The sequence below is a fragment of the Mytilus trossulus genome, chromosome 1 (genome assembly GCF_036588685.1).
Source record: "Mytilus trossulus isolate FHL-02 chromosome 1, PNRI_Mtr1.1.1.hap1, whole genome shotgun sequence".
NCBI classification, from domain to species: Eukaryota; Metazoa; Mollusca; class Bivalvia; order Mytilida; family Mytilidae; genus Mytilus; species Mytilus trossulus.
Genome location: NC_086373.1, coordinates 42,873,550 through 43,017,728, shown reverse-complemented (window position 1 = coordinate 43,017,728; position 144,179 = coordinate 42,873,550). Strand labels below are relative to the sequence as shown.

Below are 144,179 nucleotides of genomic sequence, written 5' to 3'. Positions count from 1 at the left end.
TAGATTTTGTATAATATATAAGTCAAGTTATGTAAAGATAATAATGTTAAGTCGGACTAAACCGCGAAAACAATGACAAAAACAAATATGTTTGATTTTCCATTTTTCGTTAGTTTTACTTTTTTAAAGTGATGTTCGTCGGACTAAGCGACAGAACTCAGATAAATTTTAAGAAAAGCTATATTTTTAATTACTACTGTAGTTTATGTATGAGTTGTTTCAGAGTCATTTTCACACGACATGTTTGTTAAGAGCACGAACGAATGAATACTGTATAAAAAGTGTACTTTTAGTTTACAAATCTAAGTCACTGTTGGTCTGAGACCACAGTTATCGTACTTTGATTTTCGTTGTAGTCCCCTATAGTGTGGACAGTGTGTTACTTGCCATTTTTTTTTATACCTCTTCCAAATTTAGTTGTTTTAAGCCGCAAATAGCAAGTAGGGGTGAAATTACACTAAAAAAAATAGGTCATGAATTTTGAAGTAAAAACTGTATAATATATATTTTTTATTGACAATTAAAAATTTAATTAACAAAACTAATGAACACTGTTTGGAAAAATCATTAATTGTTAAATAACTTCCTAAATTACGCTGACAACTTTGAAAATGCATTGATTGTATAATATTTTAGCATTTTACATAATGTAATTCCTATTTCCTAATAACTGTTTTATACCCTCTATTGTTATGTGTTTTTTTGTATATCAAAACACTAAACATCGTTTCGGAAAAGATGAAAATCATACAGTAAAAATTATATATATGTATATAAACAAGAGGCTCCCAAGAGCCTGAATCGCTCACCTTAATTTTTTTGGTTAAATCTCTCATCAATGATTATTTTGGCTTTTTAATTTATTTAAATGTTCTTTGAATCGTCCTATTTTCTTCAAAAGCCAAAAAAAAATCATTTTGTCCTATGTTCTATTTTAGCCATAGGAGCTATGTTTCTTGACATACAAGGAATTGAAATATAAAATTTATACTAGATACTCTGAAACTCATTTAGCCTAAGTTTGGCTGAAATTGATACAGCAGTTTCAAAGGAGAAGATTTTTTAAAGTAAGTCAACATGATGAACAATTTGTGAAAAAAGTCTTTGGTCAATTGACAATTTTGGTCAAATTGACTTATTTGTAGATCTTACTTTGCTAAACATTTTTGCTATAAACAGGTTATCTGTATCTATAATAATTATCAAGATAATAACCAAAAACTGCAAAATTTCTTTAAAATCATCAATTCAGGGGCATTATACCTGAAAAACAAGTTACCCAATTCGGCTGAAAATTTCAGGACAGGTAGACCTTGACCTAATAAATACTTTAACTTCTTGTCTTATTTGCTCTAAATGCTGGAGTTTTTGAGATATAAGCCAAAAACTGCATTTTACCCTGTGGTCTATTTTTAGCCATGACCGCCATGTTTTTTGACGAAATAAAAAATAAAGCACAAACTTTATTTTATACACCCTACTGATCATTCAGTTGAAGTTTGGTTGAATTTGGTTGAGTAGTTTTAGAGGGCAGATTTTTTAAAGTTAGCAAATATGATGAACAAATTGTGAAAAATTGTCATTAAAGGACAATAATCCCTTAAGGGGTCAATTGACAATTTTGGTCATATTAACTTATTTGTAGATCTTACTTTGCTGATCATTTTTTCTGTTTACAGTTTATCTTTATCTATAATAATATTCAAGATAATGACCAAAAACTGCAAAATTTCCTTAAAATTACTAATTAAGGGGCAGCAACCCAACAATGGGTTGTTTGATTCATCTGAAAATTTCAGGGCTGATAGATATTGACCTAATGAACAATCTTACCCCATGTCAGATTTGCTCTAAATGCTTTGTTTTTGAGATATAAGCCAAAAACTGCATTTGACCCCTATGTTCTATTTTAAGTAACGGCGGCCATGTTTTTTGACGGATCAAAAATCGAAGCACACACTTTGTGCAGGATAATCTAAGGAACAATCATGCTTAGTTTCATCCAAATCCATTCAGTAGTTTCAGAGGAGAAGATTTTTTAAAGTTAGCAAATATGATGACCAAATTTTGAAAAAATTTCATTAAAGGACAATAACCCCTTAAGGGGTCAATTGACAATTTTGGTCATATTTAACTTATTTGTAGATCTTACTTTGCTGATCATTTTTGCTGTTTACAGTTTATCTTTATCTATAATAATATTCAAGATAATGACCAAAAACTGCAAAATTTCCTTAAAATTACCAATTAAGGGGCAGCAACCCAACAATGGGTTGTTTGAGTCAACTGAAAATTTCAGGGCTGATAGATATTGACCTAATGAATATTTTTACTCCAGTCAGATTTGCTCTAAATGCTTTCGTTTATGAGATATAAGCCAAAAACTGCATTTGACCCCTATGTTCTATTTTAAGTAACGGCGGCCATGTTTTTTGACGGATCAAAAATCGAAGCACACACTTTGTGCAGGATAATCTAAGGAACAATCATGCTAAGTTTCATTCAAATCCATTCAGTAGTTTTCAGAGGAGAAGATGTTTGAAAAATTGTTAATGACGACAGACGACGACGACGACGACGACGACGGACGCCAAGTGATGAGAAAAGCTCACATGGCCTTTGAGGCCAGGTGAGCTAAAAGGGAGATGTGGTGGGATTGCCAATGAGACAACTTTCCACAAGTGACAAAAATGACACAAAAGTTAACCGTGAACTATAGGTCATCGTACGGTCTTCAACAATAAGCAAGGCTATTTACTCCCAAGTAGAAGATAACACTATCAATTCTCACTCGTTATGAAACCTTCGATTATCATATCTTTGTTTTATTCTGTTACTAACAGAAATACGCACACTACACAGACTAACACGAATGATAGCCCCTGGTTTGGACAGGCTCTTACTTGTCTTCTATGTTATGTTATTTATTCAGATTTTTGTCATAATTTTCCCACAAGTAATTTTTTTTTTCTCTCTTTTCAAGTTGGTCATATTTCTGAATCATATGCATGTATTTACTTTGCAAGTCGATGCGTTACTCTTGCGCGAGATAGTACACCTGCGCGAACAAATTTTACAGTAAATTAACCGAATTGTTAATGCGCTACGGAAAATAGGTTATACGAAACTAAACCCGTTACTTTGATATAAATAAAACATGGATGCTCGTGTCTCCTCTTTGAGCAGACTCACTGTGTCTAAACCTCACCGACAAAATTTGTTGGGACTCGATGGTATCTAACATCCGGCACAATGACGGAACATTAATAGACAGAAGAAAGCTAGGTTTCTTCTTATTTTCTTTTATTTTTTTTTATGATATCGAAGTATATATATTCTTATACAACTATTTTCTATTGTGGTATGCAATATTTTCTACAACCGTTTTATATTAACGAAGAAATAAGTAAAAATGCATGTCAAAATGACGAATTGAGTGAACCTTGCCTCGAAATTGTTTTATTGCTCGTTAATATAAATTGTTCACATTGTACGAAAAGAAACGTACGGGAAGATAGATACTGACACAAAGATTGCCAAACTTGTTTTTATGAACATCTTTCTGATTATGGAACGAAAGAAATGGGTCATGTCAAAATGGAACTGGCCGGTTTCGTCAATGTTTACCACCCGGTTTGGTCATAGCTACCATTTGATTTTTAGGGGGGGGGGGGGGGGGGGGGCTAGGATGAAATTTGAAAAAAATAGGCAGGACAGGAGTTTTGAGGGGAAAAAAGGCAGGATGACAGACTTGCAAAAAAAAAAGTCCGGACGACAATTTTGGTAAAAAAAAGTCAGGATTAACTATTAAAAAAGGCAGGACCTAACAGAGTGAAAAATAAAAAGGCAGGACAGAGATTACAGCTAAAAAAATGCAAGACAAAATTTTTCATCCTAGCCCCCCCCCCTTATTTTTTTGGTAAAAATAAGGGGGATCACATATTGCGATGCATCTCAAAACCTATATAAAAAATATCATAATGTTAATGTTAAAAAAGTAATTAGATATCAGTTTTTGCTATTGAGTATTTATATTCCATTTAAAATTAGTTTGGAGATCAGTGAAATAACGGATACGCCTTTCATTAGGAAAATGTATAGTACTATAATTACCTATGTAAATAAATATAAACACGCCAAGTTTACTTTATAATAAACATATATTTAAATTCTTTCGAAAGACAACGTTCACATCCGTGTTAGAGTTGCCTTTCATTAGATGTTGGTTGTAAAAAATAATAAAAAAACCGGGTGATATATAGAGACGAAACCGGGTGATTGGAAATAAACAACAATGACGGCCGGTGTATTTTAATTTGACATGACCCATTTCTTTCGTTCCATACACAGAAATACAAGTATTGATATGCTCACAATGATTAGTTTTGCATTCTCCGTGTCAGTATCTATCTTCCCGTACCTTTCATTCCGTACAATGTGAACAATTTAACAATTCAATTTTCAATTCAAAGTTTTATTGCCATATAAACTTTACAGTTTGTGACATATAACAACAACAAAAACAAATAAAGACAATAACTAAGTAACTCAATATATATACACAAATTCAGGTAAATATTAAAGGGTCCCCTGTCCTCAGTTCCATTGACTTTTTTATAAAGGATCCTAGTTTATTCACTTGTGTTGGTGTTGATGGGTTAAGTATATATATAACTTTGTCATTGTCAGTGAGATTAGCAAATAAATTACTTTCTCTATTAATGCAATCAAAATATGTTAATCTAATATTTGAATTATGAGAACAATTTATTAGGAAATGTTTCTCATCATCTAGTACTTTACATTTTTTGCAAAGTCTCTTTTCGCGAGGAATTTTAAAATGCCTCCCTTTTTCAATTAATAATGAATGGTCACTGATTCTAAGTTTTGTAATTAATTTTCTAAATTCAAAGTTTGGGTTAGAGAGGTAAGGTTTGATCAATAGATTTGGCTCAAGTGCTTTATAAAAATTTAATTTACTTTTATCATCAATAGATGTTAACTTATTTATCAACAGGTTGTTGTAGTATGAGTTTATTTGGGGTTTAATATAGCTTTTAATATTTTTTAATTGTTTTAAATTATCACAGGTTTTTAGTCTATCTATATCAATGTTAGATTCAGAAAGAATATCTTTTGCAAAAGTGAACCATGAATAGGTGCCACTAGAATCCAAAGTTTTAGTTAATTGAAAAGATTCATGTAATAAGGGATTCAAATTTGAGGTGAAAAGCCTTGCTAAATACATAATAGTTTGGGTTTTTATATGACATTCAATAGGCAGTCTTCCCAATTCGTTCCTTGTACCAAAATTTGAGGCACTCTTGTTAGTGCCAAGGGTAAACTTGCAATACCCAAGATGCAAGTTTTCTATTGGAGTCTTGTCAATAAAATTAAATGGGTCCACAATTTTTCCAGAAACCAAAGCTCTTTTTTTAGCTTTGAAATATGTTATATATGAGTCCAAATATGTTATTTCAGAATTATAAGTCAATATAGGTCTCACTAAGGTGTCAAATAACTTTATTTGACACTCTGATAGGAAGGCTGCCAAGAGAATTAGTATATGTTTTAATAGAGAACAAAACCTTTTTTGCCTTTTTTGTTAATTCTGCTGTACTATGACTAAGATTACCATTTGATTTAATCAGCAGACCCAAGTAAGGATATTCTGAAACATTCTCTATTTTTTTGTTTTTATATACAAGTATAGATGTTTCAGGCTTTTGCTTTGTTGTTGAAAAGACCATACTTTTTGTTTTATTTATGTTTAGAGAAAGCTGCCAGTTTTCACAAAACATGGAAACTTTATTTAGACTATTTTGGAGACCCTCCTTAGATTCTGATAGTAAAAGCAGATCATCAGCAAACAGGAGGGAGCCTAGTTTACTATTCATAAGCTCCAGTGGACTTGAGTTGTCTTCTTCCAAACCTTTAGTGATATCATTTATAAAAATATTGAACAAAGTAGGACTTAATGAATCCCCTTGTTTCACACCTCTAGTAATGTCAAAATAGTAAGAAATGTGATCTTTATGTTTTAAAGAGGATTTTGTATTTAAATATTGTTGTTTTATTACTCTGTAAAAAGACTTTCCTACTCCCATTTTGCATAATTTATACAGAAGGGCTGTCCTCCATACAGAGTCAAATGCCTTTCTTAAGTCAATGAAGCATGCATATATTTTTTTGTTATTTTTGTGTATATATTTATTAATTAAAGATTTTAATATGAAAATACTGTCAGCAGTTCTGTGGTTTTCTCTGAAGCCAAATTGACAGTTATTCAGCTGTTTATCCACAACTGTGATTAATCTATTATTGAGTACAGCATTGAATATTTTAGGAAGATTACTGATTAAAGATATACCTCTAACACGTTAAAAATAAAAAAGGGAAAATAAATAATTCCCATTTTGGCCCAGTTTTGATATTTACTTTTTACATGAAGAATATGTACATTAATTTGTACAATAGGGACATTAAATACAAAAATAATCATAAATTCTAAACAATTCGTCAGATTCTTCTCATTTTATTTGGAAGAGTTTTGATACTCAAAGATAGTTACTTCAATTTTTATAAAACAGATTTTCTCCAAACTATTTGATATGTTTACTTCTATAACAGTCTTATCTAAAGAGTATTGACACTCTTTGTTGTGTGGTGTTCTTTTATTTCTTGACTTCAAGAGTACGGCCTAGTACTATAAGTACCATTTATAATACCGCAAAGTACTACTACTCTAGTTATAGCTCTTTTTACTAAAGAGTATCACATTTTTTAAGAGTAGCAATACTCCAAAAAGCGTTAACTACCTCCAACGTTAGAACACTCCGGTGATTATTTTTCTAGAACCATTTTTTAGCATCTAGACTAGAGTTTTTTTTCTGACAGAGTATCGATACTCTTTGTAACTTCTTTAAGAGATTCGAAATTCTTCAAAACAGGTTTCTACAATGAGCATAATGAGAGTATTGATACTTTTGGAAATAGATTTCTAACTTGAGAGAATCAATATGCTTTTAAAAGATTTTCTACCTTGAGAGTATCGATACTCTTTTAAACAGTTATCCACCTCGAGAGTATCGATACTCTTTCAAATCGGCTTTATACCATTAGTATATTAAGAGTATCGATACTCTTTGAAATAGATATCCACCTCGAGAGTATCGATACTCTTTGAAATAGGTTTTATACCATTAGTATATTGAGAGTATCGATACTCTTTGAAATAGGTATCCACCTCGAGAGTATCGATACTCTTTGAAATAGGTTTTATACCATTAGTATATTGAGAGTATCGATACTCTTTGAAATAGGTATCCACCTCGAGAGTATCGATACTCTTTTAAACAGCTTTCTACTTTGAGAGTATCAATACACTTTTAAAAGGTTTCTACCATGAGCATATTCAGAGTATCGATACTCTTTTAACACATAGTATGATTAGAACTCTTATAGCACGTGTTCCTACCTTGAGTATGATGAGAGTATCGATACTCTTTTTAAACATGTTTCTACCTTGGGTATGATGAGAGAATAGATATTATTTTATCTATTTTCCGTTTTAAAAAAAAATATGGAAAGATTTGAAAAAAATAAGAACTAATATAAGACTATCTGAGATATTTATTGCTGCCTTCGGTCCATAGATACGAATGGAGTACACTAAAAAGTCGCAAAAGTTGAACTTTGAACATTACATCTTTTAAAGCATGACAGCGTATAGCATCATGATGGATTGAGTAAAGTTCCCGAGAAAAAATGCAACCAAAATGTAATGGCGTGAGACGGACAGCAACACATTCAAATGTATTGCTTCTATGTGGTAAAAACAAGAATATAAATGAAGTTCATAATTTTTATATACTAAGAAACATGAACCCCATAAAAAAACAGGAGGTATCTCAGGTGCTCCGGAAGGATACGCAGATTTATTCTACATGTGGCACCTGTTGTGTTGCTCCGGTTAAAAGGGTCTCAATGACTATCAAAACAATAGAATATATATATGTAAACATTGACTGGAGAGAGTTCTATTTCGATTCTTTGAACATTATGCAAAAAGAGTCCAGCTTTGATGCGTGTAAAATTACTACCTTATTAATTGAGAATAATACAACTTTAGACAAGATCGCTATTTTAGTGTCTTGGATTTTCAGCTTTTTTAATAGAGTCCCCGTTTAGTGATCATCATCTCCAATAAGGAATAATTTAATTTTGGGTGTAAAGCGTCATCTGATTGGCTGACGTTATTTTGTTATAAACTCATAAACATAATTTAGTCATGTGCCCGTGACGTCATCAACGTTTTTTCATGGTTTTCTACGGTTTAAAATGGAAATTATAAGAAATAACGCACGTTATTCAGTATGCACCACATTTTTTATGTCTCAAATGTATTATAACTAGATCAACTATGCCACACGCTCCAATATTCAACCTTTATTCTGTATGATTCCACGTTTTATGCATGCAAAATATTAGGGAAAAAACAAATAAATTCATTGTTGTATATAAGTACATATTTTATTGCTTGATCATTATGAACGCTATTTTGAAATAAAGATTAAATATTATATCTTGTATTTTGGGTGTAAACATAACAATGTATAAACTTTTAATCATGATTGCTTTGATATTAATAAGTTAATCTGATAGAATTATAAAAACAAAAACAAACATACCGAAGAGAAGATAAATAAAATATTATACATCATTATACAACATTGTATCTGTTTGACAACTGCACGTTAGAAATAATTGCCGATAGTAATCGTCAATCTCTGCCGTCAATCCAAGTACGATTGATGCCAGATTTTTATATTATACTTTTAAGATGTGTTTTCAACAATATTTTCTGCAATGTTTTATGAATAAAAAAAAGTTTCACAACACATAATTATGTTCGAAGATGGATAATAAAGTTCCTCAAGACTGATTTCCATATCTGGATTAAAAGGTCCATCAATACTGATTCCTTTAGATCGTGAGTACGTGTCCTCATCATCAATTATTGACAATAATCTGAAAAAATAAATGTTATATTTTGGACAAAATGTTATCAAAATATTTGCAGATGTTGCGTCCTGCAATGAATTGCATTGTATAATACTGTCCGAGAAACTGAAAACCGCTAAACAGTAAAACTGTCTTAAATTGAATCTTTGTCTGTATATATCAATTTGAATAAGAAAATAGAACGGTGCATAATTACAATGCCTTTAGGAACATGGAATTTAAACCCGATCATATACCCGATATAAATGTAACTTTTTTACCATCACAACTACTCTTTCAGAGGTCTGTTGAAAGGTAAACTTTCTGGTCTATCTACTATAGTTTTCTAGAGTTAGTTTAAATTTTCCGAACTATACATGTCGTGCTTACTCATATAGCATATACCTTTTGTATAATTTTTAAAGTTTTTTTCGTCCTCAGTATGCACGTAATAATTGCCACTGGACGTTAAGAATGCCTCACTATATATACAGATTTACGTGTTATTCTGATGAATAGTATTTTAATTGGTTAGCAGATTATTTTGTTTTATTTTTTTAAATTATTCTGGCAAAAACAAATATCAAGTGTGCAAAATTGAGCTTGACGACATATTTGACGGTCTGAGAATGGACGAAAAAAGGCAATTACTACTTATTTCACCTTTTAAATAAAAGCAATTAATTTCAAACAGAATACACAGTGTGATATCATATTATTATTCATGTTACACGTCATGCATGTATACAGGCCGTTGACATGTACAACCAACCCATTGAGAATGTGTATGTATTTTTTCATAACTTATATTGTTTTGCATTAAAATATTGACAAATATTCCCTTTTGTATTTTGTATTGATTTGATAAGAACACCTATTTTGTCATAAACGCTGTGTAATTGGTCATATGATACAACACATAGATGACTTACCTCCGGTGTTTCCTGTTCGCCCGCTAGAAGCTGTCTTACATCGGATGGCACGGGATCAGTGCCATCCACAGAATCTTCAAGTGCATTTTTGTCATATGGCTTAAACGAATTCAGTCGCCAAATACATCCCTTTCTGGAATATTGTGTCAGTTGGTATTTGTTACTCTGCATATTCTGTATAAAAGACAGTTTATTCGTCCACCATAATCTGGCTTCTTGCGTCAAATATGTTGACCAGATAGAATTGCCCTTTTTTAAAACATCCATGTCTAAAAGGTGAAAAGAGGCCATGAGTACTGGTGGATTTGAATTTGGTAGCAATGGTAACCCATTTGGTCTCACTTTGAAAAATCCTCTTCGGAGAGTTTTCCATGGCTGTTCTGAATTTTTTCGATAGTATACATTCACTAACTTGTTTGCCTCATCATATCTGTATCTAAAAATATTTGACTTGGAATGGCTTTTAACTCCAGCTATGCATGGGTCTAGCCAACCGCTCACATTATAGCACCCATTCAGTTCCTGTGCATTATACACATGTTGATGTAGTTCAGGAAGAGTTGTGGCATCCGTGTGCCTCAGTCTATCAGCAAATACACTAAACATTTGGTCAATGTCTTCATGCGTATGACCAACATACAGAAAGGACAACTGAATCTACAAAGTATTTTTTACAATATTACAGTATTATACTTTCCATGGTTTTAATATCATAAATAAATGCTAAAGAGTGTATGTGCTGTTATATGTATCAGTTATTTAAAATAAAAGGAGTGGGTAGACTGGAGATTTTTTTACATTGATATACTTATTTATAAAATTGATAAGTAGGATGCTTCTGGTAATTTTTTTAAAGTCTTGTCAGTTCTGTTCATATATAGATTTAGATTTTATTTTATTTAAAGTGCAACCTGATACAATATACAATATACATAAAATTACAATTACATTTCAATACATTAGCAATAGTATACCATATCGGCCAGCCTTTAGAGGCTTATGAAGCACTAACAATATTCATACAAGATTATAAACATACAAAGAATATATATTAACTCGATTATTCATTCTGAGATCTGAGGTTGTTTTAAGTTTTTATAAAAATATTTCTCTCTTTTTTAGTGTTTGTTCTTTTACATCATTGCATAAGTGGTGGTTTTAATATGTTAATTGTATATATATATGCATGTGCGCCCGTGTTTTTCTGAAATGTGTTACTACATTTGGACAGTATGTTTGTTTGGATTGGGAAAAAAACATTACTTTTCGCAGCTATTTCGTCATAAAATGATTTACATTTATATACATGTTGATTTGACAATAGAATCATGTATAAAAATTGTACAGCATTCTAAAAATACTCAGGATGTAGCCCAAACCGCGACTTTGAAAATATAGTCGGACCCAGGTCCTACCAAATAAACAATAATCATATAGCGTTTACAGAATATCTTCATGAAATGAACATATGTATTTTCTTTCTTTATTTTTTTCTTTTCATCTCGTTACAGTCTTATCAACGTATATATTGTATCTTCTTTTAATGATATTGATGTAACGGACTTAGTACAAGTATGCTTATAGGCCAATATGAAACACTTAAGAATATGACTTCTAACTTTTACATTAGGGCACGCATTATTTTATTTGGCTTACCTCATAGAAAACTCGACGATGGACCAGAAGTTCTAGAAATGAAAGGATAAATCTGTTTTTGTTTTCCCTAAAGCAATTATCTGCCTGGAGGTACAATACTGGAGGTAATGGACGTCCCTAGAATCAAAATTATTATATTAAAATAAACATGGAAATAAAATAATAAATCACATCATTTTGAATCACGTTTCACTATGTAGTTTATTGAATATCGACTCTAAATAAAACTTTGAATCTTGAATCTTGAAACTATTGATGTACTAACGGAAGTACTGTAATACTGTATTTTATTTGTATTTATGTTAACAATGTACTATGACAAGCAGTATCCTTCTTAATTTGTTCTAACTATATCTAACAGACTTAGAAATACAATTTATCTAGTTTATAAGATATCGTATATAGTTCATGGGATTACTATTACAGTTTACATGGTACGTTATTTATGGTTTATACAAATTAAGATATCTCATTTAATATTGTTTATAAAATATCTTATAAACTATACATGATATCTTAACATCTAAATAAAAATATATAAGCAAATATATATATATGTTACATTAATGATCATCATAATGTACATGTATCTGCATTTCTTCGGTATTTAAGACAAAATGCGTACGCCTATCTTAATTTCCATAGCAACTGCCGATGGTAATACTACCGATGGACAAAAATAGACAGACAAGCACGTGCAAATGCATTTTTCTTCGTAGGGTAAAATGATTATTTTGACAAAATTGAAAAAAAATGACTGCTACCTACGAAATTAAAAAAATATATTTCAACTTAAAGATTTCAAGCATCGTACCCATTTGCACATTGTACCTCAGAAATATGTATAAATATAGAACAATATGTTTCATTTTAGAAAAAGATCGTAACAACACTAAAAACAAGTTTTCTTTACTTAACGCTGTAATATAAAAGATGAGCTATTATTTTGACCTGTTATATAAATATAGGAGGAGTGCTCCTTATGAGGAAACTGTGTCAATTACAATCCACAAATATACTAGACAAGTGTGCATGTATGTCAACATCTGTTACAAATTAATATTTACCTTTGAAGCCTCCCACAATAACTTCATCAAGATGTTCAACGTCAGATTGGAATCATGTTTGTACTGATAAATATCAGTGAAAACAAATTTTTGATGTGTGCCATGGTTAATGGCACCAGTTACGTGTGTTTTCATCGGAATGGTTGAAGCAAGGTCCTACAAAATAAAACATGTTTACATACTTTTCTATCAGACCTAAGACATTTAAAATTCAGCTAAATTATAAAAATACAATACATGATTGTTTTCAATTTTTACCATGACGAGTTTAAAAATTATCTTTGTTGAAAAATCATAATAAAATAACATTTCAATTTTGTCTCATTTTAATATCCTGTCCTTTAATGTCGTGTTTTTATAATATATACTACAATAACTATGAGTATATAAATAACACATTCAGATGATCTTTTGTTTTGTTAAAATTACTACAACTTAAAATAATACGAAAAAAAACCCAACACTTGCATTATTAATAGTATAAAAAGTCCATGGTTACAGAACTGACAGGTAATTTATGTCCCCAGACTAATTTTTCTAGTAATTCAAGTCCATCGTATTCCAAGATAAAAACGTCCATGTCCTTTTTTTTTATCATAAAATTATTTTTGAATCAAATCATTAACATATGAACAATGTAATTTCAAATGTTCTATAAATATTTAAGAGATGTGCATTTTGATTTTTAATAAAACTCACATATTCCCAGGCTAATTTTCATAGGAAATCATGTCCATGTCATCATTATTCCTAAGTAAAAAAAGTCCATGCCCTTTATTTTAAAAGGGTTTGATAAATGTTGTGTTTTATAATTGTTTAAAAGCTTTGCATCAATTTCAATTGCCCCAGACTAATTTCCCTTGGAAATCATGTCAATGTCATTTATATTCCTGGGTAAAAACTCTCACGGCCTTATAAAAAAAGATTGAGGAAAAAGTTAGTAAAAAAATTACTTACATTTAAACGTGACGATTTTACATGTAACATTAATTTGTTTATGATATCAAACGAAAAGTCTTATTACAGACAGGTAATCAGAGCTTTAATTGAGGGAGAAATATCACCTAATTTAAGATAATTTCCAAATTCTATAACAGCAAATATAAAAAAAGAAGAGCAAACATGCTTACTTACTTTTCCTTTTCTATCTTTAAAATGTGGTAAACTGGTCTTAGTATTGTCCATTCCATCAATTATCAAACTGAGATACCTGTCAGGCCGCCTACGAGATATCGTTCTCCTACGGTAATATGCCAGTTTCTCCATTCTTAAAATGATGAAACAGAGATTAGCTGTGCTTAGAAACATTAACAGCGAGTATGATCAGAAATGTACTGTGTCTTTTTTTTCTTTCGTTTTTGTTCTTTTTGTGCTTTGCATCAATCCGATGAGTTAATAAGAGGAGTGTAAGGCGCCAGTTTAACCACACCACTTTCTGTATGTGCCTGTCTGAGGTCAGATGCCTATTCTTCGGTGGTTATCGATCATATTATTTTTTCATTGCTCCGTACATTAATCAGGCTGTTAGTTTTCTCGTATGAGTATGGGGTATGGATTTTGCTGATTGTTAAAGGTCGTATAGTGACCTTTGCCGAAGTGTTGACTCATTGGCAATCATACCCCATTTCATATCAAAATAGCGGATGCAAGTGTTGAACAAAATGACAATCAAATATAAAAGTTCTTATTAATCTTTTTTTTTTATTTCATTGTAACAGTTTGGATTGTTTTATGAAAATTATTGATGTTGTAATGTTTACGCCCCTAGTGCCCATAATTAGCAATCAAAATATATCTTTCTTCTTCTGTATGAATTATCCAATTTTCATTTAGGATTTAAAAAAAAGAAAATGAACTCACAGTAATAAATTATTGCCTTTAGATATACGATAACTTACATGATCCGATGAAGATGGGCTTGTTTTTCTCTGAAAATAGCTTGTCTTTTCTGCGGATTCAGTTGAAGCTGTAGTGCTCTGTCAAGTTTAACGCATGTTGTGCACTTTGTAAAAAGATTTGTCTGAAATAAATATGTTTTTTTGTATATAAAATGCACACTGTTTAAAAATATTACAGAAAAAAATAGCCACTAAAAACGTTTCTATATGTATAAGATATATATTGTCTATTCACTAGAAATGTTTGTGCTGTCGTCTTTTGGAAAAATTATACGGAGACAGAAATATGGAACAAACTACACAACTAAAGACTTCATTCTCGGAGGACCTTTTGCATATATATAAAAGCTTATTCCATCGTAGAAAAGAACACAAGCTTAAAATTATTAAAATTTTGTCAAAAACATGGACAGTTGAGAATAAAGATATTTATAAGTACATGATTATTTATGAATTTTGTTCGTGTCAATTTTTTTTCTCAAAAACATACGTGTACTTATAATGACTGATTGGGCTGCTTTTTAGAATTGAATTTTGAAAATTAATTAATCTCAATCAAAATCACAGGCACTTGTCTCAAAAAAAAATATTCCTATATACCTTAAGGTATATAGGAATTTTTTTTTGAGACAAGTGCCTGTGATCAAAATGTATCATAAACAAAACTTACTGATCTGATTTTAACATGACTATAAAACTTCCTCCAAATGGCGTAAAAAGATGTTGTAGACATAAAATTATTGAAATCCATTATCTGTTCGTTTCTATATGCTATATAAATTTCTTTCTTCCGCATTCCAAATGGCAACCAGACTTCTTGTTGATGAGGTGGCCTTTCTCCGCGTTGAGCAATGTATTCTCCCAACCAATGGATAGCTGCTTGCTTTTGTTCACTGAAAGATTGGCCCGCTTTCGAGTTTCTTGTTAGGTTACTATTCTGCCATTTTGTTCTGTATCTGTAAAAGCTACTCTTTGTTATACCATGTCATTGTAGCCATGCTTGTTGACAAACCACATTCCCATTTATACGAAAAGTAAACCTTTGATTACATGTACTTTCAGATGATGGTTGAAAGTCTTCAAATTTTCCAGAAAACCACTGTTCCCTTTCTTCCGTGTCTAGAGTCCAATATAATGTTCTCAATTTCTTTATAACTTTTCTTTCATAGAATTTTTGAGAAGTACATTTTCTTTCGCATCCACACTTTTTCGTAGCTTTCTTTAAGGCCAAAGAACATGCTTTTTTCATTATCATAGTCGTTGTGTTGGTTTTATCTGAAATGGTAAAATGAAACTTTTGTTTATAATTTTATTTTTTAAAATACTCATACTAGAAATTATCATTATTTTGAAAATTGATTTGACTTTTGTATAACATAAGTTGCGAATGAAATACTTCTAGTGATCTAGCTATAACCGGCAATAATAAATTGGAAGATAACACCTGTGTGTTCTTTTTTTTATATGATGCTTGCATGTGTTTGAAGAATATACAGCCGTTAAATATAAAAAGGAAGATGAGGTATGGTTGTCAATGAGACAACTCTCCACAAGAGACCAAATGACACAGAAATTAACAACTATAGAACTATACCGTTCGACCTTCAACTGTGAGCAAAGCCCATGTTATTGGTTAAAATATCAATTAAGGGATTGACAGCAACGGGGAAATGTAGAAATGGTCCATAAAAAAAATTGTACTCCATAAACAATATGAAGATAAAAAAAGAATAATTGTTTTTATTAACTATAAAACATTCAAAATAAACTATTTTTTCTATTACATTAATATATATATATTGAGTTAAGTAATTATTGTCTTCATTTGTTTTTGTTGTTGTTATGCTGTAAAGTGTATATGGCAATAAAACTTTGAATTTGAATTTGAATTTGAAAATTAATTTTAGATTTATGTCAATCATTTATCATGTTTATAAAATACAAGAAGCAATAACAATGTATCAAATAGTTTGTTATTGATACTAATAGATATACCGGATTGATTCTTTTATAACTTGAATTTAGTTAATAAGTTGTTAAACTAGAAAAAAAAGTTACTCCCCGTACTATTTAACGATTGAACAAGATGCTTAATAAAACAAACTGTATTTGTAATATAATCTTATAACACCAAGAAATTGGTTTTGATCAATAATGCAACGAACCTCTACGTCCCTTTGAAACTGGTGTACTAGTCTTGAAATTAGGATGCTCATATTCCAAATGCCCAAAAGGTTCCGACTGTGTGGAAGATCCACTTGTTGGCAGTGTTGAGCTAATGATGGACAAATTATCTGTACTATTAGAATCCGAATTTCGTTCAAAAAGATCTTCTTCGCACAAAACAGGTGCTCTTACGGGTGGCGGTGGTTCATCATCAATAAAATCGTAAACTGCTGGAAACCTTTCAGCAATTGGCGACAGTATGTGGATGTGCCTTCTCTCCACATTATCTTGTATAAGTGATAATTCTTCAGTACTGTTTTCGCAAATACTTGATGTTTCTAAGTCACTCTCCTGAAAATTTCTTCCATTAAATGAACCCACACTGTTTTCCAAAGTTTGTTCACTAGATTGCACAAAGACTGATCTTTCTTCAATAGAACACTCGTGTTCAGTAACATCCAAGGTTTCACTATTTTGAAAATTATAAGACACTTCAAAACATGAAACTTCTGTTATGCTTGAATCATTTACAGTATTTTCCATGGTAATCTTATATATTTTAATTTTAGTTTGAGTAATAACGAACCACCATTTTGAAAGTACCTCAATGAGGAAACATAGTACCTTAGTCACATGACCATTGTATCATCTCCATGTTCGTGTAACGTTAGAAGTTGCATTCTACTTTATAGAACTGCTTCGTAAACTTCATAAGACATTCATCAATGTTACGTATAAAGAAAAAAATATGATAAGCAGCAGATTGCCTTTAATCTGATAAATTCACCAACACACAGTTGTTTGCACAAGAAGATTATTCAATGGACCATAATTACTTTATATTACAGCCCGAAGAATGCCCTCAGATTTGAGGGAATCTCAAATTACACACCTGATTACCTTCACAGTTTGAAGTCCTTGTAATTTATATATCACTATTCCCAATAAACTGACCACAGATGTTACACATAGATTATCTGATAAGAAAGTCAACATTTTGGCATTTTCCTTGGCATTTTCTGTCTTTACTAGAAAACTTTTAAAAAAATTCTACTACATGTAACATTATCCATGTATATATATGTTCTTCATAAGATTTTGACAACCAAGTCACTGTTTTTATCAATCATGTTCAAATACAGTTAAAGTAATATAAAATTAAATTATGAATATCTTTTATTAATTTTCATTTTTTTTTAATGTAGAATTATAGATTGATATCATAATTGTCATTTTGAAGATTAATTTTGATAAGAAATCAATATTCTTTGTAATTTTCACATTTGTTTGATAAATTTGATTAAATGATAAAACAAAATATTCTTGGTTTTTTAACAATTTTTTTTATAAAATATTCATGAAACAAAGACAGTCTGGGATAAGAACACCCCTCCCCCTTTTTATACGCCTGATGAAAGGAAGTCTTATGGTAAATCTTTGTCCGTCGGTCTTTAACATGTCAGACATCAACATTTTCTAGTATTGGGAGAAAAAACTGAAAAATGGTTTCAGCTGTTCTCATGAAACTAGTATGGTGACTTGTTAATGTCTATTTATTTAAGCTCCCTTTGCTTTTTATAAATTTTATTTTTCACATCTCCGAGTTATGGGATTTTATTCATAAAAAGGGATGATTCTCCAGTTTGCAGACAATAACCTTAAAGTGCTTTGACCATTTTTGATTAAACTTTGTTGACTGATATATATATATAAATATATATATTAAGATAACCCCCCCCCCCCTTTTTTTCATAAAGTTCTGATATGACATTGAGAAGTTATTGAACTGTTATCTCGAAAACCGTAAGGCGTATCATGCCCTCTAGCTCATGGTGCAGCTTTATTGTTTTTATGCCCCACCTACATTAGTAGAGGGGCTTTATGTTTTCTGTTTGTATTGTCCTTTCGTTCCTCTGTCCTTACATGTATTTAGTTATCAAAGGTACCAGGAATATAATTTCGTACGCCAGACGCGTGTTTCGTCTTCATACAATTCATCAGTGACGCTCATATCGAGATAATTAAATAAGCCAAACAAGAACAAAGTTGAAGAGCATTGAGAATCCAAAATGTATGTCTGTCCCGCTTCAGGTTAAGGTTTTTGGTCAAGATAGTTTTTGATGAGGTTGGAGTCCAATCAACTTGAAATTGAGTACACATGTTCCATATGATATGATCTTTCGAATTTTAAATCCAAATTATAATTTTTTCCCCAATTTCATGGTCCACTGAACATATAAAATGATAGTGTGAGTGGGGCATCCATGTACTGTGGACACATTCTTGTTGTGTTAAATTTTCATTTTAAAATTCTCCTAGTGCTATTTTTTTTCAATGTATTGATGTGTCAATTGATGGCCTTCATTTGTTTTCTGCTCTTTTGTCGGGTTGTTGTCTCTTGATTCTCTTTAACACGACAAATTTCCCATTTCCATTCTCAAATTTATTTCATATTTCAACGTATTTTCTCTTATTTTAAGCGTTTGATCTCACTCATTTCAATGCTATACTGTAACAATAAAAGTGGTCTATAGACATATTGCCACTTTATTCAGTGGAACATAAATAGGGGGAGTGCCCACTCTACATTTGCACGTGAATAGAATAAGATAATAGTATAACCTTAAAATGAAGAGACGTTGCGCACGATATTGGTGTCACTTTGAAAATATGGGTTAGATGGCGGGTTATTCAAATTCAAGCTCTTATCCCTTACAATAAATAGCCATGTTATGCATATCATTCGAAAGGAAATAAACCATAGAAATCAATAACATAGATGAATTTGTGCTTTGTCTATTTTTTAATGTAAAAAAATGCTCATTTCGATGCCTATAACGTCATTTTAAGGGTGTCCCGCTGTTACAATTTTGTTTTATGTGCGTCTTTGAAAGCCCATTGCGGATTCATTAATCTGTAGAATGGTTTAAAATTGTACAACTATATTGTATACATTCAAAGTTAAATGAAGTCATAGACATTTTTAAATATAAGAGTAGGAAGATCGTCAGAAAAGTTTATACAAAAAAGAGAAAAAATGTCCCAATTTGCTGCTCAACCCGTAAAAAAACTTTCTGTCTTCAATTTCATAATATTTAACATACAAAAATGGATTTTAATAATAACAGAAAAATTATACATGTTCCGAAGAAGCTATCTGAAGTCATCATTATGTAACTGCGGTCTAATTTTAAAAACATCGTCATTTTCCCCGTGTCCAATAAAATGTCCCGATGGACAAAATAACACAAAGAATAATTCAGAGGCTTTTTATCAAACGAAATTCTACTATATCTCTAATTTTTATCACCTGTTGACTGATATGAATGGAAAATACATTTAATTTCCTTTAAAATGATATGATATGTACTTTTGTTGGAATTGCAGGTAGAAAATCCGAAACGATCTAAGATGTCCAATGAAATGTCCCCGTAACCGTAATATGACGTTCGCGTTATAATAACGTTAATCTGGTATACGACTTTTCTTGCATATTTGGCATAACATATTTAAATGAAATGGTCTGATCTATATAAAATAAACTTCTCGTTTCATATGCATTAAAATGGAAGTCTGCATTGTTTCAAGGATATAAGATGTCGAAATATCTAACTGGGATACTCCATAAAGACAAGGCCCCGGAGCTATAACAAAGAGAAAACTAAATTATGACCACACATCCACTTTATAGAAGCATGCAAGATTAGATACATTGAAAAGGGAAATGCAAACAAAAGTGAGATATTCTTAATTCTCTTATGGTTGGGGCCTGTTATTTATTTCTCGCATGAATAGATAATTCTCGTATCACACTGTCCGGAGTGTGATACGAAAAAGTGATACGAAAAATGCGTTAATTTGATTGGCCAACGAAACCTCCTGAAACGATATTGCGGCATTTTCATTGGCTATTCTTTAGGTCATTGTTGACAGTTAAAGGTCACAATGATGTACATTTCCTCCATTGCAACGGAGATAAGCGATTTCTTCAATACTATAGAAAATACGCACACTTTTCACCTTATTATATATTCTTATTCAAATATTATTACATTCTGAAGCGTACAAAATGTTTTAAAAAGTCTTATGTTGAAGATTGACGACGAACAGGACATATGACGTCACAATGCAGATATGTTCAAGCGACTGGGTCGACGTTTCGCGGATTTTTTTTATTAAGCACAAAAAGCATGTTTACCATAAGAGAAATAGGTTTCACAACTCGGGAGAATTAGATATCGTTTGATATCAACTCTCTTTATTTAATTTAAATAGTAATAACAAACTCGCCACAGGCTCGTTTATTATTATATTGAAATTAAATAACTCGAGTTGATATCAAGCGATATCTAATTCTCACTCGTTATGAAACCTATAATTATCCTCCTCAGCCAGACAGTATCTGTAATTCCTAGCAATGCTATTTAAAAATTCAAAGCTATACACATGAATGAAAATTCTCACAATAAATCTCATGAGAAAAAGTACTCCTTAGTCGTGAACATATCAGTAAAACGTGCAATCATTTTTTTCTTTTGTTGCAACGACTCATTTAACAAAAAGTTTTATCAGAGAAATACTAGTATGCCATAAAATTTCAGTATAGCTAACGATCATTTTTATTAATCTACTGTTAGTACAATCTACCTAGCAATGTGTATGAAAATTGGGTTATTATATTTAGAAGTAGTGTGACAGAATGAAGTTTATTTTCTCGAATCTCCAACAGAATTGCCTGGTAAATAGGCATGTATATGAAAATTAAAAATTTTCTTTTGCCATAATTTGAGAAAGAAAGAAAGAGAGAGAGAGATATATAGAGTAGTTGTCCGACATATATGATGGATGGCACACAAACATGTAGCAGCTAGCTCTAAGGTATTAATTTACAGACACTCCAAACTCATTCGAGAAAGAAAAAAATAACAAATCAATCCTTTTATGTGCAAATATTTTAAAAATTGTTGTTGTGTAAAGTAGATCTTTTTTTATCTTCACAAAACGCCACAAAACATAGCTTGAAGATTGATTCTTACATCGCGATGACAGTGAGGGGATTAATTCCGATGTATTGTTGCCATAGAGATTTGACTTTCGTTTTTGACTGGGAACCGATCACATATTTACGCGGATATCATCGATATATCGCTTGTTATAAATTCATTTCTGCAATGAATACTCATAAGAACGGAAATTAATAATACAAACATATTGTGTCGTTTGAAATATTTATATGCATTAAAATCTATGCACACGTACAAACGAAATGTGTTAACGCATGCGGAGGAATACCACAAGAAAGTTCTGTGGAAAATTATGAATGTCTACTCAAATCTAATCTATTGAAAAAATCAAATTGTTATTGAAGAGTGTCTACCATGCACGTGTACTGCACTTTTATTAGAATCGTAGAATAGAATGATAAACAATTGGATGAAAATTATACAAAAATTTAACTGCAATATACATATTAATTTAATATATAACAACAAACCAGAGTATACTGATTTGTATCACCACAATATAATAGATATTAAAGCAGTGAGGATGAATTCCTTGTCATTTATTCATCATCCACGTACGAACTTTTCTCAGAAAAAAAAATCATAAATCTTAGTTTCAGGTATAGAAATGTGATTTTTTTCTGAGACAAGTGCTTGTGATCATCCACAAAAACTTGCGGTTATCCGATGTTCAGTACTTCAGTACTTTGATTATACTTGTAAAACAATGCAAACTCGAAACAAAAGATTGAAACCTAGAACATAAAAATAATCAGTTTGGAAACTTTTTTTTTTAAAGTCTAAGAAGATTTAGTGTAAACCGATATACTCTGTTATATGTTGAAAATGGAAGCGCTGAACCAAATATAACCAATAGTATATAAAAGTGCATGGAATGCATTCCTGGTCCATAGTTGTTCGCTTGAGAAAAAAAATTATCCATGTGAACATGCACATATAGCAATTACTAAAAAATACACATCTATAGTAAAATGAAAATAATTGTATCATTCAAAATCGGATTTCGACATGCTGCTAATCTGTGAGGTAGGTATTGGTCTGTGTAAGAATTTTCTATACTTTGCCAAATTCTATAATTTCAAATATCATTAAAAAAAATATTGATCGCAGACCCTTTTTTGAAGCTTGAATTTGTGAAAAAATATCGGACGAAAGGATTGCTCGTAAAATATGTTTGCGAAAGCAAAAACACAACAATACAGAATCACCGTTCTCATAATAAAGTAAGAAGATGCGGCCGTATGACGAGACAAACTTCCATTAAAGACCAATTAATAATTTCTATAGGTTACTCTATTGCAATCAACAATGAGCAAAACCCGTACCGTATAGTCAGCTATAAAAGACCCCTAAATGACAAATGTAAAACAATTCAAACGAGAAAACTAACGGCCTGGTTTATATACAAAATGTGTAAATTCCTACATAACATGAATTTTCTTCATTATTTGGTAAAACAATCCTGATTTAAAAATTGTAATAAATGAAAAAATTTCATTGATTACAATTTTCATTATCACTGAACTAGTACAAAATATATATTTGTTTAGGGGCCAGCACAAATTCATCTATGTTATTGATTTCTATGGTTTATTTCCTTTCGAATGATATGCATAACGCCTCCGGGTGCGGGAATTTCTCGCTACATTGAAGACCTGTTGGTGACCTTCTGCTGTTCTTTTTTCTATGGTCGGGTTGTTGTCTCTTTAACACATTCCATATTTCCATTCTCAATTTTATTAAATATTTTCTTTTAAAAAAAATAGTTTAAACCCCGACCATCTTTAAATCATTGAAAGTTGGCAACGGCATTTCTTTTACAAAAATTAGGCAGTTAGTTTTCTCGTCTTAATTGTTTTACGTTGTCATTTCAGGGCCTTTTATAGCAGACTATGCGGTATGAACTTTGCTTTTGAAGGCCGTACAGTGACCTATAGTTGTTAATTTCTATGTCATTTTGGTCTCTTATAGAGAGTTGTCTCATTTGCAATCATACCACATCTTCTTTTTATATATTTCAATCATTTAACAAGACCTCAAATTGTTATTTTGTGTTATTGTTGCATCTATAATTCTTCGCAAAAATTAAAAATTGTTCATGTATTTAAAATTTTGTTCAAAGTCAATGGAATTTTCTATTTGCACCGCCTTAAAAAAAATAAAACCATATAAAGAAGCAACTTCGAAAATCTCTGTACTTTAAGCGGCTTTTCACATGAGTAGAATATAAGGTCAACGTTTGAAACTTTCTGTGAAACAACGTCAAATCGTAGTTTTATTAGGAACGTCGTGTAACGCAAAGTGGCACCAATACCGTGCGTAACGTCAGAGTATATGGATTGGTCCTGGACCCGGTTGATTTCAAATAGTTATTTGAGTATTCCCATAAGTGAAACCAATTTCGAAGCATTCTTAGTAGAACGTTGCAAAGTCACCAGCGACCTTTTTTTATTCTAACTGTAAATGCCAGTTCAAACAAATTACTTAATGATCCTATTACTTATTGATAGACACATAATGTACAAATAGAGCTTTCTTACAAATTGACGAATCATACGGAAGACCCGTTTTAGGGATCCTTTATTTTGACATATTTAAATAAAAGTCGTGGAATTTCGGACAATTATCCTACATGCAACGACACTTATTAAAATGGACTTTTCTTGAAATTTTTGTTAGAATTTCGGGACGTACGATAGGTTAAAATATGATACCACTAGGTCGGAGGAGATAACACTACAAAGTATCCTAAATACACCTAGTATTTTGTCTAGTACTCATACGAATAAAATGCCCCTTAAATACTGAAAACCGACCCTCATATACTCTTCAATATTAAAATGTTGCACGGTTTAAACCAAGAAAATGTCAAAGCAAATACATTGTCTTCTTCCCTTACAGAAAAATAGGAAAAAATAAAACACAAATACTTCCTGGATTCAAAATTTGCAACGCTCAAAATAATAAAATGAAAAAGAAGAACACAAGATGATCTGAGTCTTACTATGCCATATGCTGGTGCTCGTTTAATAACTTTTGAATCATCGTAATATTCATTGCCCCCTCAATGTGTATATGTGATACACCGGAGCAATGGAACGGTTATTTGAGCGTATTATTGCGTTTGCCTATAGTCCTGAACATTCATGAAATATTAGCCACTGGACGATAAGTTTTTTTAACTTTATTAATTATACATTCTTACTTTAGGTATTATACAGTCACATTGTTTATTTCTGTATATCATACTTGTTTTTCATTCATTGTATCGTACATGAATCTAGGTTGAATTGTTTTGCCTTTGTCATTTCGAGGCCTTTTGAAGCTGACTATGTGGTATAGGTTTTAGATCATTGTTGAAGGAAATACGGTAACCTGTATTTTTATATCTAAGATAAATTCAAATCATAGAGGTCGCTGTATGGACGGTATGAACGGCAAGAAAATGTAGATTTACGTTATTTTCACTATGCTACTACGTCCTCATTCATTTCTACAACGATTCTATTAATTACGATTAAACCACATTTTCACCACGCTTATTCTGCGACCTCGGTACTATTATCACGATCTTACTACATATGAACTAGAGGCTCTAAAGAGCCCGTGTCGCTCACCTTGGTCTATGTGGTCTAAACAGATGGATTCATGACAAAATTGTGTTTTGGTGATGGTGTTGTGTTTGTACATCTGACTTTACTGAGCATGCTTGATGCTTACAATTATCTCTATCTATAATGAACTTGGCCCAGTAGTTTCAGTGGAAAAGGTTAGTAAAAATTTACAAATTTTATGGATTGTTAAAAGTCGACTATAAAGGACAACATCTTCTTAAGGGGTCAATTGACCATTTTGGTCACGTTGACTTATTTGTAAATCTTACTTTTTAGCCATGGCGGCCATCTTAGATGGTTGGCCGGGTCACCGGACACATTTTCTAAACTAGATACCCCAATGATGATTGTGGCCAAGTTTGGATTGATTGAGCCCAGTTGTTTCAAAGGAGAAGATTTTTGTAAATGACTACTAAGATTTACGAAAAATGTTTTAAAATTGACTATAAAGGGTAATAACTCCTAAAGGAGTCAACTGACCATTTTGGACATGTTGACTTGTTTGTAAATCTAACTTTGCTGAACATTATTGCAGTTTAGAGTTTATCTCTATCTAATGATATCAAGATAATAACCAAAAACAGGAAAATTTCCTTAGATTGGCTTCAAGGGCAGAAACCCAACAACTGATTGTCCGATTCATCTTAAAATTTCAGCGCAGATAAATCTTGACCTGATTAACAATTGTATCCCGTGTCAGATTTGCTCTAAATGCTTTGGTTTTTGAGTTATGAGCCAAAAACTGCATTTTACCCGTACGTATGTTCTATTTTTACCCATGGCAGCCATCTTGGTTGGTTGGTCTGGTCACCGGACACATTTGTTAAACTAGATGCCCCAATGATGATTGTGGCCATGTTTGGTTCAATTTAACCCAGTAGTTTCAAAGGAGAAGATTTTTGTACAAAAAAACCGACGACGGATGCAAAGTGATGGTAAAGCTCACTTGGCCCTTCGGGCTAGGTGAGCTAAAACAATATGTGGTATGATTGCCAATGAGACAACTATCCACAAAAGACCAAAATGACACAAGCATTAACAACTATAGGTTACCGTACGGCCTTCAACATTGAGCAAAGCCCATTCCGTATAGTCATCTATAAAAGGCCCCGTTAAGACAATGTAAAACAATTCAAACGCGAAAACTAACGGCCTTATTTAAGTAAACAAAATGAACGAAACACAAATATGTAACACATAAACAAACGACAAACACTGAATTACAGGCTCCTGACTTGGGACAGGCACATACATAAATAATGTGGCGGGGTAAAACATGTAAGCGGGATCCCAACCCTCCCCTAACCTGGGACAGTGGTATAACAGTACAGCATTTAAACGAACTATACAAATCAGTTGAAAAAGGCTTAACTCATCAGATAGACAAAAAATACAAGTGGACGTGGTCGGTTACGCTAGCTCATTACGTTCTCAATACCACCACACCACCATTTATCCGATTGCAAAACGATTTCATGCCGCTTTTTCGGCGATAATAGCTAGCACGCTCTAACCATGATCATTCTTCGATCTGATCACGCTCATCTCGTGATGTTTCTACTGTACGACCGGAGTTTAGCCACTACCACACCATGAATTTTTTTAACATGTTCAAAGGTCACGCTCATCATGATCATGAAGACCTTTCCATGACTGTACCACGAAGAGGAAGACTATAATAGGCTGCTACTATACGCGCTTGTCGTTCCCATTACGACCTCACTAAGATTTTACTGTCTTTACTCTGATTTCGTTCAAGAAGAATCTCATATATGATAATATATACAGATGCATGATGCTTGAAGTATGATTTATATGATCAAATGAGACATAGAATTAATAAGAATAAGAATAGTTGAATTTGACTCCCATGATAGCAGAATAAATAAATTACAAATGATATTATGATATTGGCGAAAGCATATATTTTGGTCTATGAAAGGCTTGATAATTTCTCGCTACATTGAAGACCTGTTGGTGACCTTCTGTTGTTGTTTTTTTCTATGGTTGGGTTGTTGTCTCTTACCCCATTTCCATTCTCAATTTTATTTACATCATATATGGACGAAGTACTTAAATTCCGACTGCCGCTTGAAGTGAAGGTATTTTGGATAGGATCAGACAATTCCATCTGTGGAAAGGTTAACGAAATCTTAGCGTGCATATAATGTTGCACTTTACTAACATGCGGCAATATAATTAATGTTTCAATTCAGTTAGAATGAGACTTTAAACATTCACATCCAAACAAATTCCCATTTATGACATGAGCTTCCCCATACATGTACAAGACCGTTTTCGGTTCTGATGTCTTCATGATCATCTTCACTGCCTCAGGGGAATTCGTATCTTATACATTTGTAATAGTTGTAATCTCAATAAACATAAAAAAAAAAAACCGAATAACGTCGCATTGACAGAGTTAAAAGTGTCTCCTGTTTTACATATTTAGCTGCATCGTCCGTCAGCAGGCAGATCCTCTCCCGTTCTAACCAAAAGTAAAACTTATGATAAATTAAGGTACTTAGTATAGGAATCTTTAGGGAACCCATTTAAAAGAGGATGTTGACGTGTTTGTTTTTTTAAATTATTGCGAAACTCAATGTTATCGAATGTTATGTGTTTAATCAGAAAAGGTAAAGAAAAAGCTTAAAATGTGTCATGAAACAGATTTCTCCAAAATTAATGTGATGGAGTGTTTAATCAGATTTCAAACAATGCGCCTATAAAAAAAATCAGGACATATATTGTATATTAAATCTGTCAACAAATTTATATATGCAGTAAATTGCAAGTTTTTATATTCAGTAATTATAATAAATAAAACAGCTTTTTGTAAAATACCTAGAAAAAATAGCCAATATGTAAATAAAACATTTTACAAAATGCAAAAACTTAGAAAATGCCTTTAAAATGTACATGTATATAACATTGAGGGTTCAATGTTAGTTTGACATCTGTCACCAATCCTTAAACGCATTAGTTATAGTTATTTCTCCCTGTAAATGTGTCAGTATAGATATGATCTCTAAGATCGATAACGGAACCATTGTAGATTTAGAAGGGATTGGCACTAGCATATTCATTTCAACCACATGTCCCGCGGCTTGGACTAATACGCATTGATTGATGTCATACACTTTACCGTTATCTACCCTATCAAAACTCATGACTAAAGCAACACGTGTACTGAAAAATTAATAATGAATCTGTTACTAAGGACTGATACTTTGTTACCTGAAAAAAGGGGGGATTACATTTTTGGGACTAAAAGGGGGTATCCAAATGCAAGATACTTATATGGGGTGGGGGGATTCTATATTTTCAAACATGCAAGAATATACTTCATTTTAGTTGACACTATAAGACATAAGAGGATGGCCAGGATAGATGTGACTACAAATAAAATTGGGAATGGAAATGGGGTATGTGTCTAAAAGACAACAACCTGCCCATGGAGCAAACATCATCCAAAGGCCACAAAAACATGCTTTCAAAGTAGAGGATATATATTTAAAACATCAAAATGACATTCGCCTCATGCAATGATCTTAAAGTTTATAAAAAAATGAGTTATCAATTTACATAAGTCATGCTGAAGGCCAAAAATGTTGAAGAGTAGATCCAAAGATATTAATAATGAAGCGTGGTCCGTTGAAAACTATTGCAGCTCTCTCTTGCTTTTACAGAGTAAGCAAATAAGACATTTTTTTAGTCTTGCATGGTATAAAACGAGAGGGAGGAGTATTACCCAAAATTATTAGGCATTGTTCTTAATTTTTTAGGTAGAATTAAATGACTAATATCTAAAGTAATTGTTATTGAGGAAATGCAAGCTTTTAGTAAATAGTGTCACTCTTATTTAAGCCATTATGAACTGCATAGTTTAAACATATTTATTTATAGTGGATTGGGAAACAAGTTTTGCAACTTATATTAATTCCTTTCCACTTTGCGGGTGCGAGTGCTGCCTTGTAGCGGCATTAGCCTGCTCTTTTTCGAAATCTACAAGGGTGTCTTTAACGTGCAAGAGATATGGCTCTCTCTTAACACGGGTCAGCCATTTATTGTCCCCTTCCGACGGACTATCATCGTTTCCTCGAGACCATACTCGCAAATGGTGTCAAGGGAGAGCCGAAAATTCAGTTCCTGAAATTTTCATCCCAGACGGGAATCGAACCAGGAACCTATGTGTTAGTATAAACATACGTCAATTACATGAAAACACATTTTGCTAACATAAGTCATGAAACATATATTTCTTAAACTTTGTGATCATTGTCCTCTACAGAAAAAGACACGTTATGGCATATATATTGTTGTTCTTTAAGCATTGGTGAATTTTAATGTAAAGTTTACTTCAATAAGATTTCTCTTAAATGTTGTAAAACCGTTTTTAAGCAATATTTTGTACAGGTTATAACATGTATGAGGTACTTTTGTACATGTTATAACTTGTATTTTTGCATTATACAAGTTATAACATGTACAACATTTTTGTACATGTTATAACCTGTACAAAATCGCAACTTGTACACGACATATATATTACCTGCAGCAACTACATTTTAGTACTTATCTACTTGTGTAAACCTCAATCCGCTCGGCTGTTTGGTTCAGATACAAATTCTAAGTTTCAACATTTTATATTACGGGAAAGTATTTTTATGTGTAGTTTAATTTACTTCTTTTTAAAGAATAAGAAATAATGTGCTGAAATCGAACGAATGTGTGGTTAATGTCAATGAGATTAAAATAAACACCTGTCCTAAGTCGTTTGACGTATATTGTTCATAAGTTTTTTTAGTTTCTCGCGTTTTTTTAAAGATTAAATTTTTGTTTTCCTGTTTGAACGGGTTTACACTAGTTATTTGGGGCCCATAATAGCTTCCGAATTGAAGACCGTAATTGGTTTACTTTTACAAATTGTGACTTGGATGGAGAGTTGTCTTATTGGCACTCTTTATACCACCTCTTCTTATATCTATTATCTATATCTATGTAAAGTTCAATGAAGTCACAAACAACTCCCTTCTATAAGCTTTATTTGCACTACTATTGTTCAAAAAATAGTATAAACGGAAGTTGGATGAATGTATTTTTTGTTGTGAATAATAAAAATATTAAAAAGTGTTGGGGGAAATTTATTATCAAATACTAGACTAAGTATATCTCCCTTGAGTGATTTTCATCAACCCGTAATAGATATTACTTTCCACAAACTTCTCAGAGAAGGCCGTATGGTGACCTATAGTTTCTGAGACATTTTGATCTCTTATGGCCATTGTCTCATTGGCAATCATACCACATCTTCTTTTTATAGCCATGCCACAACAATCTTCTAGAACACGTGGGCGTCGTTGTAGGGGTTGCTGTAGAGGCAGAGGGAGCTCTGATAGTAACGAATTCTGGTGAAGCAGAGATTTCGGACCGACCAATTCAACCAAAATTACAACCTTTTGCTGGTTCATAAAGCTAAACTTACAATATGTTAGTGCATGGACGATAGTAGAGATGACACAGTACTCTTTGTACTTTGAATATTACTGAAGATGAATTCCATTTTGTTTTACAATGTGAATGTTATAGAGACTTAAGGAGACAGTTTATTAAACCTTATTATTATAGACGTCCATCGTCGTTCAAATTAGTGCAACTTCTCAGCACTGAAAATGTAAAAGATTTGCGTAATTTGTGTAAATTCCTGTTTAATGCATTTAATCATAGGACCAAACTGTTATTGGTCAATACTTGATATTTATTTGCTTCTCTGATGTATTATGTCATGTGGTGTTATAAAAATGTATTTGTATTTATTGCACTGATAAGCATAATGTGCTTAAAGTAATAAAGAATTGAATAGATGTGTCAATAGATATTGGAAAATGTGGTATGAGTGCTAATGAGACAACTCTCCATCCAAGTAACAATTTATAAAAGTAAACCATTATAGGCAAAGGTACAGCCCTCAACACGGAACCATGGATCATACCGAAAAGCAAGCTAAAATGGCCCAAAAAATTACTAATGTAAAACCATTCAAACGAGAAAACCAACGGTCTAATCTATATAAACGAGAAGTATGGTTGAGCTGTTAGAGAAAATGGACAAGAACTAAATATAGACAAGCAAAACTTAGAGATATATAATATATTCTATGTGAAAATGGCAATGAGAAATATGGTCGTAGTATGAACGTAGTCAGGTCGTAAGAAGAGAGTGGTGAGTACGACAAGGGCATGCCAGAATCGTACTACGGTCTTGAACTGCGTGGTGTAAACGTGGTATAGTCGTAGTAAAACGTAGTTGTTTCGCGGTGAGAACGTGATGGTCGTAGTGAGTTCATACTAAATCGCTGTGAGATCGTAGTGCAGTATCTCCGAATAGAATCACGCTTTCGCTACGATGGTACACCGACCTATGCGATCTTACTTCAACATTAATGCGCTCTCACTACGCTTCTATACTATAAAAAAGAAGATGTGGTATGATTGTCAATGAGACAACTATCCACAAAAGACCAAAATGACACAGACATTAACAACTTTAGGTTTCCGTGCGGCCTTCAACAATGAGCAAAGCCCATACCGTATAGTTAGCTATAAAAAGCCCCGATAAAACAATGTCAAACAATTCAAACGAGAAAACTAATGGCCTTATTTATGTGAAAAACATAAACAAACCACTAAATTTACAGGCTCCTGACTTGGGAAAGGCACATACATAAATATTGTGGCGGTGTTAAACATGTTAGCGGGCTCCCAATCCCCCCTAACCCGAGACAGTGGTATATATAGCAGTAAAACATAAAAACTAACTATAAAAATCAGTTGAAAAAGGCTTAACTCATCAGATGGACAAAAATACAAGTGGATGTGTCCGGGTACTAGTCAACTAAAGAAACGATTTGGAATAATTTTTTTCAAAAAGTATTAAATATAAAACAAAATTGAGATACACTATTTTGAAAAGCTTTCATTTGCAATGCATGCACATATGATAATGAAAATCCAAACTTGTTGGAAAGTATTTAAATTCCGTGTAAACGATCATATAGGGTGCAAACTAGTTTTGCGGAAAGTTGAATAAAAAATCATTTTTCCGTTGTTGACTAGTATACTACGACTTGATTACGCCACGACCGCACCACAATTGAAAGGCCACGCTCATCACGATCTTGAAGGCCTCACCACGACCTCAATGCGATCTACATGATCGTACTACGATCATCAAAATTTGTATTTTTTCACAAATCGTAGTGCGATTGTGGCCTAGTGGGACTGCTGTATCAGAGCTTATATCCCATGAACCGAACACTGAGCCGGGAATGTCACAGTTTATACCCTGTCTGAGATCTGAATAACATATAATGTATATATAAATGTCAATGTATGTAAGCTGGGCTATATTTTTTTACTCAAAACTCCTGTCCTGGCTTTTATTTTAAAATTTCATCCTAGCCCCCCTCCCTTTTTCTAAAAATCAAACGGTAACTCCAGAATTTCATAATTGTGCATATAATATATACATGTATAGAAGTCTTGTAGTTTATCAAGATGAAGTTCAGCTGAACCAGAAGAAAGACAAATCATATCAAAGCAACTTTATAAAGCAATCTTTACAAAAAATGAGGTCCATGTCCATCAAAGGTTACAGTACTATTTATAACTATGTTTTGTACGTTTATATTTGTAGTTTTAGAAATGTTTGTATTTGTGTTTGCTTGACATATATGGGTTTAAATTATGACTAAATACTATTACTGGCAGTAAATCATATCACTTCTTAACGCAGCCATCTGTTACTGTTCAGTATTCTCTAAAAAAACTATACCATTCAACCTTTTATTAAAGCAATCATGTTTTACTTTGGAAATTTGACCCCCGGATTTCATTCCAACAAGTCTATTCACGTTTTTATTTCATCTCATATAATTATGTTTCCGAACTCTGCATTGCATATTGTGTGTTGAAATATTCACGTAAATTGTATAATGGTGTGCTATGTTCATGAAAGATGTTTAATTCATAGATGTAATACATCGAGTGGTTTAAAAAATTATCTGAGACAGGCGGACTATTGCTTTTTTTCATTTTAAAATTAAAGTTTAGTGTGGCGTCTATTTCGATATTCTAGTATACATTATTGTTAAGTGGCCATCTGAAGCTGAAGGGGTGTGCCATTTTTGCCTCAAAAAACGTACTCATTTTAATATAACATTCACCTATACTGTAGTTATATAAATATTTAAGAAAGAATGACCTATACTTATATACAATATTTAAAATATGACGTTAAAACGTTATTGAAGATCAAATCAAGAGACAAATTTCCGGGGTTCATTTGGGAACTTATTTGAAAGGTGAAATTAATAATTGACCATTAATAATGTAAGATTCTCAATAGCATATGTATATGATATGTAGATTATACTCCAAATCAATATACAGTTTTCAAACGTAAATGCATTTTAATATAGGATGTCATTAAAAAGGAGGGTCTTTCTCATATAAAATCTCGCAAAATTATGACCCATATTTTTGGCACATCCCCGTATACCCAATAATTGAAAGCTACCCCCCCCCCCCCCTTTTTGGGTTTGACCTTTAATGGATTTCCTTTTCATACCACTTCTACCTATATCTATATAGGTCAATTGGGTACCAGCATGCACCTGTTAAACCTCTTTTTAGATTTGTTTGGGGAGGGTATCTTTATTGGTACATTTCTATATGATATATTTAACAATGGACAAACTATCATTCTAATATGACGTCCTTATTACGCTTTGTTAACAAATCCGTGTTCTAATGAGCACAAAAAATATGCTTGACACATGCGCAAGGACTTAATGCTTATAGTAACGTTATTTCCATCGTTATCCTTTAAAATATATACATTTAGGCAGCTAACATAAACTTTTATTATATGTTTTTATGAAACAACATATATTTATCCTGCTAGTAGTTTTTAAACTTGTCAAATATGAAATGCAATGCACAAATTCCTCGAGGAGGAAACGGGAACAGCCAAACATTTTTACGATAATTTCGTACGCTTCGACCTATAAAAATACTATATTTGTCCTATTAGAATCGAAATAATTCCTTCATGTCATGCTCTATGCTCATTTTAACATGGGTTGGCATTAAATTTGACCGCATTTTACACCTCGCTAACGCTCAGTGTAAAATATCGACAAATATAATGCCTACCCATGTTAAAATGAGCATAGAGCATGACATGAAGGAATTATTTCTTAAACAACAACTGAACCAAAGAGAAGATATCCAACGCAGCCACTAAGCAATACAATAAGTCTCCAACTTAGCAAGAAAACCCGTACCAGGAGATCAAATCTAGATCCTAAATATTTATTTTTTTATTTTACTAAATTTCATTTGATTCAACTCTGTCTGCACTTTCTGAAATATAAATATTATAAATTTGCAAGAAAAAATAGAGAATGTGATCAACACGCAAGATGAAGATGCATTCCCCAAGTTAGATAAAGATGATATTAAGGCCAGCCGACTATGCACTATGGTGATATTCTTCGAAAGCTAATCCGATCCACTTGACATTACGATAGCAGCAGGCTCAATTTACGTCATGTAGATTGTTTAATCAGATAACCAATGTCCTGCATCTGGGGTCAGTCAGTTGTATTAATCCTGATGTAAGAGAAGAGATTCAAAGATGATAAGAGTAAAGTACTATGAGATCCTCTCGAATCTGAATGTTTTCGTCAGTTTGTTCATAAGTTGTAGTTTTCACATTGACCGCCATTACAATGTGGTCGTTTGACAGGAAGAACGGTTTAACTCTCTTAACAAGAAATGGAATGCCAGACGAAGAAATCATTGGTTTAGAAAAATCGAACAATGTTAACTGTATCAAGGTAGGTTGATTATTTCATAAATGCAAAATATGTTTTCATTGTGAAAATATTAATGTACTTTGCCATTATTGCATAGTTATTGAAATTTCGAAATTACCGCAAATTTGATCAATTCTGTTTTAGAATATGAACCTTTTAGCTTAGTTCAAATAACAAACTAAAGGAATATATCCAAGAATATACGCAAGCATTTATAAGGCAGTATCTGCGCGTACCTGCAACCAATTTTCTAATAAGTTATCATATGATAGGGAATGAAATGTGAAAGATACACGAAAATTATCGATTATTTGCTGATTTTGTGAATTCATTGAAGATAATGGCAAATACTATTAATAGTATTTGATTTATATGAATATCAAAAAAATATATGTTAAAAGTTTGCCAGTGGGCTATTGGCTTTTGCAAAATTAGCAAGAAATTTATTTATTGAAACTATGTATGCACAAACGATAAACTAGTATGTGGCTACATGTTAAAACCTTTTCGACTTTTTTTAGGCTGTTGAATGTTACTTTTTATTTTGGAACTAAAAGGATATTTTTTCTTTTTATTAAAAGTTTTAATTAGAATGTCGGATTTCGTATGAGTTTTCGCGTTTGCATAATATGTATTGTATAATTTTTTTTAGAAGACTGAGATAGTCACGATAGTTAAATTATAAATTGAAAAGTCCTCGCCGAGGATCGGACTTTAAAATTGACAATTTAACTATCTCGATTGGATAAATCTGATAATCCACAGGTATCAATGTAAGAATATATATATGTTAATCATCATAAATAATATTTAATGAAAAATATTCAAAAACTAACTGATAACCAAGGATCATTTCTACGATAGAGTTTTAGTGATGTTGCAAAAAAAAAATAGGCATTAAACTTTTTTTCATAGTCGAAATTTCAAATCTTAAACTTCGGTCTCACCTAAACGGATAGCTAGAATGGTATTTTTCAATCCATTCATGTCTGTTAGACGTCCGTTCTTATCCGTTAGACGTCCGTCTATATCCGTTTCATATATATAAAAAAAGAAGATGTGGTATGATTGCCAATGAGACAACTATCCACAAAAGACCAAAATGACACAAACCTTAACATTTATAGATCACCGTACGGCCTTCAACAATGAGCAAAGCCCACACCGCATATAGTCAGCTAGAAAAGGCACGGTACCGTCGTCCGTCTCGTTTTCGTTTTTTATCCGTTACTTGGCCGTTATACATACGTTGGAGGTCTGGATGACAAATTCACCAACGGACTTGTATCAAACGTATAACGGACAAAACGGATGCTGAAAGAATTTGAATTTGACTTCTATCGGACGTTTTTATATTCATCCGTTTGGCGTCCGTACGTGCTATCCGTTAAGGTGTGTCCACAGCTTTAAATGTTTTGATAACACAATGTCTTTCTTGTTGATGCATCGAGGAAGCTGTATGAATATTTAAACAAAGTTTTTTTTGAAAAGACTATAGAAAATTCTTACATTCTATCATTATTTTACTTTTATTTCAGATACATACTTTCGAAGAAACAAAAATTTATAGACTAGAAAAATTTGACAGTAAATGCACACAATTTGCAACTAGATTTAAAAGTTGTTTAAACAGTAGATCAAGTTTTGTGGAGATGTGGAAATGTCTTCATACCGGTAAGTTTGTTAAATGACCTAATATTTATTTTGAATTTGAAAAACAAACCCGAGTGATTTTGAATATTTATTAAAAAATGAACGCGTCACAGATTGTTTGCTTTGTATCACCACGCGGAGCTATTAGTTTCGGTCGACACACTCGCCATCTTATTATTATTTTTAATTACTTACCACAAATAGATTCTGATTGTTTGCCTTTTGATGCGGCTGAAATACAACTTCTGCCAATCTAGGCACACCTTCAGAGAAGCGTCGTGTCTTTTCGTAAATGTTTTACTTTTCAACAAGTAATTATTAAAATGATTTTTTTTTTAAAGAATGGGTGTTTAACACACACCCTTGATTAAAATAAATTCAGTTTATATCAATCAATAAATATAAAAATATCTCATTTCCAATACTCAACCAACTACCACATGCACACATATTCCCTTCAATAAGGATAGAGAGAAGCAGTCCTCAGCTTTTTAGAAAGCTCAAACTTTTTCTTTTGATTTACATGTACATGCACAAATTTAAAAATGTGGTTTGCAACTACTTTGATAAATCGATTAATTAATTAATCGTATAATATTATATATTTATCATCTACCTTTACTTTAATGGTAGTCGAGAAAACAGGTTTGTAAGTTGTAAATTCATATTCTATGGCAAAAATGAAATATTCCATAGACAAGTCAGTATATTTATTGTCTAACTAGTGCTTTGTTTTATCATAACAGAAAATAAGAACAAAGAAGACAAAATTGCTGACAGCGGAGTAAAAAATAAAGCAACCAATGTAAAGGAGCAAACAGGTACTTTTAACAGCGGACATTTCAGACAATATTTAAGGAAAACCTAACAAAAACAAACAAAAAATGATAACAACAGACATTCTATTGTAATAATAATTAAAGTATATCAGAGTCACATCTATAAGTGGAAACTGAAATTGTACTGAAAGCTGTATGTTTCATGTACGAGATATAATACACATATTCATGTGTAATTGCAATTTAAAATGTTATTCGTCTAGATTGTAAGTTTATACGAAAGTTCGAATTATATCACATACAAAAATTCTGAACGTTGTAATTATGAGATAAATTATGCAATAATTTAGTAGTATTTGTCTCTGATACAATGCATCACATAAAACCCCTTTCTCAGATTTTCACTTATAAAACTGATAAGTCTGCTTAACTGTTTAAATTCCTTGCATTTTCACTTTTATTGTAAATGTTGGATCGAAGAGGCTGGACAAGTTTTACTTCCTGTTGTTAATTTTATTTAACAGAAACAAAGAAAAAAGACCAAATTGATATCGACGCAGAAAAAAAGAAAAAAGACCAAATTGATATCGACGCAGAAAAAAAGAAAAAAGACCAAATTGATATCGACGCAGAAAAAAATAGAGCAACAAATGCAAAGGAACAAACAGGTACTTAGTTATATAATAGCAGTGGAAGCTCAAATTGTAGATCATTGTAGGTTGGCTTAAATACAAGAAATTTCTGAAAAGCGAATGGAATTTTCTATTAATAAAGAAATTTCGAAATTAAAAACCAATTATTTTTATTACAAATTGCAGTAGAACGTATTTACGTACAGCGTATTTAAGTGTATGGCCTTATACTTGTCAACAGTAAGGTTTGTCTTGTGAGAGAACTGTCTACATATTTTAACATATTGATGTTCTATTGTCTTTTGCTGTTTATTCCTATCCCCTTATATCGTATTTGGGCCTCTTAGAGCTGACTTTGCTGTATGGGTATGCTCATTACTGAAGGTCATATAGTGACATATAGTTGTTAACGTCTATGTCATTTGGTCTCTTGTGGAGAGGTTTCTCATTGGTAATTATTCCACATCTTCTTACTTGTATAATTTATGATAGCTAGGTACAAATCATATTACGAGATTTCATACAAAGTTAACATTCAACCTATAATTAGTAATAGTAGACAAATTTCACGTCTGTATGTACGAATAAATAAGATGATATTTTTTTTTATAATAAAACAATATTTCGCAGAGAAGAAGAATAGAACAGATGAAACAGATAACAACGAAGAGAATATGAAAGATGACGCACTTGAGCCTAAAGGTATGTTTTAATTAAGGATCAAACTCAGATATTGTGTACATGAAACGGCAACATTTTGAACAACTTAGTAAATGAACTACCTGCAACTTCAAGTGCATGAACACGCATGTGGCTTGCTGCACGTATGTAAAGTCTTTGGATCCAAATTTCAATAATGTAAAAATGGTGATAGAATATCTTTCATCAGTAATGCATGCAATATCGTGCATCCAATATATTTTCTCTAATAGTAAATTATTGTTTCATTATTTCAGAAAGAGATTACCAAAAAGAGTCTTCAGATACATGTGACTTAGAACAAATGACAGAAGAGACAGACACTGAAAGTAAGATACATGTACATGTTGATTTATTTTAAGTCATTGTCTGCTCCATATAATATAATACCATCTCATATTTAATTTAGTGAATAGATTAAGGAGCTAAAATATTTTACCACCTGACAACATGCTACATGTAGCTAAAACAATATATGCAATACTTTATAGGTGACACACCAGAAAAGGAACTTAGCTTCGAAGAACAAATTCAAAAAAAATTCAAAGGTATGTAGAGTTTGCGTGCAATTATGTCTGTTACGTAAAGTAACAATTTGTTTCAGATGTTTAACTGTTAACAAACCAAAGTACAATTAATAAAGTAAAAACTTGAGAAAAGGTATTTTTTCTAAAATTATTATAAATACATTCATACCAAAATGATAAAAAAAGTGCTATAGTATAAATGTGTATTTTAGTAAATGTACATCTTTTGTGCGGGTATCTTATGTATTATTTGCTATGTTGAAATTAAGATGCTTCTAACATTATGTGGATATATTTTTGAAACTAATTGTAAATCCAAGGTATAAAGGCTTATATTGTCCCTGGAAAGAAGCAATAGGAAAGTTACATGTGTGTATGATAGAGTTTAATCATGAGGAAGAGTGTGAAAATTACTACCATTGGATTTATATATCCCTCCAACCATAACAGACATCACATTATACACAAAATTGTACTCTCGAAACAGGGGACTCAGAGTGGTGTATATATATATATATATAACTCGTCTAAACATCAACCCAACAATGTTAGATCTGTAAATTTGCAAAATTTCGCAAATTTTTGGTTCTTCCCTCGCCGGGATTCGAACCCATGCTACTGTGATATCGTGACACCAAATCGCCTGCACTGCAGCCGTCCCGCTAGACCACACGACCACCTGGGCTCTCAAAAAAAGAGCTTTCGGTGGCCATATGTTACCTTTCCACGTCAGTTTTAATCTAGCGGCGTACTACAGTACATGATATATAAGGCATGAAGATGTTATTGGAAAGTTAATATATATATATATTATCTCAATCAAACCTTACATTCAAATACACAGTATACTCAACAAATTACTCACAACTGGTTGCTAACAAACGGATTTCAGAAGCTTCAACTAGTGTAAATAAATGGCTTAATTATATTTATTTAAATATTTTCTTGTATAGAACACATATTTCTTAAATTTAGACATGCAACAGGTTGCCTGAATTGACTCAATTTTAATTGAATATACTTTAGGATATTTTCCTTTGCCGGTAGGAAACCTCAAAGAGCCATCATCTACAAATCTCGTGAGAGTTCCAGATGAATCCCATACTAAACAGTTAGAAAAGGAATTTAGGAGAAAACCTTTCAACTACTACACACTTATGGTAGTAAACATACCTGGATTATCTGATATTCCAGATAATATACAAACTTGTAAATTGGAGACCATAGGTGGTAACCATTCAAGAATAGCCTTGAAAAACATATTGAAAGACAAAGAATTGAGTTCAGAAGAACGAAAAAAATACGAGGAACGCTTGTGTGCCGTATACTGCTCTCTAACACCACAAGAAGCCAAGCGAGTTGGACTGGAGCACAATACAATTCACAGATTTGGAAAGGATATAGATATCTTTGCAAGAATTGAGTGTTTTCGTTCAACCTTGTTTCAAAGGGCTGGATTCAATAAAAAATCAGACATACAAACTAAAGAAACACCAGTAGACAAAAATTTACTGAATGAATGGAAAAACGACTTAGAGATGATAACAGGAGTCGAAAATGTAAGTTATTAATTATCATTATCGTTGAATTTTAAACAGAATTTTAATAAACTTTATACTAATTGTTGTAGTTGACCTTACGTATTACATTTGTACAACTAATTAAATTACACAAATAAGGGAGGACGGGATCCACAAAAAAAATGCAATCCATTATATTTCTCAATCAGTGAAGACCTATTGGTAACCTTCTGTTGTCGTCTGTTCTGTGGTCGGATTGTTGTCTCTTTGACACATTTCTCATTCTCAATTTTAGGATCAAGGCAAATGTTATGTACAAATTTCTAAATTTATTACGATTCAGATATGTTAAAAACGAAATATTGGCCAGCCGAATTATTCAGAACAATTTGACATTTGTTTACAATCATTTAAAATATTACTCACTAAATCCTTGTAAAAAAATGAATATTAAGATATGCACGTTTTCTATATAATTGCTTAATTATTTTTTTACAGAGGAAGAAACTGAATAATAAATTTCGTTTCGAATTGTTTTTGGCCCAGTTTTCAACCCCATGCTGGTTGCAACTGAGATCCTTTATTGATAACTTTAAAGGTAGCAAACGTAAACAAAAAAATAAGATAAGTGGAAGACAGTTACGGTGCTTAGATGGGTTAAAGGAAAAGACTATTTTGGATCTTCTTCAGAAGAACAACAACCAGCATGTTGACTTCTGTAAATTCAAAGCCATGTGTGACGAACATAAATCAAAGTCATCGTCAGTGTATGTATATACGATTACGTTTCTTATATTAAAAATTATTGCGATTTTTGTTATGGTCGAAATTCATCACACCAAATAGAAAAACTATTTAATTTGCATTGTCGTGCTACAATCTTGCAGTAAAAAAATGAAGTCTATGTACTGTAGTGTTGTCCATTTTTTAACCTCTGTCTGGTTGTGAACTATGTAATAGCACGTTGTGTACGCCCTTTGGCTGATTTGGCTATAATGATGTAATACTTGATGTTCGAAGATATTTCTTGTTATTATATCTGGCTGGATAATGCTGTTTCAATTTAAAACCACTTTTTTTTTAAAACTGTTACAGTTCTTTCATAAAACAACATGAAAAGGAGAACCTATATAATCAATTAAAGATAATTAATTAATTAAAATATGAGCATTCAGATAAACCCACTGAAGGCAATGCATGGTTATTATCACTAAGGTAACATTGTTTCAAACCTTTAAAATTTACTGTGTACTGGTGCCGTTATGATAAAAATATACAGTCAGATTTAATTTTAGCTTATATATCTAAAGCTAAGTTTGAATAAATACTATAGGTCAAATACATGTAATCTATACACATATGTTACTTTGTCAATTAATAAATTAATAAATGTTAGTGTCCGTTATAGAACATGGAAGTACTAGTACACCTTGTCTTTTACTTTTCAACTCATGTTAACATCCATATTGAATTACAAAATATGAATGAATATGTCAGAATACTAAATTGCATGGTATAATTTTATAATTCTTAAAATCTAGTAAACTATAACATGTTTATTTTAGGACATCAAAGGGGAAGCACAAGGCCACATTAAAAAATGCTGTTACAGAAGAAGAAACAACTGAACCCGTAAGACATCACTTATCATTTTTTATCCGTTAGTATTTCAAACAAAATAGCAATTTGCTTTTTATTTCATAGAAGATGTGGTATGATTGCCAATATGACAATTTTGAATCTCCAATGAAACAATGTATGAAAAATAACTATGTGCAGTAACAATAAAGTGTATGCCTAGAATAGAAATGTTTCAATAAAGTCCAAAACACCAACACAAAATTAAGAAATTAAAAAAAAATCAAATTTGCACCTCTCTTTATAAAGACATTATTGTACATAAATATGTTTGGCAATTGTATATTATTTTCATACAGTTAACTTTCAATTATGCGAATTTTGATTACCTATGTAATTAAGTCATAACCACTGGAGTTTCATGAACACAATTAAATAATATAAAAAAAATGTTGTCTAGGATGGTGAAGAAAGAATTATCACTATTGCTGAAGAAGATGTGGTTAGTGAAAGTGCAAGTGATGCATCTGAAAGAGACGAGTATAAACTTCTGTACTTAAAAAATAAGGCAAGTAGTAAACAATAGTATATCTCTACGTGTCTGGTAGAGATTGCATTTGAAGAGTGCAACCGAATACTGATTTTTTTCTTATTGACAAATATAAAGTTAGCATATATAAGCTGTCATCAACCTAACAATGTCTAAATACCAACTCATGACTCATCCAACAACCTCGATAAAATGTAGTTTTAATAGATCTTCAAAACAAACACAACTTGAAACTTTCTTTTTTTTTCAATTGAAACCCCGTTCAGTGAGAATTTCAACATTTATATATACAAAACTTTACATTAATGTGTGTTGTTTTGAATAAATATATCGTATTGGTCTATCGCAAAGGAACATAAATTTCATGGTTAGTATCCTCTATACACTTTTCCAGCAGTTGGAACACTGCCTGTTGTCCTTATCTTCTAAACATAGTTACAAAATTATACTTCGTATGGTTTCAATTTAATATCATCTCACAAGTCATTGGAATTTTGGACTCGTTTATGGACGGAAAATATCTTTAATTCATTTTTAAACATTTTCAACTGCTTAAGTGTGGCCGTATTTAGGACAAGCATTAACTGTCAGAAGAATAACACCTTATTGTATCGTATATTGTATAAACCAATTAAAAGTATAGCTTAGTGTCAAATTATTCATGCTACTGTTTCTGTTGATAGAATTTTATACTCCATATTTTTGTAGACCCATTTAGACGATAGCTTAAAGAAAATCAATGTACTACACAAAGAAAACACATCAATGAAGCAAAAATATGCAGAACTCAAAAATAGTTTCGAACAAGAAAAGTTGAGTAGCCAAAATTGTAAATGTGAAGCTGATACTCTTAAAAAAGAAGTTAGTGATCTGAAGGTAAATTTGATATTAAGTTGATTAATTTAACATACAGATTCGCAGAAAATTATCAGCATTGGACAGTATTTTCAAAGAAAGGATAATCAATAATAAAAAAAGTATAAACACATTTGCCAACTACTAGACTTATAGCTAGACAAATCTCCCAACAGTATTACAGTTCTAGGAACCAATCCTAATTGAGATATAATCACTAGACAATAATTGCTGCTTAACCTTTCTTTTAACACTGGAATTGCAATAGGCACATGTTGTAGCCAGTCCAGTCTCAAATAAGTTTTTATCTTTATGCAGCTGCCTGATTATCATTCAATTAAAGAATATAGTTTCCATTGCATGCATTGAACTCAAACAATGAATGGTTTGTTTAAGGTGCTCAAATAATGAGACACAATTTAACTTTAAAGATGTTTCTCTGAAAATACAGTATTTCCTTTTGTCGTAAGACTTGAGTAAACACATATGTAATATTTAATTATCTTTTGTAGAAGAAATTAGGTAATATCTTCAAAGAAAACAAAGAATTGAAAGAAGACATAAACAAACGGAAGTTGGCATCCGTGACAGGTATGAATTGCAATTTTTTTTGTACTCTTAAGTGACATTTTATTTCCTTAATTATGACGAAAGAAGATTTGATGTACACAAATATATATATCAAGTATAATTGAACATTCAATATGTCTATGCATGGTTGAGTAATTCTATCTCTGAAAAAGATATATGTTTCATATGTCATTGGTATGGTTTATGTCTCTTTATCTTTTATCAAATTATACATGTATGTTCAATATGCATATAATTGTTTAATTATAAGTCATGTTATCTCTGAGGAAATTACCTGTTCACTATAACTATGGTTTAAGTCTATGATCTGTGAGGAAATTATATGTTCAATATGTCTATGGCTTATTAAAGTCATACTTCATGTATCTCTGAGAATTTTTTTAAGAATGTTCTTCCTTTGCAATTTCAAACTGGAAACAAGTACTATAAATAATTTCTTTTCAGATTTTTGTGCCAGTACTATCTCTGTGGATCTTAATCCATCTCCAAGGAAAAAACTCTGTACAGAAAATAACACAGACACCAATGATGGGAAAAGGAAACGTCAAATGAATGAGGTATATTTGAAGGTTTTGTGTTGACTCGGTCTTGCTTAATGTACAAACCAATCCCAATATACTGGATAACACTTAAAATAATCATCACCTACAGTAACTATCATGTTTTCTAAAGATTAAATGCATATAATCACAACGTTTATTTCTGTTCTAATCATATGTTTACATGTTGCTATACTCGGTAAAATTTAAAGATTACAATGAATTACTTCTTGTTTAGTCTATCAAACTATATATTTGGTTGAACAATATCAGTTCTCTCATTATACCGTTATGCTTTTTTATAATCTCACGCTAACTGTGCAGAATATTGGATACCCACTACTTTTTCTTATAATTAATACGATTTATGTTATAAAAAATACTTTGTTCATATATTTCATAGACATTTTGGAGTTTATTTTATGAAAGAAAAAAAACCAAGTGATACCTTTTACATAGAATTTAGTTACTTGACAATTAATTATGTTAATTTTGTGTTGTTTTATTAGGAAAACACTGAGTACAAGGATGGAGAAAAGGTTTTATGCTTTTGGAAGCAGGACCAGAAGTGGTATGAAGCTGATATCATAGAGAAAAGGAGTAAAGGTAGGTGTTGTCTTCAGTACAATCAACTTTTAGCTCCAGACAACAAACAATGCATCACCAACAGTATCAATTTACCTTTGATCGATATTTTAAGTAAAAATATAATTAAGAAATTAGAATACAAACGGTATTAGTTTAAGGTTGAAAATTATATAAACACTTTTTTTCACCAGCTTAGCCGTTAAAGTCCAATATCGTAGATTATAGAATGAAATGCTTCTCTCAACTTTCTTTGATTCAGTAACGTTATCAATTTAAAGATTCTAAATAACTTATAAACTAATCATAATTCTAAATTATGTATATTTTTTTTACAGGATACTTTGTTAAATTTGTACTCGATGGAGTAGAGAGAGTTCTAAAGCAAAAGGACATAAAAAAGAAGAAGACTGGAAAAAGATGATACTTTTGCAGTCAAAATCCATATAAAATGTGAATTAATAAATGTGTATATATTTATTAGCTTTTGTTATATGTTTGTATTCCCCTGTTCCGAATGTAGGAGAACATGAGTTTCATTTATTTCAGTAATTTCTTTCAATTAATTTTAAAAAATGTGATACCAAGCCGCATTTCATCAATTTTTACACTGTCATGAACTTAAAAAAAACAATGCTCCTCAACTTTTCTTACTACTGGTTAATTTTTATTAATAATGGTTCTGTAGGATTTTTTTGTTGCATTCTTCCCAGAAATCACACATCAAGGTCTTCGAAATTTTTAATGGTGTTTTATGTGAGCCTTATATACATCCATCACTTATCAACTTCCTGTTAACCAAATACTTAAAGCTGCCCTTTTTTTTTAATTTATTTAGCAGTACCTCAAAGTTAGTGTATTCCATTATCATCTATGGATCGAAAAAAAACAATTATATAAAGAAGATGTCGTATGATTGTCAATGAGACCAATATCGCTACAAAAGACCGATTGACACAGAAATTAACAATTATAGGTCACCATACGGTGTTCAAGAATGAACTAGGTCACAAACAATTTCAAGGAGTATCAATACTCTCAAGGTAGAAACCTTTATAAATGAGTATCGATACTCTCAAGGTAGAAACCTTTATAAATGAGTATCGATACTCTCAGATAAAAACCTGTTTAAATGAGTATCGATACTCTCAAAGTAGAAACCTGTTTAAATGAGTATCGATACTCTCAAAGTAGAAACCTGTTTAAATGAGTATCGATACTCTCAAAGTAGAAACCTGTTTAAATGGGTATCGATACTCTCAAAGTAGAAACCTGTTTAAATGAGTATCGATACTCTCAAAGTAGAAACCTGTTTAAATGGGTATCGATAAATGGGTATCGATACTCTCAAAGTAGAAACCTGTTTAAATGAGTATCGATACTCTCAAAGTAGAAACCCGTTTAAAAGAGTATCGATACTCTCAAAGTAGAAACCTGTTTAAAAGAGTATCGATACTCTTACGGTAGAAAACTGTTTTAAAGGGTATAAAAACAGTAAAGGTAAAAAAAAACTGTTAATGCTCTCAGGTTAGAAAACGGTTTTTGAGAGTATCGATACTCTCAACATGTTCAACATACTCAATGTAACCTGTTTAAAAGAATATTGATTCTCTTGAGGTAGAAAACAGTTACAAAGAGTATCGATACTCCTTCAAAAATAAACTTATTTAAAGTGTAGATGTTAAAAAAAATTCTTCTAAAATACTGCCTCTCCTGGACTATAAAACTTTATTACCGGAATATTCTAAAACTGGAGGTAGACAATGCTTAATTGAGTATCGCTACTCTTGAATATATATTTGCCAAAAAATTTAATACTTTTTAGCAAAAAGAGCTATAACCTAAGAGTGGCGATACTCTGTGGTATTATACTTGTGACGTATAGTACTAGACAGTACTCTGGAAGTCAAGACATACATGAACCGCATATGACAAAGAGCGTCAATACTCTTTAGATAAGACAGTTATAAAGAGGAGATGTAAATTTAAGTAATCTTATTTGAGTATCACAACTCTCGTACATATAAAATGATAACTTGATAATTTTGTTTACATTGATGATAATTTTTGTATTAAATTTTCCTGGTGGATCGTGAAATCAATACGCATTTCTATATGAAAAAAATCTAATACACAATGTTTCAGCACTCATTGAGTTGGAAATATCAAAACTTGACCAAAACGGGAATTATTTATTTTCCCTTTTTTATTTTTAACGTGTTCTCTGTAATTATTGGGATCAGATTTATCTCCCTTCTTATGAAGTGCAATTATATATGAGTCCTTCCATGATTTTGGGTATATACCCGTTTTTAGAATTAAATTAAATATTTTAACAATTGACTTAATTATTACTTGATTTGAGGTTTTAATTATTTCATTTATAATTCTATCTGGTCCAGCAGACTTTTGAAGTTTTAGTCCTCTGATTACCTTATTTACTTCTGAACAAGATATTGGAGCATCTGTTTCAGCTTTGAAGTCTATATTATTTTCTAATAGCTTTAACTGTGATTCAATGTCTATCATAAAAGCATTATTTATAGATGAAGGTTTACCTTGATCTTGAAAATGTTTTATTAAAACTTCTTCATCTTTTAATACCTCTGGTATTTCATCTTTTTCTGTTTTATTCTTAAGAGATTTTAAAATTTTCCAATATTCCTTTGGATTTTGATTGATATATTCACTTAAACAATTATAAAGTTTTTGTTTATATTCATACTTTTTGTGTTTAACCATTTTCTTCAAGTTTTTTTTTAACTAAAAAAACTTTTGCTTTAAACTATTATTATTTGGATTATTTCTTATTTTGTTTCCTATTTTATTTATTTGACGCTTGGTTTCATATATAACATTGTCTGACCAAACTTGTTTAAATTTCCTTTTCTTCTTCTTCCTTTTAGTTTTTGGAGTTGCTTTACAAGAAAGGCTTGAAATATTATCTAAAATTTTTGTCAATTTTTCTGTAGCCTCATCAACACCAACCTGATTTTCCTCGTAATTAACTATTTCAAACTCTATTATCTCATTCTTTACATTTTCAGTCAATAAAGCATCAATAAGTTTAAGTTTAGAATTTTCTGTCCATTTATATGATTTAATCCAGTGCCAACCTTTTTCCTCAAGGCCAATTTCTTTATCTATATTTATAGAGCACTTCATATATAAAGTAATTTGAACATGATCTGATAGGTAAGTAAAATCGTTTGTTTTAAAATATTTGACTGAGGACAGGAGACTCTCGCTAACAACAGCATAATCAACAGTACTAAATCCACTGCTTGACATATATGTATAATATCCCAATGAGTCACCTAAAAATCGACCATTGAGTAAACGCAGCCTTGAAGACAAACACAAGTCTAATAACTTTGTACCAACTGTATTTACAGAAGTATCTTGATTGTTTCTATTAATTTCTGAATCAGTAATATAATTTTCAGGGAGTAAATCAAAACCATCAAAATTATTGATGTGATCAGAATCATTTACAATAAAGTCAGCTCTTTGGCCAGTTCGAGCATTTAGATCTCCGATTAATACAATCTGTCCATTCATGGAGAAAGATGATATCTCATTTTCTAAAAAATCTAAGTCATTATCATAGTGAGATGATGAAAAGGGGGGTATATAAAGAGCGCACAGATAAATATCATGTACAAATCCAAAAAAGTTCTTATTCAACTTAAGCCATAGTCTATTTGGCGAGGTTGTTGCTTCTTTTAAATATGTAATGCCTTTAAAGTATGGCTTTTTTATAGTAACAATAATGCCCCCACTATACCTTCTTGCTTTTTTTCTTTTTTTACGGGACTTAGAAATAATACAATGGCCTTCCAATTTAAATTCTTTAGATTCTCCCTTCCAGGTTTCTAAAAGTATGTTTATGTCACCTTTTAAATTCTCAATAAACAATTCATCTTTCAGTTTGTCTCCAAGGCCATGAACATTCCATGAGGATATAGATAAATTTTTATAACAATTTGACATTTGAGCATATAAATCTTTCTTATTTTGTTGTAAACCTGAAAACCTCAATATTCACAATATAAAGTTCAAATGATATTACCTTGTGTATGGTCTATGGAAGGTAACTCTATTCTTTAAATTCAGAAAAATCAATATTTTAAGCCCTTGCATATATACTAGTATTTACCAATTATATTAAAATCAATACCAAAGACAATTTAATGTAATAAACAAATTTATATTTATATTGTTGTATATATCAGTGCAAAAACCTATTTGTCATATAATTTTATTTTATTTCTAGTCACACTTTGAACATATAAAAAAGAAATTAAAAAATAAAAATAAAAAAGCTTTTCTTTTGAATTTATTTTACATGTACACCTCCCATTTGTGTTTTAGTTCTATATATAGAAAATCAGTTTGTAACAGGACATATGAAAATTCCATAAGGCGGTAAACATATACCAGTAAGCAATATATCAATAAACTATACATTTTTCTTCTAATGATTCATACATATTTTCCATTGACATAAAAAATCAGTTTGTAATCAGAACATATGAAAAGTACATATGGCGGTAAACATATACCGGTAAGCAATATATCAATAAACTATACATTTTTCTTCTAATTATTTATACATATTTATCACTGACATAAAAAAATCAGTTTGTAATCAAAACATATGAAAAGTACATATGGCGGTAAACATATACCGGTTATATATCAATAGACTAGATTTTTCTTCTAAACATTCAGACATATTACCACTGACCCGTTCTCATTTCCTGTAACATGAGCTCCATCATATTTACAATTTTATTTCTGCCATTCATAGCACTTTCACTCCCTACATGTATAGGGTTATTAAAATGAGATTTCTGCTCAAAAGCTTGATGATCTCTCTGCTTTCTGTTTGTTATTGAATTTGGCATTTGATAATTAGGTATACCATTGTTTCTTACATGATTTGTTTTTGTGTTATTTTCATTGTTTTCCCATAACTTTACATTTAGTAGTGTATTGAGTACTCTTTTAATGGACATAACCATAATTGGAATGCCATGACCTTTAATATGTATTCCATCTACAAAATAATCAGGCTGAATGAAATCATACCTTACAAAATGTAAATCTAAATCTTTACATAATTCATACAATTGAACATTAAAAATAAGGCGGTGTTCATTGAAAAACTTAGCATAATATCTGTCACTCAAAAAACGTGGCAGTATTTCACCAAAAGTGATTGTTGCATCTGGGTTATATCTTTGTGTCACTCTGACTAGTTCTTCTACTTCTTCGATAACCTCGTCTGGTGTTTTCTGTTCTATATCATTGGAGCCTATTTGGAACATTATATGTTTTGCTTTATCTCTAAACGATTTGATATACTGAATTGCTCCAAACACTGTTTTGTCGTGTAGAGTGGTAACTTTAACTTTTCTATTTTTGTACAATCTTTTGCCGTCAATGTCTTTGATAATCGAAGAGCCTATTATCAATAAATCATAGGTATCCCTGTGGTGGCTGTTTTCCTTCCTTAAAGTTGGATTTCTCACACCAGCATAAGATTTTATATTATTATTGCTTCTGTCGGGCTCATTTTTCTCACTGTTTTTCTTTTCAGATATTCTTTCGGTTTGTATGTGATTATCTTCTTCGGCACTTTCTACATGTAGTTTTGTATCCTTGGTTTTCGTCTCTGCATGGTAGGTTTGGTCCTCTACGCGTTTTTCTGCTTCTTTTTCAATTGTATGTTGCAATTCTTTTATGTTTTGTTCCATTTTGACAACTCGTTGGATTTCTTGATTTCTTTCATTTGCCATTTCTTTCAATCTATCCTCATTCTTTTTTATTTTCAATGATTTTTCTTTGTCAATTTGTTCATTCAAATGTTCTATCTTGTTTAAATTAGTTTGCAAGTTAGTACATAGATTTTGTACTGCTTGTAATTCAGTGTCTTTTTTCACAAGTTCAATTTCTAGGTCATGTATTGTTGTTTTCATTTGAGTTATCTCCTCTTTGTGGCGAGTTTGTTCGGACCTAATCTTTTCAAGTTCAGATTCAAGAATCTTCATCTTAGCTTGATCATATCCCTCTTGGTTGTTTAGGACAGATGTATTCGGTTTGAATGTTTCGTTTTGTGTTTCATTTTCTGAAGGTACATGTATCTTTTCAATATCAACTATAACTTTATCTGCCTGTACATGTACATGTTCAGCTATTGGTTCCAGGTCTTCTGGAGATTCTATATCAATTAGTTCATTCTTCTTAAACTTTAATTCACTAAAAATTTTATCTACATCACAAGGGAGGTTCCCTTTCTGTTTAATCTCTTTAATTTTATTGATTGTTTCATTTATGACTTTAAATTCAGATTGTAACCATTCACTTGTCCCCTGACCCTGGATAGTGGCTTTTTTGGTTGTATAGTAAATAGTAATCACAAAGAGTTTCTGTTTATCCAATGTAATCGACACTGCTGATTTGAATAATTCTTTCTTTGGGATTTTATTTGTAAATGCATGTTTATCATCAGCAATTTCTATCAGTTTCGATTTCTGGTCAAAGTCATTCCATTCAACTTTTGCTTTTTCATGACTTCCAAGAATTTTGAAGTAACGAATTAAAAGGGCTCGTCTCCATAGATAAATATTCTCATTTTTTAGTTCAAATGTTGCTTGATTTGATCCTATTGTGTGTTTAATTGTTGTTGCCCCTGTTTTTGACCTCGTGTCCGTCGTGGTATGGGGGTTAGGGCTGTCTTTTCCAATTGATGGCATTTTAAACGTTCAATTTAAATTTTTGTTAAATTTCTATATTCATACTTTTGTTTTGTTGAATTCTGTTACTTTGTAGCTTTATATTGAGGGTTTCAGGCCACAATTAAATTAAATTTGCTCTAGCATGTTAAAAAACGTGGGCGCCGCCATTGCACCGGAAGTTCCAAATCAGAAATTAAACAATTTCGAGGCAAGGTTCACTCAATTCGTCATTTTGACATGCATTTTTACTTATTTCTTCGTTAATATAGAACAGTTGTAGAAAATGTTGCATATAACAATAGTAAATAGTTGTATATGTATATATATTCTTCGATATCATAAAAAAAATAATAAAATAAAGAGATACCTAGCTTTCTTCTGTCTATTAATGTTCCGTCATTGTGCCGGATGTTAGATACCATCGAGTCCGAACAAATTTTGCCGGTGTGGTTTAGACACAGTGAGACTTATGAAACGGAGAAGAATGGTTGACAACTACGACGAGTTTCTTATGAAAACATTGCAGGATGGGCGTCAATGTAGGTGTTCATTGTTACGTACAAATTACGTACGTGTTGCTTTGGGTGTGTATTTAAAAAAAAAGAAGGTGTCTGTGTAAAATATAACTTAAAGTACAATATCCTCAAGTGTACTCTTACATTATCTTATATAAATTTATTGTGTATTTGGAATAGAAATGAGAAAAACATAGGCCTCCCACTTATATTTCTTATTTTTAGGCACAGTCAAATATAAGGAGATGATTACACATGATTGAGTCTTGAGTATTTGTCAACACTCCTGACATCAATACCAATGAGAACGGAAGAAGGCTCTCACCTACATCATCCGAAACTCATTATTATTTGTATATTAAATAATTCATATCTTCATCATCGAATCACATGTATATTGTTCATCACATCTGAAATAAGGTCAGTGTATTATTATTGAAATTGTATTTTTTTAGATTTAACATAGGCTGATGAAAAATGGATAGAATGTAACACTTTATAAATGTCCTTTCTTGTTCTGTTCTTGTATATATTTTTTTAATATATTTTTTTTATGAATGATATCATCGGATGAAAACGATTTTTCAAATGTTATTAGTTTTGTTAAATGGGGCGATTGTTTTAAGTTTGTAAGTCAGCGACCAATTTTACATATTCAAACAGCATTTCGGACAGAATTTTTTTTTTAAAACACAAAATGACACAATTTGCTGTAGTCCACTTACATCATTTTTACATTCCTAGTTTATTTCCAGTTATACATTATGGAAAATGTATTCTTTTTTTCAATTTCACAGAAAATGGCAGCTGTAAACATTTTGGTGGCAGCTTTGCTTTTTCATGCTGTTCAGTATGGAGATTGTATGTGTGAACTCCGCCATCCACAACAACAGTATTGTGAATCGGACTTTGGTAAGACAATGCCATATATTAAGTTATAAAGTTTAACACAATTTGTGTCTGTATCAAATCAAGCTACATGTATAAGATCATGCGTTGTTTGTTGTTGTTTTGTCATTGTTTGTACATTTTTTGTGCGCAAGTTTTCTTGTCGGAGGGGGTTGTGCAGTTGTGGTTGTTGTGCTTTAGTTCGTGTTATATTGTATGAATAATGCTATAGTTTAAAAAAGTCTTTCTTCAATATCTTGGACGTTTAGTTATTTTACTTTTGAATATGATACTACACCATCACAACGTAGGAACATATGTCAAACAAATTTTGTTATAAAATCACAATTTTGCTTAAATTTGTCAAAAAAGTGTGGCTTTGCAATTTTAATTCGAAAAATTGTTGTATTTGATTAAAACTCTTTTTTATGTAGTTTGATAAACATATTTATCAACAATAAAAAAAAAAGGAAGGGAGAGTGTTTCAGTAAACTTGGTTACAGATTAAACCTTTTTGTATGTTGAGTGAAAGTTTAAACAATTTATATTTTATCAATTTCTGGTACACATGTAGTAATGCTACAGATTTGTTGTTTCTACTACAAGCAATTTTGAAAATGACGTACATTTGCTATTCTAGTTATTGTTGGTTGCTTTATAGCTGTAGCAATGTAAAAGTGGCATACCGACAAGCGTCAAATAAGGTTTCTACATTTTTTTTTGAGTTTTTTTTGTGCGTAAGATTATTTAAAAACATACATACTTGAACTTATCGTACGAGTTTAAGACTTCATAAAAACAAACATAGGCATACTTCAAATTCTCGTTAAACTCCTCACACTTGTTTGAATTGGATTAAGTCATTCGAACAATTAGACGGAAGACACTTGTTTATATAGGAAGTGGTGGATTCATTGTTTGACGATAAAGCATGTCTAAGCGACACTTTTGTATATTAATAACATCATGACTAAGAGAGCATTGGTTTCTTACTATGATGAGTGTCTTTAAGAAAACTTGAAACTGTGAGATACAAAAATGCCTCGTTTACACTAGTCGTAAATCTTTAAAGGCATAATATAAAACTAGCCTTTGCCATTTTCACTAGTGTATGTATACACTAGCCGTTATCGTTTATGCCAGTCTTTGAAGGTACCATTTTAATACACTAGCCGTTATCGGTTACACTAGCCTTAGAAAGGGGTCATTTACACAAGCCGTTATCGTTTACACTAGTCGTTATCGTTTACACTAGACTTTGAAGGTATCATTTCCACTAGCTATTATTGTTTACACTAGTCTTTAAAGACATTCTTTACACAAGTCTTTCTCATTAACACTAGACTTGAAGGCATCATTTACACCAGCCCTTATAGTTTACAATGGTCAATAAAGGCATCATTTACACTAGCCGTTATCATTTACACTAGTCTTTTAATTCAATCTGCTCAACTACTATGCGAATATACATTAGCTTACATCTTAATATATGTCAACGCTGAAACAGCTAAGAGGGTTACGTTTAATGCGTAAGTGGTACATTTTCCTGTAACCTTTTAAATTATTTGTTCAATTCTTCATGTTCTTTTTAAACAGTCGTTTTGGCCGGAATCTTGGACAAAGATGTTATCTATAGTAAAGAGGGCTTCCCTATGGCGGTTCATTATATTGTGAACATCAAAAAGGTTTTCAAGGTAAGACCTGATTCGTAATAACAAATTATTTGTTCCAAATTCCCTGTTGATAAATTTACAAATAACTACGAAACTGAGGTGCCAGCAAACGCAGGATAAGATAATCGTAATTATGTTTTTGTATTCTATGTATGGTTCCTTATGTCTATTTAATTTTTTATACTTTATTGTTTTTAAAATAGCTATACCTTTGGGGGTCCCTAGCAGGCACACAAAAGTAAAGTACAATACCTTGATTTGTGTCATGAGTTTTCACCAGTTTAAATATAAACATGTCTGTTCTAGAAGTCGTAATGATGTTAAAGGGGCTTCATACCGTACTTTGATTTCAATTGTCGAAGATATCAAGATAGAAAGTTATAAGTTTTATCTAATGAGACTTCTCATTGAATACAGACAAATATGGTCAAATATAGAAATATTGGCAAATGAACAATTTCTTCCCATTTTATTCCCTTCTTGAAAAACGAGAACCTGCAAAAGAGGTTTAGAACATTACAAAATGTAAATACACTCATTATAGATACCAGGATAAATTTTGTATTTACGCCAGACGCGCGTTTTGTCCACAAAAGACTCATCAGTGACGCTCGAATTTAAAAAAGATAAAAAAATCCATATAAAGTACGAAGTTAAAGAGCATTGAGGACCAACATTGCCTGTTATGATGTATGATAGAATCATATTCAAAACAGTGTGGTCCTGGCCATTGATTGACGACCTAATTCTCCCATTGACTGGGACAGATTAGGTGAACGTTTGTCGGTAACAATCACTGCTCACTATGTACTTTTTAAAGACACTGAATCTGTGGGGTCACCAAAGGTTCTCAACACCTTAATAAATCAATTCGAAAAACGAATCCGGAATAATACGATGTGTTGATTTATATCAATAATATAAATCAAAACATAAAGGTTATTCCTGAATAATTTTTCGAATTATTTTATTATTAAAGGCGTTAAGAACCTTTGGTGACCCCACAGTTTAAATTCTATAATAAGTAAGAAGAGAGCAATGGTCGTTACAGACAAACGTTCACCTAATCTGTCACAGTCAATGGGATAATTTAGGTCGTCAATCAATGGCCAGGACCACACTGTTTTGAATATGATTCTATTTAGTGTAACTAATATCGGCCTGCGTGTTTCGAATATATAGCCAGCCTCTACCTTGCAAATCAGTAACGATATATGTTAATATACATGTCACGTTTGCCTTTATCGAACTATTTTCAACTTTTAGGCAGGACCAGAGTATGAAAATGCAACTAAGACAATGATCATTTCTTCAACATCTGGTAGCGGGGTTGGAGAGTTAGAAATGGATGTAAACTACGTCATAACAGGCAAGTGATTCTTCAAGATTTGTGTCTGGGGTGTTGTTATTTGTTTAGCCTGTCCCTGCTACAGGAAAAATATTTGTAGGATATTTATGCAATCCAACTGTAATCTATTGGAAATTTCCATAATAATTTAAAATTTTACACCTTGTTTTAGAACTGCAGCAGAAAACGTGTTACATTTTTGCATTTTGATTGTCATGTTAAATGTTTTTTTTTTTTTTATTATATCTCAAAATATTGAAATACTATAAGAGCATCGTTGGTTATTCTTTCTTTATTTATTTCCCACAGGAACTATAATGGACGATAATCTATACACATCTATCTGTGAATGGGTAAAACCATATCACAATCTGACAAAGGCACAGAAAAATGGTCTTAGATTTAAATATGAATCTGGATGTCAGTGTGAGGTAAGTCTCTATTGATCAAGGTAGTCCAAAGAGGCTGAGGTTCAAATGTACAATGCAAGTCTATATTGTCTGTAAAATTCATGACAAATTTTCGGTCTGGTCCTCACATTCATATATTTTTGTCAGTACTGTAAAATATATTACCATTAGCAATCAAACTCTAGAACTACAGTCAGTATCCAATGAAAAACAGGGAATAGCTGGTCAGCTTCCAGCCTTCAAAATGGAAGGCACCAATATGACAAAATTTAAGACAATTTTTAAACTTGATTTATTTCGAATTTAATCATTGGAAAATGATGTTTAAAATGTATCTGCGAAATTTGGTAGCCCAGCGACATAGCTTTAAGAACTTCATGTAATTGTCGTCCGTCAAGGGTATTTTTTTGGTCCTTTATAGTTTGCTGTTCGGTGTGAGCCAAAGCTCGGTGTTGAAGGCCGTGCATGTAATGGTTTACTTTTATAAATTATTAGATGGAGAGTTGTTTTCTTGGCAGTTATACCACATCTTCCTATATCTATGTTGCTAACTACCTGGCAATGGCGTAAACCATATCTCCTGGCAATAATAAATATATTTCCTTACTAAAGGCATCCAGAAAAGGCTAAATAAAACGAACACTTTATACACTTCAAATCTTACAAATTTAATTGGTTTTAAAACAAAACAGAAACATCAGTGTGTTTTACTATTAATAAATTATTTTTAAGGAAATTAAACAGAGCTCGTATCATCACTTTTTTGCTGAATTTGATTGGCAATTTATTGAATGGACATTAAAATTTATTCATATATTTTTTGTATGTTCATCTTTTAATTGACCAGTTTATGTTTTAATAGTTTTCTTTCTGCCGGGAAGGACAGTGTGGACAACTGGACAGCAACAACACGTGCGAGTGGGAATTTGGAATTATGTTTGATTGTTACCATGACGATGGTATATGTTTTCATAATGGCGAAGAGTGTGTCTGGAGAGAAACAAGAAAATTCAGACAATGTGAGGACAATATTTACCTGGGAGACCAGAAGTTTACAAATGAAGTAAACGAAGTTATACCAGATCCAATGTAACTTGTGTTAGATTGATTTTTACCCCCGATTTCTTTCATTTTTTCTTTTAGCTTTTTACATGAATCTTTTTTGTCTTGTTCATTTTTTTTCTTTAATCATCATATTTATGAACGCTGGACAATAGAACTGGACATAGCTCATCTTTTGAATTAAAGTTATTGTCGAGTTTAAAAAAAAAAGTAAACTAAGTTTTAAGCGCCAAAATATGTTAGCGCATTTGCTACATGTTTATAACTAAAAAATATTTATAATGCATTGTAATTTAGTATGATGTTATTGTGTTTTTAAAATGGATATCAAACTACTAGATGTAAGAATAAGAGGAACAGAGAAATAAAAAAATGAACTGATTATTGGTTTTATTTTTCTATTATTCCATAATTCTGGTAAACATGTTTATATTTACTTATTATCACATATTTGTTATGAATACATTAGGTTTTGCATATGCAATAACCTCAAAATTGCCCGGGGCAAAAAAGACATATCCATATTGTGCCCTGTTCCTAATGATGTGACGTCATTGCATCCTTAACAACACGTTTGTTATAATTTGCTTAATATTTTACCTTTTATGTATCATAAAATTGATATAATTTACGTTTTTTTCTCTTTTCTGCAGAACTTAAATATGTGATAAAAAGATTATAAAATGTCTTTTCCATATTGGCCCGGGTATCATCCCTCGACCCATATCGGCCCTCGGCTAAAGCCTCGATGCCGATATGGGAGTCTCGGGATGATACCCGGGCCAATATGGAAAAGGGCATGTTATAATCTTTTTATCACATATTTAAGTTCTGCAGAAAAGAGAAAAAACGTAAATTATAACAATTTTATGATACATAAAAGGTAAAATCTTATGCAAATAATCACAAACGTGTTGTTGAGGATGCAATGACGTCACGTCTTTAGGAACAGGGCACAATATGGATATGTCTTTTTTGCCCCGGGCAATTTGGAGGTTATTGCATATGCAAAACCTACGATATTCATAACAAATATGTGATAATCTATACTTATACAAATGTTTTCTATCAAATATTTGGCACAGCTGTTTGTCTCGAATACAAGGTGCACTCAATATCAAATGATACTAATACATAACACGTTTATCAGCATCAAACACAAAAATAGTAAACTGAACATACCCACATTTTTCTGTTGGAAAAGGTTTAGTAAGAATACAGAAATAGTCATACCAAATTGCATGACTTTTGTTGATATCTTTACTTTAAACAGAAAAGCGAGTTATAGGCTAACAAAGGTATATTCAAACTCATAAATTTAGAAAATGTCATGGCAAAAAAACAACTAGAGGCTCTAAATAGCCTGTGTCGCTCACCTTGGTCTATGTGAATATTAAACAAAGGAAGCAGATGGATTCATGACAAAATTGTGTTTTGGTGATGGTGATATGTTTGTACATCTAACTTTACTGAACATTCTTGCTGCTTACAATTATCACTATCTATCATGAACTTGGCCCAGTAGTTTCTGTGGAAAATGTTACCAGTAGTAAAAATTTACAAATTTTATGAAAATTGTTTAAAATTGACTATAAAAGACAATAACTCCTTAGGGGGTCAATTGACCATTTTGGTCATGTTGACTTATTTGTAAATCTTACTTTGCTGAACATTATTGCTCTTTACAGTTTATCTCTATCTATAATAATATTCAAGATAATAACCAAAAACAGCAAAATTTCCTTAAAATTACCAATTCAGGAACTGCAACCCAACAAAGGGTTGTCCGATTCATCTGAAAATTTCAGGGCAGATGAATCTTGACCTGAAAAACAAGTTTATCCCGTGTCAGATTTGCTCTAAATGCTTTGGTTTTGGAGTTATAAGCCAAAAACTGCGTTTAACCTCTATGTTCTATTTTTAGCCATGGCGGTCATCTTGGTTTGTTTGGTGGGTCACGCCATACATTTTATAAGCTAGATACCCCAATGATGATTATGGCCAAGTTTGGTTTAATTTGGCCCAGCAGTTTCAGAGGAGAAGATTTTTGTAAAAGATGTATAAAATTTATGAAAAATGGTTGAAAATTGACTTAAAAGGGCAATAACTCCTAAAGGGGTCAACTGACCATTTGGTCATGTTGACTTATTTGTAAATCTAACTTTGCTGAACATTATTGCTGTTTACAGTATACCTCTATCTATAGTAATAACCAAAAACAGCAAAATTTTCCTAAAATTACCAATTCAGTGGCAGCAACCCAACAACGGGTTGTCCTATTCATCTGAAAATTTCAGGGCAGATAGATCTTGACCTGATAAACAATTTTACCCCATGTCAGATTTGCTCTAAATGCTTTGGTTTTTGAGTTATAAGCCAAAAACTGCGTTTAACCTCTATGTTCTATTTTTAGCCATGGCGGCCATCTTGTTGGTCTGGGGGTCACGCCACACATTTTTTAAACTAGACACCCCAAAGATGATTGTAGCAAACTTTTGATTAATTTGGCGCTGCAGTTTCAGAGAAGAAGAATTTTGTAAAAGATATATTAAATTTACGAAAAATGGTTAAAAATTGACTTAAAAGGGCAATAACTTCAAAGCGGTCAACTGACCATTTGGTCATGTTGACTTATTTGTAAATCTAACTTTGCTGAACATTATTGCTGTTTACAGTTTATCTCTATCTATAATAATATTGAAGAAAATAACCAAAAACAGCAAAATTTCCTTAAAATTACCAATTCAGGAACAGCAACCCAACAAAGGGTTGTCCGATTCATCTGAAAATTTCAGGGCAGATAGATCTTGACCTTATAAACAATTTTACTTCATGTCAGATTTGCTCTGAATGCTTTGGTTTTTTAGTTATAGGTAAAAAACTGTGTTTTATCCCTATGTTCTATTTTTAGCCATGGTGGCCATCTTGGTTTGTTTGGTGGGTCACGCCATACATTTTATAAACTAGATACCCCAATGATGATTATGGCCAAGTTTGGTTTAATTTGGCCCAGCAGTTTCAGAGGAGAAGATTTTTGTAAAAGATGTATAAAATTTATGAAAAATGGTTGAAAATTGACTTAAAAGGGCAATAACTCCTAAAGGGGTCAACTGACCATTTTGGTCATGTTGACTTATTTGTAAATCTTACTTTGCTTAACATTATTGATGTTTACAGTTTACCTCTATCTATAATAATATTCAAGATAATAACCAAAAACAGCAAAATTTCCCTAAAATTACCAATTCAGTGGCAGCAACCCAACAACGGGTTGTCCGATTCATCTGAAAATTTCAGGGCAGATAGATCTTGACCTGATAAAATTTTTTACCCCATGTCAGATTTGCTCTAAATGCTTTGGTTTTTGAGTTATAAGCCAAAAACTGCATTTTACCCCTATGTTCTATTTTTAGTCATGGCGGCCATCTTGGTTTGTTTGCCGGGTCACGCCACACATTTTTTAAACTAGATACCCCAATGATGATTGTGGCCAAGTTTTGATTAATTTGGCCCAGTAGTTTCAGAGAAGAAGATTTTTGTAAAAGTTAACGACGACGGACGACGGACACCAAGTGATGAGAAAAGCTCACCTGGCCCGAAGGCCAGGTGAGCTAAAAACGACATAAAGAATAAGAAAAGCAACACAGGAATACTAAGACTGGGTAAATTTAACCCTTTCAAAAACCAAGCATGATCTCAGGTGGTCTTGAATGGAAAGGAGATCTTGCTCCATTTGTTGCGTCCGTCGTGTTGCTTGTAAAAGTACACATTTGTTGGTCAATAAGTTTAAATCGGTCGATCGCAATTGAGGAAAAAGACAACAGGATTGTGTTTTTGATAATTTAAACATATTTGTCGTCATCCATGAAACTGGTATTCTGTTACTTCAAACCAATCGTGATTGCACCCGTTAAGGTTTTTTTTAAGGAATGACTAAAACTTTACTTTTTCTTCTCAACCGACCCTCTTTGTCTATTTTATTGCTGATAACATTGATGTTCAAATTATGAAGGAGTTTCGTGGAGCACTAAGTAGACCTATCAATATTGCGTTGTAAAGCCACTTTATTTGTTCAATATGGCGAATAGAGATCCAGTATTTCATTTTTGGTTGAAATGCAAAAGGAAAACAGAATTGAACTATCATAATTATCCACGACTTCAGCTTTGCTATACATTGTCGTTGGGGTATATGTTGAGTGTCCAAGTTATTTTACAGTATCTGTTTTCTTTATTAAGGAGTATATTGTAGGATTTAATAATGTCAATCAAGACTTCATATTTTAATTAAAATTCAAGTATAATAAAACTTTGAAATGACCTTTCTATTACTTCCCTTGGAGGACACAATTTAAACTACTATAAAAATGTGTCCTGTGAGTGGACACTACTTCATAGTGTTGGCAGTACAAATCTGTCCTTTTGAGGGACACCATTCCATGGCAATGGACATTATTAAATACCAAATTTCAATGAAAAACTGTCCACATGGACACTTTTTCACAGGACACTATTAGTTTAATAAAATTAAGAATGGAAATGGGGAATGTGTCAAAGAGACAACAACCCGACCAAATAAAAAAACAACAGCAGAAGGTCACCAACAGTCTTCAATGTAGCGAGAAATTCCCGCACCCGGAGGCGTCCTTAGCTGGCCCCTAAACAAATATATACTAGTTCAGTGATAATGAACATATTTTATTTGCACATCTTCGCGTCTAGCTCATTGCTAACTACTTATGACCCGACAATTGTTCGTAATAACGCGCTTGTAAATAATGTAAATACAATTTTGCTCTTTCTAATTTTTCCTGTATACATATCTTATCATTTTGAAATATTATTCGTTCATAATTTACACATGCTGATACGGGAGTATCAGATAAGGACCCGACAATTGTTCGTTCAAAGTTCACATTTAGGATTTTGTATATTTTTATGATATTTGCTTATAATTCTTATATCATTTGCATATCTATAAATACTTGAATCGGATTGGTCAAGTAGAATTTTTCTCTTGGTTTACACTTCGATAAACCATGTTTCTGAAACTACTTTTGTAATCTATTCATGCGCGATACACATTCTTGCAGGATGCTGGGATTTTCAGCAAGTTGAGATTATAAAACAATTGCATAACAGTTGTTTCTATTCTAATGCATATATAACCCCAACAAAAGAAATAAAATAAATGCACTAAAGCTTCGAAAATGTATAAAAATAAACTTTAAATAAAATTCCGGAAAATTTCACGAATGATTTGGCGAATTAACGTCATGGCATACACGACGTCATATACGATTGAAAACTTTCAGACGGAAGAATATTTCGTAACTTGTACGCTTCAAATTCGGACAGTATCTAATAAAATTGAGTTTTTGAGGTAGGTGCTAGTTCATTTTGGATTCTGTTGCATTTGTCGAACATTTAATTTTTTAGAAAGTCAAGATGGCGGCGTACTCATTAGTTACGACATGACATTGTGCATCTGTTGGTACATATAGCTACAGAACAGAATAAAGAGCAATACCCCCAGGGTCTTCCGAGAGGGGGGGAGGATGAGAGACCCATTGAGCAGGACAAAACGGTAACAACTCGGCTAATCCAACGGACTTTGACTGGAACAACGGCAGAAACCAAGTGTCATTGTGGGAAGGTTTGCAAAGATACACCAGGCAAGAACTAAGTGTGGATCTGGGAAGCAGCAAAGGGAACGCACAGTTAACACTGATGAGACGACGGAGGACCACAGCCAGGAAGCACACCACAGTGCTGAGGACCTCTTACCTAATGAAGCTACTCAGATCAACATTGAGGAGGAGCAAGGGAATCAAAACCAGCAGAGAACATCGAGAACACCTTCAGCAGACAGCAGGAAAGAAAAGATACAATGGCCACCAACAGATGATAGGAGATGGGAGATCTTTGATGAAGACCTAGACAAGATCTTGGATAACACACTTACAGGAGACGTACAAAGGAAGATATCAGCATTGTCAACACTTGTGTATGCAGTAGGACAAGATAGATTTGGAGTTAGTAACATCAAAACCAGAGAAGGCACTCAGGGTAACATGAAACATAACAGACGTCAACAAGAAATACAAACACTCAGAACCGAAATTAATGATGTCACAAAGCAGTATAAAAGAGCAAATGAGGAGGAAAAAGAAGGATTGAATGAGTTAAGATCAATACTGAGGGAAAGAAGAAACAATCTACAAAGAGCAGAAAGAATCAGAAAAGCAAGGAGAGAAAGAGGGAAGAAGAGAGCAATGTTTGTTGCCAACCCCTACAAGTTTACCAAAGCAACACTGGACGGAACAAAGGCGGGTTCAGTAAAAAGCACGAAAGAGGAAGTGGAAAAACATCTATCAGAACACACAGCGACGAAAGGCAGTGGGAACATCTAGGTAACTGCGATAGGATAGAAAATGTACAAGAACCAGAAATACCAATGAACACTAAGGAACCATCATGGAAAGAAGTGTCAGATGTAGTGAAGAAAGCCAGGTCAGCATCATCACCAGGACCAAATGGCATACCGTACAAGGTATATAAGAAGTGCCCAAAAGTTTTGAAACACCTGTGGAGGCTACTGAAAGTAGTTTGGAGGAAAGGGAAGATACCATCATGTTGGCAGAAAGCAGAGGGGTGTTTTATTCCAAAAGAAGAAAAATCGGAGGACATCACACAATTTCGGACAATTTCCCTCCTAAATGTAGAAGGAAAGATCTTCTTCTCTATTATGGCTAGAAGGATAACATCATATGTGACAGATAACAACTATGTAGACACTTCAGTACAGAAGGGCGGAATACCAGGATTCTCAGGATGTATTGAACATACAAGCATCATTTCACAACTTATTCAAGAGGCCAAAGTGAACAAGAAAGATCTGACAGTAGTATGGCTAGATTTGGCTAATGCCTATGGTACTGTTCCTCACATGCTGATACAACAATCACTAGATCATTACCATATTCCCGACCACTTTAAGAAAGTGATAAGAAGTTATCTCAGTGGGATTGAGCTGCGATTTACAACAAGCACATTTACAACAACATGGCAGAAACTACAAAAAGGAATAGTTACTGGATGTACCATCTCAGTTATCTTGTTTGTCATGGGAATGAATATGATTATTAAATCTGGTGAGAGAGAAACTAGAGGCCCGAAAACATCAACTGACATCAGGCAACCACCAAATAGAGGGTTCATGGACGACTTAACCATCACTACAGATACCCATGTCCAGGCTAGATGGGTATTAAAGGCATTGGAAGAGACAGTAACATGGGCAAGGATGTCTTTCAAGCCAAAGAAGTCTAGAGCTCTAATTATAAGGAAAGGGAAGAGAACACACCAAGTCGAACTAAAGGTGCAAGGAGAAGTCATTCCTTCAATAATAGACAATCCCATCAAGTGCTTAGGAAAATGGTATGATGACTCTCTAAGTGACAAAAACAATATCAAGAGAATAGAACAACAGGTTTCAGAGGGAATGAGGAACATCGACAAGACAGGTCTACCAGGGAAATTAAAGGCATGGATATACCAACATGGACTCCTGCCAAGGATATCATGGCCACTTATGCTGTACGAAATAACGTTGACAACAGTTGAGAAGCTTGAAAGAACCATCAACAGACATCTAAGGAAATGTTTAGGTGTCCCTCCAAGTTTTACAACTGTAGGACTATACAGCAGGACTGCAAAGTTGCAGCTACCATTTACATCTCTAGTGGAAGAATTTAAAATTAGCAAAAGTCGCCTTGTGATGACACTGAAAGAATCTAGAGATGAGAAAGTAAGAACAGCAGGCGTCCAAGTAAGAACAGGACGAAAATGGTCAGCATCAAAAGCAGTTACAGAGGCAGAGAGTAGATTGAGGCATAAAGATATTGTTGGAACAGTGGCAGTAGGACGACAGGGCCTTGGTACATCAAAAAGTTGCTACTGGAAGAACGCTAACACACAAGAAAGACGAAGTCTTGTCCAAAGAGAGATAAAATCTAGAGAAGAAGAAAACAGACAAGCAAAGACAGTAGAATTAGGGAGCCAAGGTGCTTGGTCGAGATGGGATTTGGAACAACTATCCCTTACATGGTCAGATATATGGCGTTATCCGCAATACCAACTGCAGTTCCTTCTTAGATCAGTGTATGATGTGTTACCGACACCTTCAAATCTGTACAGGTGGAAACTATCAGAAACACCAGACTGTCCCTTGTGCGGAAAAAGAGGAACTCTACAACATGTTCTTTCAGGGTGCAATATCGCTCTTACACAGGGGAGATATACATGGCGACACAACCAAGTACTCCGGGAACTTGCTGAAGTTATAGAGAAACAGAGAAAGGATGCTAAACACATTAGAGACAAACCTATCAAGATCCAGTTTGTGAAGGAGGGTGAAGTAGGCCAGAAAAGTAAAAAGAACATATCAGGAATGCTTAATCAGGCGAAGGATTGGCAGTTAGAAGTTGATCTAGGAAAGAAGATGCAATTTCCTGATATTGTACCAACTAACCTAAGACCAGACATGGTACTTTGGTCTACAAGCAGTAAAAAAGTAGTAATCATAGAGTTGACAGTTCCCTGGGAGGAGAGATGTGGCGAAGCAAATGAAAGAAAGAGGGCAAAATATGATGGACTGTTGGCAGAGTGCAGAGATAAAGGATGGCAGACATGGAACTTTCCTATTGAGGTTGGCTGCAGAGGCTTCCCTGCACAGTCAGTGTGGAGAATGTTTTCTGCAGTTGGAGTGACTGGCCAGAATAGAAGAGCAGCAATAAAGAAACTGGGCCAAACAGCAGAGAAAGCATCTTGCTGGATATGGATGAAGAGAGATAGTAGTAGCTGGAAACCCACCACCAATGCGCAGTGATTGATCACCACTGTGGACCCCCCATCCTGAGAGTGTACCGAGCTAGGGGTCGAAACACATGATGATGGATGGCCTCGGCTGAGGACATTGGCGGTGATTTCAGTAATTCCACCAGTACTGTATGTAAGTAACTTGTAGCCATCAAAGTAATAATGTAAATTAATAATCGCGTATGTTTGGCTGAAGAATTATAAGGATTCAACACATTTTTTCTAGAGGTTATTGATGTGTAAACCGGGCTCTAACTCACAAACTTGACATAAAAGTCCTTCGGACTTTTATTTAGTTTGTGAGTTAACCGCCCCGGTTTACACATCAATAACCTCTAGAAAAAATGTGTTTAATCCTATATTTAACAATTATTCCGAGTCCTCATTGCGTTTTAATAATTTATTAGTTTAATTGTATTTTACGCTATTCAAAAGTTACTTGTATTTTACACTTAATTATAATCCTTTCGTACAGATTAATTATCAAAGATTTATATCCGTATTTAGCATAAAAGGTTCTGTAAAAAAGAATATAGATAATTCGACAGTAAGTGATAACTGCCGAAAGCCATTCTTGACAAACATATATATATATATGTCGTGTACAAGTTGCGATTTTGTACAGGTTATAACATGTACAAAAATATTGTACATGTTATAACTTGTATGATGCAAAAATACAAGTTATAACATGTACAAACGTACCCCATACATGTTATAACCTGTACAAAATATTGCTTAAAAATGGTTTTAACTTGTACAATATTTAAAATAAATCTTAAAGAAGTTAAATATACATTTAAATTCACCAATGCATAAAGAACAACAATAAATAGGCCAGAACGTGTCTTTTTCTGTTGAGGACAATGATCACAAAGTTTCAGAAATATATGTTTCTTGAATAATGTTGGCAAAATGTGTTTTCATGTAATTGTATGTTTTATGCAGTCCATCATGGTTGAAATAAGCGTGAAACTATTTATTAAAAGCTTGCATTCCACAATGACAATTACATTAGATACTAGTTTCTAAATCCTTCCAACAAATTTAAGAACGATTCTTTATAATTTTGGGAAATACTCCCCTCTCTCATGTTTATAACACGCAAAGACTAAAACAATGTAATATATGCTTACTCTGTAAAAGCAAGAGAGAGCTCAAATAGTTTTCATTGGACCAGGCTTCATTATCAATATCTTTGGATCTATTCTTCAACATTGTTGGCCTTCAGCATGACTTATGTAAATTAATAACTCACTTTTTGTTTATAAACTATAATATCATTGCATGAGGCGAATGTCATTTTGATGTTTTAAATATATATCTTTACTTTGAAAGCATTTATTTGTAGTCACTTTAAAAGTCAATAAAACCGCATATTTACCTCATCAACAGACAGTAATTCTATATCATTCTTAAAGATTACTTTGTACTTTTGAGATCAACACTGACTGATTCAATATTCATAGGGAGAATAATTTAACGGCTGATTTAAGTAGCGGTAACAGAAAAGACATGAACCTCCTGTACGTAGATTCGATTTAGTTTGTAGATAATATGCTTCATACAATGATATAGAAGCTACGATTTTTCGTTAAAGTAATATTTAAGGTTCTTAAAAAGTACCTTTTGCAGATATCAAGCCGATCAGAAAATCGCAAAAAAATCATTTGAATTGTGATTTTCTGACACTGTACGCAGACAAATACCCCCAAAATGGGTCTTAATGCAGTTTAATCTTATCAAAATAGATGTAAGGTGTGTTTATTATTAATGTTCTGATGTTCTGAATCACAAATCGACAAGCTTTCATTTAAACCATTACAACTGAAATTTCCATTAGAAATAAAAAAAAAGTTAGCATGGGTGTACTGAAAATTCGACATTTTTTGAAAACGACCCATATATCTTAGGACATGTCTTATGATCCTCTTATGCCTATGTATGGACTTATCTTTATTTGATGAATTTTAATTGTGAGTGTCCACTTTGAAGGCAATAGTAAAATACTTTCATTCTAGTTGACACTAAAAGACATAAGAGGATATCCAGGATAGATGTGTCTACAAATAAAATTGAAAATTGAAATTGGGTATGTGTCTAACGACAAACAACCCGCAAATGGAGCAGACAACATCCAAAGGCTACAAATAAATGCTTTCAAAGAAAAGGATATATATTAAAAACATCAAAATAACATTCGCCTCATGCAATGATATTATAGTGTAAAAACAAAACGTGAGTTATATATTTACCTAAGTCATGCTGAAGGCCAACAATGTTGAAGAATAGATCCAAAGATATTGATATAAAGATATATTAGCCTATTTATTGTTGTTCTTTATGCATTGGTGAATTTAAATGTATATTTTACTTCTTTAAGATTTATTTTAAATTTTGTACAAGTTAAAACCATTTTTAAGCAATATGTTGTACAGGTTATAACATGTATGGGGTACTTTTGTACATGTTATAACTTGTATTTTTGCATCATACAAGTTATAACATGTACAATATTTTTGTGCATGTTATAACCTGTACAAAATCGCAACTTGTACACGACATATATATCTTTATTCTCATAAACCAAAAATCCATGGTACAGAGATAATATAAACATTTATAATATAACATACAATGTATAGTCAGAATTAATACAAATGTATGATCTTCAACTGGAAAAATATTTCCAGTTACATGTAATATACAAAACACATTTTGCATGTCTAAAATATTATATAAAAAAATATTAAACAATGTTTCCCCTAAGAGTCCAGCTGTTTATTAATCAGTCTGATAAATTTGCATAAATGATTCAACATACTGATGTTTCTAGTATTCATCAAATCATGAAATTTCAATATGTTTGGTCTATTTAGATAATATGGTTTCAATTTTTTTTCTCTATCATGATTAAAATTCGAACATTTAAAAATATAGTGGAATTCATCCCCAATATCTCCTGAATTACATAGTTTACAATTTCGATTTTCTCTAGGTACATTTTCCACCTTCCAGTTTTAATAGGAAGTTTATGACTGAGTATCCTGAATCTACAAAAAGTAATAATATTTTTATCATCTAGGATCTTAAAATAGTTTTCTCTTTCAGCATTATCTTTGAAAAGACGATAATTAATTGCTTTTGGCGATTCTAATAAGATAGAGTGCCAATTTTGTTTGAATTGGTCCACAACACTAACTTTAACCTTATGATATAACCATGTTTTACTAACAAAGTACTGTGCATTCCAAACATATGACAGTCCACAGCTATCAAGAACAGATTTTATATTATTAAGCCATGGGATACTCATCCCATACTTTTTATATGCATATTCAGTGGGATTTCCAGTGACACTAGAACAATAGAAAAGTCACTCTTCTTATGAAAGAGATAGAAAAGGTCTAAAAACAGGAGAGACAATTTACGCATAAAACCCGATATGCATAGGGATGAATATCTCTTAAAACACAAAACCATTATATAACTTTTATACAACCACTATAAATAAAGTATATGTTAAAGCTAAATGTGTTAATATATGATTTTTTAATTGCCAAACATGCTGTTAATTGAACAACCTATTGTTCAACATAGGGGGGTGTAAAAAACTGCCACATTTGACTGCATATTTTTCTTTTTTTTTGAAAAAAATATATATCAAACCTTAATAATGTAGCTTTCTGGGTATCCAATTTTTAACGTGTTCCGAAATGTAGTTTCGTCACAAGAATTTTTCAAAGTTGTGTCATTTTGTCTATATGAATGTCGGTAAATTCGTATGATCGAGCACACCGACAAGTATATCGTTGGGACAACTCGATATAATGTAATCAATATACGTGAAAGATTACCTAATGTGAAGTTTATCAAAATCATCATAACATAATTGATCAACACATTATGTTTGAACAACATGAGTCCTACAATATAAGATTTAAAGGTGCATATCATTTACATTCAACGTTTTTATTGGATTTTATTTTACTACAATGTAACTTCGAGGTTTAACGTTGATAGTAAAAAAAATCCCAGAATTTTTTTGAATGATATTGTAAATGATATGAACCTTCGAATTCTTGTAACATCGGAATAGAAAATATGTGATCCGAATTAACCATGCACGTGTGTTACAGAAGATTATGAACTTTTATGATGTACAGGGATTAAGGGTTTTTCTTAAACAATATTATGATCCCAAATTTGATGAATTTTGTTGGCAATACTTTAATATACACACTACATATAACAAAGTATATATTAAATCTCAATGTATTATTATTAGGAAAAATGTTTGACTCTGTAAAAAAAAAATCTTCCCCCTCCCCCGTATTGCATGTAATGGTTTAAACCTAAAGGATTCGCACTAACTGCCTAAAAGGGGTCCGCTCCAGTCTTGAATCAGTGATTTTGTTTATTATAAACAAAATATTGTCTCACACTGAAAGGGGCAGCCGGGCAACATGCACAGCCCGGATTGTCAAAAGAACTAAGATTTACAAAAATGATTAAAAACAAAAACCATCAGTTGGACAATCTTACTGGAATCTGATTATCTCTACTGATAAATAATGCAACACTAATGACACATTTAAGTTTTGGAATGATTTTATTCACAAAGAATGTTTCTCATTGGTATACATTTCTATGCTCTTGTCTTTTCAGAGTTTATATTGGAAATTAAAAATTGCTGCATGAAAGAATGATTTTATATGTATGAGAATCATTCCATAAAATATCCGTTTGATATCCTTTCAATGCATGACACTGTCTAGTGGTTTTTCTGCCACAATTACAAGGAAAACCCGGCTAAACTTGTGCTAAATCAAACACTTGAATCTTACATCGCTATTGATGTTAAGCAATTATTTAAAGGGCCATCCGGAACTGTTGGGTTTTATGACAGTCTTCCTTCCATACACACCATCGCAAAATAATTTGAACATTCAATTAGATGATTATAATATTATTTGGCAATCCAAAGAGAACCTGAAAACATCAGACCACAATAAACAGAGACCCCAAAAAAAGCCAATTATACTTTACAATGAAATGTCAAATTAGTGTCAAATCATCTTTTGGCTGTCGACAAAAAATAAATAAAATCTAAATTTCGTAGCATTTTACCCCCCTTTTTTAACTGAATTTGTTCAAGGTATGGCGGTTTAACCCCTTTTCAGATTTCAGTATGTCATGTTGTATATCTTTTATAAATTAGATGAATTTCTAGCAAGTTTCTACGATATTCTTTATCATTTGACAAAATACTATGCATCTGAATTAAATTGTTTACTATTTGAAAAAGCGCGCCTTCTTTTACTTTAATTTACTTCCCTTTATTTCACATAGCAACAAATATTAAAAACTGCCACATTTGACTGCATATCAATTTTTTTTCCCAAAAAAAATATATGTCAAGCAGCATAATTAACTTTACAAATTGGGAGAAAATCAAGATGTTCCGACTATAGGTTAGTATTTAAAAAAAATAATGAAAGGTTGGCATGATTCCAGGTTTGAACCCTGACGACACTTAAAATCGAAAATTCACTTATTTACCTATCATATGAAGATACGATGATGTGATAAACTTAACAATTAATAATTTACCTGGTGCATTATCATATTCACATTACGTTGACACGTCTCAGTTCGTCTGTGTTAGCTCATTTCAAGCTCGTAAACAATGTACACAATTTTCCGCTATTCTTTACCGATTACCTCTAGTCAGAAGAGCCCACTGTTTACAGGGGCGATAATATTTTGACACCAGTTCACGCACTGTATTTATACAAAATAACAGGAAGTTTTTCTTGCTTTTCACACATAAGTTTCGACCAGTAATTTAAAATCCGCAATTTGATATCAATTTCCAAAGGATATCTCCCAAGTTCTCCATAAATCATGAAATCTGGCGTTGACTTCTTTACATTTAACAAAATTTTACAGAATTTAAGGTGGACCCTTTCAATAATAGAATTATTGCCCACTCCCCAAACTTCACTTCCATACAATAAAATAGGCTTGACAATTTTATCGAAAAGATCGATTTGACATTCTATAGATAAATTATGCTTTCGACCTTTGCGGATAACATCGTACATAGCGTGTGTGGCTTTTTCTGTTTGTGCCTTTTTTGCCTTAGAAAAACTTCCTGTTCTAGAAAAAATAACACCAAGGTACGTAAACTCATTCACAATTTCTAAAACAGTATTATTATATTTAAATTCTATATTTGATAATGGTCTACCTTTTGAAAAAACTACAATTTTACTTTTATTTACATTAACCTTCAATTTCCAAAGTTCACAATAGTTATACAAAGAGTCAAGCTGCTTCTGTAGGTCATCTTTTGACTCTGCCAAAAGAGCTGTGTCATCTGCATACATAATCAGAAACAATCTTAAATAGTAGTCTAGCTCAATTTCTATATCATCGGATACTGTTTTTAACCCTTCTACATCTTGTTCTTTTAAAAAATGTTCAAGATCATTAATATATAGAGAAAATAATAAAGGTGAGAGGCTTTCGCCTTGACGTACACCGACATTACAAGGAAAATACTCTGAAAATACACTACCATAAAAAATTCGAGATTTTATGTTACTATACATATTTACAATGGTATCATACATTTTTCCACTGATAAAATTCTCCAAAAGTTTTTGCCATAAACCAGATCGCCAAACTGTGTCAAAGGCTTTTGCAAAGTCTATAAAAGCACAAAAAAGTTTTTTCTTTCGCATCTTCAATAGTTCGAAAGAATATGTAGGACAAAAATACTATCTGTGGTTGAGTAGCCTCTTCTAAATCCTGATTGATTTTCATTTAACAATAAGTAAGTTTCCAAAAAAGTGGATAGTCTTGAATTCAGAACTGATGTAAATAGCTTTCCCATGCAGCTAAGAATTGTGATAGGTCTATAATTTTCTGTTTTTTTTGTATCACCTTTATTTTTATAAAAAGGAATAATGTTACCAACTAACCATGCTTCTGGAATTTTACCGGAATCGAAAACAATACGAAGCATGTTTTTAATCCTTAATCCCGCTTTTGGCAAAACGCGAATTAATATTGTTTAATTAAAAGATATTTGATTGGTTCATTTTCCGTATGTCAATTAGTCTTTTGAATTTGTATTTTATATTTGTTTTATGTTGTTAATCAGTTATGTTTTGATATTTGAAATATATGGATGTGAAATAAATATGTAAACTTTCCAAAGACTTGGACTTTATCTAAACTACCGATAGTTTTCCCCCGAAACTAATGAACACGAAAGAGGTGACCAACAACCTGGTCATACTAGCATAAGCCTCAACTAAATGAATCAGATTTCCAATTAATGGATTAAGGCTCACAATAGTTCCGGTTAATCTTTAACAGAGTTCAAAGATTGATGGATATCTTCATTCCTTATATACCTAAAGAAAAATAAAGGGTTTTAATAAAAAAAAAAACGCATTACCAAACATCCTGTTGATATAAGATCTTTTATATCTTAAACCAACTGAAGTCTAAAATTTAAAACCCGGAATGAAACAAATGTAACAATTAGTTAGACCTTTTATGACATTTATTTTAATACTTCGTAAATATATAATAATTCAATAAAAATCCCCTCTGAGTCATTTAGAAACTGTTAGACATAACTTTCTTCTCTTCTTAAAAGTCTGGGTTTCTTTTTGTAAGGCAATGGGTCGTCTCCTTTCTTCATGAAATCTCTTCTCGGTGCCATACCTAAAACATACATGAATATTAAATTCAATTTAATTCAAGTTAATACATTTTGAGAGAATATAATGGTATGAAGTCTATAATATTTTCCTAATTTTCATTGTTTTCATATTGTTTTCACTTGGGAATAGGAGGAAAATCTGTGATAACAAAGGATTAAACTGTACAAACATTTTTTAATCAACTGTTAATTGACCAGTGTTTTTTTTTAATTAGAACAAGGATTTGTATAGTTCTAACTATACAAATCCTTGATTAGAACAAGTAAAAAGTTATTTTTGCATCTGTATGAATTCTGGTTTTTTTAAACAAAATAAATATGAAAGAAATTAAAATAAATATAAGTAAATTATCTTATTACTTTTATAACACAAATTCAACTGTAGATTTAAGCAGCATAATGCAACACAAATTATACAATAGCACTAAATCAAATCACACATTGTAGCACACACTTTAGACAATCACTGTTTACAAGTTTATTAAAGTTTGTCAATCTATTCCACGTGAAGAAGGTATTGTACCAATTATGTTATGCTTTTTTTTTTAAATACAGGTAAATCTTAGGTGAAATTCTAATTAACCTTGATTGTTATAAAAACAAATTATTTATCAAAACATCTATTGTTATTTGCAAGTGGGAATAGAAGGAATAGTATTTTTAAAAAGTGGGAATAGGAGGAAGACACCGTTACGGGTTCTTCGAAATTGAAAAAAAAGATGGTAAAATGACAATCCTAAATTCATGTACAGTTTTCCAAACAAATTTTTAAGTGGTCTGATGTTGTTTTTTCAAAGATAATAATGTTTGCCAAAGATTCAAGACAAAATTAAGAAAATAAGTGAAAAACACTGGGAATTGGAACCCCGCACGTGGCAGCACGTTCAAATCCAACTTTAATATACCAGGATTGTTAGTGTCCTGCAGACGGTCAGTTATTTTCTCCAAGAAAGCGATTTCCTTCCACTAGAAATAGATTATAACGCGGAAAGTGCTGTTAAACATAGGTTATTCAATCGAACACACCATACAAGTTACAGAAATGATATTTGTCTTACTTGTAATGACAGCGTGTTTTGGTGTTGTTGCCTCACTAAAACGTGAGCGTACATCTAGTGTCTTCAATTCTGTCATATCCTCTTTAGGCTTCTGTAATCTACAGCACCAACAGAGTACATACAATGAAATCACAACAATGGCTAGGAATATTCCCAAGACGGTTCCGCCAATAATATAATATTTCAAACCAGCACTGAAAAAATCAATTTAAATGAAATTATTTCATGATTATCAAAAAAAACAAAACAACAATTGTTTGCATATTCGAATTAAATTATAGATTATAAATAAAACTACTAGACGACATTTCAGTGTCTTTTGATAGAGGCCGTCTGTAGTTACCGTATATACATGCATTTAGTACACTTACACTTAAGTATAAATAGGAAATCAGACGATGCTTTCAATAGACCAATCTAATGTCTTTCAAAGATTAGTTTATGTTGCTCATAAAAAGAATGGAGGCTTCTTTGCTTTATTGGTATCAAAATACGAAAAAAAAAAATTCAAATAGTAAAGCAGCATAAATGTCCCTAATATTGTATTATATTAGTAATTCATATCTTTCTTATTATTTTTGGTTTTTATATTTTATTAAATATATCTCTAATAATTTGAATATCAATTTCTATGTAGATGTTTCTTGTAGTATGCATCTCTTGTCGGTGGTTTGTATTCATGTTTTAGTGCCAGCCGAAGCCCGACTCCGGGGGCGTAATTTTCTTGCTGTGTTAGAGACCCATTTTTAATCTTCTGCTGTTTTCTGCTCGTTGGTCGGGTTTTGTCCTTTTGACATATTCCCCACACTATTGTCAATTTTATTTGCTGCTTGTAGACTTGTGTGAAATAAGACCATTCCCTTTACTAAGAAACTAGTAAGAACTTAGTTGATCCCGACAAAAAGTAAATCACTACAGGCTATTTGTTAATTTGTGTTGCACAAAAAGAGCCAACAATATGAAAAATCGATTGTTGTTTGTGCATATGTAACATCTAGAGGCAAAAATTTCATGTATTATCATCTACAATAATTCCAATAAGTATAGGTTCCCCAAAATGTTCGGCCGGATGTATGGTATGGCATTTTGACTGCGACATGAACTTGAAAGTTGGGGATTGTTTGATAGGGTATGATAGTGAGAACTTGGCCACCTACAGACACCCCTTTGCAAGAGTTTTTATTTCACACAAAGGAAACGTGACACTCCGTTTCTTTTAAATTGGTTTTGGAATTAACGTTTCCATTTCGATCAGACTTGACTGAGTATTTATACATTCCTCAAAGCAAAGTAGATGCCCCCTCTTTAACATGTTATATGGTTTTGCTGTCGGATGGTTTAAGCCTATGGTTTATCCTATTTTTACACCTCGATGATATCCTTTGGGTTCCAACAAGAAGGACAAAATCTTCGGACTGGCATAGCAATCTGATGTGTGTTGCTCGCATAGCAGATTTCATATTTATCAATACTAGACTACACAGTGTGCATGTGGTCAGTCAGGAACAGCGAATACTTACATTTCCAAAGCAGTTGATTTCACTTCTTTATATGTTCGCATGTCTCTGTAGTTCACTGCACATAACCAATTTAGAAATAAAATACTGTATGACTGCCAATGAGACAACATCCCTCCAAGTCACAATGTGTTAGAAGTAAACCATTGATAGGTCAAAGTAAAAGTAAGGCCTCCAATATGAATCATTGGCTCATGCAGAACAGCAAGCCCCAACATGACTGGTGTATTTCTAGCCATTCAAACAGGAAAACCAACAGTCTTATCTATATGAAAACGATATATAACCCACATCAACAAACGACAACCACTGAACAATAGGCTGCTGACTCCTGACAAACAAATTTGTCAATTTGAATTGGTTCGGTCCTATACTGTACTACTGTTACCAACACTACGACTTTTAATACTTTAAGTGCTGTCGCTTTTTTTTATAACAGGTAATAGAATAATATATGTTACGTCTCTTTTTATTCCATACTTACGCATGAAATTGCAGCTTTTCATATACAAATACTTACTCAGGATCAAGTTTAGTCGATTCAACGAGTTCAAAAAGCCCTGAAAAAAGAAGAAGAAAGAGTAAAGGCTGACTACATATTTTAATAATCATTATATTTTCATTCATACAATGTTCATTAGCAGTAATTAGATAGGTCAACATGTTTGTAGAAAAGAATCGTTTATCCAATGATATATATATAATACATTTGTATTATATGTCTTATATGTTTCTAATGTATGAAAAAAATATCTGACTATGAGAATCACCTCATTTGAAAAACTGTTTTCTTTTTTTTTTATTTAAAAAGTTAACAACAATATGAATTATACATTACCTATGGTCACTACAGATATTAATATCAACAACGATTGGGAAGCCATTTTGAACAATTTACTATATTTAATTTTGTATACTGACACCATATACGCATATTATTATTTGAAAGCAAAACATAACGGATCACTTCAATTCATTGTTTTAAAGTGTTAGTTTTCACGGTCTATAAACAAAAAAAACACACACAAAAATCAAGACATTAAATTATTTTGATCCAATCTGTTCGGCTGTCACACATAAGTGAGAGGTTTAGGATAGATATAAAACCTGGCTTAACTCATATTTTTTTACATAAGGAAAATGTCTGTACCAAGTAGGGACTATGAGCCACAGTTCTTTTCTATTCGTTTGATGTGTTTGAGCTTTTGGTTTTGCCATTTTGTTAAGGGCTTCCCGTTTTGAATTTTCCTTCGAGTTTTGTATTTTTGTAATCAGGGCATTTTATCGGAAAATAAAAATAATTAATACAGTAACGAGCTCTTTAGGTAAAATGTCTGCGAGAATAAAAGTTCAAGCAATATTATACACTTATTTAATTGGTGAGGGGACATTTATTGTCCCCTGAGACTCAAATTATTTCCCGATGCGAAGACAGCCAAGAGGCCCGAGAACACATTTATTTCGTAGTGCATTTGTTTTAGACAATAAATTCAAATTAAAAAAAATCGAACCTGCTCTTTCTCAAAAAGATTTTTACAGTGTAGTGTACTACCTGTGAGACAATTACTATCAAAATTATAGAAACTTCTACCAGCTCTAACTCAAAATATTGACAATTCTGTGTTAAGGGGGTGTAAAATTCAGTTAGACAGCTTCAGACGTGATAAAATTTGACCTTTTTGAACTGGACCAAATCACTACTTAACATAAAGATTCAGCACCCAAAATTTTTTAAACATGTAATTACATCCCCCTACTTAATATTTCAAGAAATCAATTGGGAAACTGTATACAATAAAACATGCAAGTTATACACTGTTTACACTAGAGCCTGGTATACATTTGCTTTCAATATTTCCTGTTAATGGAATTTAATCGCTAACTAGTTTCTTAAACTATTTACCGGTCAATAGTATTTTATGGAAAAATGTTTGCTTCCAGTTCGGTAGAAAGTTCATATACAGTAAGTAGTGAAATTATTAACCGAATAATACTAATAGTCATTTTCGGACAATTTCGTAGATCTTCTAAATTTATTCGTCTATATTTATGAAGAAAATACAAACTGAGTTATGATAACAAATATAGCTATAGACGAAAGAAAACACGTTTAGAACAAAAATATGGTATGCTTGCTGATGAGATAGTCTAAATAAAGCGGCTTCAAGCACCTGTAGGTTGTCCCCAAACGGCCTCCTTCAATGAATGAATCACATAACGTACGTGTAGTCTTTAAAAGAGTCAGTAAAAAGTTGAGACAAATTAAATTCAAACGAAAAACAAATTATGGAGGTGAAAAATAAATGGCTGTCATTGCCATGAAAACTGGAGAAAAGTTTAACACTGACCCTATGGAAAAAAAAACATTAATGTCGCAATTTCTTAAGGAATATAAGATGAAACAGAGTGAAACAGCATGATGCTAATATAACATGACATAAATCAATGTTGCTGCTGTTATTAAAACTTTGAAAGGGACACCGTTACCATGGAAACGACAAAAATGTCAAAAAATTTCAAAATCTCCAACAACTTATTGAAAATTGATTTAATTTAAACAGGCAAGTAATGATTGGACGTGGAACATTCAAAATGGCTGCCGTTACCATTAAAACTTTAAAAATGTGAAAAATTGAAAAATGCCCCAAATTGCGTTGGGAAGTATTTTTGTGCATTGTCGGACTGTTTTCAAAATAGTTCAAGTTAAGTGTTGTTGTCCATTCGTTTGATGTGTTTTGTCATTTGATTTTGTCATGTGATTGGGACTTTCCGATTGAATTTTCATCGGAGTACAGTATTTTTGTGATTTTATTTTGGTAATAACCTGATAACGGATGGGTGACTTTTATTAATATTGAAGGCAGAGTTTAAAACTTCGAATACTCCATGTGTTGTTTCTTACAGGTCAAATTTTATTCTTTTAAATAAATTAGGGAAGAAAAACAGACTACACCCATTTTGAAATTTGAAATATTAAACCAGGGGCGGATCCAGCTATTTTAAAGAGGGGTTCCTAACCCAGGACAAAAGGGGGGTCAAATTACATGTCCCCATTCAAATGCATTGATCGTCCAAAAAAAGTGGGGTTCAACCCCCGGAACCCCCCTCCCCCTCTGGATCCTCGCCAGTAAATGTTACACATTTTTTCTCCAGTTTACCCATAAATCTGTTTATATAACTTTGCTCTCCATGTACCCATTAATTAAAATAAAAAAAAATATATTATCTTATCTTATCATACAAAGTATTCGGACATCTCAAATAAAATACGGCATATAGACATATTTGGAATATACCTTTACAGACTGTATTGTAGGGGTATTTATTAATAGATGTACTTAAATATCGACCTATTGATCAATTGTTATAGGCCTTTTAAAATCATACATCCGTGAACCAGACAATTACCAATAAATTCCTGTTCAAAATGGAAGGCCTACAATTTTGTTTATCTTTATTTACTCTTCTTGCTTCTGGTAGGTAGAGATTAATTAATTAAGGCAAATGTAAGAACAAATGAAACACTATTTCCTTGTACATTAAAAGATGAATTTGTTAAACATCTAAAACTTTATATATTCATGTGTCAAATGCCATAATAATCGAGATTTAAATAGGTAAAAATAACACACTGTGGCCATTTTATTTTATTTGTTTTCTTATATACTTTAATAATGGAGACATATAATTCAAAATATTTATTGCCATATAAACTTTAAACATTAAGTTTGTGACATACAACAAAATAAACAATTATGACTATAACTATATTTCACATATACACAATCATTCATTTACAGTAAATATTCCAGTGTCATATACAATACAATGTAAAATAATAAACATCAAAAAAAATAAATAGCTGTCGACGATGACAACACCTATATCATTCGGCCCATTTCGAAATAATTACTTGTGATATTCAATTTAAATCAGTTGTAGCAATTTCGCATTGAACAGTCAATCAGAAATTCTTTGTTTTTGATCGTACGTGTCATAGGATTGGGGATAGATTTTACCAAATCAAAATATTTATAAAAAAAATATCATATTATTTCAATAGTAATATTTTTAAAAGTTATGAAACCAATATATAGTCACGTTTATAAAATATATCGATTTATTATTTATTTCATTTCCGGACCATAACAATATATAATAAGGAAGTTGTTCCCGATATATGCTCTTCAACTTTGTGCTTGTTTGGCTTTATAAATATTTTGATAAGATTAAGAGCGTCACTGATGAGTATTATGTAGACGAAACGCGCGTCTGGCGTACTAAATTATGATCCTGGTACCTTTTGATAACTATTCTAGACGTTGATAAAGTCTTTTGGCTTTTGGCAAAGAATACATAATTTTTAAATTCATTTACGTCAAAGATTTGTTTTATTTTTCGTTTATATGGAAAAAAAGTCGGTATTAATGGAAATCAAGATTTTCTAAAGACAAAACTGTCCAAAATTGTTTTAGGGTAGGACAGCTGTCAAACATGGTTATTTAAAATAAGATGAAGTGTTTAAAACTTTTCTCTGACAGATTTTAAGAAAGGTTAAGACTGATTAAAACTACAGTTGTAACCGAGCGCAGCGTGATGATTGTTAAACACACTTTATATAAGTAAACTTGTTTTTATTATGAATGTTGTCAATTGTAGGTTGGGGTTTCCGCTATACCCGCCCCTAAATCTTTTTATACGCCCGTCAAAATTTTGACGGGACGTATTATGGTATACACATGTCCGGTGTCCGTCCGTCCGTCCGTCGTACCGTCTGTCGTACCGTCCGTCTGTCTGTCTGTCCGTCTGTCTGTATGGCGTTAACATGTCGCACCGTAACTTGAGAACGACTTATCCAAATTTCATGAAACTTAATATAGTTGTTTCTTGTAATAGTCAAATGATCTGTATACTTTTTGGTGAAAATTAGATTTAAACTTTTTGATTTACGGCACTTTGTAACTAAAACAGGGGTGTTTTTTTCACATGTCGCACTGTATCTCAAAAACGATTCTTGATTATGGCTTAAAACTTTAAACACTTCTTAGTTATAATAATCTCAATATCTGTATACTTTTTGGTGATGATTCAAAATTTCATTTTTGAGTTATTGAGTATTTTGTAAAAAAGGGGGAGTTTTTTTTTACATGTCGCGCCATATCTCAAAATTGATTTATGATTATTGCTACAAACTTTACACATGTCTTTGTTATATCAATCTTAAGATCTGTATACTTTTTGATGATGATTCAAAATTTCATTTTTTATTGATTGGGTATTTTGAAAAAGGGGGAGTTTTTTTTACATGTTGTGCCGTATCTCTATAAAAAATTATGATTATTCCTTAAAACTTTACACTTCTTTGTTATATTGATCTAAAGATCTGTATACTTTTTGGGTTTGATTCAAAATTTTATTTTAGTGATATTTAGTTTTTTGTGTAAAAAAAAAACCAGGGTGGGGGGTTTCCCGCAATGTCTCAAAAACTATATATGGTTTATATTGCTTAAAACTTTCTCAGAAACTATTTATTATTATTGCATATAACTTCGACATAAGACGTCGGGCGTATCATGCGCTCATGGCGCAGCTGTTTATTAACTATATTTCTATAAATACGTTTCTATTTCAGTGATACAGTGTAAAGCCTCTTGTTACTATGGAAATAACTGCTACAGCTACTACTACTATTATTATTCTCATTATTGGTAAGTTACTTTAAACAAATTAGGGGTCCTTTGTGGTTCCTAACAGTTTGCCTTTTTTTCTAAAGTAGAAATAATATTGAAGGTGGAGCTACATTAACTTATATTTATTCTAAACCATAGACCAAATTATAGGGAATAAATCAAGTTGTTTGCTCGTCTCCCGAAGTTCGTTAAATAAAAAAAGCTGGTGATATATATAAGTTATATCAGTATTATAACATTTTATCTTAACACGTTAACTTATTATCCCCTGTTTCGAATGATTTTTGTAGAAATAAATACGAAAAAAATTAAATTCACTTTGTCGCCGAGAGGAATTAGTCTGAACGAAATTTGGTGATTAATTATAGAAAATGGTGATGAGGTTTAGTTTGGTTACACAATTTCCTTCTATTTGTGACAAATAAGTCTTTGAATACGTTCGAACTCACCTTTCTTCGATGAAAAAAAAAGTCACATAATGAGAAAAATATGTATGCCAATCCATCGGTGACCTTGAAATCGTAGATCTTTTGTATAAAGTTATATCTATAATACTAAAATTACGAGGTCCAATTTGTCAGCCGTCATCACGTAAAAACGACGAATCAAAGAATTCAACTTTATATATAGCTAATATAGTACAAAGGTGTAGATTAAAAATTACACCACTCCCGGCCCTTTTGTTATCCACGTAATTAATATTGCCAATAATTAAGAAGTTCCGGGTCGAGTCCGATACCGATACCAATAGTATATTCATCTGTTACCTTACCTTATCTGTACGTTCCGTATTTGACAGGCGCACCACCAAACGGTGTATTCAGGATATGCTATATACACGGGTCATAATCATAGGGTTGACACTACTAAATTGTCAAATTGTTACCTATTGTAGTATTTTAATCAGATAACAATACGAATACTAAAAATAAGGCGTATAGGTACAGTTTTCAATTTGTTAGCGGGCATGACGTAAAACAGCGAATCAAAGAATTCAACTTTAATTTATAACTAATATAGGACAATGCTGTTGATTAAAAAAATACTCCATCCCAGGACCTTTTGTTTTCCAAATAATTAATATTACCAATAATTGATAAGTTCCAGTTAGACGGGTTAAAACAGAATGATTTGAAAGCAGAGAAAACTGTGAAAACTATCTTATAATCGGCATGACTTTATCAGATGACAATACTAATACAAATATAAGTCTTGCGCATAGTTACATACTTTAAATCAGTCACGGACCCGCGATATCACGGGTGTGTTCTAGTATATTTTATAAAGATGAAGGTCTGGGTTCTTATCTTGTATAAAAGAACACAGGCACTTGCCTCTGAAAAAAATGTGTTTTAATAAGGTATATAGGATTTTTTTTTCTGAGACAAGTGCCTGTGTAAAAGAAGGTAAACATCTTGTGCTAAAATGATTTTATTTTATAGCAATATGTAAAACTTTGGAAATATGTTCTTAGTGTATGACATAGACTCGTTTATATTCAAATTCCAGTAGGCGGTTTTAATAGCTTGCAGATTCTACCCTGCATGGTCAAGTGAATTGAAACAAGGGAATTAATCCTACATCTTTCAATATAATAAGTAAAAAACGGATAGAGCATGAAATAAATATGAACAATATTTCAGGAGCACCGCACGAATAATTGGATCAGCAGTCGGGGGAGGAATCAGCCTCATAGTGTGTATTGTGGTAATGGTTTTGCTGTGTAGATTCTGTAATAGACGTCCAGCTTTCATGGGGTCAACATTTACTACTGGTCAATCAATGCCTACAGTTACTACTATTGGAAGTAAGAGTTTTCTAGTAACGATGAATTGATAGTTGTTCAACGTCCAGTACATTGCAAATAATTTGATATTCAAAAAAAAAAGATCATGATTATGTGATATGAAATATAAATCCTGCTTATAAAAAAGATGTGGTGTGATTTCCAATGAGACAACTTTCCACAAGAGACCAAATGTCACAGAAACTATCCACAACTATAGGTCACCGTATATCCGAGATCAACCATGAGCAAAGCCCATACCACAAAGTCAGCTATAAGAGGCCACAAAATGACAAACGTAAAACAATTTAAACAAGAAAACTAACGGCCTAATTTTGTACAAAAAAGGAACGAAACACTAATTAGTAACACATCAACAAATGAAAACCACTAAATTACAGGCTCCTGACTTGAAACAGGCACATAAATACAGCATGTGGCGGGGTTAAACATGTTAGCGGGATCCCAACCCTTCCCCTAACCTGGGACAGTACAGCATAAGAACGATCTATAAAAATCAGTGGCTGGGTATCCCAACCAGAATAAAACACTAAATACAGATCTGAGAGTACTCACAGTTACAGACAGCTATAGTTCAAAGCCACTAATAACTAATTAAAGAATTCATGAATCTAAGACTAAATTATCAATCAGTACACATCCAATTTCCAATGGATTTATTAGAAAGACGGTGTGAATAGTCAGAGAAAAATATGACCTTGTGCAATTCCAAGATACAGGTATCAACAGACTGTAGATCCATGAATATGTATTTGTATATTTTTTCGTTTGCTTTTTATTTATTGATAACAAAATCGATATAAGAGCCAATAAAACAATATTCAATGATCTCATTAGAGTGTTGAATTGGTTGATAACTATTTACCTTTGAGAACAAGTTTATTTAAAGGATCGATAAGTTTACAAGGATCTTTTCGAAATCTCCGGGCACAGTAATCAACATGTCAATAAAAATGAGAATGTGCTATCCCGTTCGAAATAAGTACAACCAAATCTTTATATCTTTTGAAGAATTAAGTAAAGGTTTTAAGCAATTTGTGGTACCGATATCTCTAGCTTAATGATTTACCAGTTATACATAGATTCCGTTCAGTAAAATAAAAAACGTCACAACAGACACGGCATAGCGAACGAATTGTAGACCAGATTTACAACATGCTATTTCACAGTTCACGATGGTAACAGTCTGTAGCAAGATATGTCACCATACCCAGAAACATTATTCTGACTGCGAGGCGATCATATTTGCTCTAACTGTCATAAATGTCACTTGCTTAACGGACAAACAGCAATTTACAATTTACAATTCTTTGATTTGAGGCCGCATAGGGTTCTAACCAACGACATCAAACACTCTAGGCGAGACAACCGAGGCGGTTATCTATAATAAAGAAACACTAGTGTCTTTAGATTAAGTATTCATATTTAAAATCAATAATGTAGTATATATGATAATATAAAGTGATCATGAATTGGCCAATTTCATGTGCAACTATATAATTTTGTATGCTGACATGTGACTTCAAATGAAAATCATATAACCTGTTTTCTACGATGCGCTGATCGCAAGAAAAAAATGGGTAGGAGCACTATAGTCTTCAAAAAATAAAGGGGATATAAAGTAATTGTCAAGACGTAAATGCAGTTTACATTTGCTTTATTAAATATTTTGACTAAATTATTTTACTCGCATAGTGGTATTAACCATATGGACTCTTGAATAATTTTAAATCTCGGTCTCTTTGAGATCCTGAAATTAGTTCTAATAAAACTCTTAATTCTTTAACCTTGCCATACCACCATTCCCCATGTGAAATTATAACTTTTTAGAAAATTCAGTGATGATTGCTGTACTCATGTTTTGACAATTCTACTTATTGTGTCCGTCATACAAGTGAGAGGTTTAGCGCTACAAAACCAGGTTCAATCCACCAATTTCTACATTTGAAAATGCCTGTACTAATTCAGGAACACCACAGGTGTTGTCCATTCGTTTGATGTGTTTTATCATTTGATTTTACCGTTTGATTAGGGACTTTCCATTTTGAATATTCCTCGGAGATCAGTATTTTTGTGATTTTTACTGTTTATTGACAACATGTTGAAATGATTAAATGGTCCGAGGACCGTTTGCATATTATTAATAATAATTTGACATTGATAAAATAAATTTAAGCTCAAACGACACCCAAAGGAGAATCAAACGGCTACACTAATATGTTATATGTAATTATTTAAGCTCAAACGACACCCAAAGGAGAATCAAACGGCTACACTAATATGTTATACTAGTAAAACATACAATTAATCATAATATCAGCTTTTAAAGTATAAAACAATCGAAAAACGGATTAGAATGAGTACAACGTACAACTGAGTTATGCCGATCTTAATTCACATAATGTACTTTTAATAGAATTTTAAAATCATTGTATTATTTTCTTGTTTGATTTACAGCTCAACAACAACAAGGCTACAGTGCTCCATACTATCCACAACAGCCGGGATATCAACCACAGTACACATATCCTACTTACCCAGCCGGTCAACCAACTTATCTAGCCGGTCAGCCTACTTATCCAACCGGTCAGCCAGCAGATCAACCTATGGCGGGATATTCTAATACTGCTTTCAGTCCTCCATCGTACGAACAAGCAGCCTATCAAACTAAGCCAAATGAACACCCGACGGCACCCATGCAGTAGATTCGCAAGCTCTTTGTACAACAGCTTGATTGATGTAAACGGATGTTTAATAGCATAACAAGTCTAACTATGTTACTTCATTTAAAAAATGGTAAAGGTATCACTCGATTAACCAGAAAACATAATTTTTAAATAACATGAAACTTGATTTCAGATTCATTCTATATAACTCTTACTGTGTAATTTTGTAAAGCTGCTTTTTTTCTCATAAAATTCAGTTCCTCATTATGTTGGTCTAAATAAACAGAAATAAAAGTGCAGTACATCCGGGGTAAAATTATGCGATTTTTTTTTTATGAAGATCAATAATACTTTTTTTCTCATATATTATCAAATACTTTGAATAAAATTGTCGTATGTCAAGAATTATGCCATTAAAAAAAATTGGTTCTGTGAATATTCCTATAGTCTCAGTGTTAAACGAGTAATTTGACCGATCGTGCAAGGGCTGTATAGCAAGTCAAGGTCGTTAAAAACTTCCATCATCAAACCAGTAACTTGAGAAGAAACTGCTACGAAATGTCTATAAATTGAATTTCGGATATTTGATAGGATAGTTGAAACTTATTCTGCTCTACTTATGTATTTAATAGTTGTATCTATATGTACATTAACGATACGCGATACATATACGGTGTCTTTGTGCTTTTTTCCAATTTAGCACTCAAGTTATCTTTCCTGCCTTTATCAACCTTTTATAAAAAGAATCTTAATAAGGTATTCTTCACTTTTAACTTTACAGTATTTTTTAATTTCCCAAAAAAATAAGTTAATATTTGACGTCATTTAAATATGGGGTTTGTGTTGTGCAATCTTTTGTTTTCTATGTTGTGTCATGTGTACTATTGTTTGTCTGTTTGTCTTTTTCATTTTTAGCCATGGCGTTGTCAGTTTATTTTCGATTTATGAGTTTGATTGTCCATTTGATATATTTCGTCCCTCTTTTAAAGTGACCAGCTGTTTATATTTTTATATCAAATATATCATCTAAATGGCTTTATAATGTTTTATACTATACTGCTGTTAATATTCATTAATACAAATAAAGTCTTTCATTTTTTAGTCATGTGTTTGGGTTTCTTTGACCGACGAATATATAGAACTTTAGAACTTTATTAAACAAATAGTTATAAATAACGTTCTAAAAAGTTCTTAAGAGTTTAAAAAATGGAATATCCGATGAAATAAACCAACGTGTATCGCCATTAGAGTCAAATAACATATTACATTAACAAGCATTATAATTATTTCCAAAACACAAGGGATTTTCTCGCTGTATTGGAGACCCAATGATGGCCCGTTGGTGGCTTTGCTACAATATTCCACTGACGTTAAACATCCACCCATCCATGATCATCCATCCATCATAGATGGATGTTTAACGTCCAGCATAAAAAGCACAGGCACTCGTCTCAGAAAAAAAAATTCCTAAGGTATATAGGATTTTTTTTAAGGTGTATAGGAATTTTTTTTTCTGAGACAAGTGTCTGTGATAAAAAGGGGGAAAATAAACCCATCTTAATGTCGACGCGTTGTCTGCATAATAAACGAATGTTGATGATATCTAAACCTAACACTTGCAAATAATGAGGACAAATCATATGACTCCAAGTCGATAAACCTGGCAGTCTTATTACAACTGAAGATCAGAATGAACAAAAGGAAGGACAAAAAGTGTAACCAAAACCACAAGAAAAACCTGCCACTTAACTGTGTAAAAAAAAAGTGTCAACTGCTAGTCGGTTCATTGGTGCCAAATTATACATGTATAAGGATTCGAACTACTGTATCACTAGCCAGTCAACACTGAGATTGTGGATGCGAAAAGAATGTCGGTTGCTCTCTACCGGCTTCCTCCACCAATAACAACTGACCGCCACCAATCAACAATCAACTTTGAATTTTTGAAAACAAAGCTTTTCTACCTCAGGAATATATTACCTCAGATGTATTTGGCAACACTTTTAGGAATTTATGGTCCTCAATGCTCTTCAACTTCGTACTTTAAAAAAAAAACATTTTTCAGTCGAGCTTCACTGATGAGTCTGTCGTAGACGAAACGTGCGTTTGGCGTAAATATAAATTTTTAATCCTGGTATCTATGATGAGAGTATCTGTTATTGGAACTGTTGATAGGTTTATTAGACTCTAATCATTTTGAAATGCACAAACAATATTTCGCTATTTTTGTTGTATCATTTGTTTTATTTATATAAATGTTTCCCCCCAGGTAAACACATGCAGTGAGTAGTTTACATCCTTGTTCATTAAACGGTGGGTAGTTTTTATTTGCAACGATACCACGTCATATAGGTTTCATATTGCATGTCATGTGTATTCATTAAATACTGCACTTGTACTGTTGTGATATTTGATAAATTCAGGTACTTAAATTTCTACCTATTAATCAATTCAGCCTTTTAAAATCATACAGCCGTGAAATAGACAAAATAAGAACTTCCTGTTCAAAATGGAAGGCCTACAGTTTTGGTTGTTTGTATCTACTTTTTTTGCTTCTGGTAGGTAAATCTTAATGAATGTTAAGGCAAATGTGAGAACAAATGAACATACAAAACTTACATATACGTAGTAGATACCATAATACTGTCGATTAAAAACACGCCATATAAAATAAAAAAAACAAACCCACATCAGTGTAACACGCTGACCATTTCAATTTTATGAAATACATGAAATATACATCTTTTAATATTTTTTTCTTCTATATGCTATATTCTATTATCCTTATCATAATTAAGTTGATTAAAATGCTTCGGCCCATTTCGAAATAGGTACTTGTGATATATCATTAAAATTTGACACAGCTGCAGCAATTACGCATGCACATTAAACGTCGACTAAGACTAGTTATTTTTTATTTGATCAAACGTGTATTAATAATACAATTTTGATTTTACCAAAATATTATGTTAAAAAAGAAATTTCATGATCAATATCTTCTTTACAGTTTTATATTAGATTAATTCAATGGACAAACAAATATTTTAAAAAGTGGTTAAATAAATATAGTCACAAAATAAATTATATCGATTTAATTTTCGAAAATAGATTAGAAAACATGTTCTTACAAGTACTGGTGCATACTATAGAAAGAGGATATAATTGTTCCTTATAAAATAAGAAATTTCCTTAAAATGTTACTGTCCAAATGGTTCTAAAGTAAGACAGATTCCGTCAAAAAACAACTAAAGAGAAGTATAATTCTAGATTTTTCTCATGACAGATCTGACAGATTTTTAGAGGGGTTATATATATTCAAACTACATTTGCAACAGAGCGTAGAGAGACGAAATCAATGTTAAAAAAATACAAGAAAAGAATATTACTTCAGATTATTTTGTCAATTTTAGGTTGGAGTGCTAGCCTTAATCTGTACCTTTCACTCTCAAAATATCTTTATGCTATTATGTTTATTTTTTCAGTGATACAGTGTAAGGCTGTGTGCTACTACTACACATATAGTGGTTATTACTGTTATTATTACTACTCATACTGGTAAGTTACTTTTAAAAAAATACCAAGATTTTGTGGATGTTTAAAAAATAATGGCAAAAATAATCACGATAATGCCTATCTATGTTCAAACTACAATAAAGTATATATATAGCTTGCATCAATTATTTCGATTCTGATTAGGACAGTTACGGTTATTTCTATGTCCGGTGTGTATAGGTGTAGAGCGTTAATGTAGACTCTTTTGTGAACCTCTCTTTTATGTTTGTGAACAAGCACACTGCTTTCTATGTGTTATTTTAGAGGAAGGGGTTTTGAAAAGCCAACATGAACGTTGTCGTATCTATGTCAAATATGTCAATTGCGAATTGTCACACATTGTAGTCAGAAACAGCATGTGCTTCGATTCATTTAGGAGTTCGAAAGTATTTTAAGTTATACTGCACGCGTTCTATTTGAGCAGTCAAAAATGCGTTCTATGTCATATACAGTCACTGACCTGATATCACTTTTCCTCATGAATATTTAAATAGAAATTTTCGAAATTATAATTAATTATGAATACGACCTATTCGACCTGTTCTTGTTTACAATGTATACAACGACTCAAACTTAATAATATTGCTTTTGCAATTTTTAGAGAAAAAAAATCATATTTCACTTGTTAATATTTTCAGTTTGCAAATTATAAACTATTATGTTAATGCTTATTCTTGATATTTTATTTCATTATCAAACAAATTCGTTCACCATAGATTGCCCATTTCAACAGGTAATGTACATTTTCGATTGTGTTGTACATTTCTCCGCCTGCATTCATGAAAGAATGTTTTTTCATAAAAGGGGAAGTTTCACAATATCTAAATCAAATAGTAACATTAACAAATTAAACAACAATGTTTGTTTTGTAGTATAAAGACGATACTAGTGCGTTGAATTGACATATCAACGATATAAGGATTCGAAGCCTCATCCTTATATCGTTGATGTGTAAAGTCAATGCACTTGTATTGTATATTTCTAAAAAGCAAGTCTTTGTAAGAATCAGGCAATTAAGGTAAAAATTAAAACATGAAAAAACCCACCGACCTAATCATGCTATTTGATACCAACCATCATCCAGATTTAAAAAGTATTAGTCTTTCGTTTGTGTGTGTCTGGTAATATCAAATAACTTGGTTAGAAAATTGGTTAGGATGATAGCAAATTATAGAGTTATCCAGTCCCCTTATTCGTTAATTTCTAGTGCATTTCAACCAAATTGTATCTTCTATTACCAGAACAAAAAATGGAAATGAAGGTTATTTTTGTGCATAACTAAATATTATGAACTGAAATCAATGTCAAATTGGGTGGTTTTGTTTTGGTCATGTTTTCACCACTGCCTGGTTCTTAGGCAGACAGGCACTAAAATAAAATACATTCAATGCATGCCATATTGGTAAAATTCATTTTTCTGCAGTAGTCAACGTTCGCATGTGCAAACAAATTTTATTGTATTTCGAGCATTGGTTTTTGTACAAAGCAGAAAAAGCACGTCATATACAATTTTTTTTTAACTTTTGGTCCTTTAGTTATTATAACAACTTTATATTAACGAGCATAAACTTCATCAAACCAGTATTTTGCAAACTGTTTAACCGTATATTGAGTCATGGCGAGTTTCCAGAAATATGGGTTAACAGCATTAGGCATGTTTTTTTCAATTTGTTGGTTTACGGATTTTTCATCTGAAAAGGTCGGGTCGGTCGGTCAAAAAAAAGGCCCAAAAATTACTGATTTTTAAGGTAAATGACTATAGTACCCTTCTGATATATATTAACTGATTTCTGTATACCACCATCATGGGAGACCCCAAAAAATCATCAAACAATGTTTTAAAACAATATTTTAATATTGTCAAATGTAAATGTCTTTGACAGTTTTATTAATGCAATGTCAATGTTTTTACACTTCTTGTGTGCTTATTAAAGACTGTTTTTGAAATAAAATTGTATGTTTATCTCATTTTCTTGTTTGGTTTTTAGTGCATTCGTCATTGCTGGTCTCTTTCCACCCTGGAAGTATGTGTCGCATATAGGTCGAACGATTCCATATTCTTGTTTGAGGTTCTGTATTTCTTGGTTTGTGATCACCTCAGTATCACCACAGAAGAAACAAACTGGTGTATTCAATCCAATTACATCTGAATAATAGGTAGTTTCCATTCACTGTTACACGATTGACCTTCTCTGACATAAACACTCTCTTTCATGACTCCATCTGGAAATAATGGGGCCCCACAAGTAAATATGAACTCTTCTTGTATCCGCTCTATTTATCTCATCTGGTCTATAGTTAGACGCTTGCCAGAGTACACTACTCTCCTCTTCCCACAATCTCTGCAAATAATAAATGATCTCGCTCTTGCTGCTACAAAACCTCCTTTGTGACAAAGATCAGCTGATGTAGGGACGTTTTTGCTGACTAAGCTGGATCTCCCAGAATCATCTGTTTCTACTCTGATGCGTCTTGTGTAGACGAAACGCACGTCTGGCGTACTAATTTATAATCCTGGTACCGTTGATAACAATCTACTCCATAGACATCATCAAAAGACTTGTATTCATCACTATCTTTTTGAACTGGGACAGGATCTGGCAGCCAGTGTAGATTATCAAACAACTCTTGGGATAGACGAGGGGGATTTATTGTGCAATAGGCACAGTTTCCACACTTCTTTATTTGGTATGTGTATTGTCTTTCTCTGGTGTGCAGATTTATAAAATTCTTCAGGCATCTAAACTTCTCTATATCCTTTTTTTGTTTTCTGTTTTTCAATTGAGAGGCCTCCATCCAGGTGGTCAAGAATACTCAGCAAATGACCAATGTCTTCTATATCATCAATATTTGCACTTTCGTGCATGTTTACATTCCTGTCCTTCCACTTCAGTATACTGAATCTGTCATCAAGTTTTGATATAACATGTTTTGTTGACTGTAATAGTGCAATTTTGAAATCTGGTTCTTTCTCGTCTATGTTCCTAACTTTGGTCATTGAGCCGTTTCTCTTCATCATTCTTCAATAGTCTTCTATCATGTCTGGTCTCTCCATGGCTACATTTTGCAAAGCGAGATTCATTATTCTCTCTGCTGGATTGGCATAGCTAGCCATTGGTGCTGTGCGTGCAGTGACCAGCATGTCCAAGTCTAAAGAAATAAATATCAGTATACAGGCTTTTTGCACTGACCAAAATGTAGACCTGTGATCTGGAACGCCATCTGTGTACATCAAGATTAATGTCCCCTGTCAGACTACGAAGTATGTCAACTGATTCAACAGCATGACGTATAGCTGTTGAAGGCTGAAAGATTTTATCTTTTAAAGTTACAAATACTGGCCCCTCGTAGAAACTGTCTGTCATCAGGAATATAAACAGAAAAAAGCACAGATGGAACAATTCCACACACATGAAAATCATGATAGAGTGCAACTAATGATCAACCCCAAGTGTCAAAGATCTGTTGTGAGGTCTCACTCCAGTAGATAATGGCTGAGCAGGTTCTCCAACTGGTACAATGGCTTTATCATCTAAGGAAATAAATCTTGCATGTCCTTTCCATCTAACAACCATTTCTTTAAATAAACTGTATTGAAGTGTCGCAAAGCATTTGTCTTCATGTTGGCCATGCAGAAGTCTTTGTTGTACTGCAAATTTGACCTTAAACCTCCCAGTATAATTTGCTGCATTGTTGTGAGTTGGACTTGGTGGCCAAAAATTGTACCTTATTGTAGACAAACTTGGAATGCGGGCTATGTTTGTCAAGCATGATGCTATCTGGTTACGTAAATCGGATAGGGATATAGCACAATGCATGTACTCATGGTCGGCTCCGCGTCTTTCATGTACACCTGTCTTTTCATTCAGAAAGGATTTCAGCTCTTTCCAAAAAGGCTCCAAATCTCCACATTTTGGATAACCATTATTTTTTCTTAGATCATATAAAAGATCTGGATCGTCAGCATCTATTATGCTTACTATGACTCTGATGTCGACATTCTCTTGTAAGGAAGATTCTGGGGCTGTATCATCATTTGTCAAGAATCTGAACATCTCCCGTAAAACAGCTGGTTTAAGTCCTGTTCTGGTGTACCTGTCAATAAATGTTTTCCTTACCTGTCTTGAGGAATAAATAGGAATTTCTTTTCTGAGTTTTTCAACTGCAGATAACTGTTTCATATCATTTCTAAGATTTTCATCTTCGGGTATCCGCCAAAGAAAATTCAGATTACCCATATAGTTTCCATGTTGATAGGTGTAAATTGAAACAGGAAAGGTCAACTTCATGTCTGTTATCCACTTTCGTCTATCATATCTGTCTTCTGGCTCTAAATCAAACATACTAACTGGTTCATAGACTTCTATCTCTTTCAGTTTTTCTTCAACTTTCTTATACTAATCTTTTGACTGATAATTAGGACTGCTGTCTATAGTACGGATGGCACTTCCGTAATCTTTACTAGCTGTCGTTCTCGTTTAGAAGGATCTGTTTCGTCTATAACGATGACATACATTGTAAACAACTGCGTAATAAAATGTGTCAAACTATATATCTTACGGAATGGTGACAAAAAAATTAAAACGATCTTACTGTAACAGACCATTAACATAAGTTTCGTTTCGTAAAACTATTGTCGGAAAATACAACTCATCTTAACAGCGATTGGCTAGATTTAGATTGTATCTTTTTTTTAGAACAAAACAAAACGACAGGTTTTGAAAATAACACAGTTCGAAGGTAAAATTTAATAAAGCCGATATTTATTTTTTTTATTTAATGGCTAATGCATTTTATAGGGTCGGCGGAAATAAAAAAAACACGAAACTACATTTTTTTTTTTTTACCAAAATCGGAAATATCTGGTCGGCGGATCCGTAAACCAACAAAATAAAAAATCCTGGCACAATAATACCAGTTTACAAATAAGGAGCAGTAGACGACCCTGGCAACTATCGTGGTATTTATCTCGTAAACCATGTGTGGAAACTTTTTACATCAATTATTTACACCAGGCTCACCAATAAGAGCGAAACAAAAAGCAAAAGAAGTAACCGATTCACAGTTTGGATTTACACCAGGTTATGATTAAACAACCGATGCAATCTTCGCACTCCATTGTCTAATTGCTAAGTCTATGCGTATTAGAAAACGATTTTATTGCTGTTTCATAGATTATAAAAATGCATTTGATAGTGTATCCCATTTCAAATGTGGTTAAGTTTAATCAGATGCGGTATAAGTGGAAACTTATTAACTGTAAAATAAAAACCAGTTATTGAATCTATGTATGCCCAAATTATATGTTGTGTGAAACTTGAAGGACATTTCTAAAATTTCTTCCAAAGAAATGATGGATTGGTGCAAGGAGAATCATTATCTCCTTTTCTCATCAATTGGCGTCCGTCGTCCGTCGTCGTCGATGTCCGTCGTCGTCGTCTTCGTCCGTCGTTAGCTTTTACAAAAATCATCTCCTCTGAAACTACTGAGCCAAATTAAACCAAACTTGGCCACAATCATCATTAGGGTAACTAGTTTAAAAAATGTGTGGCGTGACCCGGCCAACCAATCAAGATGGCTGCCACAGCTAAAAATAGAACATAGGGGGGAAATGCAGTTTTTGGCTTATAACTCAAAAACCAAAGCATTTAGAACAAATCTGACAATGCGTAAAATTGTTATCAGGTCAAGCTCTATCTGCCCTGACATTTTCAGATGAATCGGACAATCCGTTGTTGGGTTGCTGACCATGCATTGGTAATTTTAAGGAAATTTTGTCCGTTTTCGCTTATTTTCTTGAAATTATTATAGTTAGAGATAAACTGTAAACAGCAATAATGTTCAGCAAAATAAGATCTACAAATAAGTCAGCATGATCAAAATGGTCAGTTGACCTCTTAAGGAGTTATTGCCCTTAATAGCCATTTTTTACCAATTTTTCGTAAATTTTGTAATCTTTTACAAAAATCTTCTCCTCTGAAACAACTTGACCAAATTTAACCAAACTTAGCTACGACCATTATAAGGGTATCTAGTTAAAAAAAATGTGTGCGATGACCCGGCAAACCAACCAAGATGGCCGCCATAGCTAAAAATAGAACATAGTAGTAAAATGTAGATTTTGGCTTATAACTCTGAAACCAAAGCATTTATAGCAAATTAAACAAGGGGTAAACTTGTTTATTTAGTAAATATCTATCTGCCCTGAAATTTTCAGATGAATTGGACAACTGGTTGTTGGGTTGCTGCCCCCAATTGGTAATTTTTAAAGAAATTTATCTGTTTTTGATTATTATCTTGAGTACTATTATAGATAGAGATAAACTGTAAACAGCAAGAATGTTCAGCAAATAAAGAACTGCAAAAAGGTCAACATGACCAAGATGGTCAGTTGACCCCTTAATGAGTTATTGCCCTTTTTAGTAAATTTTTAACAATTTTCATAAATTTGGTAAATTTTGGTAAGTTTTTACAAAATATTTTCCTCTATAACTAAAGGGCCAAGTTTATTACAGATAGAGAAAATTGTAAGTAGCAAGAATGATCAGTAAAGTATAATCTACAAACAAATCACCATCACCAAAACACAATTTTGTCATAAATACATCTGTTTCCTTTGTTTAATGTGCACATACACCAAGGTGAGCGACACAGGCTTTTAAGAGCCTCAAGTTTATAATCTTTGTATATAATTTTAAAATCACTTTAGAAATTAATTCATAAGTCAAGGTTGTCGGTCATATGAGCTAAATATGATCTACGCAGCCAACAATGTGGTTGTGGTATGACGTAAATACTACACGGACGTTCTTAAGAATGAAATTTTAAATTCATCTACATTTAAGTCCATCTGCTCCACAGTGAGTCATATAGTAAACAAGCATATCACAACCACATCAAAGCTTAAGGCTTCTTCTGAACATTTGAAGGTCCCTACTATGTATTTGCTACCTAAACTACACAAAAAAACATTTAAATATCGTTTCATCTCGGCCTCTAGTAAGTGTTCTACAACTAATCTGTCAGTGCTCTTAACTAGTTCATTAACTACTATTAAAGAGTTTATCATAAATTATTGTAATAAAATATATGAACATAGTGGTATAAACCATTTTTGGAGTGTACAAAATTCTTTGGATGTTTTAGATAAATTGCGGGCTTTTGATGGTCCTTTTGATTCTGTTAAAAGTTTTGATTTTTCTACTCTTTACACTACACTTCCACAGTATCTTATTAAACAAAAGTGTTCCTATTTAATTAAATGGTCGTTTGGTAAAGCTGAATGTAGATATATTTGCTGCAACTCATTTAAAGCCTTCTTCTCTAATGAGAAAGGTAAATTTGCAAGATATACTTACTGGAGGTGTGATGAGATGATTAAGGCTGTTAATGTTTTCCTTGATAATATTTACGTACTTTTCGGCAACAAAGTTTATCGACAGGTTGTAGGTATCCCCATGGGCACTAATTGTGACCCTTTAATAGCAGACTTGTGTTTGTACTGTTACGAATCACAGTGTATGACTAAACTCAGTAAAGACCCGTCGAAATTGCATTTAATTGTTAAATTCAACAACACTTACCGTTATCTTGATGATATTTTTCCTTAAATAATCAAGAATTTTCTCAACATACTGCTGAAATTTACTCCAAGGAACTTACTTTAAATAAATCAAATGTATTCGGAAAAACTGTCCTTTCCAGGATTTAGATATTTCGGTTTTAAACGGGAAACTACACACTAAAATTTTCCACAAAAGAGACGATTTTTTCGTTCCTTATTGTTAATTTTCCATTACTAGTAAATTATTAAACCAGGGATATCGTTACCATAAATTACTAAATGTTTCCATAGATATAAAGATTTGGTTTTGAAGTTTGGTTGTATCTGTTGAAAACTTATTTCAAACGGGATAGAACATCCTCATTTTTACGGAAATGTTGTTAACCGTGCCCGGAAATTTAGAAATGATCCATGTAAACTTGTCGCTCCTTTAAATAAACTTATTCTTAAAGGTTACCTATTTAACATTGTGATAAGATCATTGAATGTTGTTTTTATTGGTATACATATTGACTTTGTTATAAGTAGATTAAAAGCTAACTAAATATTACTAGTATGTTATATACATATACATTTTCATGGATGTACAATCTGCCGATACCTGTAACTTGGCATTGCACAAGGTCATGTTTTTTCTCTGGCTGTTTATGACGTCTTTACACTAAATCCATTGTATGTTGGATGTGTACGGATTAATTGCTTAGTCTTAGAGGCATGATTTTGTTATTAGTTGTTAAAGGCTTTGAACTAGCTGTCAGATAACTGCAAGTACTCTCAGATCTGTTCATTGTGTCTTTTTGTGTCGGGATGTATAAGTACCCGGCCACGTTCACTTTTATTTTTTGTCTATCTGATGTGTTAAGTCTTTTTCAACTGTTTTTATAGTTCGTTCTTATGTTGTACTGTTATACCACTGTCCTAGGTTAGGGGGAGGGTTGGGATCCCGCTAACAAGTTTAACCCCGCCACATTATTTATGTATGTGCCTGACCCAAGTCAGGAGCCTGTAATTCAGTGGTTGTCGTTTGTTTATGTGTTACATATTTGTTTTTCGTTCATTTTTTTACATAAATAAGGCCGTTAGTTTTCTCGCTTGAATTGTTTTACATTGTCTTATCGGGGCCTTTTATAGCTGACTATATGCGGTATGGGCTCTGCTCATTGGTGAAGGCCGTACGGTGACCTATAATTGTTAATGTTTGTGTCATTTTGGTCTTTTGTGGATAGTTGTCTCATTGGCAATCATACCACATCTTCTTTTTTTATTTTTTCTATTTATATTTTCTTATGTATGCAGATGATACAGTTCTATTTAAGGGAATTTTTCGTTACCATGCATACGAAAAAAATAAAGTCAACTGTATTGCCGGATCGAGCTCAACAAATAAAATTTTCTGATTGATTAAAGAAAATGCCGACGAAGAACAGTATACTTTCTTCATAATTTCTATACTCTATATTTTTCTTATAAATTATAAGCAGAGGGCAATTGTATAGTTCGTGTATAGAACTATTTTTTATTTTATTTTTTTATAATTCAAATCCAAGTAGGTTATGACACCTTTGAATTCTGATTTCCCTTTTTTCAAGTAAAACAAAATGGGAAAAAGGGGGAGAGGGATGAACCCTATCTCTGTTAATATAACAAGTTAAAAATAGGAGGAACATTAGATAAATGTGAACAATATTGCAGGAGCTCCACACGAGTAGCTGGATCAGCGGTCGGAGGGGGAATCAGCCTCATAATATGTATTGTGGTCATAGTTTGCTTGTGTAGATACTGTAATAGACGTCAAGCTTACGCGGGGTCAACAATTGTAAATAACCAAGCAGTGTCTACAGTGACTACATGTAAGTTTATTTGAAAATAGATATAAAAAGATGTGATATGAGTGCCAATCAGACAACTCTCCATCCAAGTCACAAATATTAACTAATAAGGAATAAGTATACTTTAAATTTTACGACCACACACATTTAGCAATGGTCATGTAGTATTTATTATGAAATCCTCTTAACAAATTCGGTACAAGTATTTGATGTCTAGTTAACTATGTGCCATCAGATTCAGATCACATTACTTTTATTCTACCATGCAACGGTATAAAAAATAAAACTCGAAAGGAGACATATATAGTCTACAAAAGATAAAGTCGATATAGAGAATACGTCAATATGCAAATGTATGCAGTTTCAACTTGCTTCATTAAATATTTTGAAAACATGTTCTAATTAATAAATTGTAAGAGGAACGTTGAAATATTACAAGCTCAAATGACACCCAAAGGAGACTCAAAAGGCTTCACTTATATGTAAACTGAAAACGTATAATTAATGAGAACATCAGCTTAATATAAAGTACGCGAAAAAAGAAAGACTGCTACATAAGTACAATCCATTTATGCCGATGACTTTCAATAGTATTTTAAAATTCAGTGTATTATTTTCTTGCTTGATTTACAGCTCAACAACAACAACAACAACAAGGCTACAGTGCCCCATACTATCCACAACAGCCGGGATATCAACCACAGTACACATATCCTACTTACCCAGTCGGTCAGCCAACTTACCCAGCCGGTCAACCAACTTACCCAACCGGTCAGCCAACTTATCCAACCGTTCAGCCACCACAGCAACCCCCTATGGCGGGATATTCTAATACTGCTTTCAGTCCTCCATCGTACGAACAAGCAGCCTATCAAACTAAGCCAAATGAACAACCGACTGCACCCATGCAGTAGATGATTCGCAAGCACATTGTACAACAAATTGATTTATATAAACGGAAGACTTATAACAAAACGAATCTAACAAAGTTACTTCAATAACAAAAGAAAAGACAGCATTGTGAATATGGTCATTCGATTCACCAATACATATTCCGCTTATCAGAAAAAATAATTAATAACAAGAAAATTTTTAAAGTTTTTTTTTCATATTCATTTTCTTATTGAGTATGTCTCAATACATATAAAACAAATGCTTTTTATCATCCAAGAATTGTACATACGGGGGTATGGATTTCAATATATTAATATTTAAACTGTAAAATATCAGAACTTTGAAAATGCAAATTATACCGCAATTCACAATAACAGAGAAGAAAGTAATGAGATTGTTCTAATAATATACTATGTTCGTATAAAGAGCAACACTATTGTCTGATCATATTACGTCTTTGATTATAATTGTCGTCTGGCAAGAATTATACAACAACTTTAAATATATATCAGTCAAATGTGAATTGGAGAAGAAAACACTCTGACATTTCTACAAAACTGTCGGTTATTCGACAGGCTAGTTGGACTTACTGACTATTCTTGTTGCAGTCATAATACCGAAAACGACCAACCCGGGGAAAAAAACAGAAGTTTGTTTAAGACATGCAATATACACATGGTACTTACGGTACGCGATACATATGTCATTGTGCTTTTCAAAATTTAGCACTCAAGTTATCCCTCCTGCCTTTATTTGACAATCAACTTGTATCAAAAATGTATCAAAATAAAGTATTCTTTCCTTTTAACTTTACAGTATTTTTTATTTCAGAAAAATAAGTTTACTTTTCTGACGTCACTTATAGTCAACAAGTCGTTTATTTCTAATGCTTAAATCTAAATTGCTTTTATAAAGTTTTATAATGCTTTGCTGTTCATTGATACAATTTTTAAAAATAAAGTTTTTCATTTTATAGTCATGTGTGTGTGTTTTTTTTTATCGATGTATATAGAATCATATTCAAAACAGTGTAGTCCTGGCCATTGATTGACGACCTAAATTGTCCCATTGACTGGGACAGATTAGGTGAACGTTTGTCTGTAACGACCATTGCTCACTTCTTACTTATTATAGAATTTAAACTGTGGGGTCACCAAAGGTTCTTAACGCCTTTAATAATTAAATAATTCGAACAATTATTCAGGAATAACCTTTATGTTTTGATTTATATTATTGATATAAATCAACACATCATATCATTCCGGATTCGTTTTTCGAATTGCTTTATTTATGTGTTGAGAACCTTTGGTGACCCCACAGATTCAGTGTCTTTAACAATTACATAGTGAGCAGTGATTGTTACCGACAAACGTTCACCTAATCTGTACCAGTCGATGGGATAATTTAGGTCGTCAATCAATGGCCAGGACTACACTGTTTTAAATATGATTCTAGGCCCATATATAAATTGATTTTCATAATGTTACGTTAAGCAACCAACAATCAATCAATCATTATAATGTATATATATATTTGTACTTTGTAAATTTGCAGTAACCCTCTTGCCAAAATGTTATTGGAAAAGTTTATAGGATTATCTCAGTTTTATAATATACATTTTCTGAAAAAAAGAGAAAAATCACAACAATTCGTCCATCTTTTGAAATCCGTAATGTGTCACAGTGAACTTCGTCATATAAAACGCGTAACAGGAGTTACAATCCTTGTCTTTCGCGGTTATCAAGTTGTCAATCGTACCGTACCACGCCTCCTTCTTGTCTTATTGTCACATGAGGTCATGTGCATGCGAGTCATAATTTATTCTTAATCCGGTTTCTCACAAGCCCAAAGAAAAAGTCGTAAAAATCTTCAGATAAACTAGTTTGTTATATGTTTTATGAAGATAACATTTGAGTACACATCGTTTGGTGAAGAAGTTTCAAAATTAAAGAAAAAAAACCCACAGACTCGAGATGTTTTCACTTTTTGGGACCTTTTTTATTCTTTAGCCCAAAAGAGGGAAATAAATAAAAAATGATCCCATTTAGAAAAAATAAAATGTTATACGTTAGACGGTACCTACACCTGCGATCCTTTATTTGTGGTCTTACTTAATATAAAACATCGAGTGGACTTATATAAATTTTTGAATGTATACCGTTACATTTTAAAATTTATAAATATACTTATGTACCTTAAGGGTTATTTATAGAACTCAGGTATTTGAATTTCTACTATTGATCAGTGGGCCTTTTAAAATCAAACATCCGTGAAATAGTACAATTACCAAGAAGTTTCAAAATGGAAGGACGACAGTTGTATTTGTTTTTATTTACTTTTCTTGCTTCTGGTAGGTAGAATTTTATATAATTTATGAAGGAAGTCACATGTCAATACAAATGAAATAAAATAGTACATCAAATCGTAGCTATACCATCGGCTATTCTCATACCATCAGACAGTAGAACACGCAAAAACCATAATTATACTTTTAGACACATTTCAACCAAAAAAGATACATTTAAATACTCATTTTTTCCATATACCATAACTCAGTGGAACTTATTGCCAATGCAAACAGTCGCTGTCGCCACAGTCGACACTTTCAGAGAACAGCTCACACCAGCTGTTCTCCACAAATTCATCTAACTCATTATTAGCCTATGTACATAGTTTTAATCACAATTTTAATAAATTATGCACCTCAAATTTATTTCCAAATATTTTTGTTTTTGTTTTGGCCCTTTTGTTTTTGTAAATATATATATAGGCCACGCTGCGCGCGCAAACAGTAAATAATCTTCAGATCATTGAAGGACTACTGAAAACCTAAAGAAGAAGAAGAAATGATATCGATTAAAAGTTATGGGTTAGTTGACCAACTGTGTTACAAAAGAATATTTATGCAGATAATTAATGAACCATTATTATATGTACAATTTGAAAATAAATATACATGACATGATGAACAGTGTCCTTTTAATATCTTACTATTTTAATATAATACTAAATTTAAGTTGGTTTTGACTCTCATATAAAGACAACTAACGTGGATCGATTTTATCATTATACTTGTAGGTGATACTTTCGGTTATCGCCCTTGTCAACACTATTTTTTCTGTTTACATGTATACATGTATGATCGTATATCAATTGAAGATTACTTTCCTATACCGTTAACTTGTTCTATCTTGTCAACATGTTCATTGATATAAAATTTACTGATTTTGTCCTTTCCTTTATCGTTATCGTGATCGTCCTTGTTTAAAACTGTTAATTTTAAGTTTTCTGATTATTTTCATTTTAAAATTTATAGAAGGTGTGATTCACCACACCTTTTAAATAGTCAAAGTATTATGTCACAGACAACACTAAGTATCCTGATCCGAAATACGCAAAGGGGGCTAAATCCCAAAGAGAATTTATACTTTGTTTGGTCCAATCGCTCTGGGCTTCTTTCTGGGAAATACATTATACCATATCCGTCGTTTCACGCAAAGTTTACTCAAATAATATGTCACTAAAATGGAAGTAGATTCTGAACAAACTGAGAATGTCAATGAAGAAAAATCATGTGTCATAATTAACTGGTTTACACAATTGTTTAGATACTCTGATGAAGCTAACATAATATGTGTTAATTTTTTTAAAAGAGTTTTATATCATTCAACATGTCACGTAATACCATTAACGTTATTAACTTTTCTACACCAGATGCGCATTTACACTAATTTATTGTCAGTGATGCTCGAGGCTAAACTTTTTGAAAATTATTACTGTAAAAAAGAGCTCATGAAAGTTATAGTGACTTTGACATCAAGAATAGCAATTAAAGCGCTGTTCTTTTGCTGTTTGTGTGTGTGTTTGCTATGCATGTACTGATGTTCTGTCTTGGATAGAGAACCCACCTTTTTTTTAATTTTTCTTACATCGATTTGTTAATCGAATTATACATCATGTATTTCACACTCTTCCCTTCAATTACTCACTATTGTTAGTATTATACAGTATTTATAACAGCGCATTATTTAATATTAAAATTACCCTAAACGCTTTACAACATATATCAATTCAAATATATAAGTATTGCACTATTAAAGGCTTCGATCTGTGTGATAGTTGTTCACTTTATTGTTGGGATACTAGGTTCGAATCCTTCTACAAAACTGTCTGAATAATCTGTCATATAATAGTTATAAAATTGAGAATGGAAATGGGGAAGGTTTCTATGAGACAACAATCCGACCCTAGAATAGACAACAGCAGAAGGTCACAATAGGTCTTCAATGCAGCAAGAAATTCCCGCAACCGGAGGTGTCCTTCAGCTGGCTCCTTAACACATATATATACCAGTTCAGTTATATACGCCATACTAAACTCCGAATTATACACAAGAAACTAAATTAAAAATAATACAAGACTAACAAAGGCCAGAGGCTCCTGACTTGGGACAGGGGCAAAAATGCGACGGGGTTAAACATGTTTATGAGATCTCAAGTTGTATAGTTAACAAAGAATGGTTCGACTCTGTTCGAGAGACAACTTTTAATTTGCTTGAGTTTACAATAACACTGTCCTAAACCCTAAACTGTTCTGTGGTACACTTGATTGTTTGAATCTGTTCTACGGTAGAGCTGTCAGAATATGTAAGAATAAGGTAGAACTGTCAGAATCAGTTCTAGGATAGAACTATCAGATTGTGTTCTAGGGTCGAACAGGAACATATACATATATATATATATTGATGTTGGATTTTATTTGGCAATCGCCAATGGCAGTCAGCAGGGTTAACGAATATCAGTTGTTCAACCTGTTAGTCCAATGCGTTTTGTTTAAATATACTTTTTCACTTTTTTGGTCTTTTGGAAAATGTTGTTTGTGCTGTATTTAGACCCTTCTACAACGAAATTTGTTTTACATGCACACGTATAAAAATTGTGGTCTTTATCCAACGCAATCATTCATTTGGTTTGAACGTAGTTTTCAATTTAGACTAGTTTATATATTTTTTCATTTGAACTTGTATCATATTTTACTTCCAGTTTATATCATCCGTTCAACCTTTATTGACTCTTAAATTCAAGAGTCCATCATAGATTGAGGCTAAATTATATGGCTTCCAAATACCGTTTCGGTCCCTAACATCACCGAAGAGACATATATTGTCGAAATCTAGATCTGGTGTACAAAAAAAATATTGACACCTTATGTTTGTGGCATAACATCTGGGCCACAAGTTTATTGTTTTCTGTTTAGTATCAAGTTAAATGTATATTAAGATCCATTTTGTTACATCTCGTGATCAATTTTATTTAACAATCGCCAATGGCAGTCAGCAGAGTTAAAGAACATCAGTTGTTCAACCTGTTAGTCAAATGCGTTTTGTTTAAATATACTTTTTCACTTGTTTGGTCTTTTGAAAAATGTTGTTTGTGCTGTATTTAGACCCTTCTACAACGAAATTCGTTTTACAATACAATACAATACAATACAATAATAATTTATTAACGTCTCACCATCAATAATACAGTATAAACATTTCACATTGTAAAAGTAAACCTTTTTAAAATTATTAATGCCATTCTAAAAGAATTTACATTCACACGTATAAAAAATGCGGTTTTTATCGAACGCAATCATAGATTTTGAACGTAGTTTTCAATTTAGACTTGTTTATATATTGATGTTGGGTATACTGTTCCCAGGACAGAATTATCAGAATCTGTTCTATGATAGAACTGTCAGATTCGGTTCTAAAGTAAAACTATACTGATGTTTCATAGTCTTGTTTGGCAGTTTTTTCTCTATTTCTCATTATAATTTTAAGATCCAGCTGTCAAAGAAGTCAGACGCATTAAATGTTTCCTATGTAGTTACGACAATTCCTTGTCACCGTGGGAAAATGGAAAACATAATTGACATGTTAAAGGACGACATAGAATGCATTTCTTTCACTATTTTAGTACGAACACCGTTTCAAAAAAAATCTTCTAGATCAAAAACTGTCGCAATATGGTATGGTAAAATTGTTCATAAGTTTTCTAAGACATCATACACAGCTTTTTACAGTTCTAATAGAGTTGTTTTGAATACTGTCCGCCTCACATTTCCTGACACATTTTAAGAGATGTCAAAACTGATTTCAACTGTATTTGCCACTTAATGAGACGACTGTAAGTAAGAAAATTACTGTTGTATCCATTTTATTATTTGATATTAGTTTTTAATTCTTATGTTATAACACAAATTATATATTTATAGATTATTGTTGAGATGATCAATGATAATCTGTTTATCGCTTTTTTTTTTATATACCTATGACGACGTTGTCAATTTCATGTCAATTTCATTAGCAACGCCACGTGCCTCCTTAGTTTCTAGCGATATTTTCCATCTCAAGCGAGTAGCATGATATAAACAAATATTACAAAAAAAGATCAAAGGAAAAATGCACAAAATAGCGATATAAATGTATATATATGATTTGTAATTAATTTTGTTCTTTTGTAGTGATCCAGAGCACGGCTACATGTTATTACTACACCAGTAGTTATTACTGCTATTATTACTACACCTATGGCAGTCATTGGTAAGTAACTTATTAATAAGAAAATCAATGCTTCATTTTTGTATTGCGATATGAAACCTTTTAACCGAGAAAACTCAAAGGGGAAAAACTAGCATTTATATTCAAACTAAATCGTCGACCAACGCATGGCGAACTTGGTCTTCTCACATATGAACTTGTAACTTGTCATTTGTAATTGACGTCTAAGCTGAAATAAACGATTTTTTTAAATGTTGAAAATAAATTTCTTATTAACATACCGTGTGAAAAAGTACGGAAGCGTATTACGGCCATTATTTTTTTCTCTAAATTTTTCGACTTTAAACTTGGAGTTATCAAGTGAACTTTTATTCCGTAAATAAGCTAGTATAAACGTTTGTACAACATTGATAAATAATGGTGAAACTAATTTAAAATGTGGAAATATTACAGGAGCACCGCACGAATAATTGGTTCAGCTATCGGAGGAGGAATCAGTTTCGTAATTTGTATTGTGGTAATGGTTTTGTTATGTAGATTCTGTAAAAGACGTCCAGCTTACAATGGATCAACAATTGTTAATAATCAATCAGTCTCTACAGTGACTACCAATGCATGTAAGTTTATTTGAAAATAGATATAAGAAGATGTGGTATGAGTGCCAATTAGACAACTCTCTATCCAAGTCACAATTTATAAAAGTAAACAATTATAGTATAGGACAAATAACGGTCTTCAACAAGGAACATCGGTTCACACCGAAATACAAGCTATAACAAATCGCGCTAAAAATGTCTAGTGTCAAACCATTCAAACAGGAAATTAAACCAACGGTACAACCTATATAATAAAAAAAAACGAGTTGAAATAGAAGACCAACCAGCAGTAAACAGATCTTACCGAACTATCGATATCAGTACAGCCTTCCGTAACCAGAAAGACTTAAAATAATTGGTATTGTTATAGTCAGACCTGAATTTCCTTCCTAACCATAATCATTGTCAGTAGACTCTAGCAAAGGTAATGTCTTATTTTTAAACACATATATGATACAAAAAATTTGAATTCTAACTAATATTGCAAGTCTTTATCATGTAATGACTCTGCAAACGAGAAATAAAGGCAACAGTAGTATACCGCTGTTCAAAACTCATAAATCCATGGACAAAAAACAAAATCGGGGTAACAAACTAAAACCGCGGGAAACGCATTAAATATAAGAGGAGAACAACGACACAACACCGAAACGCAACACACACAGAAACGGACCAAGCATCAGACAAAACATCACGAGAATAACAAATATAACATGAAAACCAAATACATGAATTTTGAATAGACAAATACCGTGCCACGTCTTATCTCAATATCTCAAAAATAAGGGAAAACACAAACGACTCAACGTTAAAATGCAACACACACAGAAACGAACAATAATATAACAATGGCCATATTCCTGACTTGGTACAGGACACTTTTAAAGGGGAATAAAAGTGGTGGGTTGAACCTGGTTTTGTGGCATGCCAAACCTCGCACTTTAATGGCAAAGTTAAATATAACATTGAAATGACAACATAATATTACAGGACTACAATACAAATAAATAGGAGAACATATTAGACAAAGAAAAACATGATTAATAGATAACAAAAAGCATCAGGTTTAAAATTCAATACACCAAAAACGCGCCTTATTCACACAAGACTCACCAGTGACGCCCAGATATAAAAGATTGAAAGTGAAAAAAGTACAAAGTTGTACAGCACTGAAGATCAAAAGTTGAAAAGGTTTCGCCAAATACGGCATTGTTTTTATGCCCGGGATAGGAACATTATTATTATATAGAACAATTCATGTTATTACAAACAGTAAATTTTTTCAAATGAATATGAAAGAGATATACATAAAGAAACTGAAGTATTAACTAATTACAGAAAACTAAACCCGAATACATAACGCCGAGAAACGAGAAACGCGTCTGAATCATCAATAAACGACAACCACTGAACATCAAGTTCCTGACATAGGACAGGTGCAAACAAATGTTAACCACATATCAACCAATTTATCCACATCAATCTTGAAATAAGTAAAATGTTAAGTTTTATTTACTATTTTGAGATTTTCATGATTACCACATACTTTCACATATATCCAAAAATATCTCAAGGAAGGAAAATCAACTTAACAATAAACTAATTTGGATTATAACCCATGACACGGTGTAAATCTTGGTTTTACATAACCTATTACATAACAAGGAGTTGAATGTTGCAACAGTTCTATTGAGTAGAGAGTAAAGTGAACACTTCAAATAAGTTTCGTCAATGGACAAAGCAATGTATTTTATACAACACGCGAGGCATTGGGTCGCGTAATACCAAGGAACAGGGGAACAACGAACGACAATAGACACTTGCAACCTTAGCATTAAAGCCTGAAAGATCTATTTATTTATGTCAAAGACAACCTAAATTAGAAAATGAACTTTCGATAGCGTTTTTAAACTTGCGTGTATCTATATTCTTTATATAATTTACAGCTCAACAACAAGCCTACAGTGCTCCATACTATCCACAACAGCCAGGCTATCAACCACAGTACACATATCCTACTTACCCAGCCGGTCAACCAACTTACCCAGCCGGACAGCCAACTTACCCAACCGGCCAGCCAACGCAGCAACCCCCTATGGCGGGTTATTCTAATATAGCATATAATCCTCCATCGTACGAGGAAGCATCCTATCAAACTAAGCCAAACGAACAACCGACTGCACCAACGCCACAGTAAATGTGCGTCCACTAGTACAAAGGATAATATTTGCTAGCAGAGTGAGACATCATTTTAACTTTATTTAATTGAACTTTCCTTTTATATATTCGAATTCTTATTTTCTGTGTACAAATGCATGCGTATGTAACATTGATTTTATTCACCCAAGAACTTCAGAAAATACATTACTCGAATATATAGTGAACGCCTTTGACAATTATACCAAAGAACATAGCCATGAGTCTCAAATTGTTTTTTTTTATTATTATGAAATATATTTTAAAGGGTATAAGAAAACTGGGGTACTTTTGCCTTATCAAATAACTACATCGTTTTTGTTTACCTGAATATTTCTGAGTGATAAAAAAAAGGAAGAAAAAAAGCACTTCTAATTGTCCACAAATTGCATTTATGTTAAATTTAAACTTTTCTCAGGGCGAATTTATTATGTGCATAAATAATGCTTGTTAAGAGCTATATGATAATATACATCATGTTTAACAGCTTATATCTTCGTTATTTGGACTCTAAGATCTCCTGTCACTTATTCAATATACATCTTTAATATACTTATATTTTAATATATTGCTACAGTTGCATACTGACATGCTTTAAACAAATCCCGATTTGTCATTTCGTTATCATCGCTGGAGAAAAAAGGTAGTTCAGATAATCAACAAAGAAATGTTTGACACGATCGATTTTGATAGATAAAAGCTCTACCTTAGCAAATATAAATTGTAAGACTTATACATTGTGTTGATTTATAAATGTTCAATTCAAATTTATAAGTTACTTGAATAACAACATATGATTACTGCACAAAGAAATAATATGTATACATTTTGCATTTTTTTTTTAAAAACTGTATATATATAAATGTATTATTTTGTGAGTAATCATGCGCAGTATTATTATACAGAAATAGTAAATGTTTGACGTAAGGGGCCTTCGAACATTCCACTCATAATCATTCGAGTTGAGCAAATGTTCGATGTCATTGGAGTAAGATCATACAAATGTGGCATTGCTAAATTATATATATAGGTGCTATTCTAAATCCACAAGTTTTATGACATGGTGCTTTTTATAATTCTTGAAATAAAGTCTTTCATTTTATAGTAATATGTGTTTTTTATTGAAAATTAAGCAGTTAATCAAACATTAAATGAACATTATCCAAATTGGGATTTTTGTTGAATGAATTTTCACTATACATAATATTGAATATGAACATGAGTAATGTGTCAAAAGAGACATCAGCCAAAAAAAAATAGCCGAATGCCAACAATGGATTCAACACAGCGAGAAAATTCCGCTACTGGAGGAAGGCTTAATCTTTTACAGAATGTGTACTAGTTCAGTGACAATGAATGTCACACTAAACTCCAAAACATATAAATGAACTAAATTAAACAATAACATACAAGACCAAAAGGCCAGAGGACAGCATCAAAAATATGGCGAGGTTAAACATGTATTGAAAGATCTCAACCCTCCCCTAAACATCTCAACAATGTAGAATATACAAACACACAGCAAAAACTCAGTCCAGAAGAAGTCAGAGTCCGATTTCAAAATAGCTAACAAAAGAAACAACAGTTGTCGACACAGTGGCGGATCCAGAACTTTCACGAGGAGTGATGGACGTTCCCGTCATGCTAAAGTGCTTCCCTATATAATCAAACCAATTGTTCCCCACCAAAGGGGGGAGTGTAATAGTGTGTGTCAGTAATACAGAGATTCTTTAGTTAAAACCAAATACGTTGTTACATACCGATGACCAGCCAAATTAAATAAATTTGAGATATAAAAACACCATAAGATGGTGACATCGAAACTTCACCAACTAAAAATTGATGATTTAATTAACTATAGGAAAAGAAAAATCATCTATTTTATCATTAATTTTGGTATTAAGCTTTCCGTTGACGACATATTTATCAAAATCCAAGAAAGGGCAGTGTTTATTATGATTTTTTTTGCTGTAGTGTTCTTGCTTATACGAGAGGGTTCTGGGTGATAAAACCGAAGCCATTATGTCTAAAGTTTTTTTGACACAATCATAATTCGGTTGGCCGTTATGTTATATCTGTGTCACAGATGGTCATCATATGTTCTACTTGTAGCCAAAAGCTCTCCCTCTGTTTTTCTTGTCACTTATCACCAAATATTTACTTGACATTATCAACACGAAGGGTGTCACTAGACTAAAGCAGGGACTATCAAACTGTTCCGGAGCACTGATTTTCTTTTCGAAGTTTTACCGAGTTCGTGATGCTCAATCTTTATCCGTAGCATTAATTGTGCATCGACTGGTGTTGGTCTTTTATTTTCATTTTTTACCACGGCCCTGTCTGTTTTTCCCCCTGATATTTTCATATTCGAATGAAAGTAGTTAGCTAACTTACTTGTTATGTATAAACAATTCTGAAAATCTTGTTCATTAAAAAAAGTTCATGATGTATTTTGTCTTAAACTCTTAAACATATTGCATACCGTTCATTATTACAATTTTTTTTATATAAAGATCTTATGAACATCGCTTCTGTAAATAAAGCCACAATCAAAATTAATTGACATCTTTAATAATTAAAGTCTCCATAGAAATAAGACTCTTAAGCTTGTACAAATTAAATAAAAACTTACAAGAAATAAATGCAAAAAATCAATGGAAAACACTTTAAACATACAATTAATAATTCATCAAAACACAGGAGATTTAGCTGATTAACGATGGACTAGTTCTATTTGAAGAACAATAAAGCTTGACCTAGTAGAAATTTTTATTCTAGGAAATGAAATCGTTCGAGTTATGCATTAGCGAACCATAAAGATATAAATAATTCATACATGTACGTTGTAACACAAGTAGTAGAAGCAATTAATACTGGCTGTAAATCACTGAAGCAAATATATCGACATACTTTGTTAATTAATTTTTAATACTTTGTTTTGTATCTTCATACTGTTAGCCGGTAGGTAAGTCCAATTTTCGAAATATTCTCTACACGAAACAAAATGAGTAATTTAATTATCCGTGAAAGGTCATTTGAAAGGTGCACGTACATGCATGCATATTTTACAAATTGTGTACGATTTAAAATTAAAAAAGGGAAGATATCAACGAGACTTTCAAAACTCAAAATATGAAGAGAAACCGACAAACCGAGTTGCCACAAACGAAAAAAAATAAAATTCCATACGATGTATTACTTTAAATGACTAACATGTGCTTCGTGGACTCTAGTAAATATTTGTTTTTACTTTTCACATTTAAAAAATCGCCTTTAGCTGATCTTAGCTGATATGACGCCATTGAAGAAATTCTGATGACGTTTAGTACATTATACGACAAAGAACATCAATGATACATCGAATTAAGTTGTCGAGCGACACGTTCTCATCATTACCAAAGTATCCTATTGAGATGAACAACCAGCAGTAAGTCCAGTTAAATGAACATTTAAATAGGGTTGTGAAAGCAGTAATTATAGGCTATATCTATCTATGGAGTGATGTTACACTTTTATTTCGGGTAAGGGTGAAGGTCGGCACATGTTAAAGCGTTTAAATTCGCTGCATTTGTTTGAACCTGTCCTAAGTCAGGAATATGTTGTTTGGATGTTGTCGTTTGTTGATGCGGTTCATAAGTGTTTCTCGCTTTCCGTTTTTTTTTAGATAGATGAATTTGTTGATTTTCCTGATTGAATGATTTTACACTAGTCATTGTGGTGACCCGTTATAGTTTGCTGTTCGGTGTGAGCCACGGCTCTGTGGTGAAGGCCGTACTTTGACCTATTATGGTTTACTTTAACAAATTGTGATTTGAATGGAGAGTTGTCTTATTGACACTCATACCTCATCTTATGATATACCTCATCTTATGATATCTATTCAGTATTTTAATAAACATCTATGAAGAACTAAATAAACTCTGATTTCTAAGCTGATAAGAGATTAACTATGCCAATTTGATACCCGATTATACAGTTTTAGTTTTGGCGCTCCATATTAAAAAAAAGAGCAATTAAGACCAAGAGAGATACACGAAAGTTAATTAAGGCTTGATGCTGGATATAGTCGCTTTGGTATAACCTTAAAGGAGAAATGTAAAACGATGTAATGTTTACAGTGTGTGAGGAAGTAAAACAGTTTATTCCTTTGACCAAACATAACTTTAAGTACCTTCCATTATAATTTAGCTTGGTATGTCGAGTACACCAAGAGCATAATGTGTGATGCTGCTACTATCGTTGCGTGTTGTTAATCCTGTGTTCTATCAGTGCTGGAAAAGTTTTTTTTGTTTTTTTAAAGAAATATAATCATTTTCATAACACCCGGAGTGGACAACCGCAATACTTATATTGGAAATAATACTGAATCATTTATCTTTAAATTGTTTATATAGACAATAATAGTGCATTGACTTGACATATCAACGATATAAGGATGAGGCTTAGAAACGGGAAAATGCGAGGCTGAGCCGAGCATTTTCACGTTTCGGGCCGAATCCTTATATAGTTGATATGTCAAGTCAATGCACTATTATTGTCTTTATACTGCAATCTAAAAAAAGTTTTCAATTGTTGTTTAGTGTGTTAATTGTATTCATTTGATTTAAATATTGGAGAATCGGTTATCGATACCAGTGTTTTTACGCTCACTCAGTCTGTCAGAGGCTTTCCAGTGGGGATTTAAATATAATAAAAGAGTAAAGAACATGCAGGGACACGAGAAAAAAAGTTTATTACAAGTATTCAACATTTAAATCAACACACATGGTTGATTCCTCTGCTAATTATTCGTATGATGATCCTTATTTTTAGGTGTTTATAACCTTTTGCGACCCACGGTTTACATGTCTTTAAGACGTTCGAAATGACAGTTGGGTGTTACAGACGAACACTTACCTAATCTGACACATTCAATTGTTAATCTGATAGCGCCATGAAATGGTCTTGTCTACGCTGTTATGAAAATGATTCTTATCCTAATATGCTGTCACGCCTGATGCAAGTTTAGTCTTCAAAAGCCTAATCAGGGACGCTTGAAAAAAAAAGTTTTAAAAGGTATAAAAAGTATTAGACGATTAAGAGCATTGATGATCATAAGTTATGAAAGGTTTTACCAAATAATAATTCCTTGTATATGTTTTCTATATCTTTATCGGTGTATATGTTTGATTTTTTATGTCGCACCTTCGGATGCTTCTGCTTAATCAAGTTATATTCAATCATGTCTAGAATATAAACAAATTCAAACATCGGGAGAGGCACTTTTCTTTTTTCGCTGGTCCTCTTTAGGTGATTTTGTGTTTTTTAATTGTGGGATATATTTCTTGGGGTATCAACCAACTAAAGACATTTACCCAGCAATTGGATCATATTTATAGCATACTGGGGAAAATCGTGTAGCGAAATGTTTTTTGTGATTAAGAACTTATGTATAAAACACTGCCATTGAAAGGAGAATATTATCTTTAATGGTATCACATAAAGAAAGGATTCTATCTGACAATAGAACACATTTCTTTTATTATTAGTATTTCAATTATGCATGCTGACTACTGGTACCAACTTTCATTTCAGAAATAAAATGACAGCAATCAACGTACGATTAACTAACAATCATAATTCTCATAACCTGAGTAGAAATGACATCATTCATTGGATAAATAGTATCTTAAATACCAACTACAACAAGATCGAAGAGCTAAGTACAGGTAGTAATCCTTTTTACAAAAAAATGTATGTGCTGAAAACAGTTGCTTTATATTCTTGAAATTTTAGACGTATTTCGAAATTTAAAGAGAAACAAACAGAGAATTGGGCAAAAGCAGGAGTTAAAAAAACACAACAACACACAACCATTCTATATCACGGACGAAAACTTCAGACATGACACATATGTAGTATAGAGTGTTCATTCGTTTTTGCAATGACGATATTGCTTGGTATAACTGAAACATTGAACCAACTAAAAAAATCGGGAAATAATAATAAAAAAAATGGGTTGACAAAGGAAATGGAAAATGACAAAGACAATGCAAGGTTGTAATGTATACTGTCGTAACTGTTTGAGCTAAAATGTACATATCTGTTTTCATCAATTATAATAGTACATATACATTTTAATGCGATATACATACGTATATATACTAATCGAATTATTACAGGTTCGTATGTCTTTTGCATAAAGACAAATATAGCTACTCAGGGTTTAGAAATCCGAAATTCAGAATTTTTGTATATATCCTAAATTTGAACGGTAGCATTGTCATAAAAACGTACAAACAAATATAAGTCACTGTGAAACATATATTATATTACAGGGGCTGCTTATTGTCAGGCTGTTGATATACTGTTTCCTGGTACGTAATGAATAATACTGTCCAAAGATCAAACATGCAGTACACGAAAAAAAAACCACTATAATAACAGCTTTTTCTTGTTTGGAAAAAACTGGAAACTTAGTGTTTTTGGTAGAACAATCTTTCTTTTTGAATTTATTGAATAATCAGACAAAGTCCATTGAAAGAACATAAGATGAAAATATTCAAAGAAATACAACATATAAAAAATAAGCACACACAAATGACATTTTCTGCCTTTTTGCATGGCAAAAATGGAAGGTTATTGTTTTTGTTAAATTACCATTGCAACCATTTTTTTTTCTCATATAATAAGTTATGTTTTTTATCTAGACATACATATCATCATATATGTGCAATATCAAGAAAATTGAAGAATATGCCTGGCCACACGATTTTGATGGTTACAGGGAACAGTTGTAAAATATCATAATACATGTATAAGTAATCGAGTTGATAAAACCGAATCTGTCCGCCTTAAAAGAATCAAAGTAAAGGTGTGACTGTCAATGAAGGTTGGCATTGTAGCAGAAGTGACTCAATGAAAGCCGTTTTTAAATACCAAACCAGATAAGTCATTTAGTATAATTAGATTGGTGAAGTAAGTGCTTTTTTCGTGTTGTTGAGACAACTAGTTAAGTTAACCAAAGACAGATGCATAAAACTGACATGTAAAGTCGTTAACATTTGTTGATTCTAATAATTTTCTAGTTATTCACATGTTTTTGTACATAATATAGGTAAGGTACCACTTCAAAGAGTCAAAGTACAGACCAAACTGGAGCATGAATCTATAAATAACTTCAAAATACTACAGAATGCCTTCAATAAAACTGGAACAGACAAGGTAAGCTCATTCGTGTTTCTGCTCTATGGTCGGGTTGTTGTCTCTTTGACATTTTCCCCATTTTCATTCTCAATTTTATCATTATAATTATTTTGGGTTAAACAGGAGTTTGAATTGCTCAGTATAATGCATATTTCATAACTTTGAAGAATGGAAGTGTTTTAATAGCACACTATGTATTATTTAATCAACATTTTCATTTTTGAGCTTTTAAATTAAATGATTGTTCTTAGTTCAAGTATGTCAGCCTCTATAATTCCTTAACCATTTATACATACATAGCATTGCACCCAGGAAATAAAATTAATACTTTGTACTTTAGATAATTCCAGTCGAGCGCTTGGTAAAGGGAAGGTTTCAAGATAATTTTGAATTTGTTCAATGGTTCAAATTGTACTTTGATGCAAACTGTAGAGGTATGAAATACAGCCAACCACAAGATAGACCACAGTCTGTCATTGCCAGACGATCAAAGAGATCATGTAAGTTATTTTAGTCAGAACAGGACACCAAAGGGAATTAACTCAGCAAAGCCAGAATAAGCAATTTAGAAATAGTACATTTATAGTAATTTTACAACAATAATATAAAAGTATAATTGTATTATATATGTAATGTGTTACAGTACTACTAGAATCCAAGCTACCAGAACAGGCTTATTATTTACATTTGAATTTCAAAAATATGCCAACACCTCTTAATAAGAAGAAAATGTTGTATTTTTATTAACTTTTAATGTAGAACGAGTATGTGTACATGTTAAACTTTATGATATATAATGACACATCAAAATACTTAATTATCATACTATCACATTAATATGCTCAACAAAGTGGACCTAAGATGAACTCTTTTATGTAGCCTTTTTCATGTATATATAGATCCTAACGTTTCTGCGTAATTATACATCCATGAATTTCATTTATTTGGGTGTGAGTGTTCCATTAGAAGGTAAAGTTTGAATAGCGCTTTCGAGTCAGTTTTTTATACTCGTACATGTACTCGAAAATCAACCAATCAAAATGCTGGATTTCATGTTTCGAGCATGATATTTATGCTCCAAGCACTGAGCAAAGTTTTATGACTTCAACCCGAAATTTATAAAGTGTTAATGTCATTTAATATAAAATTATTTTGAATCGACAAAACAAACAGCATAGTGCCAATCCATTCAAATTATGGCAATTAGTATTGACAAAGTAGTATGGGTACTATGGCCAGTTTAATGCAAAACTATTTATTTTCATGACAATGGGTCATCATACGCATAATGAACATACTTAAAAACAAAAGAACAAACAAAGAAGACTGTTGCGGACGTATTTTTGTCATATTCTAAACAAAGATCTAGAAAAATACCCCTTACATGGTTTCCTAATGGAATTATTTGAATTATTGTAGCAAGAAACGCAAACAAGAGCTCAGCCTCATCCTCATCCACATATCGAGTGGAATCTGGAGGTCGACCTAGTAGTGAATTAGATGTAGAACTTGACGAACTTAGGCAGCAGGTATGCATTGGTTAATTTATAGCAACAAATGACTGAAGTACAAACAAGGAGATAAGGTATGATTTAAAATGCCAAATGACAACTTTAAAGTTGAGTTCCATTGAATAAACTATCAAATTTAAAGAATTTCAAACAACCTAAAGAATAACAACAACGGATCAGAGCTCTTTTTTTTTTATCAGATTTAAAATAATGTTGATAGATATAAGAAGATGTGGTATGTGCCAACTCTTCATTCCAGGCACAATTTATGAAAGTAAACCATTATAGGTCAAAGAACGGTCTTCAATGATGCCGGTATAAAACAAAAACTTGCTACCGGGTTGCTCACTAGTGTACCTCCAGACTCGAACAGTCCACCCGCAGAGATATCGTAGTGAAACATTAACGATATCAATGTTACTGCACCAAATGCTTATTTAAACAGTTAGTTCTCTTTAGTGATGCTCTTAATCAAAATGTTTTAAAAATCCAGAAACTAGTTCAAAGTGAACGAATTGACAAATCTTTCGAGAACATCAAAACGAATCCAAACCGAGGCCAAAATTCATATTGACGACCAATTTTCCCTTAGGGATTTAAAACAACTAGAATAAATCGGGTCATAAATTCATTGCTTTGAATAATAGTGTTTCATTTTACCAGATTATGGAGGTTAAAATGGACAAGGAATCCTTAGAAAAAGAACGAGACTTCTACTTCGACAAATTACGTCAAATTGAAGTATTATGCCAATCTGAAGACTATGAAGATGAGCGAATGTCACAGCATGTAATGGACGTGCTATGTGCTTATGAGGTAAATAATATGGAATTACATGTATTAAAAAATTAATAAATTACTGTTGTGTTTTGATGAATACTAAAACATATTATATGGTTAATTAGATACGACTATACTTTTAAAGAATTGCGCTTCGGATTGTAATTAGTTATATTTCGGATTGTAATTAGTTATATTAAGAATATGTGGTATTCATGAGTGTCAATGAGACAACTCTACATCAAAAGTCACAATTTGTAAAAGTAAACCATTAAAGGTTAAAGTACGGTCCTCAACACGGAGCCTTGGCTCGCACCGATCAGTAGGTTATAAAGGGCCCCGAAAATGTCTAGTGTAAAAACATTCAAACAGGAAAAACAACCGTCTAATCTATTAAGGAAAAAAAATGAAACACTTACGAACCACACCAACAAACGGCAACCACTGAGCATCAGCTTCCTGTCTTAAGACAGGTGCTAACAATGTCCGGATGTCTCTTGTTAAGCGTTACAACTGCGTTAGGTGTTTTTTAATCGTCTGATTTTCGTTTACCTTGCATAATGTTTTTTTTTATCTTTCCACTTTTTTTGTTTTGACAATTTTCTAAATTATATACAATGCAATTTAAATTTTATTTGATAAAACGTAAAGATCTGCAGCGCTATCAACATTGGACGACAGACACATTTCAAAAACACTAATTGACAAGGTTTCAGACTTTTATCAAACTTAGATGGAATGAACAATATCAAGTAGTTAATATTTTCGCATGTTGACTAGATTAAGAGTAAGGGACCAAACCCAATATGTTTTGCAAATTAACTTTACTAAAAATTATCAGTATCAGACATTGTCAAAACAGCTACAAGTAGCAAAAAAAACAATAAAAACATCCATCACTCTGTAAAGACGAATTCTCAGTTTTTAAAGCTAGCTCAAAGTTTCTTATCTCCACGCTTATACTGTCGGTGTCCAATCAATTATAATTTTAATGAAATAAAAATTCAAATGCGTTTTGCTTCAGGATGGATTCGAACCACCAGTGGAGGAATATGAAGAATATTGACACGTTACAGAACCTAAGGGAATCAGATAGTTATCTAAAGGACTTTTAATTACAATCGATGTCTTTGATTTTATGTCTTTTTTTTCTTCATGGAAATGGTTGTTGTCTTCAAGTTTTATCTTCATTTAAAAACATGTCACTGGAATTCATGCATGTCGAGAAAAAATATGATACGTTAAAAAGAACAGCAGAAATAAATCCCACACAGTACAAAACACTACATCAAACACATCTCTTATAAAGATAATACAAATGCAAATATCCAGCTTTGATGCATCGAAGTTCGTAACTGATATAAAATATAAACTAACTTCGAAAAGCTGAAATAAAGGGAAAAGATAGGAAAAAACTACGCATATAAGCCAAATTTCATTTATTTCAAATTTCCACGGGTTAATATCAGTATTTTAATACCGATGTGTGACTTTTCAATGTCAGCTTATAAATAAGCAGCATATGTATACTAGATAAAAGTGAACTTATATGAAATTTGCAAATCAAATATGTTGTAAGCATAAATATTAGAACAAAGCACGAATTGTAAAATATTTTTCATAAACTGTATAAATGTTCTCTTATAATATAGTAAATTAGTATTTCTCTCTCTTGGCTTAATAACTTTTTATTACAATTCAATTCAATATTGAAATACTGCATCTTCATCTATGCACTTGCAGGAGGTTCTGGTTGTGGTGCAAACGTAACTGTAAAATAATTTTTAAATCAATTAGATAAAAAAACAGTGTTTTCTTGCATATAAGAAAGTTCCAAACTTATTATTTTCAAAACGTACAAGTGTTTTGCCATTTTTAAAAGGTTAACGTGCAAGACATTTTTAATTGTTAGATCATCGTGAAATGGCAATTTTGTTTCGCGTTCTTCCATGCAGATACCCCGCCGATTTACCGGCCCCTCTATGAAAAAACTGCCGATAACCTGGTAATGTGTGAAATGTTAGAAGTACATTTTTTGAAATAGATCTTAGTGTTGTTAGCAGTTGACAATTTGATTTTTTGGAGGGGGCAGCAGGATTTTATTATTTGTTAACCTTGTAAAAGACAGGATGAATATGAATGATTTACTACACAAAATTCAGCAATCATGCAATGGTTTCCAAAAGAGAAAATAACTTTCGCGCTGAAAAATATAAGTATGCGTAGCAACAGATGAAAAGAGAACAGTTTTTTTCTCCTTGTCACCTGCCCAAGAATATCTAATAGCCGATGCCTTCAAAGTTGTTGATATAAAGAAAGAGGGTCGCATACGGAATCAACTTCCAAGCAAGGACCGAAGCTTATAAACTCGGCAATTAAACGCAGGACTTCGGGAATGGGGAATGTCTGGAGAGCCGACTGTCTTAGTTGCTTCGGAAGTTGCTTCGGAATCTCTAGTCCGACATTACTAATTACCCATACTGATGGTGTCTATTTTTGATGTTCCTGAAATACAAGAACGTGTGGTTCCTAATTCAACATACATTTTTTCAAGCACTTAATGAATGGACTTGTCCTGATTTTTTTATCATATCAAATATTTGTCAATGGACGTTTAAACAAATCAATAAAGCTGTGTTCACCGTTAATGGCTCATTTTTAAAAATGTGCATGTGCTTTAATAGTACAAACTTGAAACCGATATGATTCTTCAAAACATATTATTAGGATTGTCAATGACGCTGCATGTTAAAATATAAACATAAAAATGAAAAAAATTACTTACAACAGTTTTTAATGCAGGCTGCAAGTGTGGGGTTTTCTACAAAAGAATATTTATACACATTTACATATGTTTTAAGGTTCTTGAACGATAATTATAACGTGCAAAAAAAAATATAAATCATGTTTAGCTGTTTAAAAAACCCTTTACAGATTATTAGCATAGTTTCATCATGTTACAAAAAAATATTCATCTGTATGTAGACCCCCCTTTTATTTTTAAACAAATTGTACAAAATTGTTTTTCTTTGCACAGAGCGCGACCAGATTTATTTAGTTTTTCGACGCGATCTATCAGATTATTTTTTACAAAATTTACACTACCTTGTATAATGTATGGAGGGATTTGCATTCAGAATAAATATTTGGATCATCTGCTCAACTAGAATGTTTTGTTCATCAAATTGGGGATTAGAGTCTCATTTTAGAGAAAAAAAACATACCCCCCTTGGAAGTTAAATTGTCGAAAGCTACCGGTAAATACAAAGTCCTGTTTATTAAATGTATATAGAAAAGTATTACGAAATTATTTGTTTTCATTCAACATGTTAAAAATTCAAAGTATGACCATGACTGACAAGTCCGAAAATCTATATACATCATACAACACATTTCGGTCAAAAGCTAATTTGCAAATATGAAACATCCAACAGAGATGATATTTTTAGTATTCTTTGCACAATAGCACTAGTATACATGTATGAGATTTCTAGTATGCATAATTACTTCTGTCTCCTTGCTTGATGCAGTTGTCATAAAAATTTCCGTCTACAATTAAAAACGTGAGATTAATATTTTGTATTATGTTACAGCTGATGATGATGATGATTTGTCAAGTTTTATCAAAACATATTCCCTTGAAATGACATCGCCCTTTTAACACGCTATTCGAAATAAGCCATATTCAACATTGAAAAATTAAAAATATATTACATTGCGATGGCATATGTATGTTCAAATTTACATTTTTGGTAAATAGTAATTGTTCTTTTTTATCAGCGAGATCTGCAAACATTATACTTGTAAGTATATAATGATTAATAACAAAATTATAAAATAACAGTAGTTGTTTTAAAAAACTTTTTTTGTGCTGAACGTTTATACAAAAAAAATTCGACGTGGGTGTTTTTTTCAAAATCGAATCCCCATAAAAATGTTTGATCTGATATTGATTCGAAAGCAATGATGTAGTAATTATGCATGATAGATATAGATGTTACTTTAGTAACAATAAATAATACATACCGTTACATTTCCTGATACATTCCGCTCTGTCCTTTACCTTTCCTCCTTTACCAATAATTCCTGGTAAAAAATAATATTTAAAAAAGAAATGTTGCTTTGTATACATCAGAAGTTAAAAATTGCTTGACTGATTCAGGATCACAGAAACTTACACAAAGTCGAGAGTAGAAAAAATCCTATAAAGCACATGTTGCAACCATACGTCATGGCAAGAAATCTGCAAACTTTTTGAAAAAGTGTTGTTCAATACCCAAAACACAAACAGACGTCATGTCATAATTTCACAAAAACAGTTTTACAAAAATAAATCTGAAATTCTGTTTAAATTGGCCCCAGTTCACACCGTCTTTCCTTAATAAGCTGCTGTCGAAGGTTTTACAAATTTTAAAATGAAAGACATAAATCTCAAATGAACCTTGCAACGGACACTTTCCGTAAAGATTTTTTGAAAGGATAATTTACAATTTGGCCATGGCGTTGTAAGTTTATTTTCGATCTATTTCATGTAGCTTGACTGTCCCTCTGATATCTTTCGCCCCTCATTCACAAATGTTTTTGAAATATAATACCACCAGTACTTTTACACACTAATTAACATTCAACACAAAAAGTGGACTCCTGCTAAATTCTAAATTTAGAGTTTGAACTTACCGTTTCCTGTAGCGGAGTCGCAGAATGCTCCACATGGATCTGCAAGACTGACAGTATCTGAAATAAATTTTTTATAAAATATTTCTTAAATTTCACAAATTAGGTGATGTTCTGTGTTTATCATTTTAAAAATACCAGGTAGACCGAAGAACAATAATTACAGCACGTCAAAGTATAAATGAAAGTTTTTCAGACCAATGGTTCTTACCTTGAACGAAGATAGCAGAAACAAGAACAAGTGTAAATACTGCGAAAATAGTCCGACCCATTCTTAAGACTTAGATGTAAAGTTACTGATAGAAATGGAAAGACAAAAATGCTGAATAGACAAACTGTTACTATTCAATGTGTGACAGATTCAAACATGTAGGAGAATGGTGAAAGAGGGTCCATATGAAAAACACACCAATAGCGAGTAAATAATAAACGATTGGAAGATGAGGTTGAATCAGCAAAATGATTACAGTACTTATATGTTTATTGTCGTTCATTTTTTTAGATTGAAACAGATAAGCTGCCATTTCATCAAAACGTATATGAATTATACTAATGGCCACTAGTAGTAGTTTTTCTATGACCAACATAATTTCAGTTGTATAGCTCATATGTTTACAATTAGAATATATGATGAGCTTTTTAAGTGGAAGCGCTTTTGATTTATCTTACTCAGCCCGGAATATGAATAGTTATTTCAGTATTTATTTACACGACTGGTCTTCCCTCATACATGTATGTGACAGCCTCAATCCAGCGTCACCTAACAACATTATATGTTAGAATGGATATTTGCACGAATGAAAAAAAGGCCAGAAATGCATAGTCATCAATTAAATCTAAATACTCCTTTACAGCATCAATGTTGACAAGACTTAGCTGTAACACATTGTACCATCTGATCACCCCATATGCTTCATACAATTATGATCAATTATGTATCTATTGTTTTATTCAACATTGATTTTTATTTACATTGTATGATGTTTAACAAGTTAACGTTTGATGTTTGATGATAAATATACTCGACATTCTTTTGGTAAAGCAATAGGGCACCGATAAATCTCAATTTTGTAAGTTGGTCTATATATGTACAGAGTCGAATTTTTAAGATAGTGAAAAATAGTTCAATTAAAAAAAGAAATAAAACGGTATGGTAAGTTAAGTATTTGCCATCATATATTGTTTTGGTCGGAAATATGTGCTAGCCGACTGGATATACGTTTTAGATTATGTATAATCTTCTGTTCAATGTTCAAAGTACACCTACGTCACACTTTGAATAACAAAATTTATGCAATTACCTGAATTCAATCATATTTTCAAACTGTTTGTACTTGAGACTAACACGTCTTGCAGTAAATGCAAAACTGTATAAACTATCAAAATAGACTATTTTACTATTTAGATTTGACCCACGCCCATCCTTATTAATAAATTATTGGACGTTCATGGATTACCCGATTTTTCTCAATCTCTATCAAAAAGAAGGTTTATTTTACGACATTGATAACGAATGTGTGTGATATTTGAGAAATAATATTCGTCACAACTCGGCATCGGCCGTACCCTTATCTAGATAGGATAGTAGCGGATTATACCGAGGATTGCCGAATAAGATTGGAACAACGGTCCATATTTTGACAATGTCGAAGATATTTTTTCCTTTTACAAGATGTGCATATAAATTGTCAGTACCAAAGCGCTAACAACACCATGATTGATACTACCCTCTACTCTGGGACTTGAACTTACCCCATTGGTCTTTACACATTTGATAAGTTGATTGGCGTTTAATATCACTTTCAGCACTAGTTTTTATTGATTAAAAAAACCGGAGTGAAAGAAGATACTACTTATAGTTTTACTAGAATCCTTTTAACGGAATGGAACAATTTGAAACATATTGTTTATCCTATACAGTGTAATGTATTGCTAAAAACGATAAAGCAAGTGTCAAGATTAAGAACAGCAATAAGAGCTTTCCATTCTCAATTTTAGTATCTGCTACCACATCAAATCGTGTATACTCTCAGAATATTTTTACGAGTATGGTACAATAATTGGTAAAAAGACAACTCAATAAACATGGCAAAAGACTGTCCATCTCTCTGTTTCTTCAAAAAATTGTTACATCACTTGTCTCGCACTAGCTTTTTAAAAGGATCCATATGAAAAAAACAAGGAGATGTGGTGAAATTGTCAATGAAATAACTCTTTATCAGATCAAATGACGAAAATTAATGTCATCGGACGGCGTTCACCAATGAACAAAACCCATAAAGCTTATCTACCATTTTTGGATTTCCCCCTCTCGGATTGAAGCATAATTTAAAGGACGCATGCTTTATAGTCAAGAAAAACACTTTCAGAGTCATACATTTTCACACCCTGGTAACTGAAGTTACACGTGCATTTAAGTGTCCCTCCATTAATTATACCACGTAAAATGCCATGTGCATTTACATAAGGATCGGGCATAGTTTGTTTCAAAGTCTTTAATCATTTGTAAACTATTATTTCCCTCTGTATTCCATCTATTATTTTAATCGTCATCTTCTATATATTTTTTCATATAACATATCTTATTTGTCATGACATATAACAAACAAGATCAGAAACAAGTTATCACAACTTAGATAGCCTTCTCCTAAATATTATAAGTCTAATAAAACATAAATATAAAGATATGTAATAACATGATGAGATTATTACAAAATCACACATAAAAGATATAAAAATAAATCTCACAATTTCCAAAGTAAGTAAACAACCATAGATTTATTGTAACAATATGATTATGTACACATGTATATGCAAGATTTATTGGGATATCTCCCTTTTTGCCTTTATATCTTAGAAAAAAATCATCCATTTTATGGAACGGTTACATGAAAACCTGAGATGTCAAAACTATTAATATTTGTTGTAGTATGATGTTGATATACTAGTAATTGAAATCGTTATTCTATGTATACAAAACATCACTTCCGATCAATCATTATTCTATAAAGAACCCATAGCTGATTCATACAACACATGTATAGTAGATAAGTTGAATTAATTTCATTCAGTTATCCAATTTTACAAAAAATGACGAGTTTAAAAACATTTTTTGTGCACAATCATCGGACCCTCCTCATCATATTCCTCTTTAGTGATGCACATTTGTTGAAAGGTTGGTAAAGAAGCAAGGATTGAACCACCAACCCATGCTGAATTCTTTATATTTGGTGGAGTTTGTACGGTTATTTCCCTAATGAGAGGTGCTAGGTTAGTGATTTCACTTTGCATACGTTCAGTTATCCCAGGAGTTCGAGATGTCTCGCCACATAAAATGATATTACCATACAGATCTTTACGAAGATCCTGACCACTTTTTAAAATACTATAGTTTAATGTTTCATGAAGCCCGGGAGACTCTCTTCCAGCAATAGATGGTTGGAACAGAGATTCCATACAACGAATTCGTTCATTGCCGATACTGACAATTTTTCCATCTGGAAGTTCGAATTTCTTTTCTAAAGAGGATCCTCCAGTTGTAAACTTTTCCATTTCTTTTTCAAAATCGGATGCAACGTAGCATAGATTTTCTTTGATATAACGAATGATTTCTCGGTCTGCCACGGAAGAGAAATCGAAACTATAACCTTTATCAATGAGAGATTGCTGTAAGCAATCCATAACGTCTCGCCCACCCAGCTCCGATTTCATTACAGAATGGCGAAGTGCATAACCTTCATAAGTAGGTAAAGAATACGAAATATTTTCACCTATATCCAACGCCACACCAGTAATACAACCAGAAGAATGAAGGGAAAGAACTCCTTTTGCTTTAACATACATGGCAGGGAAATTAAAAGTTTCGAATATCATCATTGTCATTTTTTCTCTGTTTAATTTAGGATTTAATTGAGCCTCGGTTAGTAAAATAGGATGTTCTTCCGTAACAATACCAAGTTCGTTAGTGAATGTGTGGTGTAATATATGTTCCATATCATCCCAGTTTGTGATATAACCAAATTGAGTTGGATATTTTACCGAAAGGAGTCCTCGTTTTCTGCTCGCTTCATTGCCAACGTAAACGGAATTAGGATCCATTCCAGCTGCTACGCCCTATAATAAAACAAATAATGCTTTACGTTGATAGTACACTATATTAAAAATTAGGTAACAGAAAGGTAAACGGGAATTTCATTTAAGAATTGAATGCTTCTTTTTGTAAATTTATTGGGTGGTAAAAGCGTTGACCGAAGTACATTTTGTATGAAGCGCGGAAGCGCTTCATTCTAAAAATGTACGCACGGTCAACGCTTTTACAACCCTATAAAGTTTCAAAAAGAAGTATTCAATACTTATAATTACATTTTTTTAGCCATAATCATGAAAACACGATTTTTATCCAGTTTTATTTAATTCACCTGTGCACTTTTTTGTGGGACCTCGTGTCATCATGCATGATAAATGCAATTGTTTACGGAATAACATGTTAGCCAATCAGAATAACGTATTATAATGAAACTTACATCTAATGTAATTATTGATTTATATATGACATATCAAATATTGAATGCAATTTAAGCATGTGGAATTTCACCTGAATATTATATGAAAAATATTATTTCAATCTACCTCATCCTGTGGTGGAAAAAAGGAAATATCTGTAATAATGGAAATCTGGTATGTTGGTTATATTTAATAGCAACCTTAAAAGAGAGAAAGAAAGAGTCTCGGCCTGGGTACTATATTTATCAAAACAATTATTTGATAACAGCCAGCTGTTTTTCACGGAAATGTTTTTCTACCTTTAAAATTAGTTGCTCTCAGTAACATAACATCATGAGCACCCATAGCTGATTCTCCCCCTCTTATAACTTGTGAATAGCTAGTGTTGACGAAGTTATCTTCACATCATGTACAATGTATAAGAAGACAGCGGTTTGGGAAATGGATCCTTTATTTTGCTTTTCCATATTATATGTTATACTTTTTTGTGTTCATATTCTTTATCATTTTAATTTATTTTTAACAAATCAAGTTCAATGCAATCTTACTCTTATCCATACAACATTTCAGTAGCAGTATATTTTATTTATGCTGCCCCTCTATTTTTATTGTACAAATGCCCCAGGCGTTTGCTCAAGATCTACAATCAAAACAACGAAATATATATTATACTTATCTAAATTAATACAATAACGATGGGCGGCCGACACTATTAAGGACGACTAAGTCAAATTAAATATACTTGTTAAAGCCTAAACACAATATCAAGGAAATCCAAAGAATCCATACAAACCACTTGTCTCGGTTTGCCCACCATGGCAGGAAACACAGATTTTGGGTTGTCTTCTCCTGCGAAACCAGCTTTACAGAACCACGATCCGTTGTCTACAACTACAGTTGCCATACTGACGGTTTGAACTTTATAAGAAAAGTTAATAAAGTAAGTAAAAAACAAGCAATAAAGTTGTTACAAATTTGTTTATATAGTTTCCGGTATAAATCATCCAAACGTGTCGGAAATAAACATTGTATTTATATGGGCACCTGTTCGGGACATATATTATATATATCAAACAAAAATAACAGATTAGATTACTATATCAGTAAACATGTTATTAAAATCTAAGAATATCATACACTCAATTTTTGAATATCGATTATTCATTACTATGAATATTCATTTCAGTACAAAATGTATACATATACTAAAGTTGAAAAAATGAAAATTCCAGAATCTAATCTAAAAATCAAACGAACATATATTGAAAGTTTTGTCGTATTTCATTTTTACTAATTCACATGTTTTTTTCTGTTGCCCTGTTTGTTATGTAGTGTCCATTCTACTTTCAATATTTTGAATAATAACGATAAAACAAATATGTAACACATACACACACGACAACCACTGAATTTACAGGCTCATGACTTGGTACAGGCTCTCACATAAATAATGTGGCGGGGTTAAACATGTGAGTGGGATCCCAACCCTCCCCTAACCTGGGACAGTGATATAACAGTACAACAAAAGAACGAACTATAAAATCTGGATTAAAGTATCGTGTTTTCCTGTGGCTGACATAATCAAACGATTACGAATGCATTTGTAAATAGCTCAATAATGAATATATATATATATACATATTTATACAGAAAAATGTATATTCATAACAGTAAAATTAATAAATTAACTGAGTTTCTTGTACGTTACGTTTTTTTTAATAATATTTAGCTTATAACTTAAAACACATTTGAATAAGTATGTGATTATATATCTGGATCTGACATTGACCAAACCATTTGTAATTTATTATATGAATTTCAAAAATTTTGGTAACGTATATGCTCTTCAACTTTGTAACTGTTTGGCTATATAAATATTTTGTTATTAGCGTCACTGATGAGTCTTATGTAGATGAAACGCGCGTCTGGCGTACTAAATTATAATCCTGGTTCCTTTGATTACTATTTACACCATTAGGTTGATGCCACTGCTGGTGAAAGTTTCGTCCCCGAGGGTATCACCAGCCCAGTAGTCAAAACTTTGGTGTGGACATGAATATCAATAATGTGGTTATTTTTATAAATTTCCTGTAAACAAAAGTTTAAATTTTTCGAAAAACTAAGGATTTTCTTATTCCAGACGTAGACTTCCTTAGCCGTATTTTGAACAACTTTTTGGAATTTTGATCCTCAATGCTCTCCAACTTAGTAATTGTTTGGCTTTTTAAATATTTTAATATGAGCGTCACTGATGAGTCTTATGTAAACGAAACGCGCGTCTGGTGTACTAAATTATAATCCTGGTACCTTTGATAACCAATAAGCTTTATTTGAAACAATGGAGACTCTCATTTTCAAGGAAATGAACATTTGAGAAGGAAGTGTTTTTTGCCACGTATTGTGATGTCTTTTACGGACTTCTGTCGACCAATTGTGACGATACTGTACAATTAAAGCTTTAGTATGAGGTCGATATTAGAATATAACGTACTGAAAGAAGTATATTGACTGAGAACAATAACTATGCAATAAAAAATTGCATCTGCTTTATTTCGGTTTACTTAAAGAAAATATACTTGAACAGGTGGCTGTTTCTAATTGAATTCATTTAGTATAAAGACTGTACACAATATCAAAAATTAATATATACCATGTAAGATATATTTGGTAATTCCCTTTCTCACGGGTTTCATTCGGTTTATATAGAGAAATGATCGTGAAAGAATATCCAACGGCGGTCAAGTATTGAGCGACGATCGTGAAAGTTCTGGTAACGGATCGTGATAGACATTTAATGTACATTCTAGTTCAGAATCTTTGAAAAAATCGCGGAACAAATCCGAACAAAAAAATATGTCTGTCAAAAAAAATGATTCAACTTTCTCAACATAACTGTGAAAGAAGATAAAGAAAATATGAAGTACTTTTTGAAAAAACACAAAAGGCACAATGCGTGTCTATGAAATTAATTACAAATAACACGCTTTTTGTACCTATAATGGCCATATTTCAGAATATCATGACACATTTGAAATTTAATCTTTGGTGTATCTGATAGTACAGTAATGTTAAAGTATGTTCTCCATAAAAAGCGTTAATTTGCTTATGAAAACTTTGAATTTGTTGAATATCAACCAAACTTGATCGTGAAAGATCAGGCAACGTATTTTGTCGATCGTGAAAGAAAATGCGTGACCAGACTTAAAATACTAGTAATCAGAAATCAGTATTTCTTTTACCATTTGATAAATCTGCAAGTGGTTGAAGCCTGTAACTATTTTGATAAGGATGAACATAAAAGCTATTATCTTTTTTTCTATTCAACACTTTACCTCGAAAGTTAAACTAGAGGCCCTAAAGAGCCTGTGTCGCTCACCTTGGTCTATGTGAATATTAAACAAACGACACAGATTGGTTAATGACAAAATTGTGTTTTGGTGATTGTGATGTGTTTGTGCATCTTACTTTACTGAACATTCTTGCTACTTACAATTATTTCTATCTATAATGAACTTGGTCCAGTAGTTTCAGTGGAAAATGTTAGTAAAAATTTACAAATTTATTTAAAATTGGTAAATTGACTATAAAGGACAATAACTCCTTAGGGGGTCAATTGACCATTTTCGTCATGTTGACTTATTTTTAGGTTATTTTCTGTACATTATTGCTGTTTACAGTTTATCGCCATCTATAATAATATTCAAGATAATAACAAATAACGGCAAAATGTCCTTAAAATAACCAATTCAGGGGCAGCAACCTTACAAAAGGTTGTCCGATCCATCTGAAAATTTCAAGGCAGATATATCTTTGCCTGATAAACAATTTTACACCTGTCAGATTTGCTCTATATGCCTTGGTTTTTGAGTTAAAATCCTTTTACCCCTATTTTCTATTCTTAGCCGTGGCAGCCATCTTGGTTGGTTGGCCGGATCACGCCACACATTTTCAAAACTTGATACCCCAAAGATGATTTTGACCGAGTTTGGGTTAATTTGGCTCAGCAGTTTCAGTGAAGGAGATTTTTGTAAAAGATTACTAAGATTTATGAAAAGTGTTTAAAAGGGCAATAACTCATAAAGGGATCAACTGACCATTTTGGTCATGTTGCCTTATATGTAAATCTTACTTTGCTTAACATTAATCAATTTTTTGATTGAGTTAAGTCTGCCAATTGATATTTTATCGTATGTTTTTATATGTTGTGATGTTATGCTATTGTTTCAGAAAAAGGGAGAAGGTTTGGGCCCATTAAAACGTTTAATCCCGCTGCAAATGTTTGCACCTGTCCTAAGTCAGGAATCTGATGTACAGTAGTTGTCGTTTGTTTATGTAATATATACGTGTTTCTCGTTTCTCGTTTTGTTTATATAGATTAGACCGATGGTTTTCCCGTTTGAATGGTTTTACACTAGTTATTTTGGGGCCCTTTATAGCTTGTTGTTCGGTGTGAGCCAAGGCTCCGTGTTGAAAGCCGTACTTTAACCTATAATGGTTTAATTTTTGAATTGTTGTTTGGATAGAGAGTTGTCTCATTGGCACTCACACCACATCTTCCTATATCTAATTATTGCTGTTTACATTTTATCTCTATCTTTAATTATATGTAAGATAATAACCAAAAACAGCAAAATTTTTCCTAAAACTACTAATTCAGGGGCAGCAACCAAACAACAGGTTGTCGGATTCATCTGAAAATTTCTTGTCAGATAGATCTTGACCTGATTGACAGTTTGGTCTCTTTGTCAGATTTGCTCTAAATGCTTTGGTTTTTGAGTTATAAGCCAAAAACTGCATTTTACCCCCATGTTCTATTTTTAGCCATGGCGGCCATCTTGGTTGGTTGTCATGGTCACGCCACACATGTTTTAAACTAGATACCATTTGGGCCAGGTGTGCTAAAAACCAAACTAATAACGTTTCTAAATAAGTGTGAAAGATTCAGCTCTGTGAATCGGTCTAGTGCACTTCAGGCAGACCGACACTAGTTAACCAATAATATGGATATGCAACATTTAAACCAAATGTTTTGTTATTCATCAAACAAAAAATCATAGCAAAAAAAGCACATTTCATGTGTAATTTTGGATTGAACGATAACCAGCATTTTGTGCAACAGAACATTTTAAGTTTTTTTTATAAACAACGCAGATAAAGATTGATTTAACTATATAGTACATACTTTAGAATATCAAAGCGCAAATGCTGTACATAATGTCTTGTTTGCTTTACTAATGATAGTATATTTGTTGAACGTCTATCATATCAAGGGTTTTACTAGAAGTGTCAAATGCGCTTAAGATTGTCAATGTTTCATAAGAAAAGGTCATGGTCAGATGAACCATGCCATACAGATCTCTACAAATTTCCCGTAATCAAATAAATGTGTTTCGATCCTTACAGTGCCTTAGAAACTGACAATTTTAAAAGTTATGCTTTGCCAATTAATTCGGAACATAAGGTCAAAAGTATATGAACTCTGACCGACAACCAGGCATTGAAATCTTACTATAATTTAATTAATTAAACATAACTGAAGTCATCATGGTCATATCAGAAACATGCAGACAGACATGTTCACCATACACGAAACACCTTGTCGCTATAGCATACAGGTACAAAATGTATATATTCAAAAGGCAAAACAACATAAAACAAACATTGCCGAATGATGCATGATAACGAGCTCAATGTTAGTTGAATAATTTATTGAAAACAACACGTTATTAATTTCTTGCGTCCGAAGCGCTTTTCTGGATTTACCTTCATCAGGAACGCTCAAAGCCAAACATTTGAAATCCGAAGATGTATAAGTACCGAAACCGTTGAAGAGTTGTATGTCAAAAATACCTAACATAAATAGCCAAATTCATCTAAAGCCAACTTTGCCTGAGGGAGTTGAAACCTTAGTTTCTTAATAATTTATAAATGCAACTTTGCACAAGTCGAAAATATACACCTTACAATCATAACAACAGACAGTTATTCTAAAGCTTAACGAATCCTCGATACGGACTTGACCACTAAGGTGAATCTTCATCCATGAAATGAGGCAAATTCAGGGTCAGGTGAATCCTGTCTGACGGACATTTAGTATAGGATCCAATATACAAAATATGGGTATCCTATAACTCATGATCAGTGAGTACTTCACATGACAATAAAACAACTTCATCCCACAATCATCCAACTGTTTTTACAAACAACATGTTCACAAATGTCCAAATGATAATTTTAATGTATTTGCGCGTCTGGCGTACTAAATTACAATCCTACTACCTTTGATAACTATTTACACCACTGGGTCGATGCCATTTCTGGTGGACTATTCGTCCCCGAGGGTATCATCAACCCAGTATTCAACACTTCAATGTTGACATGAATATCAAAACTGTGGTCATTTGATACAAATTTCTTGTTTACAAAACTTAGATGTTTTCGAAAAACTAAGGATTACCATAGTCATATTTGGTTCAACTTTTTGGAATTTTGAATCCTCCATGCTCTTCAACATTTTACTTGTTTGGCTTAAACCTATTGAGGATGTTGACCTATCTAGCCTTTTTCAATATCAATAACAAATATCAATTATCATATAATGGAAGAATAATGTGAACGTCTTCGAAGCATCAGATCTTTCACGATCCTTTTCACGATCTTCAAAAATGCGGTACGTAATCTTTCACGATACAAAAAAATCAATTTTGTGTAGATAGCTCTTTTTTTACCAAGTTTCAGATTATATTTATACAAAATTACTATGAAAACCGTTTAATTAATTCAAATACAATGCCCTTATTCTGATAAACGTAGTTTATCTAGTCGAATTTGGGAAAAAATCGTGTTTGTTTACGTTTTTTATGTCATTGAAATGTCGAGAAGCAATCTGCCTTTTGACGTTTTGTAATAGCTATGTACTTTTGAAACTGGATATTCTGACATACTGATCATAATATTGAACCATTTTGACAGACAGTTTTATTTTGCCATAAATTTGTCTGTGTAATTAATTAAATTAGAATATTTACTGAACTTGCATATGTCTTCTCGATTAAATGTCTTTCACGATCCGTTACCAGAACTTTCACGATCGTCTCTCAATACTTGACAGCCGTTAGATATTTTTTCACGATCATTTCTCTCGATAAACCGAATGACACCCGTGTTTCTGGCCATCATGATATATATATGAGCAATCAACTTCATCCAATGTATGGAATGGCAAATGAAAACTTGAGAGTAAAAACTGTTAATGTAATATAATGCTAATATATTTGAATTTGTTATTCAATGTTAATAAAACATGAATTCCTATCTATTAATTCTTTTTAAAATCTACAGCTGATTCGTGCCACTGATAAACATTAGATAGTTTAAAGTTAGATGATTCAGTTATCTTATTTAAATAATGAGTTTAAAAACACTTGTTGATCACAATTCTCGGACCAATCTCATCATATTCCTCTTTAGTGATACACATTCCTTGAAAAGTTGGTAAAGATGCAAGGATAGAACCGCCAACCCATGCCGAATTCTTTATATCTGGTGGAGTCTTTACATTTATTTTCTTAACGAGTGGTGCAAGTTTATTAATCTCACTTTGCATACGTCCAGTTATCCCTGGAGTCCGAGATGACTCGCCGCATAAGACAATATTTTCATACAGATCTTTATGAAGCTCCACATCACATTTTAAAATACTATCGTTTATCGTTTCATGAAGACCCTGAAACTGCATTCCCATTATAAGTGGTTGAAAGAAGGTTTCCACGCATCGAATTTGTTCACTCCCTATATTTACAATTTGTCCATCTGGAAGCTCAAAATTCTTTTCTAAAGAGGATGCTTCGGTCGAAAACCTTTCCATTTCTTTTTTGTAATCGGATGCAACGTAGCACATATTTTCTTTGATATAACGAATGATTTTAATGTCAGCCAGAGAAGTGAAAGAATAACCTCTATCATTGAGAGATCGTTCTAAGCAACCAGTTATGTCTCCCCCAGATACAGGCGATCTCTTTACGGCATGGCGAAGTGCATAACCCTCATATGCAGGTGTAGAATAAGAAGTACCGTCACATATGTCCAATGCTATACCAGTAATACAACTAGAAGAATAAAGGGAAAGAACTCCTTTTGCTTTAACATACATCGCAGGGAAATTAAAAGATTCGAAAATAATCTGTGTCATTTTTTCTCTGTTAGCTTTATGATTATATGTTGGCTCAGTTAGTAAGATGGAATGCTCCTCCGTTGCAATACCAAGTTCGTTATTGAATGTGTGGTGTAATAAATGTTCCATATAGTCCCAGTGTACAATATAACCCTCATCAGTTGGATAGTTCTCTTTAAGGAGTCCTTCTTTTTTCTTAGATTCGAGTTCACTGCCAACGTAAACGGGATTCCAATCCATACCAGCTGCTACGCCCTACAGTAAAACATACCAAATTATACTATTTACGGGTGCTACATTTGAAGCAGGTTAAGCTTACCATTCTGGGGTACGCGAGATCACCACCAGTTTCTTTTTGGGTTAGTCACGGTTGCTTATTCGTTAGTTTGTCTTTTTCTTTTTTTAGCCATGGCGTTTACAGTTTATTTTCGATCTATGAGGTTGACTGTCCCACTGGTATCTGTCGACCGTCTTTTACGATAGTACAATGTCGAAAATAAAATTCAATGTTCCCTATTGAAGATGAAATGTACATAAATGGGAATTTTACAGTTTTTCATGAAACAAGCGACCGTTCTACATCTCATCTGTAAATTACTTAATTGAAACTTATTTTAGCATGAGTTAAAGTTGTTCATTTCGGTTTTCTTTTTCAAACAATGATTCAAATTAGGTAAAGAAAGTAAAAGTTTATGTAACTACAGTACTCCGCCATAAGTGTTCGTAAAACAACAATGAAAACAATGGCGGTCACTTCACGGAAAGGTAAACAAGATTTGACCGTCGTCTCCATGTCACAATCGGGATGGCAATGCATCTATATATTGATGATCATGTGGAAAAAACATGTGGTTATGAAACGTGCGTGATGACGTCAGAGGCGTCTGCACGTACGTTGTAGCTAATTTTATCAAAATGGATCGCAAGTAAAAATAACTGACATCTGATCAGAAAAGTCGTCTTGCTGCATTAAATGATGCAGGTTACAGAAAAAGTGATATCGAAAAAATGACAGTCATTAAACAAAGAACTGTTTACAGTTTTTTGAATAAGTATGAGCACCGGGTGATATAGAAAACGTTCGGAGAACAGGCAGACCAAAATACTTTCATGACCGGGAAATAAGAAAACTTTCCCGTTGTGTAAAAAAGCATCGGCGTAAATCTGATCTGACATTACTTATATTTTTAATGAGAGCATTACTGTTACATTCTGATGGGTGCCAAACACGGTCAGTAAAGAAAAAAAAAAGTCAACAAGAAAAAAACGAGTGGCATATTGCAGGGGAAATTTTACATAAAACTGTTTATGCACACTGGAGTAAAGTTATCTTCAGTGATGAGTGCAAGGTAGTCGTTGGGAAAGATTCTCGTGTCAGTGTCTTGAGAAAGGTCGGAGAAGAGTGTCTGGCAGATTGTATTTGCCCTCCATCTCAGCGCAAGTATAGTTTAATGATCGGGGGATGCATTACTTGGTGTCGGAACAATTAATGTTGTTGAAGGGAACATAAATGCCTTAAAATACATTGATATTATTGACAATAACTTGTGCCTTGTAGTTGTTCGTCATTTTCCAGATAATAACTACGTTTTTCAAGATGATAATGTCTCCGTCCATCGAGCCCGATCTGTTCAGGAGTTTCGTATGGAAACGAGTCTAAAAAGCATGAACTGACCAGCTCAAAGTCCTGACCTCAATATTATTGAGAATTGTTGGTGGGTATTAAAAAGGAAACTGCAAAAACGAACTCAGAACATGAATAATAACAAAGACCTGGAACGCGAAATTCGTGACATATGGGAGCCGGACCAATTAACTGATACTTACCTCAAATCGTTGTATCACAACATTCCTAGGAGGATTTTACGAGTTATGAGGAACAAAGGAATCATTACAAAGTATTGAGGAAGAATGTTTTTATTTTGTTAATTGTTCAATAGTACCAATTTTTTTCATGTACAGATTTACATTGAATGGTGGCCATTTTTTTTTTAAGGATACTTATGGCGGACGACTGTTTCATAACGGGCATCAAAATATTTATTTGTACCAAACAGCATTCAATTTTGTATTCATGATATTTTATAATCTTAAAAGCAAAAACTGAATTTAGAAGATCATCAAAGAAATCCAGTAAGATGATAATCAGAAGCTAATTAAAAAAATAAAGGGAGATTCTCGGCCTGCGTGCTGAACATTTTTAAAAATAAATACTAGTATTTGATAACAGCCAGTTTAACCCTGAAACACATATTTTTTTAATTTAATTTTTTTATTTGTCGATTCTCTCAGTAAACATGACTTGCTTGGTGTGTTCTTGTGGGCTTATACTTTTACATATAATGTTTTCTCAAATAAGTGATGATATAGTATAGACAGGCGCATGTGTGTCCTGTTTTCTGTTTTTATTTGTTTTTTAGTGATTATTCATTTTTTTCTATAAATTTTGTATTTACACCAGACGCGTGGTTTCGTCAACAAAAGACTCGGTGACGCTCGAATCCAAAAACGCTGAAAAGGACAAATAAAGTACGAAGTTGAACCGCATTGAGGAACAACATTCCGAACAGTTTTGCCAAAAACAGCTAAGGTAATTTATTCCTGAGGTAGAAAAGCCTTATAATAATTTTGGAGATAATAGGCAAAACACTTTAGAATGAAATTCAAAACAGTGTGGCTGTGGCCATTGATTGACACATTAAATTCATTCACTGACTGGGACAATTTAGGTGAACGTTTGTATGTAACGACCACTGCTCACTATGTACTTTTTATAGATACTTAAACTATGATATCACCAAAGGTTTTCAACACCTTAATTAAATGATTTGAAAAATTAATCAGAAATTACACGATGTTTGATTTATACCAATTATATAAATCAAACCATAAAGGTTTTTCCTGATTAATTTTTCAAATTATTTTATAATAAAAAGCGTTAAGAAACCTTTGGTGACCCCACAGTTTAAATGTCTATCGTAGGTACGCCGTTAACAGTGGTCGTTACAGGCAAACGTTCATGTAAATTGTCCCAGTCAATGGATGAATTTAATGTGTCAATCAATGGCCACAGCCACACTGTTTTGAATTTCATTCTAAATGCTAAAATTAGTGATCCTATAAAATAATCATCTTGTTTGCAAGGTGGGGTCATTATAAACGGTTTTTTAAAACTAGATATCTTATTAAGGGCAATAAATCCTATAAAACAAGCATCTTGTTTGCAAGGTAAGCCAATGGAAACGTGTTTTTAAAACTAGATATCTTATTAAGATTGTAGCCATGTTTGGTTAAATTAAGCCTAGCAGTTTGAGATGTAAATAGTAATTGTTTTAATTTAAAACAAATGAGGACGACGGACGATAGACGACGAACGCCAAGTGATGAGAAAAGTAAAAATAAGGGAAATACAATATGTCAAAATATCCGTACACACCGTTTGTTTCAGTGTACCCACTACGGCAGGAAACACAGATGTTGGGTTGTCTTCGCCTGCAAACCCAGCTCTACAGAAATATGACCCGGTGTCCACAACCACCGTTGACATACTGTTTGATTGAAGTTTATAAGTATTCCTAAATAAAGTAAAAATAAACAATCAAATGGTTACATTTTGTTTATACAGTTTCCTGTATAAATCATCAAAGCGTGTCAAAAATAAACATTCTATAATATATACATACTGATTTTCGGGACATACCATATATTTATATCAATAACAATACAAATAACGTTAGTATGAAATTAACATTCTAAAGTAATCTCAGAATATAATAAATTTTTTGAATGGGTGTTACAATTGTGTCAAATTTTGAAATGCAGTTTTAATTTGCTCCCCAAGGACATACTTCATTTAAACAAAAAAATAATATTGGTTTTGCGTCATTTTCAGGTGAAATGAGCAACGATTAAAATTTTGAATTTAAAGTTTTTATCGAAACAAAGGAATCTGATTTTTTAAAAAGTAGCTCCTGATTAGGTAGATGAGTTTATACTCATTTGTCGTACATTAGTGAAAGTTACTATGGTATTAAATTGCACAATGTATATATTTTGAGATGACAAGAAGGACATCTATACTTTTAAACGAGAAGACCTCATTTTGTGTGTCGCTTCTTTTCCTTCCACAATGAATTAATCATCATGCCTCTGTGTTCTATAGATACCGTGCATAGTCGCATTTGTCATCCGTTCTTATGACTATTCAGTTTGGGTTATTTTTGATGAAAAACGAAAATAAAGGTGTCCGTATGTTGATTCCGTATTCAAACCGACTTTTAAGTCAGATATTAATTCCGGTTTTAACATTGAGAACCAATCGTATGACAGATAACAAAAAATAAAAAAATGAATAAGCCAATCAGGGCGTCATCTCTATCGTGGTTTTTAGATCGTAAGAACCCACTACTATTACACCTCGGTTCAAACTTGCACATAATTTCATAAGTACTCGGACAGGGACATGACATTTATTTTCCCGTTTATCTGCATGTATATTATGATTAATATACTTCTATAATATATAGATATATAGAGAAGAAATAAATAGTTAGTTTATAGAAGATTAAATACGTTTTAATATTTATAATAAATAAATGTATGTTTATAGTATACAGAAACACAAAAATAATGGAGTATGACAGAAAACAAAATAACATTAATAAAAAGTTATCAAAAGTACCAAGATTATAATTTTATACGCCAAGTGGTGTAAAAAGTTATCAAAAGTACCAGGATTATAATTTTATACGCCAGACGCGCGTTTCGTCTACATAAGACTCATCAGTGACGCTCAGATCAAAATAGTTAAAAAGCCAAACAAATACAAAGTTGAAGAGCATTGAGGACCCAAAATTCAAAAAAGTTGTGCCAAATACGGCTAAGGTAATCTACTCCTGGGGTAAGAAAATCCTTAGTTTTTCGAAAAATTCAAAGTTTTATAAACAGAAAATTTATAATGTGACCATATAATTGATATTCATGTCAACACCGAAGTGCTGACTACTGGGCTGGTGATACCCTCGGGGACGAAACGTCCACCAGCAGTGGCATCGACCCAGTGGTGTAAAAAGTTATCAAAAGTACCAAGATTATAATTTTATACGCCAGACGCGCGTTTCGTCTACATAAGACTCATCAGTGACGGACTTTGAAAAAAAGAGAGAGGGCTTAAAAATATTGTCCTATCTCAATGTACCTATATGATTTATGATTTAATTTCTTAAATACTCTAGCAATAAAATATTTTACAAAAATTCATTCTAAAATAATTAAGATGCTTTCAACCAAGCTGAAACTGCCCGCGATTTCGCTTTTAAGTCAAACAGGACTTCCGGATTCTAAATTTCATAAGAGTGCTTGGGGACAGGACAAGAACTGTCGTCAGTCGCGTTGATATGAACTCTCTGTATAATAGACTTTGGAAGCAAGGGAGAGGGCTTAAATTGTTTTCAAGTACCTATGAATTTTGATATCTTTTCTGAAATTCCCCAAACATGAAATCTTTTACCAAAAACTTTATCAATACTATTCACCTGTATTATTAGTGCAAATGAAAGGTTTTGCTTGAGAGCAGATGAATTGGGTTTGACTCACGAAGAAAATATTATTTAGCGCAAATGAAATGCAGGTATTATACTATTAAAGCTTCGTTTTGGTTAGTTGAGCGATCTTTTATTGAAAAATTAAAACAAAGGGAACATTTTAAGTCCAAACCAAGATTGCTGTCGCATTACATTCCAAACCATAAGATGTAGAAATTAGCAAAGCATGTCCGGTAGTTCCTAGCGTAGACAGTGTGTTTCTTGCATTTTTTTTCATTTATCTTACAGATTGATTTCTTTATAAATAAATAAAATGTAAAAAATGAGTGATGCATTTTAAAGTAAAGAAATCATTTGATCCAAATGATAAAGGTAACAAATGATATTTTTTATCATGTCAAATTTATTTAAAATCATATGATACTTGAAATAACTAAAGTGTAAAGAAAAATCCCTGATCAAATGTCAAAATCAAAAGCTCAAACACATCAAACGACTAGATAACAACTGTAATATAAACATGGTTTTATAGCTTGTATATACGTCAAGGTCAATTTTTAACAATTTAAAAGTAAATCTAAAAAAAAAGGGAACTCCGAGAAAATTCAAAAAGAAAAATCCCTGATCAAATGTCAAAATCAAAAGCTCAAACACATCAAACGACTAGATAACAACTGTAATATAAACCTGGTTTTATAGCTAGGTAAACCTCTCACTTGTATGATAATCGCATAAACTTCCATTATATTGACAACAATGTGTGAAAAAACCAAATACTGCTCGACATAATAGGTAAACATGTCAGTAATAGGAGTATAATAGTCAAAATTGTGTTATCTTAATCACTGTAAAAAATCGTTACAAACATAAACCATGGCAAAATAACA

General features: G+C 32.3%; 12 protein-coding genes and 1 long non-coding RNA gene across 13 annotated transcripts; 7 read left to right on the top strand and 6 right to left on the bottom strand.

Moving 5' to 3' along the window:
• Nucleotides 1-8,667: 8,667 nt before the first annotated feature.
• LOC134708199 (uncharacterized) lies at nt 8,668-15,311 on the bottom strand. The gene is made up of 7 exons (XM_063568546.1): nt 15,227-15,311; nt 14,557-14,678; nt 13,793-13,925; nt 12,659-12,814; nt 11,592-11,708; nt 9,936-10,592; nt 8,668-9,030 (listed from the first exon to the last, which is right to left on the bottom strand). Exons 1-7 carry the CDS (start codon nt 15,305-15,307, stop codon nt 9,013-9,015), a joined length of 1,284 nt encoding a protein of 427 aa, XP_063424616.1. The 5' UTR covers nt 15,308-15,311; the 3' UTR covers nt 8,668-9,012.
• A 230-nt stretch (nt 15,312-15,541) lies between these two features.
• Nucleotides 15,542-17,333, bottom strand: LOC134720660 (uncharacterized). The gene is made up of 2 exons (XM_063583093.1): nt 16,722-17,333; nt 15,542-15,831 (listed from the first exon to the last, which is right to left on the bottom strand). Exons 1-2 carry the CDS (start codon nt 17,263-17,265, stop codon nt 15,542-15,544), a joined length of 834 nt encoding a protein of 277 aa, XP_063439163.1. The 5' UTR covers nt 17,266-17,333.
• Nucleotides 17,334-34,671: 17,338 nt separating this feature from the next.
• Nucleotides 34,672-46,228, top strand: LOC134720587 (uncharacterized). The gene is made up of 16 exons (XM_063582967.1): nt 34,672-35,261; nt 36,779-36,914; nt 37,640-37,714; nt 38,197-38,340; nt 38,935-39,006; nt 39,261-39,332; nt 39,495-39,551; nt 40,557-41,089; nt 41,549-41,817; nt 42,616-42,682; nt 43,089-43,196; nt 43,887-44,054; nt 44,546-44,624; nt 45,069-45,181; nt 45,673-45,769; nt 46,087-46,228. The coding sequence occupies exons 1-16, from the start codon at nt 35,154-35,156 to the stop codon at nt 46,170-46,172; spliced, it is 2,184 nt and encodes a 727-aa protein (XP_063439037.1). The 5' UTR covers nt 34,672-35,153; the 3' UTR covers nt 46,173-46,228.
• Nucleotides 46,229-53,238: 7,010 nt separating this feature from the next.
• Nucleotides 53,239-58,514, top strand: LOC134724972 (metalloproteinase inhibitor 3-like). Its single transcript, XM_063588401.1, has 6 exons — nt 53,239-53,426; nt 53,804-53,918; nt 55,491-55,588; nt 56,834-56,936; nt 57,225-57,346; nt 58,188-58,514. Exons 2-6 carry the CDS (start codon nt 53,807-53,809, stop codon nt 58,416-58,418), a joined length of 666 nt encoding a protein of 221 aa, XP_063444471.1. The 5' UTR covers nt 53,239-53,426; nt 53,804-53,806; the 3' UTR covers nt 58,419-58,514.
• Nucleotides 58,515-64,843: 6,329 nt separating this feature from the next.
• LOC134720481 (uncharacterized) lies at nt 64,844-67,276 on the top strand. Its single transcript, XM_063582844.1, has one exon. The coding sequence runs from the start codon at nt 64,844-64,846 to the stop codon at nt 67,274-67,276; it is 2,433 nt and encodes an 810-aa protein (XP_063438914.1).
• Nucleotides 67,277-74,609: 7,333 nt separating this feature from the next.
• LOC134724964 (uncharacterized) lies at nt 74,610-78,517 on the bottom strand. The gene is made up of 4 exons (XM_063588387.1): nt 78,421-78,517; nt 78,103-78,142; nt 76,066-76,259; nt 74,610-75,009 (listed from the first exon to the last, which is right to left on the bottom strand). Exons 1-4 carry the CDS (start codon nt 78,506-78,508, stop codon nt 74,912-74,914), a joined length of 420 nt encoding a protein of 139 aa, XP_063444457.1. The 5' UTR covers nt 78,509-78,517; the 3' UTR covers nt 74,610-74,911.
• Nucleotides 78,518-80,951: 2,434 nt separating this feature from the next.
• LOC134724957 (uncharacterized) lies at nt 80,952-88,846 on the top strand. The gene is made up of 4 exons (XM_063588375.1): nt 80,952-81,058; nt 83,215-83,290; nt 84,916-85,079; nt 87,537-88,846. Exons 1-4 carry the CDS (start codon nt 81,010-81,012, stop codon nt 87,782-87,784), a joined length of 537 nt encoding a protein of 178 aa, XP_063444445.1. The 5' UTR covers nt 80,952-81,009; the 3' UTR covers nt 87,785-88,846.
• A 1,349-nt stretch (nt 88,847-90,195) lies between these two features.
• On the top strand, nt 90,196-102,559 carry LOC134724948 (uncharacterized). Its single transcript, XM_063588348.1, has 4 exons — nt 90,196-90,303; nt 91,228-91,300; nt 100,554-100,711; nt 101,324-102,559. The coding sequence occupies exons 1-4, from the start codon at nt 90,255-90,257 to the stop codon at nt 101,602-101,604; spliced, it is 561 nt and encodes a 186-aa protein (XP_063444418.1). The 5' UTR covers nt 90,196-90,254; the 3' UTR covers nt 101,605-102,559.
• A 1,184-nt stretch (nt 102,560-103,743) lies between these two features.
• Nucleotides 103,744-112,031, top strand: LOC134724949 (uncharacterized). Its single transcript, XM_063588363.1, has 4 exons — nt 103,744-103,934; nt 108,095-108,173; nt 108,585-108,748; nt 110,674-112,031. The coding sequence occupies exons 1-4, from the start codon at nt 103,886-103,888 to the stop codon at nt 110,922-110,924; spliced, it is 543 nt and encodes a 180-aa protein (XP_063444433.1). The 5' UTR covers nt 103,744-103,885; the 3' UTR covers nt 110,925-112,031.
• A 1,722-nt stretch (nt 112,032-113,753) lies between these two features.
• On the top strand, nt 113,754-121,797 carry LOC134708192 (microtubule-associated protein RP/EB family member 3-like). Its single transcript, XM_063568532.1, has 8 exons — nt 113,754-113,888; nt 116,498-116,631; nt 117,241-117,279; nt 118,020-118,126; nt 118,449-118,608; nt 119,528-119,637; nt 120,283-120,435; nt 121,424-121,797. Exons 2-8 carry the CDS (start codon nt 116,505-116,507, stop codon nt 121,463-121,465), a joined length of 738 nt encoding a protein of 245 aa, XP_063424602.1. The 5' UTR covers nt 113,754-113,888; nt 116,498-116,504; the 3' UTR covers nt 121,466-121,797.
• A 2,110-nt stretch (nt 121,798-123,907) lies between these two features.
• On the bottom strand, nt 123,908-125,381 carry LOC134708186 (uncharacterized). The gene is made up of 4 exons (XR_010105814.1): nt 125,285-125,381; nt 125,077-125,133; nt 124,426-124,485; nt 123,908-123,948 (listed from the first exon to the last, which is right to left on the bottom strand). It is a non-coding gene; the product is annotated as an uncharacterized LOC134708186 (long non-coding RNA).
• A 2,450-nt stretch (nt 125,382-127,831) lies between these two features.
• On the bottom strand, nt 127,832-130,575 carry LOC134724941 (actin, cytoplasmic-like). The gene is made up of 2 exons (XM_063588333.1): nt 130,370-130,575; nt 127,832-129,186 (listed from the first exon to the last, which is right to left on the bottom strand). The coding sequence occupies exons 1-2, from the start codon at nt 130,478-130,480 to the stop codon at nt 128,173-128,175; spliced, it is 1,125 nt and encodes a 374-aa protein (XP_063444403.1). The 5' UTR covers nt 130,481-130,575; the 3' UTR covers nt 127,832-128,172.
• Nucleotides 130,576-136,906: 6,331 nt separating this feature from the next.
• LOC134708176 (actin-like) lies at nt 136,907-137,998 on the bottom strand. Its single transcript, XM_063568512.1, has one exon. It carries the CDS (start codon nt 137,987-137,989, stop codon nt 136,991-136,993), a length of 999 nt encoding a protein of 332 aa, XP_063424582.1. The 5' UTR covers nt 137,990-137,998; the 3' UTR covers nt 136,907-136,990.
• Nucleotides 137,999-144,179: the final 6,181 nt, after the last annotated feature.

Coding starts and splice junctions, on each gene's coding strand:
- LOC134708199 (XM_063568546.1), bottom strand. CDS start 15,307: ATGGATTTCAATAATTTTATGTCTACAACATCTTTTTACGCCATTTGG. Junction 12,815..13,792: donor TTAAAGATAGAAAAGGAAAA/GTAAGTAAGCAT, acceptor TTTATTTTGTAG/GACCTTGCTTCAACCATTCC. Junction 10,593..11,591: donor ATCGTCGAGTTTTCTATGAG/GTAAGCCAAATA, acceptor AATACTTTGTAG/ATTCAGTTGTCCTTTCTGTA.
- LOC134720660 (XM_063583093.1), bottom strand. CDS start 17,265: ATGGAAAATACTGTAAATGATTCAAGCATAACAGAAGTTTCATGTTTT. Junction 15,832..16,721: donor AGTTTCAAAGGGACGTAGAG/GTTCGTTGCATT, acceptor TTACCATTTCAG/ATAAAACCAACACAACGACT.
- LOC134720587 (XM_063582967.1), top strand. CDS start 35,154: ATGTGGTCGTTTGACAGGAAGAACGGTTTAACTCTCTTAACAAGAAAT. Junction 35,262..36,778: donor ACAATGTTAACTGTATCAAG/GTAGGTTGATTA, acceptor CTTTTATTTCAG/ATACATACTTTCGAAGAAAC. Junction 44,055..44,545: donor AAGAAGTTAGTGATCTGAAG/GTAAATTTGATA, acceptor TATCTTTTGTAG/AAGAAATTAGGTAATATCTT.
- LOC134724972 (XM_063588401.1), top strand. CDS start 53,807: ATGGCAGCTGTAAACATTTTGGTGGCAGCTTTGCTTTTTCATGCTGTT. Junction 53,919..55,490: donor GTATTGTGAATCGGACTTTG/GTAAGACAATGC, acceptor CTTTTTAAACAG/TCGTTTTGGCCGGAATCTTG. Junction 57,347..58,187: donor AATCTGGATGTCAGTGTGAG/GTAAGTCTCTAT, acceptor ATGTTTTAATAG/TTTTCTTTCTGCCGGGAAGG.
- LOC134720481 (XM_063582844.1), top strand. CDS start 64,844: ATGAACACTAAGGAACCATCATGGAAAGAAGTGTCAGATGTAGTGAAG.
- LOC134724964 (XM_063588387.1), bottom strand. CDS start 78,508: ATGGTGTCAGTATACAAAATTAAATATAGTAAATTGTTCAAAATGGCT. Junction 78,143..78,420: donor AATATCTGTAGTGACCATAG/GTAATGTATAAT, acceptor TTCTTTTTTCAG/GGCTTTTTGAACTCGTTGAA. Junction 75,010..76,065: donor AAAACACGCTGTCATTACAA/GTAAGACAAATA, acceptor TGTATGTTTTAG/GTATGGCACCGAGAAGAGAT.
- LOC134724957 (XM_063588375.1), top strand. CDS start 81,010: ATGGAAGGCCTACAATTTTGTTTATCTTTATTTACTCTTCTTGCTTCT. Junction 81,059..83,214: donor ATTTACTCTTCTTGCTTCTG/GTAGGTAGAGAT, acceptor TTTCTATTTCAG/TGATACAGTGTAAAGCCTCT. Junction 85,080..87,536: donor TACAGTTACTACTATTGGAA/GTAAGAGTTTTC, acceptor TTTGATTTACAG/CTCAACAACAACAAGGCTAC.
- LOC134724948 (XM_063588348.1), top strand. CDS start 90,255: ATGGAAGGCCTACAGTTTTGGTTGTTTGTATCTACTTTTTTTGCTTCT. Junction 90,304..91,227: donor ATCTACTTTTTTTGCTTCTG/GTAGGTAAATCT, acceptor TTATTTTTTCAG/TGATACAGTGTAAGGCTGTG. Junction 100,712..101,323: donor AGTGTCTACAGTGACTACAT/GTAAGTTTATTT, acceptor CTTGATTTACAG/CTCAACAACAACAACAACAA.
- LOC134724949 (XM_063588363.1), top strand. CDS start 103,886: ATGGAAGGACGACAGTTGTATTTGTTTTTATTTACTTTTCTTGCTTCT. Junction 103,935..108,094: donor ATTTACTTTTCTTGCTTCTG/GTAGGTAGAATT, acceptor GTTCTTTTGTAG/TGATCCAGAGCACGGCTACA. Junction 108,174..108,584: donor TACACCTATGGCAGTCATTG/GTAAGTAACTTA, acceptor GAAATATTACAG/GAGCACCGCACGAATAATTG.
- LOC134708192 (XM_063568532.1), top strand. CDS start 116,505: ATGACAGCAATCAACGTACGATTAACTAACAATCATAATTCTCATAAC. Junction 116,632..117,240: donor GATCGAAGAGCTAAGTACAG/GTAGTAATCCTT, acceptor ATTATATTACAG/GGGCTGCTTATTGTCAGGCT. Junction 118,127..118,448: donor ATAAAACTGGAACAGACAAG/GTAAGCTCATTC, acceptor TTTGTACTTTAG/ATAATTCCAGTCGAGCGCTT.
- LOC134724941 (XM_063588333.1), bottom strand. CDS start 130,480: ATGGCAACTGTAGTTGTAGACAACGGATCGTGGTTCTGTAAAGCTGGT. Junction 129,187..130,369: donor TGGGCAAACCGAGACAAGTG/GTTTGTATGGAT, acceptor GTTTTATTATAG/GGCGTAGCAGCTGGAATGGA.
- LOC134708176 (XM_063568512.1), bottom strand. CDS start 137,989: ATGGATTGGAATCCCGTTTACGTTGGCAGTGAACTCGAATCTAAGAAA.